This window comes from Gobius niger (assembly GCF_951799975.1).
Source record: "Gobius niger genome assembly, chromosome: 3".
Taxonomy (NCBI): Eukaryota; Metazoa; Chordata; class Actinopteri; order Gobiiformes; family Gobiidae; genus Gobius; species Gobius niger.
Window position 1 is genome coordinate 20,002,619 of NC_136854.1, and position 121,896 is coordinate 20,124,514.

Genomic DNA, 121,896 nt, shown 5'->3' on the forward strand with positions numbered 1-121,896 from the left:
AGAAACACCCCGTCTCATTGACTTGCTTGTGTTAAGGAAAACCGACCCTCTTCTGCGGTCGCTTGCTCCATTTGAAAAACATCCATCAAAAAAGACCACAGAGATATCACAGCGTTAGATCACGACAATAGAGGTTTAATTTTGTTAAACTTAATGACATTGGAAATAACATCAAATAGGGACAGAAGGCACTTACAAAAACAAATAAAATTATTATAGATAATGTTATTAGAATATTAAATTACTGATTTAAAATAACATAATGATAAATGTAATGGCAGCACCGTTGGCAACATCGGAACAGTACATCTCCAAATTTAAAAAAAAGTAATACACATACATGATTTAAAAACTACAGTACAAGAGCAACTTATTTGTTGAAAATGTAATGCCCGAGCTAAGACATAATAATAATTATAATTATAATTATAATAATAATAATAATAATTGCTTTAATGTTATTAACATATTCACTAGTCTGAGGTTCCTTTTAATTTTACAGTTTAGGCTTTGTGGTTTCGGCTTTGTGCAAGTCCTGGTACCTCTCTATCAGGCGGTTTGCTTCCCTCTGGCCTGACAGCAAAGCACCATGGGTAGTGGAATAGTATTTGCGGTGGGTGGCCTCTCCAGCAAAAAGGACCTGTAATGGCTGTGGGGGTAAAAAAAAAGAGACGTAATTGAGTGAGAAGACAATGTCAAAGTCACTGTGACATCTTGTTGTGGGGCTGTGTTTATTTTTGGCCCGATTAAAAATGTCCCAGGACACACATCATCGTGGAGGTCGAGGGGGGGGGTCAAGCTGTTCCCGGCGCGGTTTCAAGGGAGCGCGCAGAAAGCCGTCCCACAGTGTGTCAGGTTTCATGGTCTAGACTTGTAGCCCAAGTGTTGATGATATCCTAACACCGACTGGGTTTGCTGTGGGCTTCCCTATTACAGTCGAGCTGACACACCTGACTTTTGGACCGCCATCGATTGTAAACAACCAGTGAGAGTCATTCAAACAACTCTTTTAAGAACTCTCCCTTCTAGGGCTGGGCTGGCAAGTCATGGCAATTTGAATGGTGACAATAATCTGTTTGGCTGCAATTATTTATGCAATTACACAATGAGATATTCTGCCAAAATTCTTTAGCTCTGCATCATCCTCTAGGGCAGTCAGGGCCTTAAGTCCTCCCACAACTCCCTAGGCCTCAGGGAACAGAGAAACACCGCAATGAAAATTGGTCAGCTACAAGTTTGTTAAATATAAGTTTCTCTAAACCTCAGTCAATATGGACATGCTGCATGTCATTTTGAAGCAAAGAACCTGGAGAATTCAATTGCTCGCTGAGTTAGATTTAACCTCCACAACTGCATGTTTGATCGCCACGCAAAATGCCGCGGCTAACAACAGCATGCTCATGCTGACAGCAGGATGCTAATGCTAAGGGCAGGATGCTAGTGGCAGGATGCTAATGCTAACGGAAACTTATCAAGGCTGGGACAGAAACTAGGACTGCATCACCTAATGTAATAAAATAAAATCGGCCACTGCTGGAGTGGTCAAGTATTTATGTTTTACAGGATTATAGATCAGACATTTAAAAAAATATATATATATATATATATTGGCCCAGCATAACGGCATCGGCCAATAGAAATCCCCAAAAATCGGCATCGGCCTTAGAAAAACCCACATGGACTGAGTTTAGGTAAAGTTGAGGACGTTTCGCTTCTAGTCACAGAAGCTCCAGCTTGGGTTGTGTCTTTTTGACCGAAAGAGACTAGAAGCGAAACATTCTCAACTTTACCTAAACCCAGTCCAGTTGATGAGTTAACCTTTTCTACAAGGTCTACTACTAATACTACTACTACTACTACTAATAATAATAATAATATATATTTTCTGGAAATACAAAATAATAAAAAATAAAATAAAATAAAATAAAATGAAATAAAATAAATAAAATAAAATAAAATAAAATAAAATAAAATAAAATAAAATAAAATAAAATAAAATAAAATAAAATAAAATAAAATAAAATAAAATAAAATAAAATAAAATAAAATAAAATAAAATAAAATAAAATAGCGGTGTTGCAATCTGTTGGCGCAACATTTTCAAGTCACTGTTAACATTTAGTAAGTTTTTCGAATGACCCTGATACTCTGACACTTAGAAACGTTTCTATTTGTTTGATGATAATGTCACACAGCGACCACTGTCTCTGTGCTTGTCCCTGTCGTCAAACTACTGTGAAGTCTTACCGCGGCCTTCGTGCTGTTGGCGTAAGGCAGTGGCATGGCCAGCATCTCGCAGTCTCCGCCGCTGGATCCCACCCTGGTGAAGGAGTACGAGCCCCTGATGTACGGGTTACTGCCCCAGGACGAGCGGAGGATACGGAGAGGCTTTGGAATGTCCGGGTTCCCTGGGGAAACAGAGGGGACCAGGAACACGTGAGTTTTAAAGAGACTAGATAGGCAAATGTTGAACCTGATATTTTTTCTGTTGGTGACTGGGGTTGGCAGCGCATTGACTAAACCAATGTGTCTTAAAAATATATATATCAAGGTTAGGTTGTCCTTATTTGGACATTATGTTTGCCTGGACACTGCATTTGCCTGAACTTTACATTTGACTGATAACACCACCTCTTCTTGACACGTATAGTGAATAAAACCTGCCCATTTCTGTTATTTACTTAATTATTAATGTATTTGTTCCATGTGGATTGGCGCAGTAATTGCATGTCGCCATCACTCTATAGCTCTAGTTGACTTCCTGTATGTGAGTTTTTTAAGGACAATCCTGCGTTTACAAAGGCAGGTGCTTTTATCATCACTCTAAAAAGCTATTTGATTTAAATAACGCAAAAATGTCAAAAATCTGAACTAATCTGCATTTTTGTTATTTTACTTTCAACTAAACGCTAAATACACTTCTATCATAGAGCACTTAGCCTCCCTCTCCTGTGAACGAAATGGCGTCACATCACGCAACGACTCTGGCATCTGCTGTTGTTTTTGGAGCCATTTCTAATACACTTTCAATTAGAGCGTAGCCCTCTCAAGTCAATGCAATCCGACCAGTTCAAAGGGTAGTTTGTGCACCAGATTCACTGGGAAGCCCGGACTGCCGACACGTGACTCACTGTAAGCTGAAAGAAACCAATGAGTCTACTCTATATGTAATTAAGCAACAGCTGAAGAGATTAAAGCCCGCTGACCTAGATGCGGCTGGATATCCCTGAATGTGTATGAGCAGAAAAGCAGCATAGATCTATAGGAGGTCCGCTGGCTTCATCGTGACATGATGGGTTTCGTGCTCATCGTGTGACCTAATTCTGGGCACAACGAGTCAGGGAAGTCAACACCAGCTATTTCCTAGAATCATCTTGAGACGAGGGGCTCTGTTTATCTTTTGGGAGGAAACAGTCAGCGCTGCTTAAGGGAAAGTCTTGCCCATCAGTCTATGCTTTGAGTTCTATGTGTAAGTAACATAAAGAGAGAGCAGCTAAACGCACTTTGCCTTATCTAGTGCATCATTAATCCCAGTGTGAATGTGGTGATGACACATGGCTCACCCGGAAACAAAGAGCACACTCTTCACCTGAGTCACTGGCAGTATTATATATCAGCCCCTTTTTTCAATGGGGGAAATCAGCTTACGTCACTTGAGTTGCTTCCATCATGAAAAAGCAATGTCTGCTGCCGGGCAACAGTTTGTTATGAGTCACTGTGCTGACAGGCCTTTCTGTTGACTTTCTGCGACAGTCTTTAGCCAGCCTCTACTAACTAGCTGCAAGACATTGTCCACTTCCAACTCAACATTTTAGAAACATACTTGGACATATTATGTTGCTGCAATAATTGTTTCACGTATGAATTTCCTAGTGGGCCTTGTTATTTAGCTTTATAAACACTAAGGTTTGCTTGTGTGCACTGGTGTTGTCACCTGTAAATCGCCTGAGCAGCTCAGTGCAGGTCTCTGCCACTGTTTCGTCGTCACAGCGCTCCATGTAGAGTGCCTCTTGTCCGCAGATCCAGCCACTCAGCATGTAGCCGTAGCGCTCCGGTGGGTACAGCACGTCAAAGCTGCAGATCTTCCTGTACCACAGCTCCTCCGGGTACACCAGCTGCTCCAGGTGAGCCTCGTCCTCCCAGACAAACTGAATGCTGTTGCACTCTGGGCTCCAGAAAGGCTCGGCAAACTCTAAGAAGATCTTATTGGTAGTGCTGATGCCCAGCTTCTCGATGGCCAGCACTTTGTCTTCAGGTAGAGCAGGAGAGAACATGGCCTCATGGTTCTTCTTCAGCACGCCCAGAGAAGAAGTGATGATCACATGGTCAGCTGGGATCCACTCCTCATCCTCACACTCCACAGAGATGGGGGGTCCCAGAATGAGGGTGTCCTGAGACTGGCAGCTGTTGTTTTCGTTGTGGTTGTTGTTCTGGTTGGTGATGACCTCCTGGCGATCAGTGGAGTAGTTCCAGTGAATACAGCGCACAGGTTTGTTGAGGGTAATGGTGTTGGACGGGATGTCCTGAGCCAGGAGCTCCACAATCTTCATAAAACCTCCAGGAATGACATGATGTGCTCCAGGGATGGCTGTCCACTCACCAAACTCACTGAGGGACACCTCATCCATACTGGGAGAGCTACTCTCACAGCTCTCCACCTGTGACACAAGGGCACAATGATATGGCATTAGAATAAATATCGAGTATGGCTGTTAAATATATAATGTTAAATATTCAAGTGTGTGATATTATATTAAATAAATAAATACAGTTTGTACAACATGTAACACTGTTTTGTTTCTTGGTCAAGTTGTGATGTCTCGACTTTAGGAGTACCTAACACTGGCTCCCATGTTGATACAGCCGCGATGACATGATGGGCAACATGGGGAACACTCACCTTGAGGTACTGCTGCAGCATAGACAGCTTGAGCTTCTTGGTGCTCTCGGAATCATCAGGATCCCGCATGATCCTTTTGCGCACCACGTCCCGTGTGAAGATGCCCACACTGTTCTGGCTCTCAGCACACACAGGCTTTCCACTCTGGAAGAACTCCTGTGTCAGCTCGTACACCTGCAGCACCAACGAGATGAAATGGGGCAAGCAGGTCAGGTCACAGTGCTTTATTATGAGCACAAATTACAAGCGTGTGAGTGGCAGTACAGTTAACCATCACCACTATACCTAAACTATTGCCAAGACAATTGACACATTTTATTTATGTATCTATGTTTGATGTGACAAGAAAATATTTATATTTTATTTTCCCCCTTTTTTGTCCTCTGAGGTTTTCTAACATAAATACAGTAGAAACAAATTATGATGCTTTCTTTTTAATCGTGAAGGCTGGATGGAGATTATCGTGAAGATATTAAGACAGCGTAAAGCTGAAAAGAGAGGGCCGGGTAAAGCACCAGTGTATTCAGTCCCCTAACTCGCTAAACACTTTTCCAGACGTGACCTAGAAAAGCACACTAATCCTGAGAGGGGCTTCACAGTAAACTGAAATCATGCATATCTGACAAATGCTGATCTGTACTTACAATAAATGAATAAACATCAACAAAAGAAGATGTGAAAAAGAGAAAACAAGTAACTGAATAGCATAAAGAGATTTTTAGTATAGCATGCCGTTTATATTACCATTACACAATGAACAGTGCCCATCTGTACTGTTCTTTTCTGCACAGAACACAATGCGCTCTGACCTCACTGTACAGGTCGCTAAACTCCTCCACCAGGTCCTTGGGGATCCTCGTGCCTGCATTGGTCTGGTAGTGGGCCACGCCGCTCTTGACGTAGAGGCTGATTCGGCCCACGCTCCTCTCGTCGTCAGTGGTGTGCTCCAGCAGCCCATTGTCCTCCGCCAGGTGGTACACTGGGTTCCCATTGGCCCCATGGATCCAGGTGGCACCGAGCTCCAAAGTAGATTTCCCTGCACGCATAAAGAATAGTCATCAGTGTGGCAACTGCATACACCAACTCATAGGTCAGGAAGGAGTCGATTGTTAGAATAATGTGTATTCTCAGTCATCAAAGTCGTAAATGCAACCTTCTAGCATTAAGACAAGGAATTCAACTAATCTCATCTAGTGTGTTGAGAGGCCATCACTGGGAAGTCACTAACCACATCTATATCTGGTGGACGGGTCTCCAAAACCAGCCACGAGGATATGAATAGAACCGTGGCTTCTCGTTTAAATGTACAGTTGCTTCAGTTTTAATGTTAAAAGATTGAAGATAAGGGTTAATTTACCTAAAGAACAGGGTGAATTTAATTACTGTGGAATAACCCCTGATCCCCAAATGAATACGATTAATTAAATGCTGAGGATAACGGAGTCATGCTTGTGCTTAAGGAAAAATCCCTCACTGTCTATTGTCACGATGCAGAAACTTAAACACTCAAACATCTGGATAGGACACGTTATCTGTGATAATGCCCCAGGTTTAACAGCCCTGTCTTTTCACTGCAAGTGAGTCAGGGAACATATGTTTCTTCCACTAGAGCTACAAACCATAAAAATGTAAAGAAGGAAATAGAGCAGAAACATAGTATGGAATGGAAAGAGTAATGTACGGATTTACAGAAGGGAAAAAATAGTATCAGATTTCACTTACGCAATAACCTTGCATTTGTACTCAAGCTAGTCACGCACTTGTGCTTACTACGTACTTATTATACGTGTTTATTACTAGGGGATCGGACCCCAAATTGGACTCGCCAAAATGTGACAGTGGGTCCCCACAGTTCCTGATTAAAAGACGTTGATATAGAACTATTTAGAGGGAATGACATTTTAATGTATATTTTACATTGATTATTGGATCTAAAGAGACAATTTTCCCTGAATATACTACAATACTTATTGGTAACGAGCTACAGCAAAAACCGACATAACCAGATGTTGGTTATTGCTTGTAGACACATGACCATAACGACAACAATATATCGGTTTCAAACGAGTAATGACAGCAGATTAGACCAGCCTTAAAACATGTGCAAGCAAAGATTAGACCAGGACGAGGCCAGGTCGTCTTCCATGCACAGTCAGAGTCTCAGAAGCAAAGAGCCAAATGTGGCTCTGGAACCACAGATTTGTTTGTTCTAGAAAATCAATTGATGAATGAATATCATTGATATTAATTATTATTAACATTGTATTCTTGTTTTTACCCACAGGCCAAATCTGAGTCAATTTGAGACAGAGCCTGTGAACCACTGCACTACAGCTTCTGCTCCTCTGAGATGAACATCCGAGTAGTTAGTAAGTGTCGTGAGATGTTATGATCAGTATGTCCTTGTTAGAGCAGGGGCTCACCGTTGGGCACACTGAGAACTCTGCCCCCGATGTGGTCTGCCGCCTCGAGGAGAGTTACATCTGCGAAGCCGTGCTGAAGTAGAGCCCTGGTGGCAGAAAGGCCGGCCAAGCCCGCACCGATGACTACTATTCGAGGCTGTCGATGGCTACGTAGCCCACTACTAAGAGGATCATCAGTGCTGTCTGAGGAAATTTCACAACTTTGCATGCCGTCCAAGCTCTTCTTTTATGGAGTCTGTGAACAAAAAGGACACACATGTTACTGTTTTGTTTAAAGATTTCCTAACATGACTAACTTGATTAATTCATTATCTTGAAAATATTAATGAATAAGAAATTGCTAATTTACTCGTCTAAAATTGGCAGTAATAAGCCTAATCCGCAGGTACACTTCATTAGGAGGAAAAAAATGCACTTTTTTATTTAGACTTAATACCACAATGGAAAGTCTAAACGCTGTTTAGTCTCAGTCACGCATTTGTTTTACTGTTTCTTGTGAGACGCCCTGAAGACATAATGCTAATCAGGCCTCTCTTTCTTTTTTTAGTTTCAGCTCAATGTCACTGTATGTGGCAAAGGTGTTTGTATATTTCCCTTACGTAACATTGCCACAAGCATCGATTAAATCCTTGAGCTGCTGGATTGCGTACTGAACATGCCGTCCGAGTTCTGAGAAGGAGAAAGTGCTCTTTTATCAAAGATTATTATGGAAACAAGGCCACTTTTCAGGCAAAGTGTGTAATGATTTCCTCCCAGTGCTTTTGTTGCCCTCAGATCTCACATGTAATTTGCCCTCTTGATGTTGATGTGCATCTTTTCCATAATAAATAGATGGGTTAAAAAATAGGACACGGTGGTAATTTCAGTTCACCAATGGATGAAAGTAATTGGTTGTTATATTTTTTTTGTGCTCGGAGACTAAGCGGGCTGAATGTATGGACAGCTGTGAGCCAGAAAAAGATTTCAGTTCAAGTGGGGTTTTTTGTGTATAAATAAACTGTAATTGTGTTTGGTATAAAAGAGGGTCTTTTTGGGAGCGCAATGTTCCCCCCACACCACACTTTGTTACCACAGCAACATCAGCTGGACACAGGCCACAAAAGTACTTGAGGTAAGAGACTGATTGGATAGATGCCATGAGTCTCTGTCCGGACAGGTTAGGGACCTCTGATCACAAAGCAGTCACGAGCGTCGCATGGAAGACGACACATTCAGTTGGTAGAATACCTCCGTCCCAGAGCATAGTGACTAAACTGACTAATGAACCAAATAAAATCTAAAAAAGTCTAAGTGACCGACAATCAAAACACTGAAAAGAAAGTAAAAGCACAACAAAAAGACAATACATTTAGTGGATAGATTAAGATATAGTTCCCATTATCCACTTGCCACTTGCAAAAGAAAAAAGTACTTGAAATTGCACTTGTATATGTGATTTTCTTCCAGGTTCCATGATTTATTTCATCAATAAATATAATATAATATAATATAATATAATATAATATAATATAATATAATATAATATAATATAATATAATATAATATAATATAACATAACATAATATAATATAATATAATATAATATAATATAATATAATATAATATAATATAATATAATATAATATAACATAACATAATATAATATAATATAATATAATATAATATTATATATTCTAAAACTGCCCAGTCTCCCAATTGTTCAAAACAAATCAAACAGCTGTACTGTGTAGCTAATTTTGTTTGTGAGATTTAACAAACAAAATCCAACCTTTACTTAATGAATGAGAAAGATAACAAAGTAAAGCAACACTAGCACAGGAGGTTGTAAATTCCAGCCTCTAAACAAGCTCAAAACATTGTTGGCTATTTGTTTTTTCTTTTGCAGAAACGCATCACTGGATTGTAGGGGTGAAAGATATATCGTTATCGTATTGATATCGAGATATGAACATTCAAGATATTAATATCGCAAAAGAAAAATACATTGTTATTGTATTGATATCGAGATATGAACCTTCAAAATATTAAAATCAAAAAAAGCAAGATAAAAACAATAAGAATTTTCATCAATAAAACTGCACTCTTTTGTATTATGATTTTATTTTTCTGAAAAATGCTTACTTTTCACCTAACCCATAGTTATATTGTATCGTATCGATATCGGGATATCTGGCATGAATATCAAGATATGAAATTTTGTCCACATCGTTCAGCCCTACTGGATTGTACTAAATAATGTGTCATAAGCACAAATACAGTTTCCGTTCTGGTTTTCTCAGAATGTTGTGTCAGCCAAAGGAGTGTCTATGAGTATTAACCTGTTTGCCATTACAAAAGGGCAATCTATTTTTAATGTTACAAGTCCTAATGATTTTTTCTGTCCTTTAGACTGGTGGAGCATTTCTAGTAAATAAGCAGTTGCCAGAAGTAAAAATAATGTTAAACCATTGCCTGTTCTGCTGCGAGTATTAGGGAGTTATAGCAGATGACTTGAAAGATTTGTTTATGTTTATGTAATAATAACTTATCCCGGAAGTGACTGTCGGCGCTATTTGAGATGGGTCAATGAAACCACTTCATATAAATGTCCTACAGACAAATCTTTAGTCACATATGAAGTGCAAATACGGTAAAACAAAGTCGCCATTCCTTTTCATATACGTTACATGTTTTATCCTCCTTTGCTGCAGCAGTCATGCTCTAATCCAGTGGTTCCCAACCTTCTTCTTTGATGCCCCCCCTGCACGTGCTGTAGTCGGGCCGCGGCCCCCCAGCCCAAAGCTGCGCCCCCCGCAAATGCATCAAGACATGAAAATAATAGCTAATACGTAGCGATTTCAAACAAATAAACAAGCATTTTAGTGTTTAATGCACCTGTAGTCTTTTCTTCAAACCTAGGCTATGATCTATAGCCTAAATGAGTTTATTGGTATCTGGAGATGTGTATTTTGCATTCTCACAGGCCACATGACTCTTTTCATACACTGCAAACAAGTGCCGTCACTGTGAAGCTGTGGTGCTTGGACAATGGGCCGGCCTGTTCTGGTCAGAGCCAATTAGCAAAGAGTGTTGTGTTAGAGTTCACAAATGTCTATTGAGTCGGGCAGAGGCTGATTTATAAAGTAACTTGGGTCGGTGTTTCAGAAAAGGAAAACTTAATAACAAGAGGCAATATTGTCGATTCACTGTTAGTGCAGATTAAGTAAAGGCAAGACAGTAATGCAATTTGGAATTCGTAAGAGGGCAAAGGTCAAGCAATGTTTCAATCTGAGCTGTAGACGACACATGACCAAGATAAAAACGAAATACGAAGTCTAAAGAAATTTATAATTACAGTTTTTCTAATTTTGTTGACATTCATCAATACCTTGTTTATATTTCATTACAACACAGTAATGATGGTGATTCTCTTCAACAATTACTACTGCTTTTATTTTAATGATCCTAGACCAAACTGCCAACCAGTGTTCATTTTGACAATACATTTTAATTCAGTTTTAGTCAAGATTGTGTGAAATCATTGTCAACTTTACACTTATATAATTTCATTTAAACATACTTAATCAAGGACCACTGCTTCATGGAGCTTCTTCCACATAGACAAAGGGCCGGACTTCCCTTGGACATTTAACTCAAATGACATGAGGATCTTTCAAACATTGGAGGTTTTTACTAACCCACAATGATGTCAGTCAAAGTTTTCATGATCATGAACTACTTTTAATTTAGCTTTAGTCTAATGTTAGTCAGCATTAGCAAAAACCATGACTTTGCCGAAAATGATTTTAGTCGACAAAATTAGTCATACGAAAAGACCAAAGATGTTGTTAGCATTTGGCCTCTCCCAATTTATTCCCGTAGCTCCAAATGGGCTGAAGCTAGAAGCGACCAACCAGACAGGTACGTATACATTTGTCTAAGCTCAGGTAAGTACATATCCCAGTATGGAAAAACGGCGGCCTGTTCCTTTAACATAGTATGGTAAAACAGTATCAACAATGCTGCGTCTTGATGTCATTGACCCCATCTTAGGTTTTTTATTTGTTATTTCCTGTCTTGTAAGTACACATGCCGGCACTGCAACCTTTACAAACTGAGGGTGGGGATAACTCTGACCTAGAAAAGCCCCCCCCCTCCTACCTTACACTAGTGGCCTTCTAAAGAGGTAGAGTGCCTTTGTCTCAACATACTGCATTCCCGTCCAGCCCATACAGTCACATCCTCACCAAAGTGAAAAGTGAACTTCCTCCATCAGCCCCTGTAGTGAGCTTAGCAAGGCAGCAAACATCAAACAGCATGTGTGGAAGGGGCAGCGAGCCAAGGGCCAGACATTCCGCACTCCACTCCCAGCTGGGATGACGAAGGGGGGAAGACTGTGTGTGAGTAGGGTGGTCGTCATACCCAGGATAAACACAGGTACAGGAGTGTTGGCTCACAGGATAGCAGGCATTAGAAGTGAATTATTATTATCATTATTATTAAAATGATTATTCAGATTTTATATAGGCTACCAATCATTTGCTATCACAAGGAGGCAATAATCTTGTTACCTATAGGCTACATTGCTGTCTTCATCTGTTGTTATCTGAGCAAACAAGATAAGTCAAAGAATTAATTATTTCAGCCATAAACATCCATCCATCCATCCATTTTCTTCCGCTTTATCCGGGGCCGGGTCGCGGGGGCAGCAGTCTCAGCAGAGATGCCCAAACTTCCCGATCCACACACACCTCCTCCAGCTGTTCTGGGGGGACCCCGAGGCGACACCAGGCCAGCTCGGAGACATAGTCCCACCACCGTGTCCTGGGCCTTCCACGAGGCCTTGTCCCACTAGGACATGCCTGGAACACCTCCCGCGGGAGGCGACCAGGAGGCATCCGAAACAGATGCCCGAGCCACCTCAGCTGGCTCCTTTCGACGTGAAGGAGCAGCGACTCTACTCTGAGCTCCTCCCGGGTAACTGAGCTCCTCACCCGATCTCGGAGGGTGCGCCCAGCCACCCTGCGAAGGAAACTCATTTCGGCCGCTTGTATTCGCGATCTTGTCCTTTCGGTCATTACCCAAATCTCATGACCATAGGTGAGGGTGGGAACGTAGATCGATCGGTAAATCGAGAGCTTTGCCCCCCGACTCAGCTCCCTCTTCACCACGACAGACCGATACAGCGACCGCATCACTGCTGACGCCGCACCGATCCGTCTATCGATCTCACGCTCCATCCGTCCCTCACTCGTGAACAAGACCCCGAGATACTTGAACTCCTCCACTTGAGGCAAGGACTCCCCACCGACCTGCAGAGGGGAAGCCACCTTTTTCCGGTGGAGAACCATGGCCTCGGATTTGGAGGTGCTGATCCTCATCCCGGCCGCTACACACTCGGCTGCAAACCGCCCCAGTGCGTGCTGAAGGTCCTGGTTCGTTGAAGCCATCAGAACAACATCGTCCGCAAACAGCAGAGATGAGACTCTGAGGCTCCCAAACCGGACACCCTCCGGCCCCTGGCTGCGCCTAGAAATTCTGTCCATAAAAGTAATGAACAGAACCGGTGACAAAGGGCAGCCCTGGCGGAGACCAACACGCACCGGGAACAGGTCTGACTTACTGCCGGCAATGCGAACCAAGCTCCTGCTGCGGTCATACAGGGAACGGACAGCCCTTAGCAGAGGGCCCCGGACCCCATACTCCCGGAGCACCCCCCACAGGGCACCACGAGGGACGCGGTCGAACGCTTTCTCCAGATCCACAAAACACATGTGGACTGGTTGGGCGAACTCCCACGAACCCTCGAGTACCCGATGAAGGGTATAGAGTTGGTCCAGTGTGCCACGACCAGGACGAAAACCGCATTGTTCCTCCTGGATCCGAGGTTCAACTATCGGCCGGATCCTCCTCTCCAGCACCCCGGAATAGACCTTACCGGGGAGGCTAAGGAGGGTGATTCCTCTGTAATTGGAACACACCCTCCGATCCCCCTTTTTAAAGAGAGGGACCACCACCCCGGTCTGCCAATCCAGAGGCACTGTCCCCGACCGCCACGCGATGTTGCAGAGACGTGTCAGCCAAGACAGTCCTACAACATCCAGAGACTTAAGGTACTCAGGGCGAATCTCATCCACCCCCGGAGCCTTGCCACCAAGGAGCTTTCTCACCACCTTGGTGACTTCAGCCCCGGTGATGGGCGAGCCCACCCCCGAGTCCTCAGCCTCTGCTTCCTCATTGGAAGACGTGACGACGGGATTGAGGAGGTCCTCGAAGTACTCCTTCCACCGCCCGACGACATCCCCAGTCGAGGTCAGCAGCCCCCCACCCGCACTGTACACAGTGTTGGTGAAGCACTGCTTCCCCCTCCTGAGGCGCCGGATGGTTTGCCAGAATCTCTTCGAGGCCGACCGATAGTCTTCCTCCATGGCCTCCCCGAACTCCTCCCAGACCCGAGTTTTTGCCTCCGCAACCGCACGAGCCGCAGCACGCTTGGCCTGCCGGTACCTCTCAGCTGCCTCAGGAGTCCCACAAGCCAACAAGGCCAGGTAGGACTCCTTCTTCAGCTTGACGGCATCCCTTACTTCCGGGCGCCACCACCGGGTTCGGGGATTGCCGCCGCGACAGGCACCAGAGACCTTACGGCCACAACTACGAGCAGCCGCATCGACAATGGAGGAGGAGAACAGAGTCCACTCTGACTCCATGTCCCCCGCCTCCCCCGGAATCTGGGTGAAGCTCTTCCGGAGGTGGGAGTTGAAGACCCCACTGACAGAGGGATCCACCAGACGTTCCCAGCAGACCCTCACAACACGCTTGGGCCTGCCAGGTCTGACCGGCTTCCTCCCCTGCCAGCGGATCCAGCTCACCACCAGGTGGTGATCGGTTGACAGCTCAGCCCCTCTCTTCACCCGAGTGTCCGAGACACGCGGCCGGAGGTCAGATGACACAACTACAAAGTCGATCATCGACCTCCTGCCTAGGGTGTCCTGGTGCCACGTGCACTTATGGACACCCTTGTGCTCGAACATGGTGTTCGTTATGGACAAACTGTGACTAGCACAGAAGTCCAACAACAGAACACCACTCGGGTTCAGATCGGGGAGGCCGTTCTTCCCAATCACCCCCTCCCAGGTCTCACTGTCGTTACCCACATGGGCGTTGAAGTCCCCCAGCAGAACAATGGAGTCCCCAGTCGGAGCACTATCTAGTACCCCTCCCAGGGACTCCAAGAAGGCCGGGTACTCTGCACCGATGTTGGGCCCGTAGGCCGAAACAACGGTGAGAGACCTGTCCCCGACCCGAAGGCGTAGGGACGCGACCCTCTCGTCCACCGGGGTGAACTCCAACACGTGGCGGCTGAGCTGGGGGGATATGAGCAAACCCACCCCAGCCCGCCGCCTCTCCCCGCGGGCAACTCCAGAAAAATGGAGAGTCCAGCCTCTCTCCAGGAGTTGGGATCCGGAACCCAAGCTGTGCGTGGAGGTGAGCCCGACTATATTTAGTCGGTATCTCTCCACCTCCCGCACAAGCTCAGGCTCCTTCCCCCCCAGCGAGGTGACGTTCCATGTCCCGAACGCCAGAAGCTGTGCATGTGGACCAGGTCGTCGAGGCACCCGGCCTCGACTGCCACCCAGTCCTCTCCGCACCCGACCCCTACGGATCCCTCTGCGGGTGGTGGGTCCACAGGAGGGCGGGCCCACGTCGTCCCTTCGGGCTGGGCCCGGCCGGGCCCCGTGGGCAGAGACCCGGCCACCAGACGCTCGCGTTCGGGCCCCAACCCCAGGTCTGGCTCCAGGGTGGGGCCCCGGCTGCGCCATGCCGGGCGACGTCACGGTCCTTGTATAGTGTACGTCCATGGGGGTCTTTTGAACTGCTCTTCGTCTGACCCGTCACCTCGGACCTGTTTGCCATGGGAGACCCTACCAGGGGCATAAAGCCCCAGACAACATAGCTCCTCGGATCATTCGGGCGCTCAAACAACCCCACCACGTTAAGGTAGCAGTTCATGGGGTTGCCTCCGCAACCGCACGAGCCGCAGCACCCATAAACAGTGCCTCATTAAATAAATGGGGCAAAGTCCAGTGATTAAAAAGGGGGGGAAAGTTGGATCAGTATAGCCTAATCCGCGTTCACACACAAACATCGAGGCCGCAGCAGAGGGAAAGGTTTTACGTGAGGCTGCAGGGAAACTCATCAAAGGCTATCGGAAAGGCTTCGTGGTCATCCTCACTGCCACGTATATACAGTGATGCCAAAGCGGCTGCACTTGGAGACAAAGAGGCAACTTCGCGCAGGAGTTCTTTTGGGGTGACAACACGCGGGTTCGCATCCAGGACAATAAGAAAGACCTTTAAAGCCCGTGGGGGGTGGAAATAACTTTACACTGACAGCTTAGTGGAGACGCATGCCTATGCCTATTGATAAGCGGAGCGACACAATAACACTACATCAGTGAAGTAGCCTAATCTTAACCCGACGGCTTTAACCCATATCGTGGTGATCCGTTTGATCAACTCGCCACATTATAACGTTACACAGCCTGGTACAACACTGTCATGCCTCCAAATAGCTTTCCTAACAACAGTGTATCAGTATATAGCGGTCCTCTTTTGTTGACGTTTTGCGCACTTCGTGACACTCAGCAGCTTAACTCAGAATATAGCGCTCTTTCTTTGTCAACTCGAATGAACAGACATAGTGCTATTACCTGACTCTCTTGGTCTTCAGTTTTTAAACCTGTGATCCACGGTCCTTTGTGCCGTTTATCTCCTCACGCCGGCTCCGCTTTGTATTTATGCGTGGAAACCAGAAGCAGCCAGTTTTTCCCCTGGCTCTGCCTCCTCATTAATAATAAATGCGTCAGGGGCGGCCCAAGACATGGAAACCCCGCCCACAGGAGCCCTGAGTCCTCTCACGGAGGAGTAACACGCGGTGCCTATCCATGGGTTTCGAGTGATGCCATTCGGACCATTTTAACTGCAGTGGAGCAGTACAAAAAAAAAAATGTGTGTGTTATTGGGTGTCTCTGATTTTATGCTTTGATTTTGAAACGACCTCAACCAAACCCAGTCCAGTCAATGATTTATTAAGCGTTAGTGCGATGAACAGGCTACTTCCTGGATGAATGAGGGAAATGTTCACTGAGCATGTTTGTATCCAGTGCCACATAACAACACAGTAAATGCTGCATTTATGTCATCCTGTATCATAATGTATTGTTTTAAAATCCTCCTTTTCTTTCTGTTCTATTTCTTTCTATTCTGTATGACTCTATTACTTTATTTTCTGTATTTCCCTTTTTTCTTTCTCTTTTTTATGTTCGTTTTGTTTTTGTTCAACGTCTCCCTCCTGGCCTTAAAAAATGTGAATATGATTATATGTATACATGTACTTCTTATTTTTAGAGAGGACACATTTCCACACTGGACAATAAAGTATATAAAAAGAGTGATGCTCTCTCATCGAATGTAATTTCTCCATCTGTGAGATCAATAAAGTATCATCTATCTATCTATCTATCTATCTATCTATCTATCTATCTATCTATCTATCTATCTATCTATCTATCTATCTATCTATCTATCTATCTATCTATCTATCTATCTATCTATCTATCTATCTATCTATCTATCTATCTTGCAATCACATCTGTTAAATAAATAATAATAAAAAATAAAATAAAAAATGTTTGTATCCAGTGTTAAAAGAAATCACTTCAAGGGCCTAGATGCAATTAAGTTAGCCATTTATACTCACTACTGCCACCTCAGGTCATACGTGTAAGTGCGCCTTTTATAAGCTCGTGCATAACAGCACCTGGTAACACCTTTTTGAGTGACAGAGGCAGTTGTGGTGAACAGGTCTGGGCTCATTCTACACATTAGGACATGGCTGGAACATGGCTGGAACATTTTAAAAATCCAAATAGTCCCTTTAATGACAAGAAGACATTTTAAAAAACACATTCACTTTTTCTTAGCTACCAATGATGCACCAGATGTATCCTTTGGGAAACACAAAAAGCTTACTTGCGTGGACAATTAATTGCTTTAAGTGGCTTCAATAATAGAAAACGTAAGGAAAAAGAATTTAAGATTATGAATGAAATCTCTAACATAGACGAGCAATACGCCTGTGGGTGCTGCTGCCGGATGCTCTCTCATCGAATGCAATTTCTCCACCTGTGAGATCAATAAAGTACCATCTTATCTTATCTTATCTTATCTTATCTTATCTTATCTTATCTTATCTTATCTTATCTTATCTTATCTTATCTTATCTTCTCCCTCCCCTGACCTTATGACAAAAAGCTGTCTCTTCAAACTGAACTTAATTTGTCATACTGAGAGAACTAAATTGTTAACATGACTAAGGCATATAAGAACTATAGCTGAAATTCTGGATTCAGATTCTGGACAAACAAAAATCGAAATGAATGAGACTTTTAAGAAATGTTATAATAAGTTGTATAGAGTCCACAGGAGACACTGCACTAGTTGATGACTTTTTCAGTCAGGTAAAGGCCCTTTAGAACCTGGCTCTTACCGGCCCATAAGCTTACTTAAAGGGACTAGATACAAGTTGGTCATTCCTATACTCACTACTGCCACCTCAGGTCTTACACATAACTGCACCTTCTGTATTAAGCTGGTGCATGATGGCACTTCAGACCCGAATTAACACCTTTCTAAGTGACAGTGCAGGATTTTAGAGGCAGTTGTGGTGAACAGGTCTGGGCTCATTCTACACCTTAGGACATTGCTGGAACATGGGGAAGGAAAATACTTAATTTTAACATTTTTAAACTCTGCAACACACAAACATACTCCCCACCATCATATCTCCAGTTCAGATGGGGTTTATAAAAGACAGACAGTTGTTCTTTAATGTACGGAGACTAATGAATATTATTTACACCCAAGAAACGGATAACCAAAATCAGGAGTTACTGCTCTCCAGTTTTGTATCTTTAATCAATTATTATATGTTCAACCACAGGCATCTGTTCAAACTAATGATTTGAACTCATCCTACTTCCTTCTAGGGCGCTCAACTAGACAGGGCTGTCCCTTATCTCTGTGGTTGTTTGCCTTGGCAATCGAGCCATTGGCCATTACATTAAGAACTATTAAAGGATACTCTGGCATATTTAGGGGAAACAACAGAACATCACATTTCACTGTACGCTGATGATTTATTGGTGTACGTTGTCAAAACCTAAAGAATCTCTCCCGGCTATTATGTCTGTTCTTCTTGGACGAATATCAGGATGTAGAACAAATTTTTCCAAATGTGTTCTTTTTTGGTCAGTCATTCAGCCCAGCAATCTAATACCATATTTAGCTCTTATCCATTTACTTTATTGACTTTACAAAGGAATTTTCTGGTCTTTTTAAACATAATTTCACGACATTGTACGAACAAACAAAACAGAATTTGGACAAATGGGGAAACCTTCCAGTTTCCCTAGTGGGAAGAATTAACATGAATCATCAACAAGAATGAATATTATACCACTTTTTAAATATTTATTCCAATGCATACCTTTTCACAAAACTGGACATATTTGTCAATTCATTTGGAACAAAAAGTCTCCTAAGATTAACAAAACTTTTTTTTACAAAGTTCCAAAAGAACTTGGTGGAATGGGATTGACTTGCTTCAGGTTCTGTTACTGGTCTTGTAATATTTGATCTTTGTCTTTCCGGTGTAAAGGGAGGTGACTTGAGATGGAGAATCAGAGATGTCCTACTTCCTCGTTACAAGTATTGATTCATTCTTCTTTAAGGACTACTACTCCCAAAGTCAAAAGTCTTATAGTCTCTCATACTGTAAACCTTTGACATCAAATTAGAAAACATTTTAAATGGAAAGATATTTCAGTGTTAACCCCAATTACACTTAACCATGAGTTCAACCCAGCTCTTCGTGAAGTTACATTTTTCAGTGGAAAGTCAAAGGCAAGGCAACTTTATTTATACCATTATTTATGCATTTCGTACACAAGGCAACTCAATGTGCCTAGGAATACATGACAAAACAGGATTTGTTTATTGAAAATGTGTTTGCGTCTTTTGATCAGACTGCTAATGCAGATATTTTTAATATATATTTTACAAATCCGTAATTCAGTGTTCTCGTCTTTTCTTCGTCAGCCTCCCAGCTCAGACATGAATACTATACTTTTAAAAGATCTGTTGAAAAAAGGATCAATTTCCAAAATATGGAATATATACCTTCACTTGTTCACATAAAGGAAGCTTGGCAACGGAACATAGGAATAAACATCACTGCATCTCAATGGACAAAGCTCAAGACAACGTCCACGCATCTACAGTCTGTGCTCGTCATGGACTGCTCCAAGTCAAACTTCTACACAGGCTACACCTTTCCAAAGTACAGCTTTCCATCATGTTCCATGAGTTGAAGTCAGCTTGTGACTGGTGCGGCCAGGAACAGGCTTCACTAGCTCACACTTTTTGGAAGTGTCCTAACATAACTGGACTGGACTAACTTTTTCAAACTGATGTCTGATGTTTGTGAAACACAGTTACACCCTGACCCTGTGCTTGCACTTTTTGGAGTACCACCAGTAACTGCTAAAGACTGATCCAATGAAATAAAAAAAAAATAATAAAAAAAATCCAACCTTTATTCATTTGCTAAATGATGTAATAAAACATGTCCAATTGGAAAAAAATCAGAGTTGAACTAACAGGAAAGGTAGATAATTCCTATCTGATCAGGGATCAGTTTCTGGAGCACTGGGACAAATCTAAACAAATATGAAGAATGTAGTGTGTATGAGTGAATGGCCTGCCTTTTATCACTGTTTTTATCCATGATCTATATGACCTGAATTTACTCACACAGTGAGTAGTGGTAGGTACTTTTACGGGCTGGAGGGGTTGGTTAAGCACCTAAGGACTTCCTCTTTAAGCTGAGTGTGAAGCAGCATGGGATGAGAATCAGTCTGTTGCGGTGAAGATTTGGATACAGTAACATTGTACTTTCACTTGAGGTCACGAGTTACAGCCAAAGATATCAGTCCAGGACAGAGTCATTCGAAAGAGTTTGGAGCCACTGCTCCTACATGTTGCAAGTGTCTCCTGTACACCTCCATGTGAAAATTTATATTACTTTCAACTTAAGTTTTTCAACTGTCAAGTCACTGCCTTTTATTTCCAGCACATGTCTTTAGGCCTGGGCCACACTGCTCACGTTTCATTCATTTACACAAGCCTTCAAAGCCAATCGCCAAGCTCTTTAAAGCACACTTTGCATAACGCAGGTCGCGCGTCCCAGGCCTTATTTATTACTACATTGTAGGCGCATTGAGTCGCCTTGTGTATGAAATGCACGGTATGAAAAAAGTTGCCTTGCCTTGCCATTGTTTAGTGTTTCATCTGTTGATTATGCAGAAATCGTCTTTCTTTGTACAATGCATTTCTCTTGTTAGTTAATCTGTGCGTCAGTCATGTCCAACTGACCGCTGATGATAAGGTTCCAGATTCTTTGTTTAGGGAAAGAATGGACTTTCCAGGCCAGTTGAAGGGTGGATTATGGTATTGTCAAAACAGCCAGCTGTGCAGTTAAAGTGTCAATATACAACTCATATTGTCACACTTCACACACCTATAGGCCTAAGTTAGAGTACAAAGGGTAAAGTACCATCATCCTGCCTTCCCAGCATGCAACAGGTCGCAGTGACCTTTGACACAATTTATTGCATAGATAGACAGTAGCTATATAATCCACTTGATGAGGATGACCTAAGGCTGCTTTAGTGTAGCTATTTTAAACACATATTAAGGCTGCGCATCGGGGGAAGTGTCCACATGTATTACCTAATAAATAATGAAGAGGAAAGACAGTAGAGCCATACGCGTTTCATTACTAAGTGTTTAACATCAATCAGCAACAGTCCAAAAAGTGTTAGTACACTATAGTAACAATAGTGTTTTTCAAAATCGATAGTGCTTGTTAACTCCAAGTCTGTAAATCCGAATAGTCAATATTATGGAATTTACTGCATGCTCTAAGCAAATAATGTGTAGCAGTAACTTCATAAGGGGTAAGAAATAAGTATCACCCATGTACACCTCTGAACCTTAAAGTGTATTGTGTCTATGTTTTAGCCCCTAAACAGCTACTTACATATAGTTACAGACCATGAGCGCAAATGATGTAAAAGAAATCACTGATTACATGCTGAAGAGTGAGAGACATCATCATTATAACAAATCAAAGGGCAATAGTATTACCGGTAAGTGACTGTATTTGAGTTTTTTGTTACTACTTTCACCTCTGCAAGAAGTGCCACGAGACATAGGCTTTTCTTCTACATTACGCAATCCCTTAACAGTTGTGTTCTTTGATTGTATTGGTCCACTTTGATCACATGTTCTTTTGCTATCCTTACTGCCCATAATCAATGTGATGTGTTCCGCACGTGGATTTCCATGTGTGCGCCAGAATGAAGTGCAGGGGAGAACTGGTGATGTGGGATTGGTCAAGCAGTTGGCTCTATAGCAAAGGGCCTCTCTGTTTGCTGTGGACAGAGACCGCACATTGTGAGTCTGTCCTGCATTGGGTTACTGTATTGTCTCAGCTTTTACCACCTCCCGGTTCACTCACTTGCACAACTACACCCAGAGCGAGGGAAGAAAGTGCCCTTTTCATCAGTCCATGCTTGGCAACTTTGACTGAGTACAAAGTCAACGAAGCAGCCTTGAGTGGTGTTCTGCCATCCCCCAGCAACAGCTACTTTCAGGCACAAATGAAGCCAATCAGGGAACATGCAAACAATTCATCAAGATCCATTAGAGTGTAAATAGGAGATTTTTTTTTTTCATTTTTAAGACTGTTCCCAGTATACAGTCATTGTTGTGAACTGTGAGAACCCAATAGTTGCCTTGCATCAAACAGTCTAATACCGATACCAGTATCAGGTATCGGGCCTATACCACATGCTTGTACTCATTCATCAGGTCCCGATACCAGAAGCCGATACCACTTGACGTGTGGCCGGCGCTCCTATACTCCTCTCTGCTGAGGAGAGAAAATAACAACAAATTGGAGACTTCTTTAGTAGAAATACAATATTCCACATAGAGCTGACTTTATTACAGACTACACTCCCTAAATCAGAGTCTGTGCTGGATTTAACCAGAGCTAAATGTTGTTAGTGCTGCAGCGTGGAGTCTGCAGTGTTTACAAGATACAGGCTAATGTTGCTAACTAGCCGCTAACTCGCGGCTAACAGTTCTGGCGATTCTTATGCCGTTTTATGCCCAGGGGTTTATTCATCTGAAAAACAAACCCAGCGACCAAAAAGTCCTCAGAAAATACAGCATGTCCATGTTGAGCGAAAGTGAGCTGCAGCAAAACAATCATTTTGCAGAAAAGCTTGAGGCCATCTGTCAAACGGGAGAGGATGGGCGCTGCAACAAGACAATGACCCAAAGCACAAAAGCAAATCAACTTCAGAATGGTTTCAGAAGAATTAAATATCCTGGAATGGCCCAGTCAAAGTCCTGACCTAAACCCGATTGAGACTGCAACAGTTTTGTAAAGAGCAATGGTCCAAGATTGATGAAGAAGAAGAAGCTATTGCTGCCAAAGGAGGGTCAACCAGCTATTGAATCCAAGAGTTCACTTACTTTTTCATCCCTGCCCTGTGAATGTTTACATGTTATGGCCAATAAAAATATGACAACATGTAATTGTTTGGGTGGTGTTAATTTAAGCAGACACTCATTCTTGTGATTTTAATAAAGATCAGCCCACATTTTATGACCAATTTATTTTTGCATATTCGTTTTTATTGGTATATTATTATTCATAGCTGTTGACTATGTTTCAGATAGAGTGGCCATATGTGCACTCATCAACCGGCTGCAATCTGAGCAATGTTGTTGTTCAGAATAAATAAATAAATAAAAGCAAATGTTTAATTTTAGAGGACGTTATCTTTCTTTTCCTTATTTTGGTCCACACTATCTCACCACCAGTTGCGCAACCCGTCTTGGCCGAGGTTCTGAACTTTTTGTTGTGTGTAACAGCAAATCCCGGCAGAGTGTAACCCTCACCCTTGTCCAAGTGTTTCACTCCAAGTTTCTCCCTGACTTATTCAAGGAAGCTTACTCAACAAAAAATACTGTTACAATAGCCTACAGTGGCAAAATAAAAAAAAAACACACACACTCATTCTCGCTAACCTCTGAAAAACATATTATATTGGCAAACCCATGAGTTTAAGATGACAGATTAGTATTTTGATTAAAAAGATTGTTTGGATCTACACGTCACCATTATGTACAAGGTAACTCAGGAATGCAACAAGTTCAAATCTGTGCCGACACATTTCATTAAGCCTTAGTGACAATATCAGTATTTATAAAGTCTGTGTTCTGTGTCCAATTAATGCAAACCATTTGCAGAATCTGCAATATGACTGATTGCTCTAGGTCAGGGGTCTCCAACAGGCGGCCCGCGGGCCAGAGATGATTCAATCCAGCCCCTGACTTGTAGAGCACAAATTCCTGTGTAAGTCAGAAAAAAAAGTGTCTAGCCCATTCCTGTGTGGAGATATTAATTTTTAAAGAAATAAACAAAATGCTCACTCCAGCCACTAGGGGGCAGCATAAACTAAAGAAAGGAAAGAATTCCACACGTGTCCAGCAGAGGGCACTGACATCATAAGAGATCAGGATAAAAATAACACATTATAGCCACTTGGTATAGTCGGCCCCAGGGCACTTTAGTAGCTTATCGCCACCAAGTGTGGATGAATGAATAATGACTACAGTGTAGCAGAAACCGTTGACAGGCTTGTAAAGTGCAATACAAGTGTAAGCTGTTATTATGAGGCTACAGTCCTGTCAGGCTCATTAGTCATTTATTGAAAATAATAGTATTTTCCCAATTAAAACATATTTTAATGGAGGGAGGAGGAGGACGGGGGCCTCACTGGATCTCGATTGTGTGTAGTAGTACCAGGTCATGATCACATGGCATATTTAAACCCAATCAGGTACTGCTGTGGTACATTGCCTCGACAAAGACCCAAAGGTCAAAATGTGTCGGCGTTTGAATAAAAAGAAACTTAATCTAGTTGCGCCTTGGAAACTTTATTCTTGGTTTATTCAATCTACACCTTAAAGGAATAGGCCACCGTTTTTACATACTGAGATATGCTCTTACCTCACTTTAGCCGAGTTAATATATCCCCGTCTGGTCTTTGTCCGTAGGAGTCCTATTTCCAGATACAGTATAATAGGACGTCCAGGAGGGTTGTCCCTAGTTTTCCTTGTGCATCTTCAGCAGGAATTCTAATCCAACTCTGACAACTTTCAGAAGGAAAATATATTATGAACTAAATTAAATACACATCTGCAAGTTTATTAGGCACGAGCGCCATCAGCAGTGCTCTCCACATGAACAAATCGAGCACGAAGCACTCCCCACAACTTGAACACTCATTCCCGGGGGCGAGTATATTTTTCCTAGGATGGTAGATCAACCAGTCACAAATCATGAGAGTGAAACGTCACACATATATCAACCAATCAGCTTAACCCTGACCCGGCCCTAGCCACTAACTTTAAGGACAGTGGGCTGGTGCTTAATCTTAAATTAGTCTCTGATTGGATGATGAATGTCCACCGTTTACCAACTATCCTAGGATAAATATTTTTGCTTCCCGGGGACCCATTACCCGGGGGAAAGTTTGTCATTGAATCAAACTGACGAGTTAGGCAAAAAATATTACGACAATGACATGAACAGAATCCACTTTTTTCTTTTTTTTTCTACACCAAACACTTCAACTACATGAAAATGAGTTGATGAAGTTAAACAGTGACTCTGAATCTTGTTAGGTAAGAAATATATACTGAGAAAGAATCAATTTTGGATCCTCGAAGGAAGGGCATTGCGCTGCGAGATAAAGTAATTTCATAAATATTTATAAGATGTGGGTGTCTCAATGTAAAGACCATTGATCCCTTTAAAGAGCAAAGTTCAAAGAATAGGTTCAATGTTGTTTTACATGTATCTAAAGTTCTAAAACTCCAGGCATGTTTGGTATGTTTAGTATTTAAAGTTACTGAAACACAGTCAAGATAGTTAAACCAGCAGATTATGACTTCCTATTCTAGCATTATGACTGTGAAATGCACGACTTGTACAGGTATAAAATGCAGTGCTTTTGTGTTGCTAATGCAGGTCAAATGGTAACTATTAATCATAACATGTCAATGTTTTTATTTTAAATTCTTGTACATTGGAATTGCATTTTAGATGGCCATAATAACCACATTTCTATAACGAAAGCCAATTTTTGTGATTTATTAAATCACATTTATTTTCTGATTTTATTTTTGAATCTCTTATGGTATAAGAAACAGGATAGATAAGAAAGATGTCTCTTGCAAGTAATTATGGACATCCTTCCTTGACTGATAAAACAATATCCAAATTTAGAGTGTGTTGCGCCAGTACTGGCGTCCGGTGCTCTTATGAATGAGACACATAGGCTGTTTCCTGTTGGCCTCCACAAGGTACATGACCTGTGATCACAGCTGCGCCTACATGGCGCGGGACTAGTGCGGTACATCCAGAAAAGGGATGAGAGGCCCACACCCCAATGTGCTCATCCTGATATACAGGTCAGTCTATACATGTTCCTTCCCCTGAGCGCCATAGGTCATACTAAATATGAGACAGAGTTGCATTACTGAACTTCTGCTGCTATAAACATGAGAATATCTCTCAGTAAAGATCTTTTGTTTGTGTTTTATATCAACTGCACAGTTTATAGTCTATCTTTTAAACTATTGTATTTGTACTACCTGGTAATATGCTGTGCCTGCTATTCTATTTATAAATCCACCGACTCAATTCAATTTGCTTTATTAGTACATGCACATTTTCATTACTATCCTACAACAGTAAATGTTGCTCTGTTTTATTATCTCATAGTTTTATTCTTTACTTGCGTGCCCATAAACCAGCCACTTGGTTGTGGCGCTCCATGTAAGCATTTCCTGCCTGCATCTTACACCCTGCAGTTATGTGCTGGACTGCTTCAGGGGCCTCTTTGCACAGTTGCACAGTCTACACCTGGGCTCTTGTCTGGTGTGGTAGATCTGGACCTCTATTGCAAGGATTCTCAAACCTTTCTGGCTGGGACCCCAAAAAATGACACATAAACAACTCGGGATCCCCATTGTAAAGTTATTGCCTCTTAACTTCAGCTACTCTGGGGCAGACAAATGTTGCTAATGTGTATTTAAACTGTTTATTTTTAATATTTGAATGGATTTCACACATTATATGCTGTTTCACACTAAAAAATAGAAGCATTTTTCTTTTAATTCCATCTTGAAATTATCTGGGGAGCCCCACCCAAGGCCTTGCGACCCTCCGAGGGGTCCTAACCTCTACTACTGCTCTATTGCTCTGGTGCTCAAGGCCTGCTCCTGTGCAGCCTGATGAGGGCTTCTGTGCTGTCCGTCAGTCCAGCTCTGTCTAGCCATCCAGCACCTCAACTTCTGTTCCCCATTGTTTCAAACATATTCACTGAGCACGCCATCTGTTGGAGCCTTGTCCTTGATGTACTAATGGATCTTTTACATCCTGTATACTTAGTGTCTGGTTTGTTTATTGTGTGACTGTTTGACTTTAAACGTCTTCTTGACTGCAGCTACAAAAATGTAAGGGTCTGTTTTAACCTTCATTGTTAAATACAGATTTCAATTGGTAGTGGAAAATGTTACTTTTATTAGGCCTATTGTAATGAGTAGTTTTACGTAGACCTTAATTATATCTCATAAAAACAGCGGACTGCACTGGGGCACAGGCAATGTGTATTCCGTTTGGCCACTTCATGAAGATCAATGCTTCTCACCATATTTGAATTCTACATTATTTAGCTACAGTTTATATGTTGTGAAATTCTTGGTCTGAAAAAGTCTGGCACCGGCCATCCCTTACATTTTAAACTCGAACCACGTCAACGGAATCTAAATTAATTTGGTGAAAATAGCGTGAGAGACCTGTGGGTTTTTGTTACTGTTTTGGCCTGATCATGGCAGTCAAACAATAAATAAAAGGAAAGGGAAATGTGGGGCCCTGGCTGGGTACTCATTATCCTTTACCCCCCCCCCCCCCCCCCAATCCAAGGCCCCTGGCTGTGCTTACATAGACGGGTGAATAATTCAGAAAGTTTGGTCTTGCAGACTGTAGAAGATAGTTAAAGCAATCAAGACAATCAGAATATGCATTGACTGCTTGCACAGTTCTGCAGCAAGATTATGTGAGGTCAGCGAAACGCTATTTCCATCTGGCCAATGTTTGTCACATGATCTGGACCTGGTCTGAGGACGCTGCATTGCCCCCTCCTCAGTATGAGACCTGACTGAGTTTCTAGTTACAAAACATACAGTACCCACTCACTACTCAACAGGATCTAAATGTCACTGGAGAGAATCAGAACTTTTTTTTACCGTTACAAAAAAAATAAAGAAAGAGATGAAAATGTTGTTTAGTGCATTGTGAATTCAAGTTTTAGGGGAAATAAATACAATGTTTGGTACAATTTCATATATCTCGAGAATAGTACCACTGCGCCCTCTAGTGGAAGATATTAATTCAAAGCAGCCTCCATAATATTTGTTTACTTGGGAGACAAACGTTTCGGTGAACTTCCATCTCTGTCTAGCACGAGTAACAAATGCTCAAAGTATTGGCAATAAGCGAATTTGTAGACAACATATTAGTTACTCAAATTAACACGTTGAAAAGTAATTTAAGCTTAACTGAACTATTCAAGTCTCTACACTAGAGGTCAGCAAATACACAGAGTATAATGAAACACATACTATACACAAAGATACAGTAGCATTAAAAAACCCTCCCATCACTTCCAATAAAAGTTGACCTTGAATTAGGCTGGTTTTCCTGACTGCAAACACTTAAGACTTTGTTCATCTGTTTTAAAATCAAAGCCAAGCAATAGTTTAGGATCACTGCATGTTTTTAAGCATAATATGTTCAATCTACTATCTTTACGTGGACTCAGAGACTATGTGGATTATTTGTTTGATGTTCTGCATTTGCTCTTTGTTTTCCAGTGTTATCTCTCAGCCAGGTCCTTGTTATAATTGAGAATACGTGAATGCGTTCTGACCATATATCCCTCTCCCTTTAATTAAACCATACTCTAACCACCTATTATTCCAGTAAATTAAACAGGAAGGGTATTATGCATAGAAGTGGAAGGCTGTCATGAATAGACTTAGGAAGTTTAACGTTGTGATAATAAACCTCCTGGCTCCTATTCTTAACAATGATCCCTGAATTGAGTCAGTACCAAGCAGCAGTCTTCTCCTGCTGTCGTGGAAGGAAGACCAGTGCCAGTCTTGTACCTCGTCTGCAGCCCTTCAATGGCCCATTGTGGACACTGCCATCCTTCCCCCGGGCCACCCCCGGCAGCCCATTCAGGAGCGTCACATGGCACTCCCGCTCGGTGCCCATCTCACAATGTAGCCCTGTCATTTGCACCTCATTGACATGCTCTCATAGTGCATCAGGGTATGGCCGTGCTTCTCCACTGGTTTCAAAGGAAATGAAGTCCCTACAGGGTGGGTGGCAAAAGGATAGCTTCCTGGGTAGGGTATTCATATTTGGGAGGAGGAAGTACACTCCTTATACGTGGTAGCTGGTGAGTCTATGCTGGAAAAACTGGACAAGTTACAACAAATGTGTCACAGGAAGATCAGAACCGTATATATGTATCATTGTGTAATGTAAAGAAATGCAAAAGAGAGCTATGCTGAAAGTCAGGCTGTTCTGGTCCTGGATGAGTCATATTATCTGTATATGTGTATAATCCTTTGTACATAAAGCCACTGTGATAGATCATATGCCGATGTGTTATGTAGGTATATGTAACCATTTACTTTAAACAAGGTTTTCCAAGAATAATTAGGGCCACTGGGCCACTGTTTTTCTAACCTTGTACATTCACTACAAAAAGAAACGAAAGACTTTTCTAAGAATAGGGTTGAACACAAACTAAATGAGTCAATCAGTAACTGACAATACAAAATGTAAGATAATGACATTTATTCAGTAAGTAATGCATTTAAGTTAGCCTTTGTGTTTTTCTGGTCTAGTTTGTGACATTTGAATGGTCAAATATAGTAAGATGTACTTTCAGAGTTGGGGAGAATACTTTGCAATTGTGTTTAGTTACAGAATATTGAAAACTTGCCTTAAAGCATATTTTGTAACATAATCCGATACTTTGTCCAATCATAGTACTGTAAGTACTGCATTCTGAATACTTGGAATACTTTCATGTTGATTTGCCACATAATCATGCATAAAAGCAAAGTATGATTAAAAACATGCAGCTAGACTTGCTACATCAGCTGTTATGAACTTATTTGCTATTAATTAAGAATGTAAAAAAACACTTTGCAAACACCCCGACAGATCAGAATGACATTGAGCTGTTTTGGTTTTCTCTTTCTTATTGTTTTGATTATGAAACTGAAATTTAAGGCTTGAGTACTGTGAGGTATTCCTTTGATATTAGTAACTGTAACTGTAATTCTAAATACCCTCAAATGAAAAAGTAACTTTGCCAGGATATAGTTACTCAACATCAATAATCTAAATACGTATTCTGAATACGAGTATTCGGTTACTACCCAACACTGTGTACTTAAAATTACTTCATGTATGAAGGCAGAGTAGTATCTCTTTGTACAAATAGTCAGCAGCAATAGTCAGTTGTCAGCAGCCACATCTATGGGAAATAGGCACAAGTATAATTTCAATACAAACTTTGGAATGTATGTTTGCATGTAATGTTTAAAGCCACACCGCGCAAGATTTCACCCAAAAAAACAAAACTGAATTACAAGCATTTATTTTATGATAGATATTTTCACCATTGAAAAATGCTTTTGCTCTGAGCAGCTCACCTCTGCTAAAACATGACTATAACTTTACCAGGAGTGGGTACGTCTCCAGCTCGTTTCGGTGGAGATGTCGTCCATTCTTTCATCATCCACTGCAAAAATAGCATTTTCTGTGTCGAGCTGGTCATTCTGAGCATGTTTTGTGTTGATGGTACAGTATAGTCCAACATGTTACGCAGTGTGCCTTTAAGTACTCAGACTTTGGTCCTTTATATGTATAGGCCCTATACGGATTAAGGTACACACATTATAGTTCTTATGTGACAAAAATCTATGACTTTAACTTATTTGGCTTGTCATACTACTGTTGAACACTGTAGCTTATTACAGCCACAGTGTGAATATTTAGGTGGGGTTGTTAACTATTCCTTAAAATAAGAAGAAGAAATTATAACTAGTTTGGATAGAAAGTTTCAAATTCCTTGAATGTTCCTTTCTAACAGGTTTATTTCTAGTCAATAACTTCAGACAAGGCTTTGTGATTGCTCACAATTTCCAGAGGAGTAAATTGTGAGCAAAAAGTGATCAAATAATGTGATTATTTGTGCTAGCTTTCGTGTCCCATTTCGTTATATTTTCAGAGAGTTGGCACACACTTCTATCCAGAAAAGGCCATGACGCCGTGCTTTTCCAACATGCTCTTCTGAGAAAACTGCTTTTTTCAAATGCCAAACACTGGTGATGCGCCATAAAATAGTCACCTGTCCCTTTAATTGGGAGCTGCACTCTCGGAGACTCGTTTACATTCAGCTACGTGACCATGTGCGGCCCCCCTCCTTCGCGTTTCCTACGAGCATCCAGGCATCTCTCATGTGTACAAGCTGTCCCTACCTCTAGCTCCAGTCCCCATCGCCCGGAGAGCGCGGCAGGCCGACAGAAGGAGGGGTTTGTCTCACTGGTGGTCGTGCTTTTACTGGACCCGTACGTGCGCTCCGTGCAGAGCCACATCCGCCAGCAGCAGCAGCAGCAGCAGTACTACTAATCCCGCGCCTGTTTTTCGGCAAAACAAGAAAGTCCGCCGCTAAACTCTTCCGGCTGATGATTGAACTGCACAATTACCAATCCCCTTCTCTCCTGACTTTCCCGTTGGTTTCCCTGTCGGAGTCAGCTTCGTTCCTCTTCTCCCTGCGTCCCGTCAGGATCCATGCGTCTGCTACGTGAGATGCAGTTCCCCCGCAGCAGCATTTTAGTTACGTGAAGGAAAAGCTATTCTTTTTCGTTCAGTGTCCGTTTTCATTTGGCATCAAGCTCACTTACTACAACTCTCTGGAGAAGCGAGATATTAAAACAAAACATTGGACTCAAAAGTGGAGCTAGAGGATTGTTGGTGAGTAGATTTTTGTTGAGTTTTTAACCATTTCACCTGGTGCCGCTGATGTAACTAACGCGGCTGGATGTGATGGATGCTGGAGCTACACGCCTCATATAATGCCTTTACTGATTAAATCAACGACTTATAATAAATATATTTTCCGACATCAACTTGCTTACGAAAAGGCAGCACTATCTTGGATGACATTTGTAGCTTGTGTCCGTTGGTTACGTTAGCAGATAAATGCTAGCTGGTTAGCAACATGCAAGCCTACGCCCAGCTGGACACTGGTCAATAATGATGAGCGTATCTCTGAGAGATGCCACCTTTCTGTAAAACATAACAACTTTACGGACAGTCCGTATTCTCCTTTTGTGTATAACGCATCCTGACACCCACATGTAATGTCATTATTATGTAGTTACATTGTTTTTGTACAAATAGGGGTTTGATCCTGTATTGATCCTGAACTGATGGCCCGATGGATCTCTGTCAAGACATGCGGCTGCTGTCTATGGTTTTCTGTAGACCGCAACGCTTTGTGTTTACACCACTGCACGCGTGAGCAGAGACATGCCAACCCTGCTACTGCAGACAGCACCTGCAGCAGGAGAGGCTGGATGTCCAGAGCTTAATATCTAGCTAAGCAGATTCAAATTAAGTCTCACTGTTGCTAATACACGTGGGGTTGGTTCTTAAGACAGTAGTACATGGGGCACATTTGGCTTGATGTTCACCAGCTCAAAATGAGGGGAAAGTAGTCGATGTCAGTGAATAGAACAACATTATCTTAAATAACATTCACAGTGTGTTGTGTGATCATTGGCGATTCGACAGATCAGTGATGCCATGATTGACTGTACCGAATTAAACGGCCATGTAAAACTATTTACATTATTTAAAAGGATAAAGAATTGCAGAAAACAGATAACCTTAATAAAGTCTTCTTTGTTACAGCATAGACAGCACATTGATTGTCATCAAAGTGAAAACTAGCTCACTTTATTGTAAAGAGGAGATTCGACAAACCTATGTGGAGTGAAGACTAACTAAACATAAGGTGGCTCTTCTTCTGTCGAGTTTAGTTGGCAGTTGACAACCTGGTAACACATAACCAGCTCCGTCATCTTAATCATTTTAGGTTTTTGTTAGATTGTAGTACAGGTTTGCCAATTTAATCAAATTGGGCAATAAATGATGTTAACCACAAATGAATAACTGTAATATGTCATAAGGAGTAATTTGCTGTCAACTCCCCAATTACACATCAAGCATACGTGCATAAAGAGAATCATGTCATAGCGGCTCCTAATAGCACTTGCGTTATTTGAGTGGGCATGAGTGTGGATGACCGAGTGTTTAGCCGGGGGCCCTGGTCCCTTTGTTGAGGCCAGAGGTTAAATAACTATAGTCCTTTACATAACAGATTTAAGCTACACTTGTGCAAAGTCGGTTTTATGTATTTGTCAGATTGTAATTAGAGTGTCTGTGTTGGAGGCATGATTTATCAACTCCCCTTCAGACTAGAGCTACAGAACAATGTATTATTATTTTATGCCTTTAGTGCTGAAATAATTGTATTATTGTAGATTTTCTTGTTAAATAAAACAAAAAAAACAATATATAGCAATCTGTTTACAATATATCTATTGTCAAATTCAAAACTTAAAAATCAAAACCAAAACAAGGTTCAATTTGGATGGTTAAAACTAAACCAGACTTTTAGCATGTCCTTTTGTTTTCAACATTGGGGAATGTGTTCATCACTGTCAGACACAAACCTGTGTAATGTAAAGTAATATCATGTTTTAGCTTCAATGGATGTGATGCTATAGGTATCGTCATCTGATATTGCAATAGCAATATTTTGGCACAGTATATCGTGCAGTCATTTTTATGTTCCCTCATTTCTCTAAGGCATGGCATCATGGTAGATAATGAAATAGTGTGCAGACTTGGACTCGCGTTAACTATCTTAGAGTAAATCTTTTTCATTCATTTTTTGTAGAGCCACAGTACTGTTGCAAAGCGGGATGGTAGTGTCTTTCTTTTTTTTAGAGAGAAAAATTCTTTCTCTAAAATCTGTCTGACCTGCAGTTAGTGTCTTTAGCCCTGTCCTTTGGTCAGGATCTCATGACTTGAACTACCCTGCATGAAGATTAATGGTAAATGGACTCAACTTAAATAGTGCTTTTCTACCTTTATCAAGCCACAGTTCTTTACATTAAGGAACCAGTCACCCATTCACTCTCTCCTTCAGACACCAATGTACGCAGACACTGGACACAGTTCAGTATATATTTTCACAAGTGCCACAGTGATTTTTAAACACTTGTTTGTGAGCTAGTAGGTGTATTAATTCATGCATCAAATTCATGTATTAAGTCAATCAATGTATCAAGTCCATACGTCACAAGAGGTTTTTGACGGTGAAATGCTTTGAGATTGACACCTTACTATCTGCAAGAGACTGTACTTCCTACAACAGAACATAAACTGATACGTTTTGTATTTTGGTTTTCACATTTCACACCAGCTCAGCCTCACATGACTGCCTTTATTTATAGTGGCTGTGACCCATTAGACTCCTATTTCTTGGAGATCAGCTGTAAGTGACTAGTTCTTCTAGTTTGTCTATTGTTACAACTTAGCTCAAAAGGCCGGAACGAAGGAGAGTAGCAGGTCACATTTCTGTATTTGTGTCTATCATTTGCAAAAAGCTCCATGGAAATGGGAATCAAATAGTATTGCTCCAGGCATAGAAGGAGAAGCTCTTGATAACCTCTGAAGAAGTGTTTAAAAAGTCCTGTCTTTTGCCTGGGTTACCCAAAAACAAAAAACTGTAGCAATAATATCTTCCTGTTCTATATAAATCGGCTTGTTCTCGGCAACTGTTGTAGTTTGAGGGTTTGGCCAAAACGTGCCTCCCACCTCAACAACTGGAGTTACAGTGACCTACATAGAGAGCACAAAGCATGCTTTAAGATAACTTCGACATACAACAAAATATTGCATATTCTGTACTCAGAGTGAAGTCGATAACTGTCACTCATTGGTGAAGTACATTGATTAAACAGCCCTGTTTATTGTCAACTAGATGTCACCAGAAAACTTAACACGCCTGAGGACAAACATTTCCATAGATATAATGACTGCCGAACATGTGGCAGTGCTTTATTTCCCCCAAATCCCAAGCCAAGTCGATATGATTTTTATACACTCAATCCTGAGCAGCGAACTCTTCTGCCGATGAGGCCCTGGTGTTTGTTGCTGCCCTTTGGCATATTAAGTTTCAGATGTGCAAATCTCCAGGCCGGGCCAGAGCTGGTGGAAATTTCCACTTCCACATTTGGACGGGACCCTCTGTGATATTGTAGGTCTAAACACCATATTTTAAGGCTATTGAAAATGTATGTGATAAAACAAGTATGCATTTTCTGTGTAATTAAGAGGGGAAAAAAGTCAATTAAAAATAGATAATAACAGGCATAAACACAAGAGAATGACAGCAAACCACTATTACCTTTTTCAACAGTTACCATGAGTGACAGCTAACAGATGGATTATGACAAACTCCGGATTGGTTGTTCATTTTGTTGAACAATCTTTCTTTCTACATTTGTTTTTATTTCATAATATCTGACTGTTGAGCTACAGTGAAGGTAGACCGATGGACAGTACATTGTTTTGAGTTCCTTGTCATCTATTCGATCGGAAAGTTTAGTGGGTATATTAGCTTAAATTCGTCCACCCTGCCTGTGTCCAGACAAAGTTGTATATATACCATGCGGTGTTATGTAAGAGGGTGAGGCAATATGCAACTGACTGAGAGAGGCAGATGGACAAGTTAGGCGGTGAGAAGAGTAAAGTCACATCTGTACAGCCACATATTGCTGGCATAGAATTTGTTGAGGATGTTTGATGTCACGCCCGCTTTGTCACACTGCATCCAAAGTTGACACACCGATGGCAAAACACTCTGATGACGGTTGTTCTTTGAGGAAATGCGTGTTGTCACTGAAAAAGGTTTTCAAAAATGCAAGACATTTAGGAGCTTGAAGCTGTAGCTCACTTCTTACCACTCAAATACCAAGAGTTCAAATTGCATGCTGCCTTGTAAATGACTCCCTGGGGTAAGAGATCTACAAGCTCAGTGAATCTCGATACTAGCTGTCATCGATCTTGTGCCTACAGAGTGCCGATTTCCAAATGCAGTATATGGTGCACTGCATACATTATGTTTCCAGGACAGTGACCCTTAAACCCCTCAAGTGCCCTTCAGATGTGTGCCAGCCAGGCCATGTCTGACGATTCTCTTAATGTTTTGTTTAAAAAAATATATATTTATATTTAAAAAAAAAAGGAAAATGTTTTCATTTTCACAAAGAAATTTTAAACATTGGCTGAAGTGTTTCATGAGAGTATCCCTTTCAGTTACAATTAGTCTTTTGGCCTGTTGATTATTTGTTACTAGACTGTAACAATGAGAATTGTCTTTCCAATGAACTGAACTACTTAAACTGGTAACTAACTACTTACCAGTGCTTACTAGTCGCGGTTAGTGAGTGGGAGTTCCAGAGTTACAAAGTCGAAAAGGGTGTCAGTTTTAGCCCAGACCGCTGCTGCAAAGCACTCTGATCTATGATCTGGAGTTGTGTAGAAGAAAGTCAACAGCTGAGACAACCCTGTGTTGTTTTTGTCAAGCTAATCTTTACTAAGCATCATGAAGTCTCCAAAAGGGTGAGTTTGTTTACATGGCAGGCAGGGAAAACATTGGAAAAATGCATGCTGTAGGTTGGATCTCGTCAAAGAAGTTATTTAGAAGGATGTATGTAGCACCGCTACCCCCACAGCAAAATAAATCAAACTTGTTTCATACTGACTTTTAAAGCTGCCTACTTCTGTTGTGTATCCATGTGGTTCATGTTACTGCGCCCCAAGTCCAACCCACTTTATCAAAGGTGAATGGGAACTGGGTCAAGGTCAAATGTGTGAATACCACAGATGTTGCAACATGGCTCTCAAACATTCAGCTGTAGTTTTTTTCGGGACAGCTTTAGATTTAAACTCAATTTCATTGGTGTTCAATTTCCACCTCACTTCCACTGTGAAACTGTAGATTGTGTTGCGTAACGCAATGTGTGCTATATGTAAACATTGAAACATGATCTTTTTGAAAAATGAGCCCAGAGCAGTGGTCAGTTTTGTTATTGTCCCACCAGAACCCAAGACGGAAGTCTCTAATGAGGTGCAATATCCACAAAACTTTCCACTGTCCAGTAAAGCCAGTGGTGTTTGGGTTGAGGGGAGGGGCGTGAGACCTCCTCAAGTGGCAGAGCTATTCCTGTTTGTGCCCCTCCTTTCTTTGGCTTATCCCGGGCATGTCTGGTCTTGTCCCCTAAATCTCTTGAAAGGGGTTCCCTAACCAGAATTATACCACCCATTGTCTTAAAGAATATCTTTTTGCTCATGTGGACAGACAGATGGTGTTTCACCCTCTGAAAAGTGATAAATGGCTGACATTGTTTTGTTTAGGGCTTATTCTTTCCCTTTCAAGCAGCAGCTTTTTAATACATTGTTGTGGTCATTGTTTCATTTTGTAATAGGAATATGTTTAATGTCTCATACTATCATTTCAAATATTTCTAGTTTTTGTTTTGTTTTTGCAATTTTGAAAGTAAAAATAGCCTTCTCATTTTGAAAGTGAAAATAGCCGTCTCATTTTAAAAGTAAAAATAGCCTTCTCATTTTGAAAGTGAAAGAACCACTTCACATTCCATCCAGCTCTGCACTCCTCCGTCGTGACGGTATGATGTAATTAGATGTAAATGTCCATGTTTTTCCCCCCTCCAGATTATCCATGAGCTCCGACTTCCCACACTACAGTTTCAGGATGCCAAATATAGGGTTCCAGAACCTTCCGCTCAACATCTACATTGTGGTGTTTGGGACGGCCATCTTTGTGTTCATCCTCAGCCTCCTCTTCTGCTGCTATTTGATAAGGTACGTAGATATTATTTTGTGTCAGTGAGTGTCATACAGACTGTGGTTTGATCAGTTACATTTTAGACTTTGCGACTGTGCTATTCCCAGCGGTTTACTCAAGCGTAATGCAGTGCACCCTTGACCTCCTGATTGAGTGTGGGACGCGAAAGTGACCAAAGAGTGACCATTTTGACCCTGTTAAGTTTTGGTTAATAAATTTGTAACAGTAATACTTTTTTACTTTACAGCACAGTAACAAGTTACCAACAATGTTTTCTGGTAATTGACTTTGTGCATAACTTCAAATCATAACAACGCCACCCAAGAAGTGACTTCCTGTTTCGATCCAGCAAGCCAAAATAAAAGCACCATCTTATTCATTTAGTTCAACTTACTTTCTGCCTTAACGGGCAAAACGTAAAAAGTGTGCATTTAATTATATCCTTGTTATGTTGCAAGTACCTGCTGAACTAATCAATGAGACGAGCTGTGTGCTTTTATTTTGGCTCGCTGGATCAAAATAGGAAGTCACTTCTTGGGCGGCGTTGTTATGATTTGGAGTTATGCACAATTAACTGATTTTATGCTAAGTTAGGGTTAATCACATTAGCTTGGAACAAATGATGTATGTGTCGTGTTTCCATTTTATTTCATTATTACCATATATTACACTTATCTCTAAACATACTATGCCATGCTATTACTGCGCTGTGCTGCAAAGAAAGTGCTGAAGAGAAATGTTGGCTCGACAAAGAAAAGGAAACGAAAACCAGAGCATTTACAATTGAGCCTCTTGAAGATATGACCAAAATTGCACAATATACAAGTATATTATTTTAACTAACCGATGTATCCTTATACTAGATTTCTTCTTATCAGCCTGTGTCCCTGCATTACTACACAAAGCTGTAAGACCGCAATGTAACAGAACATTATATGTAAGATATGCAAAGTTGCGAAAGTGTGACATTTCCGAATGCTATTTATGTCCTGTTCTTGAATGATACATAAAACAGCTGAAACATGACTACACTGTATGACGCTCACCAAGGTCTAACGATATGAGAAAAGATTGTAGTGTTTTACTTTTGGTAATACATCTTTTATCTGAACGTAAGATTTCAACAGCACAGTTTGGAGACACCGCTAACAATTTGTGACTTGCATGATTCAGTTATGATCATGGCATTACATGAGTCATCACCTATTTTTCCAAGCAGTTTCATCTTATTATGTCAAAAAAAAAGTTATTTTTACTTTGTCCCTGCAAAAAAAAACATTGCCATGTAAATTTACCAAAGACATATGGAGCATTTTGCCCCCAAAGGCTTCTAAAGATGCAGCCTCCCAAAGGCCCCTGACATCTCCATGTATGATCAGGAGTCACAAACACCTCATCTGCAGTGCTCAATGTGTCACTTATATTAAAAGAAGGCTAGGTCCCTCTTAGTAAAGTTTTTGCCAAAGAGTCCAATGCCTTGACATGAAGCCAGCTTCGTGCTGGGACCTAATTATTACCCAGGCATGAGTTTTGAGCTCACCTGGACAGTCACTTGCTGTAAGACCAAACTATCTGCATGATGCCATTTTCTCTCATCACGAGGCTGCCACTCGCATATGCTGGGCCTGATTCATCTCAAACAGTCAGCAGACTGTGTGCTCTAAGACTGCACTTATAGACTTAAACACAAATGACTATTATCGAGACCAGCACTAAATACCTGGACCAAAGAACCTGACATCACTCATGTACTTTTTTATAAATATGGCAGATTAGACTGCTGACTATCTTTTATTACCGCTATTATTCTATTGCACAGAAATGTGCATCACACCACCTTTGTGCACCATACACTTTATACGTGTATTGTATGCAATACAGACATAGTCAGCAACATATGGACCTGTTTGCTTCTGGTTATTTTGCTCTTGTATTTAAACTCTTAAGTAACAGTCAACCTTCAGTTTAACAAACTCAATTTTTTTTTTTACTTTGGGAGTGTCTGCACCTTTACCTGCTGATCTCTTTGAGAATCATGTCAGTTTCTGTCCTAGACTGTGCTGCTTGTTTTACAGATCCCTCTCACTCTGCTGCGAGGGGTTAAGGTTACTTTTAATGGAGGTAAATCTTACAACCTACATGTCTTATGCTTCCCTCCTCTCTACAGTATTATTTAATCTCAATATTTAGGTCTTCTTGCCATCCATCCTTCTTTTGTCCTCAAATTTCTCCCAATTCTTTTGCACTCATTATTAGGGCTATTTCATAAAGGTTTGTATTGGCACATCAACATAAGCGTCTTTAAATACCTGTTTAGAAAAATGATACGAATAGGACACTTAGTTGATATTTTACCAATGTTCTGTGTCTGTTGGTCTAATCATTGGGGGATATGGACCCTTACGACAGATGACAGTAGTTAATGTGTAACTTGACTTACTTTTGAGTTTCCTAGAAATACAACCATCATAACGGCTCTTCAATAACGTTCATTTAAAATGACGGTATCAAACCAGTCTATGAGTATGGACGCATTGTGGATAAAGGCACCATCATTATGCCATAATGCCTGTATTTGCCTGAGTCTTCTGGATTTTACCTCACTCTTCTCTCAGGATTTAGGGCTAGCTACTTGATGTGGCGGTTTGAATCTCGGTTCTAATCAGAGAGATTTTGTTTTTGTCTTCGCAGGCTTCGGCACCAGGCACACAAGGAGCTTTATGCCTATAAACAAGTGAGTAAGAAACCAAAATGTGTGTGTGTGACCTCTTTTTCTCCTTCTACCCTTTTACCTTTGACAGTTGCTATAATAAATAGAAGGATCTTGATCTTTTTCTGTTTTTAAGTAGTCTTGAATCACTAACTCAGGTATTGTTATGATGCTCTGATGTAGCTACAGCCTCTCCATTGTCTTGCGTAACACTGCAACAGCTCAATACATTTATTTCAGTGTCTATAGCACACGTAACACTACAAAGCTTAAACAAACAGACTCTAGTATCCATCTCAAATTTGATGAATAACGCATTGCATCTACTGACTACTGTTTTTGTCTCATTTTCCTTCTAGGTCATCCAAAAGGAAAAGGTCAAAGAGTTCAATTTGCACGAGGTAAGCCATAATATTTGATTCATGACGTCATCGTTTTTGTGTCGCTAAATACAGATCATACTGTCTTTTGTAGTTAATAGATTTGATAAGACTATCTAAGGCTAAGATGTTGTACTTGCTTCACAATCACACTGAGATAGATAAAAAGCTGAGCCCAAAGTGAGTGTAGAAAAATCCATCTGTCCATCTTCCTTGGGTAGTTCAGACCAGCTACCCACCGCTTTCTGACACTAAGTGATTAATAAATAAATAAATGTCTTAGTCTGCTTCAAAGTAAAGTCTTGGCCTGGCCTCTGTGTCATGCTCTGTCCGCTCTCTTTTGTTGGAAAATAACAATATGGGCAGTTCTCGCAGCGAGGGGTAGAATTTCCCACTGGCGCTTCAGGCCGTGCCGTGCGCTGTTGTTGCTGCACAGGGTCTCCTCCAAAAGCGTGACAGGGGTGAACCGAGCTGTATTTGTGTAAGGGCGGTCAATCATTGCAGACACACAAACACTGAGGCAATGACCCACATTACAGGAACCCCATGACAAGGTGACAGCAAACCAGAAGAATATGTTACAGTTATTGAACTTGCTTTTTGATGAAATCATACCAAAGTTTTATTACACAGTTGTCGTTTTTTTGTAATATGAATGTGTGTGTAAAAACATGTAGTTACTCTTAAAATTGTGAGTAAATCAGTGTGGCAAATGCTAAATGTTGACATATTAAAAAAGACTTAACACTTGGACCTTAAAAAACACAGTTTTAAAATGTATTTTTATGGTGTGATAATCACATTTGTCAGATTGTTTGATGTATTGTCTGGGACTGGGTCAATGAAACACACATAATGTAAACCTGACTTTTATGGTCATGCTCCGTACTCAACAAGCATCGTTATCAAATACATATATAGATTTTTTACTCATACTGGAGTTTGGAAGACAACTTTTCACTTCTATTTAAAATGTTTCAAGGTAATGTTGCTGTTGCTTCACTTAATGTTTTGGCTACTCTGCCCACCTCTAACCAAGTTTATCTCTTTATGAAAGCCACAAACAAAAACTTAACCTGCTTCTCAAGTACGTAGTGATTTATTCCAATTAACAGATTAATGGTTTGACTCCTAAAATGCAAGTGTACAACTGAATAGTGTTTTAATATTATCTCAATACTCTGTTATGTTGGATTCAGTTTAAAACGTTGCTGATGTCAGAGTTCAAATTCTGAATAGAAAGCACATCCTCAGACGCTCAGACGTGCCATAACTGCTGGTACATTCACACTTGCCTGCCCATCTACTCACTAAAAAGTGAGAAACTTGGCTGAATAAGAGATGCTCTGCAAGATGAGAAAAAACAGAATTTCCCCTATTGAAAGTATTGTAACTGCTCAGAAAAGGAAAGTGGCATTGGACACTGGATTCAGGCACTCGCTAGATTCATTTTATCTTCTGTTTTGTGCTGAATGTGTCTGTGGCAGCTATGAGAAGGATATTTTCTTTCACTGACTTTACTCCCATTTGTGGTTTTCAGATCTGTGCGGTGTGCTTGGAAGAGTTCAAACAGAAAGATGAGCTGGGGATTTGTCCATGCAAACATGCCTTTCATCGAAAGTAAGTCAAAATGTTTTCTGTGGTCAATAATGTCCTAATATTTTGTGTTTTGAATTCTACTCTGTAAGCGGCCTCCTCACTGCCGTGGTGTAACAATGCATTTTAGGGCCATTATTGTCAACATCGTCATTATTATTCATTGCTCGACATATTTCAAATATTCCACAAAGTAGGCAGTGCACACAGACCAGTCCAGTTTGCATAGTTTGAGCCCACCCTGGGCCTCCCTAGCACCACGGCTGCTTCGACTGACTTGTTTGTATCAGCACGATACCTCCCATGGCCTACTTTCTCTCCACTTGCTTTTAGAGGGGTCTGACTGGACCCTGTCTGTAAACATTGTTTATGGTCAGTGAAAGAAAAGCCACACTGTGTGTGTTACACAAGCAACTGCAAGTCGCCCACGAACATGCAACTGATTAAACTCATTAAATTAGGGAAAAAGAAAAGCAGTGTGTTGTTTTTTAAACTGTGCAGTACTTTTGGCTCATTTTATTACTTGCAACCAAAGACATTCTTTTACATTTTGAATAGATTTACTGTCATAAATGTCTTCATGTCTGTTACTGTCTTCATAGACTCCAAAAGTCGGAGGGTTCATATGCCCCCTGCTGGCTTTGTCAAGATTTGACCTAAACTCCGCCCCTTGTTATTGTCACTCAGGACCAAGCAGACATTTCTCTTCTTCAAAGACGTTTTATTTTTTTGTTTGATAGTGGCAATTCATTATTTCTATGGTGTTTTTAGTTTTAGTTTTCTGTCAGTGTTTACACACTTCAATAATATACTCGCATCTGTGAATGAGGTTGACAGTCATGGTGAAATGTGGTGCATAAAAAAACATTCTCTCGATTTGAAAAATGACTGACTTTAAGGAGAACCTGAACTGGTACTCATAAAGTTCCTCTATAAAGACACTAGGCCAAACAAAATTGTCTTCAGACGTGTGTGATGCGTCTCTTATCAGCTGTCGCTGTATCAGCATCACACACGTCTGAAGACGCCTCTGAGGAGTCATTTTCCACACCATTGAAATATGTCAGGTAATTTAACAATTTTGTTTTGCCTATAATGTCTTTCTAGAAGAACCTTAAAAGTGTTGTTGAAGCAAGAAGACATAATGAATGTAATAAAAGAACCTGAAATGGGTTCTAGGGTAAAAGCTAAATCACTGCATGCTGTGTGTGTTTTATTTTGTCAGGACAGTGCATGTCAAAGAAAACACATGGCACTCATGCATGTAAGCACGCCACACTGGATTGTAGCCACGGGTTATTTTCCATCTGTCCCACACTCACAAACACATTCTCACTCGACCTGGCCAAGGCACCACCAGTCCCCTGAAGGTGCCTTCCCCAAGAGTGTAGAGGGAGTGGTCAGGGAGGCGGGGGAGGCGGTGGGAAAGGGCTGCAGTGTACAGAGGTGCATGGAGACTCATCCCCTCTCTCTCTCACACAGGTGCCTCATCAAGTGGCTGGAGGTGAGGAAGGTGTGCCCGCTGTGCAACATGCCGGTGCTGCAGCTGGCCCAGCAGGCGGGCAGCACGGAGGCCTCAGTGCCCATTCAACAACCCTTGCCTGGCATTGAGAACCTAGTGTAGCCACACTGTCCGTCACGACACACCCACACTCACCTTGGTCTGAGTGTGAGGATTGACTGAACAGACTGCTGTTATTGCAGACAGAAGTGCTTTTCTCATCACCACGCCTATGTTCAATAAGGCTATGGTCATCATTTAAGATTTTTTTTTTTATGTTTTAAATGGACAATGAAGAACAGTGGCTTAAACAAAGTCTTCTTGTTGGCCCACATGGTCAATAGTGTTTCACAACCAAAGCACTTTTCTGGGACAGCCGCTTATGACCAGGAACAAAGAACACAAAAGCCAAGAAGTACATACACTATTTTAATTAGCACTTTATGAGAAGTCAAACCTTAAAATTGCTTTTGAAAGCTGTATCCAAGGTATGTTTTATTTGTATTGTACAAAGCCACATTGGTTAAACTTATATTTTTTAAATGTCAAAGGGACGGAGTTTAGTTCTTTGTGACTGTCACAAAGCAGACAAAATGTGAAACGTTTGAGTGATTTAGCCCAGGATTTGAACACTACACTTTACGAATGTTAATTACACATCCTGTTTCTTCACAATGTGGTCTTCATCTTTATTTTACACTTTGAACAAAATCTATTTTTAGTCAAGGGGCTCCTCTTCAGGAGGGCTGTTTTATGGAAACTGACTGTTGTCAGCAAGGCATTTGACTTTACTGTTTATTGATGATACAATTATGGTGGATCAACAAGAAAGGTTTAGCTGCAAGTATCAAATGTATTAATTTGGTGCTACATAAACCAATTATTGCAAATCAACCATCAGTGATCCCTTAATGACAAAATGACGTCTGAATTCACCTGTATCTGACCAGAAAGAAGTTGAACAGTTGCACTTTTTGCTTCCTGATAGAATGTCTCTATTTATTGTGTATTTATTATAACTTTGTGGTACGGAGAGCTCATAGTTCCCCAGAGTAGAATCACTGCACTTGGTCAGCATATCTTTTAGCTACATAATTAACCACATAGAGACCCTGTCCATTCTCTCAGAGTGCCAGCAGTCAGCAGGTTGTTGAAGGCCTTTTGGTTTTCACAGGTCTGGTGCTTTCTCTGTGGTGCTTTGTTTTTACCACACATACCACAGTCCCACATTGCTACTATAAGCTTTATGTCTTGGAAATGGGAAATGTTTTGTGGGTAACAGAAGCTAAAATGCAATGTGGCTTAATGATAATTGTCTTTGTAAAGGCACAATCTGTAATCATGCTTTCAGAGTAACATTTACAGTCCTTAGTATGTAAACAGCTTCCATTTTTTATTTACAAGCAAGTTTTTTTTTTAGAATTATGAATCAATAACAATTCAACAACTGAATTATACTTGATATACCTGTAATATGTAGTGATTTATCAAACTATTACTTATTGTGCCTTTTAGCTAATATCGAGTCCGAGGTGTAGTCCCTTTCTTTCTGTCCTGGTTGTGCTAGAACAAAGAAACTGTTATCATTTCTAGTTCAAATAAACTTTCAGTTCAAAGTAGCCTTATCTGAACAAACTGAGTTGTACTGATTGGCGTCATCGTATTCTTCACACAAAATATATGAAGTGCATCCTCAGTGTTTGAGATTTCCCAGTAAGTAGGAACACGATACTGTAACAGGTCTTACTTAGGTCTCACTTATCTAAATTTACTAGAATGAAAACAGTCTTGCATTTACTTCTGGTAACACATGAAGTTTTATATTAGAGAGGTTTTTAAATACAAAACGCATGCTTTTTTGGAAATCTAGCCAGTTCTCACCTGTGTTCAGCAGATGTGTCAGCCATAGTGTAAGGTGCACAAAACACTTTTTATTTTTTACAAAACTGAAATGACTGCTGATCCTTTCTACATTTGGCCATTTTAAGGGTTGTTTTTTTCTTATAAACACTGTCCAGTTTTTTCTTATGTGTTTGCCGTCCAGCACCTTGTTAAAAGTGCCAATCTAAAGAACTGTTATAATGCTCCTGCCATTTTTGAGACATTCTGGGTAAAAAGAGCATCCTGTGCCAGTGAATAGTACAAACTGAATGGGAATGTGTGTCTCCCAGGACGAGAAATCATGTCCTCCCTGACAAGGCTCCATTGACGTCAGCACTGCTCCTGAGCTCACTCTATTATGAATAGACTAGAGAAAACGCATCAGCCAAGCCACATCAAATCTTTAGTCAAAGCTGTAACAAAGGCATCAAAGACATTTTATTGTCTTTTAAGGCTCATTATCGGATGGTAGAGTCTTGGTACAGTTCTGTGACTTCACTGCCACCCCCTCTTCTCTTTTTTTCTTGTCTGAAATGTGTGTCATTTGTTCCTCTGTAGCTCTAACATTATCCTTCTAACACTGAACACTGATTCTGTTTGTGAGCTTTTCACAGACATTGTTTATAAAACTAAAATTCTGCAGCAGAATATTTTTGGGGAAATGGCTGTACAGTATTTGTAAGCTCTATTTTTGTATATTGGTATTTTGGAGATTTTTTTTCTTTTTCCTTTTTTTGCTAATTTCATGTATATTCATTTAGAGAAAATGTTGCATGTGACTGACTTGAACTGTAAATAAAGTTTCCACATTTTGGAAAAGAACAATAATTGTGGTGTTTTTCATTTGTACTTGTATGTAGATTTAGTCATTCGTTGTGTGTGTAGAATTTCGAGTGGAGAAATACTGTAACCAATAGCCTTTATTTGTGGCTGTAAAATAAGGCAACATGAACAAGCTGCTAGACTGTCTGACTGACGAGCGCGGAATCACACAAGCGCAGTAACACAGGTGCTGCCGTAAAGCAGGTGTTGTAAAGAGACGTAAAATGTAACTGTACTTCGTACAACATTATATGACATCTCCCCATTTTTCAAGTTACTCTCCCCTCTATGCAAAAAGGACTATGACAAAAAACATTTAACATTACTATCACATTTCCTGTCAAATCTGCATATTTAATGTAAGCAATTTATTTTAATATCAATCTTAGCAGTGATCAAAATTAGTAGGATCAATCAAAATCTTATGTAAACATATACCAACATACTGAAATCTTTTAGTTGTAAGTATGATCCATAACCGTATTCAAAACCTCTCAAAATAGTCAATTTCAAAATCAAACAAATCTTTCTTTTCTAATTCACCCTGTCCCCCCCAAAGGCCATATTGTGCACAGAGTGCAACAAAGAGACTACAGGTCCAGTCTCTTAACGGGTTTGCACACACGTCCGGACTTAGTACGGACAGTCACTGGCGAGTCAGCAGGTGTGTGCGCGTTGGTGATAACTTGAGTAGGAAGGGAGGGTGCTGTCTCCGAAGCGGGAGAGCCTGTAGATGGAGGAGGCTCCGCCACGGTACTCTCAGGAGGTGGAGGTTGGTCAGCAGAAGCAAGTTGAGGAAGATTATCCATGCGCAGATGACGGCGGTTGCGGCGAAGGATTGCTCCCAGTGGCGTCTGCAGAAGGTAGGACCTTGGGGTAACACTCTCCTTGGAAACAACTGCAGGTGTCACCCAGGTCTTTTCTTGATTCAGCTTAGCGATGACGGTATCTCCTGGATGTAGAGGAGGAAGAGATCTGGCTCCGGTTGAAGTAGAAAGCTTGCTTGGCTTTCTCTGTGGCGTCCTTTCGCATCACAGTCTGTTTGTTGGGCCACTTCGGCTGAAGATTTGTCTCCAGAGTGGGAAGAGTCGTCCGGATCTTTCTCCCCATGAGGAGCTCAGCAGGACTGACTCCAGTAGTGGCACAAGGCGTTGACCTGTAGCACATCAGCGCGATGAGCGGATCCTCCTGCTTAAGGATTTTCTTTGCGGTTTGCACTGCCCTCTCAGCATGGCCATTTCCTTGAGGATGGTGAGGACTGGACGTGATGTGTTTGAAGTCCATCTCAATTGCAAACTCCCGGAACTCTGCACAGGAAAACTGAGGTCCCGTTGTCACTCACCACCTCGTCAGGAATGCCAAATCGGGCAAACGTCACCTTCAGTCTCTGAATTACTTGAAAGCTTGTGGTGGACGGTAGCTGAAGTATTTCCAGGTAACGTGAGTAGTAGTCCGACACTACAAGATAGTTATTTTTGTTGTACTCACAAAGATCCAGTCCAATTCTTTTCCAGGGACGGTCCGGCAAAGGTGTAGAGATAAGTGGCTCCTTCTGCTGAGTGCGTCTCAGCTCCTGACAGGTTTTGCATTGCATTACAGTGTCTTTGAGCGCGGCAGAGAGACCCGGCCACCAAACAGATGAGTTTGCTCTATCTCTGCATTTTGTGAGTCCTTGGTGTCCGGCGTGTATTTTCTTTAGAATCTCCGCCCTTTCTGACTTTGGGATGACGATTCTGCATCCGCGTACAACTAGACCATTAGTCTCGGACAGTTCATTTTTTACTTTCATGTAGACTCGGACGTCCTGTGGCACTTTGTCTTTGTATTCCGGCCAGCCATTTCTTATGAATCTAATGACAGCCTGCAGTTCAGTGTCAGTCGCGGTTGCTATTTTAATACTGTCCATTCGACTGGGAGATGCTGGGATGCCCTGCACCACAGTGGCTATGTAACACTCGACTTCACTGTGCGTGTCTGTTAGCTCGCTGGTTTGTGAACGTGGACTACGTGACAAGGCATCTGCGACAACAAGAGTTTTACCTGGCACATAGACAGCCTCTGGTTTGTACCTCATGAGCCGCATGAGAAGACGTTGACATCTCAGGGGTACATTGTCCAAGCTTCGGTTATTCACAAGGGGTACTAGTGGTCTGTGGTCAGTCTCTAGCCTGAACTGATCCAAGCCACACAGATACTTGTCAAACTTTTCGCAAGCCCACACACTGGCCAAACACTCTTTCTCGATCTGGGCGTAACGTGTTTCGGCCTCAGACAGGCGTCAGGAGCAGTAGGCGACTGGTTTCCACTTTACTCCGTGAAGTTGAAGTAGTACTGCGCCTAGCCCGTAGCTGCTTGCATCGGCGGACACAGTCGTTGGCTTTGTGACGTCGTAAAAGGCGAGAACTGGCGCTGTTGTTAGCATACTTTTGATGTTCTCGAAAGCCGACTGCTGAGAAGGACCCCAGGTCCAGACGTTTTTAGTCTTGAGAAGCTCATACAGCGGTTGGCCAACTGTGGCAAGGGCAGGGATGTATTTGCCTAGGTAATTGACCATGCCAAGCACTCGTTTCAGTTCTTGCACATTCTGCGGTGGAGGCAGTTGGCTGATTGCCTCAATTTTCTCGGGATCTGGCCTTACCCCAGAGTGGTCGATCAGGTGACCAAGGAAATGCAGTTGGCTCTGTCTCAAGGAGCACTTTTCTTTGTTGAGCTTGAGGCCAGCTGACTCGATGCGACACAACACTTTGTCCAGACGAGTGTCGTGTTCTTCCATGGTGGTCCCGTACACCAAGATGTCATCCATGAACACCTCTACACCCTCTAAGCCTTCCAGAGTTTCCAGCATTTTGCGTTGGAAGATTTCAGGCACACTTGTAATGCCAAACGGTAATCTTTTAAAGCAATACCTGCCAAACGGTGTTATGAATGTTGTTAGTTTGCAACTGTCCGGATGTAGGGTGATCTGCCAGAATCCGCTGGCAGCGTCGAGTGATGAGAACACCTTGGCACCGCTCAGCTTGGAGGTTATCTCATCGGAGGTTGGTAGGATGTAGCGTTCTCGTTTAACAGACTTGTTTAGCTTTGTCAAGTCCACACAGATCCTGGCCCTGCTTGTGTGCTTCTTCAGGACCGGGACCATGGGAGCGCACCATTCAGTTGGTTGTGTCACACGTTCAATAACACCATTCTGCTCCATTCTAATCAGTTCGTCTTTCACTTTCTGTAGCATGGGGAAAGGGACGCGGCGTGCAGTGTGCACAGCATAAGGCACTGCATCTTCTCTTAGCTGAATTTTAACTGGTTCAGTCTTTAGAGTGCCATGCTCCCCATAAGGCTGCAACTCATTGGCATTGGTTGAGATCTCATCAACTCTTCTCACGAGGTTAATCTCAACTGACAGGGTACGGCTCAGGAGATTGTTGACTTTGTGTCCGCGCACCACATACATTTTGGACATGTAGTCTTTGCCTTTGTAGCCAACAGTCACAGTGAAGCAGCCGAGACACAACAGTTCTCCTCCTGGGCTGTCCAGAGGCAAATCAGACGGCTGTAGCACCCTTTCCTGGGTGAGAGTGCGGAATGCGTCTTCATTCATAACATTGATGTCAGCCCCGTGTCAATCTTGAACTTGATCGGGACAGAGTCAACTTGGAGCATCACAGTCCACGCTTCACTTCTGCCTGCTCACATTTCTCTGTTTCTGTGACTTCATTAACTGACCTGCTGCTACGACACACTCTGGCCCAGTGACCCATCTTGTGACAGTTATGACACGTAGCTTTTGAAGCTGGGCACTTTTCATCTCCCTTAAGGTGCGTACACACCAAACGTGCGTCCACGCCCCATCTGCCTCTCGTTGGACGCCAAACAACGCCGCTTCACACACGCGACAAACGCCTGTTTGCTGGCGCGTGAAGGTTGGCAAGCGTCATACATGGGAGGCGTGTCTGGCCACAGGTTGTTGAGGGCGCACTCACATTTGACATCCGAACCTGCCGCTCTCTAGCTCGTTTGAGGAAAGGCCTGGATGCCCCGAACGGCCCGCGCTCACACTTACACAAACGAACCGAGCCGTGGTCGAGCACGAGGAGTTGTTTACAAGTGCACGTGAGCAGCAGCGCAACATAATGCGGAAGAAAAAAAAACAGCTGCGTGAAATAATGTCTACTATGAGCCCTGTCAAATCTCTTCACTCCACTTTTCTTTGCATTTTACTACATTATAACAAAAAGGGCTATGGTGAATATAATAGTCAATTTTAATAAAGCAGAGAAATAGAGAAGTGCGCGTCCCTCTGTCCCGCTCAGCTGAGGCGGGGGGGGGGGGGGGGGGGGGGGGGGAGAGAGCAGCACCTGCCGCTCTGAGCCTTTCTTTGGAGTCATATACAGCCTTCAAAAAAGGCTACGAGAAATGAAGATCTGACGCTCAGTTTATGTCATTCATTGCTGCTTCGGCCACTGGTTAAACAGCTTTATGTTGGCGAACTCCTAGTCTACGCTTTACGTTACAACAAAGCACTGAACACGAACGCGCACCAAAATCACAAGCGATAAAAGCACCCGCAGGTTTTATCTGTCCCACTAAAGCCTGCGGCCAAACCGGGTACAGTAGCAGAGAGGGCGGGAGAAGCGCAGCCGCTCCCGTAAAGTCAGCCCGAGACGCGCGTGAAGCGGCCAGGCCGTCGGGGTGAGCGGTCGGGGAGACGAGCGGTGGCCGGGGGTCCGGGGAGCCGCCCGGGTGCGGAGCGGTCGGGGGCCGGGGAGACGAGAGCGAGGCAGCCGCTGCTCTGTTTGATAAATACAGCCTTTTCTCACTGTTTTACGTGACAAATGCACCCGCTCATACAACAGCCGCTTGTATCCGTGCATGTGCGCAAACACGAGCAACCGAGCCGCGCTCTGGCCCCCCTCCTCCAAGCGGCCAAAGTCCGGAACCGAGTCCGACTCGGGCATGGTTTGTTGCAGGTAACAGGTGACGCCTGAGCCCAGTCAGCATCCCTGATTGGTTAACAAGGCATAAATGAACGCACGTGTAGATTGGATGACTTGAGTGCATGAAGCAGTGGGCGTGGCCTCCCTGTTCGCTCACCGCGCTGTTCTCCCTGGCTTTCACGCGCGTCCTTCCTCATCCGCTCGCGTTTGCTACGCTTAATACGCGCGGACAGCTTTGCTTGCATTTCGAAGCGCGTTGAAGCGCCTCTACATAGGGTTAACATGGAAGTTGGAGGCGTGGACGCTTTTGGTGTGTACGCACCTTTATGCTGCGATCTGCCACATCTCCCACACTTTTTCTCAGCCTCTCCCCATTTTCTGCTTTCATTTGACTTGCCTGGTTTGCGTTGTGATTTCCAGTTTGTGTTTTTATTCTTGTACCGCACCTCTTGCACCGTTGCTGCGTCTCCTTGCAGTGTTACTTGTGCCGCGACCTCCTCAGATTGCCTCACGGTCTGGATTGTGAGCGCCAACGTGAGATCCGACATCAACTGCAGTTTGCGTGAGAGCTCTTTATCCTGGATCCCGACCACGATCCGGTCGCGTATGTGCTCGTCTCTGGCCGCCCCGAAGTCACAATGCTCGGACAGTTCGTAGAGCGCACGGATAAAACTCTCCGCCTTCTCCCCCGGCCGCTGAACACGCTGGTGAAAACATGCTCTCTCATGGACCACGTTCCTCCGCGGGAAAAAGTAGTCATCGAACTTAGCCAAAACAGTCTTTATGTCATCCTTGTCTTTGGCCTCAGCAAACGCGAATGACTTGAAAATGTTCTCGGCCTCGGCGCCCATGGCATAGATGAGACAGCTCACCTGCACTGTACCGTCGTCTTTATCCAATTTTGTGGCGATTCTGTACCGCTCAAACCGCTGTTTCCAGTCCGGCCATTATTGTCGGCTTGTCAAAGGAGAAGTGCGCGGGTGGATTAAACTTAGCCATGGCGCTGATGTTCGTTAAATGTCCTTGTTTCGTCCGGTCCGGGTTACTTCTGACATCATGTAGAATGTCGAGTGGAGAAATACTGTAACCAATAGCCTTTATTTGTGGCTGTAAAATAAGGCAACACGAACAAGCTGCTAGACTGTCTGACTGACGAGCGCGGAATCACACAAGCGCAGTAACACAGGTGCTGCCGTAAAGCAGGTGTTGTAAAGAGACGTAAAATGTAACTGTACTTCGTACAACATTATATGACAGTGTGGTCATCAAACCTACATTTTGATTGTGAGCTTTAGGATCAATCGTACATCGTTGCATTTTAATTTGTACAACAGTGCCACCTGGTGGGTACAAGACGCAATTTTAAAGGAACAGGCTACCGTTTCTTCATACTGATATAAGTTCTTACCTTAGCGTAGACGAGTTGATGTGCACCTGTCTGGTCTTTGTGCGTGTGCTCAGTCACGTACAAATAAAGATGTTGCTAGCGTTTAGCCTCTCCTTCTCTCCTCTATGGGGGTGAAGTGAGAGGCAACCAATTTCTTCTACGTTTTCCTTATTTAAATACAGTTAGGTAGTTACAAGCGGATTTCTAGCGGATAAAAAGGGGCACTATATTGTACGGTGTAATAACACCTTAGCAGCACTTCAACGTCCGCGCAGTAATATCTTCACTTTACTGCACGGACATCGATTAATGTTGTGTAACTACCCGTTTGGCCCCATAGAGGAGAGGAGGAGAGGCTAAATGCTAACATCTTTGGTCTTTTTTGCGTGACTGAGCGCACGGATAAAGACCAGACCGGCCCGCATCAACTCGTCTGAGCTCAGGTAAAAACATATCCCAGTATGGAAAACCGGTGGCCTGTTCCTTTAACAACGTCAGTCTTTTTCTTTATATATGAGGTATTGCCCCACACTATAAACTGACTGGTTTAGCAGGTGACCCTGGTTCACAGCTATGATAGACTGTGCTACATATAGTTTAAAGCAGAGAAACACTGTCTGACTCATTGGTAAATATTGTCAATGTGTCATTTTGACCCATGGCTCTAGATACAGAGAAAAGATCTAAACATCCATCACATGATTTTTTTTTTTTTTTTTTAACAAAATCTTATGTCTGATTAAGACTCTCTAATACACGAAGGATGTGATTCATGATGTTGCTCAATATATTAAACTTTAATAATATACCACAATGTATCATACAGATTACATAAATCGTTCAACATTTGTCAAGTATTACATTAGAAACATCCAGATACTGAACAACTCATAATGTCAGCTATTCAAATATTGTTACAGAGAAATAATACAGCATTGCTCCAGTTATAAAAAATACTTCATTCACATCATTTTAATCTCATCTAAGATAAGAGTCAGTATTTATATATAGTTTTTATAAAGTGATGTAGACATGGAGTCAGTGTATAAGGTTCTTGAGCAGTAGTGCCGTGAAGAAACCCAGAGCCAGACTGTGGGGATACATGAGTCCACCAACCACAGCGTGGGCAGCACTGGTGCTGTTGGTGCTGTTTGTGACCCCAGAAGCCGTTGTGACTTTGGCAGTAGTACCAGCAGCAGTGGGGGCAGCAGTGGCGGCAGCAGCAGTAGTAGCGGCAGCAGCGGCAGTAGTAGCGGCAGCAGCAGTTGTGGCAGCAGTGGCGGCAGCAGCAGTTGTGGCAGCTGTGCCAGCAGCAGCAGTGGTGGCAGCTGTGCCAGCAGCAGCAGTTGTGGCAGCTGTGCCAGCAGCGGCAGTAGTGGCGGCAGCAGCAGCGCCAGTAGTAGCGGCAGCAGCAGCGGCAGTAGTAGCGGCGGCGGCAGTAGTAGCGGCGGCGGCAGTAGTAGCGGCGGCGGCGGCAGTAGTAGCGGCGGCGGCAGTAGTAGCGGCTGGTGCTGCTGTGGTTGCTGCGGCCTCACGGGTTGCTTTAAATGACAATAATGAGGTGTTTTAGATAAAGACTGTAGCCTACCGAATACCAATGATCAAATAAGAATGTGGTAAATTAAATGTTAGAATCAAGGATTTCAGAATAGTTCTTGTCTTGCCAGCTCCAGAAATGAGTCAAATGTCTTTCCTGACACGCTCATCCTGCTGTCCGGTAAAAAAAACAAAGAAATTCAAATGCATATTTTTTTCTTTCTAAATAATAATAGGCTAATGCATCTGTTTTATGTTGTGCTTTTCTGGACACCCGAAGACGTTTTACGATATTAATTCACTCAACATAGTAGACTGACAGAAAAAAGGCTGCAAATCTGCAAGGTGGCCCCACCACCACCACCAACTCACCAATTTGCCCAGTGACACAACAACCAGAATTTAAACCACCAATCTTCTGGTTATTGGAGACACTCGCTACCATCTCAGCCACTGTTTTAATAAATAACTGAATGAATAAAGACAATTACTCACCAACAAGTAGCAACGGGATCAAAAGGGCCAACATCATTTTGAGATTTCTTATCTCTAAATAGAAAAAAAAAACAATGTTAGGAAACTCAATGTAAAAAAATATATATACATGTGAAACTTGGAAGATTAGAATATCGTTAAAAGTGCATTCGCTTAGACTGTGAAACTAATATATGAAAGACTTATTAGATGCAAAGTGAGATATGTATATATTTGATATGGCTGAGCTTGTAAAAACCCCAAATAAAAAAATCTAATCATAAAATTTGAATATTTTGAAAATGGACTGTAAGCCATAATCATCAAAATTATAACAAATAAAGGCTTGAAATCTGTCACTTTGCATGTAATGAGTCTATATCATAGATTAGATTCACATTTTGAGTTGAATTACAGAAATAAACTTTTGAACGATATTCTAATTTTCCAAGCTTTATCTGCATTATACTCTAAACAGATAAAGGATTGAGGAAATACTTACCGAGTGTTCTCTGGCTGGTCGTTCCGTTTTCGACTCCTGCAGCGCATATACGTGCCCTGCAAACCAACCACCTTTTTATATGGATTTTGTAACAGACACATGACTGATGATGTTAAACCCAACCTTAAACATCCACAGCACGATCATTCCTTCCACGCTCATCACTGCAGGGTGGCTTTGCTTGTTTCTTGGCATTTTTTTTAACATATAGGTTGTTGGGAATTTACAAAGCAAACAGGCTATAATGCACCTGGGGTTTTGCCTAGCCCAGTCTCACAAACAGAGTACTGTTTTGCTCGACAATCTATTTGCTAATGCACAATGCATGTCACACTAAAAAATGGGAAGTCTAAAAAAAGGTGAGAAAACAACACCAGTCCTTTGTGCTCTGACCAAAACCAGGTCTTGTGACCTGACCTTGGACTTCAGTGATCGGCTTGGGACTAGATGCAAATGACGTCAAATTGTGAATGAAAATAACCTATGGAGCAGAGTAGGGCACCGTGACTGCAATAGGAACAAAATGTGTGCTTTTATAGGCCATTTTAATGGTCTGATTTTGCCTGACAGTCATTACAAAAAATGCCACTGCAGTCCTCCTTAACATTTAGATGTGGCTGTGAATGGCACGTTGGGTCTCATGTGACTCCACATGGCTTGCAAATGACTATTTTAGAAGATGACTCAGTGGTTATTTTGTTTTCGATCAATCAACTGCTTTGTGAGACTTTTCAGACATTTTTTTTATTATTGCAATTGAAAGCATTTTGTAGATGCTACATTGGATTTGGAGAGTACATAGGAGCAAGTGTGAATATACAGTGAGAACCAGATGTTTACATACACTTAATGAAAAGACACATTTGCATTTTTTCCCCTTACTGTCTGACATGAAACCAGAAATAACTTGTATTTTTCGAATTGAATTTTAAAAATTATTTCTATTTGCTAACTGCCAGAAGAAATAGAATTTTCCACACATTTTTTTATTACTTTTTACAAAACCAAAAGTTTACACACATTTCATTAATATTTGGTAGAATTGCCTTTAAACTCAGATCAGGACTTTGTGATGACCACTTCAAAACATTGATTTGCTTTGGGAATTGTCCATTTGGACCCATCTGCACCCAAGCTTTAACTTTCTGGTTGATGTCTTGAGATGTTCCTCCAATATTTCCACATAGTTTTCTTTCTTCATGATGTCATCCATTTTGTGAAGTGCATCAGTTCCTCCCACAGCATGATGCTGCCACCCCCATATTTCAAAGTTGGGATGGTGTTCTCAGGCTCGCAAGATTCCCCCTTTTTCCTCCAAAAGTGACAATGGTTGTTCAATTGTTGTCGTCTTGCTATTTTTACTTATTTTTTTTAATCTTGTTTATTTCAATATTCTTTATGCATGCCCCTAAAGCCTTACAGTTTAAAGTTGTATAGCTTATTTTTATCTAAACTCTGCATTGTATGTTTAATGTTGAATGTCTTCACCGAGAAAAAAATCCTACTTTGTGAACCTATTGTATATGTTTTTCCATCAGACACAGGATATGTCTTTTGCATTTGTTCTTGGGTTGATATTCACATGTCAGACCACAGCACGTTCATCTCTGGGACACAGAACAGTCTTCTTTCTGATCTGTATAATCATTGTTTTAACCAATGAATCTGAACCTTCAAGTGTCTTGAAATTGCACCCAAGGATGAACCAGACTTGTGCTTCCAAGGTCATGACATTGTTATCTGGGCTTTCCCAAAATGTTTAAGATATAGTAATCTTAGTGTATGTAAGCTTCTGACAGTAATAAAAAAAAATTGTAGAAAATTCTATCTCTCATTCTTATGGAATTTGACAAATAGAAATATTTTTTTAAAATTGTAATTGTTGTAAGAAGTAATGCAAATGTGTAGTATTTTTATGACGTTTATTTAAACATACGGTTCTCACTGTATGTTTATTAAGACAGTGAAAGAGAGACAACCGGATAATACAAACAGCCATACTAGTCAAATTTATTGAAAGACATAGCAAGCATAATGATCACCTTTAGTTTTCATGTCGCACTTGAACCAGGGACTTCAGTGACACTTTGTGGGGCTTTGGGCTTTGCATTCTGCCTATTGTCCTTTGACTTTTGAAGCATGGCCAGTGTGTCTCGCTTCTCAATCTTCCTCAGCTGTTTCTTCTTCATTCTCTTGATTTTGGTGGTATTTCGGATCTGAAACACAACATAATCACGATTTATTTAATGGCATAAAGCAGTACAAATGCCACTAAATTAAACAAAACAAAATGTCATTCATCCAACATAAATACCCACCACTTGAACAATTTCGGCTTTGCGTTCATTCTCTGCCCGGCGTTTCAGGTTTTCTTCTCTCCTCTTTCTCTTATCCTATTTCCAGCAAACAGAAGCCAGTGAGTCAACGGCAAATGGCATGACACACGTTTGCTCAGTTTATAATAAAAAACTGTGCTTCACCTCTTTCTGTCGGATCTGGTCGTCCTTAAGCTGCCGAGAGTACTGTTTGACCAGTTGCTTGTCCCGTTTGGCCTGCATCTTTTTCTCCCAGGAACTACACAGCTGTTTATCGCGGACCACTGACGAAAACCTGGACATGGATTCACAGAGATTTGAAAATTATATGTGGGTTCCTGTTAAAATTATTAATTTAATGAAATAATCAGCGTTTCTAACTTTCCTCCACCCCTTTCCCTATGACATATCTTATAAATCGGTATTGGTAATTATTATTGTATTTTTCGACACCCAAAAGCAGGAGCCTGGCTGGGGTAGACAAAAGCATGGCTGCTAATCTGTGCCAACCATACAATCTCACTATATTCAGGCATAGGTATGGTGGATGAAGTTGTAAAGGTGGAGGTAGCCAATTGACGTGGGCTGCTGGATAGCAAAATGAGCAAGAATATCCCCATAACAATACATTTGACGATACAGTTGGCAATGGACAAATTACTTCAAAATCCCAGCCTTACGCTTGTTGGGAAGGTTAATTCAGTCACATTTTGTTTTATTTTTTTTACGGCATATACTAATCTCTAGGGCTGCAACTAACGATTATTTTGTAATCGATTAATCTATCAATTATTTTTTACGATTAATCGATTAATCGCTTGGCTGTGAATGGTGTAGGAAAATTTTATTTTTTCAATTTTTTTGTCACATTATAGCTTAAGTGGCGCTGCTTGAGGATGTGTTGATGGAGAAAACAAAAGGGAAATGTTTTTTGAAGGCTCTATTAATGAAATTTACAATGTACAAAACACTACAGACCCTAAATATAAAATCAAAGTAGGTTTTCATCAAAAATACTACATCTTTTATGTCATTTTTGCTCCATTTTAGTCTGTGTGAACCAGAAAACGATTAATCGATTACTAAAATAGTCTATTTCAATAATCGATTAGTCGTCGATTAATCGATTAGTCGTTTCAGCCCTACTAATCTCCTCACAAACATGATCTACTCAAGCAGTTTACATCCTTCATTTCATTTAACCTTTTTAAGCACCTGTCCTCATGTAAGTCTCTGATGGAGCTGAGCGTAACGTAAAAAATGATCTCGTTTCCACAACGATCGCGATAACGATATAGCGATATGATATATGGCCCAACCCCATGATTTCCATCAAACACTGGGGCTATTCATCTATTAGATATATGATGCCAGCTTTACCACTCGCTGCAAGAGAGTGCACAAGGGCCCGAGTGAAAAGAAGGAGTGACATATGGATCAGGGGCGTCATTTTGTGGCGTTACACCATAATGACATAGTAATAACAGTGAAAAGTGCCTCCTTAAAGACACAACGACAGCATGAACACGCACAGTGTGAAGACGCGGCCTCCACAGAAGGCTGTCCTTACCTTTGCTTGTTTCGCTCTTTCCACACTCTTCCAGATTTGGGCTTTCCCAGTGGGATAGCAGGGGGCTGTTTTACGGTCGGAGCCAATTTAGGCTTCTTCTCTGGAGCGCTGTCTACGTTAGTTGGGGGCATTTCTTTAGCCTTGCACGCAGCAGTGTCCACTTCTGGCGCATGCTCCGCAGAATGTACCACTTCACTTGTCATCCGCGCGTTTTCAGCCTCGGTAGTGATTTCTGGTTTCTGCTCGTTCTGTTCTGCGCTCGTCTGATCCTCCACAGGCAGCTCGTGGAGCACTGAGCGCCTCGTCCTGCGGCTCGGAGTCCTCACCGCTGGAGCAGAGTCCTGGAGGAGTGCGGCTGGAGTGCGCACTCTTCGGCCGCTGCGAGTCCGCCTGGTGACCTCCGGCGGCTCCTCCAGGGCCATTTCAGATTCAATTGCTGGTTCACGCGAAGGCGCCTCCTCTGTTGCGGCTTTGTTCCTTTTAGACATGTTTATTAATGCTGATAAAACACTAACACACTAACTTTTCTGAAAAAGTCTCAGCCCCACGTGCAGTTGTGGTGTCGCCGGTGCCAAACAAACACTTCCGTTTTACGCCAGCCAGCCGAGCGAGGTAAACAATGAATACCATGGAGTGTTGCCCCCTACTGGTCGGGAGGAGAAGTGATGATGACGGTGGCACGGTCCACATCTAGTCATCGTTCGTAAAAAGATCCAACCAAACTGCGGAAGCAATTTGCAACGCTGCTGAAATGTTTTTGATCCTATAACACTTTTTTATTTATCTGAAAACAATGCCTTATTTTATTTTACTCTTAATTTATTTTACTTGCCTGTTTTGCTGTTTTGTCTCCACGAGATTTTGTAATAAACAAAACAAAAAAACTTGTTATAAAATCAAATGCTGCCATCTTGTGGCCTCTTTGTTAAAGAGCAACTCACTCTCAAATCCACCTTTTTGAGTGTCACGTGACTCGCGATCTGCACCACATGACAGCAGCATTCAAAAGACACAATTCAAGGAAGCAGTCATCTGTGCTCTGCTTGACATGCATTAGATCGTTATTGTTTAGTAAACTCTCTACGGCAGTACAGCTGTGAACTCAGCATGTACCTGTTTGAAGAACGAAATATTCTGCTTCTGCTGATGTTGTTTGGAGCTTCAGTAAGTACACAATTTCTTTGCCACTTCCCCATTATTATACAGTAATATACAGGGCAACTAGGATGTACTACTGTTGTTGATAAATTATACTGCATTTAAAGTTAAACTAAACAACTAATTGTTACGAAAGTGTTTCATGAAACTGATTTGCACTCTTCCAAATATGCAGCACAGGTTGTATAGAAACCAGTTTGACCACACTTGACAATCTGAAGTATGCCAACTGTCTGACACCTTAGTCATTGCAGTGTATGATTGTGACGCAGAGTCACCTGATGACAGCTGTGTGCTATAAACAGTGGAATATGGTGTGCTGTATATCTGTGAGAATTCTGGTTTATAAATGATAAAGCATGTTAAAGACTGCACATGAAAACGCTGTGTCTCTACAGGCTGGAGCACCCAGGACGTTCAGTGTGGATTACAAGAATGACTGTTTTCAGAAAGATGGGGAGCCCTTTCGTTATATATCAGGAAGTATCCATTACAGCAGAATTCCCAGAGTTTACTGGAAAGATCGTCTGCTGAAGATGTACATGGCCGGACTGAATGCAATTCAAACGTATGTTACCCCCCCTCAATTTGACCCTCTATTTTAAACAAATTTGGAAAAATACGACACAGCAAAATAATGCAATAATAGACAACATACAGCAATACACAGATGCATCAGATTTTGCTCATTGTTGAAGGCCCAAAAAGTATCCGGTGTGCTCACAGTTTTAGAAATGAATACTCCATTTCTTCCGCTTTATCCGGGGCCGGGTCGCGGGGGCAGCAGTCTCAGCAGAGATGCCCAAACTTCCCGATCCACACACACTTCCTCCAGCTGTTCTGGGGGGACCCCGAGGCGACACCAGGCCAGCTCGGAGACATAGTCCCACCACCGTGTCCTGGGTCTTCCACGAGGCCTTGTCCCACTAGGACATGCCTGGAACACCTCCCGCGGGAGGCGACCAGGAGGCATCCGAAACAGATGCCCGAGCCACCTCAGCAGAAATGAATACTGTTGGGGGAAAATCCTGTACATGCTTTGTACTGTATCTAGTAATTTGACTTCTTCACTCTGCAGTTACATTCCCTGGAACTACCACGAGGAGTCTCTTGGTCAGTATAACTTTAGTGGAGAGAGAGATCTGCAGTACTTTCTCCAGTTGGCACAGGACATCGGCTTACTAGTGATACTTCGACCTGGACCCTACATTTGTGCAGAGTGGGAAATGGTGAGTAGAGCCATTAGTACACTGGACAACCCCTTCTTAGTTATAGTCTAATTGTGTATCTCTATCTGTCAATCTTTGTTTTCTTTGGAGCAAATGGCACTGCTTTCACTAAGTTTTTGTTGATTTTAGGGTGGGCTGCCTGCCTGGCTTCTCAACAATAAGAACATAGTGTTGCGTTCATCAGATAAAGGTGGGGGTACTTCCGGAAGCACAAATTCTTCCTCCTCCTCTAAGCTTAATACGATTTTGTTTTTGTTTTTCCTCCTTTCAGACTACTTATCAGCAGTAGATATATGGATGGGGAAATTGTTGCCAATGATCAAACCCTTCCTTTATCAAAATGGGGGTCCTATCATCACCGTCCAGGTGAGCTTCATAAATATACAGTACAAGGCTGTGGTGATTTACATAGCATCTGATCTGACAATTTTCCTTTCAGGTGGAAAATGAGTATGGCAGTTATTTTGCATGTGACTATAACTACCTACGCCACTTGACCCAATTGTTCCGGTCACATCTGGGGGATGAGGTGGTGCTGTTCACCACAGATGGAGGCAGTGTTGGATACCTCAAGTGTGGCGCAATACAAGAACTCTATGCAACAGTAGACTTTGGACCAGGCAGGTTTATGCTTACTGTAGAATACTTAACATTTAAATTGATATTCACTCAGAGCTGGGAGCGTTTACCCTTATTTCAACTTGGTATTTGTGTTCTGCTTCTATAGGGGCAAATGTAACCGCTGCTTTTGAGGCACAACGGCATGCTGAACCTCGTGGGCCATTGGCAAGTGTTTTTTTCTTTGTTTTGTTGTTTTCTAAGTCCCATAATGGCCTCAAGCTGGTGTACAGCGAATGACCTCGTAAGAAAAAAGCAGGAATTAAATCCTGGTCTGTGTCTTTAAGGTTAACTCAGAGTTTTACACTGGCTGGCTTGATCACTGGGGCTCTCATCACTCTGTTGTGTCAGCTGATGCCGTGGCCAAGTCTCTGAATGAGATTCTTCTGAAAGGCGCAAACGTCAACCTGTAAGTGCACAGAGAAAGCCATGTGTCTACTGTACATAAGCATTTTTTTCTCACACCTTCTGTCATTGGCAGGTATATGTTCATAGGAGGAACAAATTTTGGATACTGGAATGGTAGCAATATATTATTTTAGAGAATGATTTGATGCTCTGACCTTAAAAATGACTGTTATCTAACCATTACTGGAACCCTCAGGTGCCAATGAACCATATGCTGCTCAGCCCACAAGCTATGACTATGACGCTCCACTAACTGAAGCAGGAGACCTCACAAAGAAGTACTTCGCCATCCAAAATGTCATCAAAATGGTACGACATTAGGTCAATACAGTAGTAAGCAATTTATTACAGTGTGCACCCTATGTAAGGTGGTATAGAAGACCTCAATTCTATTTCTTTTTGCACAATAGTATCGTAAACTACCAGAAGGCCCTATACCTCCGACAACTCCTAAATTTGCCTATGGGACTGTATCTCTACAAAAGGTATTGCTCATAAGAAATGTTTTCGACTTTTCAAATACTGTATAAACTTGTTTCATCGTCTGTAGCTGGAGACAGTGTCATCTGCCCTTGAGAAACTTTCATACTCTGGCCCTGTCAAAAGCATGTTTCCTCTGAACTTCATAGAACTTAATCAGGTATCTTTTCATTGTTCCATGTTATTCTCCATTATTCAGACACGCTTGTTTACTTTCTCCGTCTGTTTTATAGGCTCTTGGTTATGTCCTTTACAGAACCACACTTCCTGTTAACTGCAGCAAGCCAACTCCACTGTCCTCGCCGCTAAATGGGGTGCATGACAGGGCCTATGTGTCTGTGGATGGGGTCAGTCTGAAGTCATTGTTTATTTTACAAAATGACCTCACAACAGTTGTTTATGTTGGGGCTTGTATAAATTGAATGAGCTGTGTAGCTAATTGTGGACATGAACTGATTTCCCCTGTAAGGTGGCTGTGGGAATTCTGGAAAGGTACAAAACCATAACTATAAATATAACTGGAAACGCTGGAAGTCAGTTGGACATACTGGTCGAAAACATGGGCCGGATTAACTATGGAAAAGGAATCAATGACTTCAAGGTTATTTTTCAATCAGCATGCTGAATTTACCATCCATCCACGTTTATGACAAACAAACACAAATACATTTAAATCTGTTTCCCCAGGGCTTAGTGTCGAACATGACTCTAGGTGCAGATGTGCTGACTGGATGGACTATGTACAGTCTCAATATTGATCAGGCGGTTAGCCAGGGTCTCCTGGGGAGATCGCTGTCTACAGACCCAGCTGCGCCTGCCAAACTCTCTCTCCCAACCTTCTATGGAGGCAGCTTTGTTATTCCAGATGGCATCCCTGACCTTCCACAGGACACATACATTAAACTGCCCAATTGGACAAAGGCAAGTCACGCAAATATGTCCAGGTTACTCTCAGAATATGTGTGGTTGGAATGAGGTTTGAGGTTATGCTCAAGTAGACAAACATAATAAACTACTTCCACTTTTCAGGGTCAGATTTGGATTAATGGCTTTAACTTGGGTCGATTCTGGCCGGCGCGTGGACCACAGGTGACGCTTTTTGTACCGAGCAACATCCTCAGCACTGCTGCCCCCAACAACATCACTGTGCTGGAGCTAGAGGCAGCCCCCTGCAGCAACGGGCCTTGCACTGTGGAGTTCACTGACACTCCGATTCTAGACGCCACACGTCGCTCATTCAACTACAAGCCAATCTGGAGACTCTTTTCAAAAGAGGATTTATTATAAAGGGAATTTATGAGAATTATACGAAAACATAACTGCACAGTTTTAATGAATCAGTTCAACTTTTTTTTTTCTTTTCTATAATTTACACATTTTGTATTGTAGGGTATATAGGCTTTAGGCCTATATGTTTCTACCTCAATGACTCAGTCTTTTAAGGGAATAAGCGATTTTACACTGTTTCTCATTTTTTATGCACTATGAAATATTAAGGCGTTTGTAGATTTTAAAGCTGCTCTTTCAGAATAAATGATTGTGCCAACCCAACAGTTTCTTTCTTTAACCACCCCTAAACGGAAGGTGGCGCTATTGTTTATGCTTATCGCAATTGTAAAAGCGAGTAAGAAAGAAGCGGAGGCCCCGATGCTTTGATCAGGACATCGGGACAGTGGGAAATAACGCCGCTTAAACCTTCAATAAGGTAAATCGGTCACACTCATGTATATATGAAATTACAAAACCGAGCAAGAAGACTCCATTCACTTGTGTTTGTGCTGGAAAAGTAACGCAATAGCTGGTGCTCCTGACTTCAAAGTGGTTGTGGATTTTTTCGTGCTGCTAAACTTCAGTAACATTAAACATTAAACTCACACATTGAACGACCGGGGTTATATTATAAATGTTCTCTGCTTTATGAGTAAATTGTCAACAAACCATGGATGTATGACGCAAGTTACGCGCAATGCAAACGTCTTGGCTAACATCTGTGTTTTGTTTTGGCTGTGAAGGCGGTGCGCTCTGCTGTGATGGCACCACTGCAAGGAAATGGTGGGACAGCGTGAGACAAGAACAGACAGGCCATGAAGATGCGCAGCCCTGCCCGCACTTTCACAGGAAATACTAAATATTTCAAGCAGAACTAGTGAACATGGTGGACAATCGTTACGCCACGGCTTTAGTGATCGGCTCAGTGCTGAGTCTGCTCGCCACAGTGTACCTGTCTGTTGCCGTGGGTACACAGCACTGGTACCAGTTCAACAGCCCGCCCATCAAACATGAGGGGAACAACGTGTCCGAGCTCAAGGAGGACTTCATCCACGGAGAATTTGACGAGAAGACCTACAGTGAGACGATGTTCAGGCTGAATGGGACACTCGGCCTGTGGTGGAGGTGCATCCTGGTTCCCAGCCAATCCCACTGGTTCAAAGAGCCTGGTAAGATCAAGATGGATCCAAAGTGAACAACCATTAAACAACAACAACAACAACCTGTGTTTATCCCTTCTACATTTCAGATCCCAAAATGGAAACTCAGTGTGTCAGTTTCACTCTTCAGCAGCAGTTCTCCCCAAAATATAAACACCCTGGACACCAGAGCAGTGAAGAGGATCTCTTGAGAACATGTGAGTGGCCAGTGCATGCAAACGTTAGAGTCTCATTGTGTTACTGTTACACGCATTATCACAAATACAGCTAGACCGCACACACGCAACATAAATGTGTTCAGAGTTTCATTTCTTCTCTTCAGACCTGTGGAGATGCCAGTTCCTGCTCCCCTTGGTGTCCCTGGCTCTGGTGTTTCTCAGTGGTCTTGTGGGAGTCTGCGCCTGCCTTTGCCGCAGTTTCACTCCTACTCTGGGCGTTGGAGTTCTTCACCTTCTGGCCGGTATGAGAAACTGGCAACAGCCTCTGACATGTTGTTGTGACTCGGGCTGTCACGATAAATACTATATCGACTTATCGCTCAATAAAAAACAGATAGACAGTGACAGTATCGTTAGTGTCAATAATATCGCGACACTTTCCTTCTTCAATATATCGAACTTCAAATTTGTTACCGTGACAAGCCTACAGTGCAGAGAATTTCTGCCTAAATTGGTCACGAAATGTGGTCTGGTCTTCATCAAAATCACAGGAATGATTAAACAGTGTCTGCTTTAACTAATACCACCCAAACATTTACATTTCATCATATTTTTATTGGCCACAACATGTCAACATTTACAGGAGAGAGTGGAATAAGTGAGTACACCACCTGAATATCTCTGAGCTGCAGCAGTTTTGTAAAGAGGAATGATCCAAGATTCATCAATCAATCAATCAATCAATCAATCAATCAATCAATCAATCAATCAATCAAAGTTTATTTGTATAGCACCTTACAACAACACAAGGAAGACCAAAGTGCTTCACAGACAGATAAAACAATATTAAAAAATCAATCAATCAAATAAGTGCGGTCTAAGTCTTAAAAGCTAGTTGACATATTTAAACATCTAACATATTTAGTGACCAATTTAGGGAGAAATGTGAGAAATTCCAGATGGTGTACTTGCTTTTTCTCGGCACTAGAAATAATTGCACCAACTTGTTCATGAAGTCATTTGAAAGTGTCCCGGAGTATTCTGTTTCGCACAAATCCTACTGAAAGTCTGCCTCAATGTAAAAAATAAACTGTCATTTACACATCAATAGGTCAGAGGTGATTTTATGTGTATTTCCCACTAGGTCTGTGCTCTCTGGGAGCTGTATGCTGCTTCCTCGCCGGTGTCGACCTGCTCCGCCAGTTTGTCACACCTCCAGAGGGAGTGGACGGGACACTTGGCTGGTCCCTGTACCTTGCGCTCATCTCCTTCCCCCTGCAGATGATGGCTGCTGCTCTCTTTCTTTGGGCAGCCAGAAGTCACCGCAAAAACTACACTCGCATGACAGCTTACAGGGTGGCCTAAATGCTGCAAACCAGCTCAGTGGACTGTTTTGTTTATATTCATAACAACTGAACGGTCACACATTGGGATAACTAAATGTTTTCATAACACCTTTTTATTTTTTTAACCAAAGTTTGCTTTTTAAATAGCAGCATCGATGACTATTTTGATTTTGTGTGGTTGCCTTTCTGTTGCTAGTAATTTTTTTAAAGCTGCTCACCACATTGTCCTTATTGTGCTACGCTGTGCTACGCTTAACCATTTTGTGTCTTTGTTTTTTGCTCTTATTCTTAATGCCGTATTTAAGATACTTTAATGTTTGCTGTGCATGCCTTTTAGAGCTGCGTTGTGTTGCCAACTGTGGTACTTGGTCTTCTGTGGTAAATGATGACTTTAATACATTGGTAGGTCTTTTCAAAATACAAACCTCATTTTTACTACAACGAAAATGCCGCTATGCTCCAAGCTCTGAATCGCTTGTGAAATTCTACCAATGCTAACAACAGAAAAAGAAAAGTCCTTGCCAAACAAAAACAAAAAGTTAGTGAAAAAGATTGTGAGGTGTTGCAATGATGTTGCTTGAATATATGTTTTCAGCCTTTTCGTTTCTGTATATATTCAAAGATAAACTCATGCAGTCTTTTGTAGAAACCAAAGCACATTTAATTTCCATAATAAACAAGTTCTTAAATTATTCTGTGATTTATTAAAATGTGCAAGTTTTTCATAAAGAGGCAAAATGGCAGGGTAGTGGAATTGTGTCATTAAGGGAAGACGCTGCAGGCCAAACACATTTTCAGGACATTTTGGGTCTATTCACTCTCTTCACGTTCAATCTTTACACAACAAGGTGTCATATTTTTACATTGATTCGATGTTTCTTTATATATTTGCATGGAACTCAAAAGAATTTACTCAATGGCATTTTTTTTGGCAACATTACCTTTCATAGCACTTATAAAAATAACATGCAACACAATCTTCAAGCTAATGCAACATTAGTTTCTTTCCAAAACTAGTTCACTCAAAGCCTAAATAAGATGATTAAAAGACCGTCCAAAAAAACACTATGTCAACGAAACAAACCCTTTCATTTAAACCGGGCTCGATCCATTTTTCAGATTTTGTTGCCAAACTTTTGGGCAAATACGCTAAAAACCTAGTCTCATGAAAATGTTAAATGAACAAAAAAATACAGTACATCATTTGCTTATGTCAGTAGTGCACAGGAAAGGTTTCAAAGTGATTTCTCCATGTCTTATTCACATGCAGTGACTCGCCTTTATTTTAACTAACTGTGTGCATTTGGCACAAATCATTGCATAGATCAGCAGCAGCAGCATCATCATTAAAATCCATTCATTTTCTTCAGTCTTTCTTCAAACTTATCGGTGGAACGGTGAGCATTTTCTTTTTGGCCAAATGAAAGGCAATCTTTTTCTCATAATATGCACATTCATTGATAAAGAAAGGGTAAAGTTCTTCTCCCTCGTAGTGCACTGTCTCTCCAGTAAATGACTTAAAAATGGGGTCGCCGCGCTGGAGGAGCTTGAAGTCATTATCCTGGAGGAAGAAAATAACTATTAGGGCAACTTCAGGGGAATGTGATAGATGAGGCTATTTCATTATTATTATTTGTTGTGTTTTTACGTCAGCCAATTGAGTCCATTGTAATCCAATTTGTGTCAATTTGTGCGTGCACTGTGTGCGGCCTTCGGTTGCATCGGTGCGACCAGTCAGATTATTGTCAGATAAGTAACGGAGACTGAGACGTGTAGCTGTTATTATGTATTATTCACGATGCTTCTGGCATTTTGAAAGTGGGAAGCCGCTCCATGTGAAAAACTGCACCAGTGCAACCAACCCAAAAGACCTGGCATCACCCTTCCACACAAGCAAACCATTTTTTTTAAATGAAATGCTGTATTTACATTTGTAGATATGTATTTATTAATTCTCAATGAACATATAAATTACCTGAAGCTGGGGGTGAATTGCAGCTGTAAGTTCGCTAGTTTCCTGGTTCCGAGGATAGTCCACGCTTTTCTCCCTAACAAATACCTCCACGTCTCCCCCTTCAAATATCGTTCCTTCCGACAAAGGTCAATATTGACAGTCAAGCGATTTTTGATTGATATATCCCTAAATATATTATAACAGAAAATACAAGTTCTCACCTGCATTGAATTTGTTCAGCCAGTCTACAGTGTGATCCACCGCCTCCTTCATCATGTTATAAATGTCTGCTCTCAGAACACCGTGCGGCTGAGGCCCAACTTCAATGGCTGAAGTCCAAAGAAAAAAGCAAACACTTTACAACTGCATTACTGGTGTTACTGCAATATAATTTAACCAACTGTACTTACCAAAACCATGCTTAGCCACTGAATCTACACAATATGCCTCAGACTTTGAAACATCGATATGGATTACTCTTATAGGGGCGGAGGGCATATTGTTCTGTAAAGGAAACGTCTAATCAGAAGATGCGAAACACCAATCCCACTTTTATACTTGACGAAGCTGAGAGGGTCCATAGTGTCAAGTAAAGAACAGGCAAACTAGCAACAAAATAGAAAAAAAAAACACTACTTTACTGGCCTGCTGTGAGAGTATTCTAGTTTCTTTCAACCATTCAAAGACATACTAGTGGTCTTCGGTGATTAAGACTTTAATGTATGACTGTGACACTGTGGGTCTCTAATGGCACAGATATCTTAAGGACAACATTTACCTGTATGTATTTGACAATGTGGAGGGGGATCCAGTCAAAATTATCAAAGAGGAAGCAAAGGCCCATGTTGGAGGTTGTGTTGTGGAGGTCACACACCAGGTCCATGGCCTGGTCACTTCCTTTCGGGCCGAGCTGAGAGTTCAGCTCATGAGCCCTCCTCAGTTCATACGGAGAGCTATCTGTGAGCGGAGTACTGAAAGACAAATGTAGAAATTATGAGTAGAATCAGTCAAAGAGCACTGGATTTATTTGATTCAAAGCTCAAACTGTGCCTCCTACAAAAGATTAACCTTGGGATTGTGGCACATGATTATGCATATGTGGAACAAATTTGACAATGAAATTCTGATTTTAACTGAAAGGAAATGTATAAAATGTCTTTATTTGAAAATACAAATGAGTCTTCAAACCAGTCTTGAAGGAGATTCTGCATAGTCTTCAATCAAGTAAGTCCAGTGGTTTTGCCAGATTAGACTCAATAATATATCTCGATGTTTTCAAAGTTCCTTCATTACAAATATGGAACATTTCAAAGCTGTGATGTTGAAGTGTGAATTACCCTCACCTCAATAAGGCGTCTGTAAAACATCGGTTCAGGTCTTTGTCTATGTATCTTCTACAGGCATCAATGGCAGGAAGATTGACCAAGACGGGGCTGACTGAGACAGATCCAACCTGTGCCACATTCTGCCTCTGCATTTGTCGCACTATGTACACGCCTGACAACTCATTTCCATGTGTGCCTCCAGTGATCGCAACACGGGAAAAAGGAGGGTAGGAGACCAGGTCCATCTACAAAAGAAAAGGAGGAGTGCTTTGTTAAGTGCCTGGACTGGTTGTGAAGGGTTAAAATGTTGCCATCTGTACAACTAACCCAGTTTAATCAGCAAAGGCCTTGACAGCTCAGTTAACTTTTTGAACAGACCTATACTGGGTTAGGGAGATAATTAACCATAGTTTGTCAATAGTTGCAGTCGTTTGTGAACATGTCACCTTTGTACTATTTAGCAATGACTATTTGCTCATACTATATGTTTTATCACCCTCAACAAGGACATTTAATCATTGTTATGGCGAGATCCAATGTCGAGAAAAGTCTTGTTGGCTAGAATTACATTCCTCATGCAATTGTTTTTCTCTAGCACACTTTTAGGCTGTAAAACTCTGCTGTAAAAGTCATCAAATTACAATATTAAATCATATGTTTCCAGAGGTTCATAGAGTAGCCAAAATACTTACTCAAGTAAGAGGAACGTAACCTTGAAATCATTTTACTTAAGTACCAGTAAAAAATAGTGACCCAAATAAAAACTCAAGTAAAAGTAAAAAGTACTTGGAGAAAATACATTTATTATCTTATTTATTTGTGTTTCAGTTGTGACATCATTTTCATATTTCCAAAGAAAATATATATTTTAAATTAGAACTATATATCTATAAGAAAAAGGGGCATAAAACACAAACTACATGTTTAAGGTCGACTTGAGGCTTTTGTAACTTTAATATTTAGTCACAGTGGCAGAAATTCATATATATAACTGCTCTAATAAGTATGGTTTCTTCTACTTGAGTACATGTAACTGGGTACTTATCTCAAGACACAGTCTTCTAAGATTCCAAACAGAATTGGAATCTTTTACAACCTTTCTTGCATTTTAAAGAATGAATCATGCCTGTCCCATTGGCAAACCAGGATTCATAGAGACATTTTAGTTCCTGACCTGATTCCTGGACATAATACAGTAGTAAAGCCCAGAAGAACTTAGGATTTAAACATGCTGTTCAGATGTGTTTGAGATGACAAGTTTGGCAGCTGTGAGTTACTGGGAATGTAAGTCGCAATAGATCAGTACATTTGTTTGAGGACCATTAGCTAGTCCACTTTCAAACACGTCCAGAATGATGCCCCTTTGTAATTTGTAATATACAGAGGGGAAACTGTACTTATTAGAGACGTTGGATCGTTCAGTTCTTTTTACTTAAACTTGCAATAAAATTCATTTATTTGCAGTCACGTGTTGTTTGTGAGCAGCATAACTCTTGATAACACCACAACAATAACACACGCCCGCCAATCGCTGTTTGGTTGAGAATTGCCTGGATGCAGCCGATGGAGAGGCAAGTGATCAGTGGAGCTTCCCCACAGGAAATGACGTGGAATGACGTTCCTTTATGTTAAAGGAACAGGCCACCGTTTTTCCATACTGAGATATGTTCTTACCTGAGCTTAGACGAATTGATGCGTACCTGTCTGGTCTTTGTGCGTGCACTCAGTCACGCAAAAAAGACCAAAGATGTTGTTTGCATTTAGCCTCGCGTTTTAAAGAGATTCATGTAAATAAATGTTGTGGGGAAAAAAGTGGAGATGGGTAACATCATGGAAAACTGGAGCTCCACTACACACATGACTCTCCATCGGCTGCATTCAGACGCTCTTGGATTGGTTTACTCCACTTCCTGATTGCATTGGTACTGCAGTCGAAATGTAGTTACTAACTTACTTTGATCAGACTCTGGTGCGGTGGTGAGTCTGGATTTTTCCGGGCAAATTTCAAACTAAACAAACTAAACTTTAGATTCCAACTAATGCACAGGGAGAACAAGGCACCTATTACAACAACATATGTATTTCTACTGTCTTTGTACTTAACAGGAATTACAGAAAAGCTATTAAACAAAATAAAATGTATTGTACTTTATAAACTTTAAACAGAAACATCACACAAAGAATCCAATACTACCACTTACTGTACATACATGTTTGGTTTTGTTGCTCAGTACAGAGTTGTCTTAAAATGACTCACGATGTTTCGGCTTTGATCAGTGAGTGGAATGAAACAGCTGGTCTTACCTCTCTGCAAAGCTCTCTGAACAGCAACCTTTGACCCTAATAATATGTGCAGGAACTTCAGCAACTAAGTGTCAACCTGAGCGGCCACTGCTCCAAATAATTCTGCGTGTACTGCCAACAGCACTAACTGATCATGCCTGCATTTCAAAACAGAAGCGTACAGCCTATATACTTCATAAGTCATGCCCTCGCTCCCGCCTTCCTCCTGCAACACTTCCCAGGTTCTCTCGGTCAGCTCAAATTTCAACTTGTTTTGTCGGGGCTAACCACATGGAGCCGCCCTACATGGCCTGTGGCTGCAGTGCTGAAAGTTCACAAACATTTTTTACTGATGTAGTGTACTTGTATTGGCCTATATCCTGAAAAAACACTAAACTGAAACACTAAACTGGTCACATAAGTTCATAATGACATATTTACAGTAAAATGTATATTTGCAGTATTTTTTTGGTTTACCGTTGATTTAACTCAGCCTTCAATAAAAATGAGTTCTGGACAATCTAAAGGCCCATTAACGGATTTTTGTTGTTGTTAACAAACAATGAAAGAGGAAGCGTGTAGTTAGCTGCGGTCCAAACTGGCTTTCCCTAATGCATCGCTAATACATCTCAAATCTTCGGAGAGATGATTTTTTAAGCACGTTTCATAACTTCCAGGATACAATACTGTCATGGTCATGTAAACAACAACTAGCTATTGGTTCATGAAAGGCTTTATAATAGATTTACAGGCTTTATAATAGATTTACAGTGCACAAAGTACTTTTCACCAAATTGTTGCTTTTACAATAAACTAAAGAATGAAACTAATTTAATTCCAAGCATAGAATTTGAGGGGGAAAAAAAGAAGAAAAACAGGCATAGAGCCTTTAAAGGAACAGGCCACCGTTTTTCCATACTGAGATAATGTTCTTGAATGAGCTTAGACGAGTTGATGCGTACCTGTCTGGTCTTTGTGCGTGCCCTCAGTCACGCAAAAATGTTGTTAAAGAGTTAGCATTTAGCCTCTCCCAATGTATTCCTATAGTTCCAAAGGGGGGTGAAGATAGAAGCGACCAAGCTCTTCCAAGGGCACAAAGACCAGGCACATATCAACTCGTCTAAGCTCAGGCAAGAACATATCTTGTATGTAAAAACAGTGGCCTGTTCCTTTAATTTAGGCTGCGTGGTCCTCAGGCAAAAGACTGTAACTGTGGAGTTGGGGTTGCTGCATGTTGAGAAATTAATAATCAATGAATAATAAAACTTGCTGAGATTAATAGCAATATTCTGGACTACAGATAGGATTTTAATATGACAACCTGCCCCAAAGAGTGTGGTGTAGAACAGCGGTTCCCAACCTTTTTTTTTTTTTTGCCTGGTGCACCCCTTGAGTCGTGCAGTTTTAGTCCAAGTACCCCAACCCTCGAGAATGTTGCCAATATTTTCACAACGTGGTCAACTAAACTCAGATTATCCAGCTGAGAAGAATTGTTTTCAAAATGAAGCTTAAATACTCCAGCATTTGGCCTTTCCCTCTAAATTAATTTTGAAATTTGACTCTGTTTCACCTTTTTTATTTTATCTGAAATAATTCCAAGTTCCCAACCCCCTGCTAAGTTACTCAAATGCAACGTTGCAAAAGAAAACCTGTTGGTCTACTTGGAGCTGTCATTCATTGTCTGATGTAGGCTACGGAGAGTTAAATTAAACATTAACGAACAGGAAGCAATCAGTCAAACGAGTGTCTCAAGAGCTGAGCACCAGTAGTCTTGTTACAAATACAAACGCCTGTAGTGCGTGTTGCCGTGAGGAAGGGAACATAAGTAACTTAAGTAGCCCAGTTATCATACCTGTCCTCAGTCCCCCATATATCAATACAGCTCCTTTTCTCGTTTCTTTCATTCACTGAAATGCCGCGCAAGAAGAGCAGTAAGCCACAGTTAGACCTGTAATCCTCTTGTCAGGCCAGTCCATTATAGGCTTTACGCTCAGCACTTGTTTGGCCTCTCGGGGGAGCTCTCACTCCCTTTATCAACCAAGGTGCTTCTGCCAGTCACTGACCTTTTGACTTTCACTGCATTAACACCATCACCACATAAATAGCATAAAGTGGGGCATACGTCAAAAAAAGTGATAATACTTTAAAGGGGGGGTATTATGCAAAATCGACTTTTTCAAGCTTTACATCGTGTTATTAAGTCATTCCCTCATTAAAAACATGCCTGGCAGCCATTTTAGGGATAGGTTTACCTTTTTTTTTTTAATCTTTATTTTTAGTTATTTTATTAACTGAAAGAATACAAACTCTCGCTGAGACTTGAACAAAGTCTAGGGGGCGAACAAGGCTCTCAAAACGCAAAGAGAGCATTCAGCAAAGTCAAATATTTACAATAATGGAGCAAATTCTTTTAAATAAAAGCAGAGGCTGATTGTCCGTGCAGTTTTCCAGTCTTTTAGTGTTTTTAGGGAGCTGTAAAACATTTTAAATTCATTGATAAAGCAGGGAAAAGAGGGCTTATTACCCCTCCATTTTGCAGCAATGAATATGATGTTTAGCTAAAAGCACAATAATATTAATGACATCTGATAATGAAGGGTCCAAATTGTCCATATAGAGCAAAACGTGTGACAGTGCAGTTACACTTATGACCTGAGGTGGCAGTAGCTTAAATATTAAAAAATGTGAAATTCTCCCTGTACATACATGCCATCATGACAGTATTTCATCAATAAGGAAAATGAGGTAAAATATTTGGGTATATTAATTTCTAAAAATATTATCAGAAGAGAGGAGGTTAATATCACTGAATGGTTAATGGTCATGAAAAAAGGTCTTAGCCATTGGTTAACTAGAGACTTATATCTTTGGCAGAAACTTACTTTCTAAAGCTGAAGGTGTATCTAAGGTCATCTATCCTTGTCACTCCATATTTATTTCATCACAAAACATGAAGAAAGCGAATTCTATATTTTTAAAATTTTTATGGAAAAATAAAACTCATTACCTGAAAAGATCTCAACTAGTAAAAAGTTATGACAAGGGTGGTATCAATCTTTAGACCTGAAGCCTTTGAAAACAAAGAAATTGAGTCAAGAGCATTTTCAACCATTTGACTGTTTTAAAAAAAGAAATGCTGTGTCATCAGCAAATTGACTAATTTTGAATTCTCTGTCAAAAATTGTAATTCCTTGAATCATAGGGTTATTCATAACGGAAAGAGCCAAAAAAATGAGTGGCTAAAATAAACAATTTTGGGGAGATTGGACATCCTTGACGAATACCACGCCACACTCGAAATCTGGGAGTAAGACCTGGGTTAAGAGATACTGCACTATATATATCTTTATAAAACATTCTGATTATTGCACAAAAATAGTCTCCAAAACCCAGATAATTTAAGGCTTTGATCAAAAAAGAATGTTCTAGCATGGGATAGGTTTGCCTGAGTCCTCCTATAAACGCCCCCACCTCCTGGAGACGCCTCCGAGCTTTCGTCACCAGTCAAGTAACCAACCACTGCTCCTCAGCAGAACCCCCTCCCCACTGATGCCACAGACAGCGTGTGGAGGGGGCGTGTCTGAAAGGGTCAGAGGTTCTTAAAGAGACAGAGGCCTATTTCAAGACATTCGCTACAGCCATTTTGAGAGAGCAATTTTATACGAGGCAGTTATTCTAATATACTGCATTTACAGACCAACAGAAGGTTTCGCCATCATTGTAGTGTGCTATAGACTGGTGCTATGTGATTGAAAAAAGCATAATACCCCCTCTTTAAGCAATATCATCATACAACATATTTATATGTAGATTTATATTTAATCATAGATCTACAATAACACATCAGATCAAACCTAAGCTTTTAGAGTTGGATGTGTTGCATCTGAATATGAACCAGATCCCAGCTTTGATTGGTGCAGACTGTTATTGTGTCCTTAATAATAATAATAATAATAATAATAATAATAATAATAATAATAATAATAATCATCATCATCATCATCATCATCATCATCATCATCATCATCATTATCATCATCATAATGCATTACTCTTTTTCAGACGCTCAAAGTTGCTTTTGTGCATTAGCCTATTCATTCACACCATACTTGGTGGTAGTAAGCTATAGTCTGGTCCATAAATATTGGGACATCAACTCAATTCTTACCTTTTTGGCTCTATAAACCACCACAATCGATTTCAAATGAAACAACAAAGATGTACATAAACTGGAAGCCACAGATGACAAGTGGTGGATGACCTAATAATTATTTCCCTGGTCAAGAAAACTAATTCACAACAATAAGTCAGATCAAAAAGCCTCTGCTGTGTGTAAGTGTGTCAAAGTCAACTATCAAGAGAAGACACCAGAGAGAATACAGATGATTAACCACAAGGTGTAAACCATTGGTGAGCCTCAAAAACAGGAGGTTATGATTAGAGTTTGTCAAAAAAAAATCAAAAAAAAAAAAAGGCTTTACAGTTCTGAAACAACATCCTAGGACAGATGAGACAAAGATCAACTTGCACCAGAGTGATGTGAAGAGAAAAGTCTGGAGAAAGAAAGGAACTGCTCATGATTCAAAACATCCCACCTCCTCAGTGAAACATGGTGGTGCAGCATCATGGTATGGGCCAAACTGGTTCCCTTGTATTGATGATGTGACTGTTGACAAAAGAACTTTCGGGCGATATTATTATTACAAGCTTATGTTCAGCCAAACGCTTGGATGCCGCTTCACAGTGCAGATGGACAATTACCCAAAGCTACTGCCAAAGCCACCAAAGAGCTTTTTAAAGGGGCTAGATGCAACTTAGCCATCTACTGCCACCTCAGGTCATACGTGTAACTGCACCTTCTATATTAAGCTGCATGACGGCACGAATTAACACCTTTTTGAGTGACAGTGAACGATTTTTCGAGGCAGTTGTGGTGAACAGGCCTGGGCTCATTCTACACATTAGGACATTGTTGAAACATGTAGGGGGAGGAAAATGCTTGATTTTAACATTTTTAAACTGACCACAGCCCTGTCAAAACCATGTATGGTTCGATTCCCGGACTGTGCGGGCCTTTCCATGTGGAGTTTGCACGTTTCTCTCCCTGTGTCGGCTTTGTCCTTTTGAATTATTACACAAAAGCAGCACATTGTAAAGCTGGTGTTTCGATCATCACGGCACTATTGGCTTCCCTACAAACATCTTACAGTTGGTGGGAGCTGTAGCCTGTAATGACGAGCAGCAGGTGAATGTGACTAATTGGCAGTTGTGAACGCAGCAGGAGGGGAATAATTACAATTAAAAAAAATACTGCTTCTAATTTCATTGCCGAAGACTCAAAAAGGCTTTGTTCGCCAGTTGAATGTCACCAAACCCATGACCATCATCACAGCTGCATACATTTATGTGGAGTTGAAGTTTTTCATTTTTGAAACGTCCCATGTTTGTATCTCTGTGTTGCCAGATTTAATCTATTGCATCCGAAGGACATTAAGAAATAGCACGAAATTGCCTCACATGATCTCCTTGGAGCACCCCTACTACACTTACATAATCTATAAAGCCTTGAAACTGTTATTGTATAAGCTTTGCTTCTGATGGCAGCGCTTTAAAGGATTAACAGTATCACTCTCATCCAAGGCATCAGCCCCGGAGCTGTCTATGTTATTTTGTATGAGGATGGGACTGGGACGTTTTGCACATGCTCTGACGTCCAATCCCGTATAGAAGGTAATGACTAATCACAAGAAGATGCTCCACGCCTGTAGCCTCAGACATGCATGGATCCCCCCATCTTAGCTTTCCACAGTCACTAAAAGTGAGTGTCCATGAGAAAGTTTTTCCTAATCTGTTTTGCACTCTTCTAACCACTGACAGAAGGTGGGACTACTTAGTAACCTTTCGCCATATCAAACGGGTTGAAGAGGGAAATATTGTTAGTCCATCTGTATGGCTGACAGTGATTGGTCGCATCCTCACAAGCTGCTCGGTGCGTCTGCGGTCACATGCTGCTGTGAGCGTGTGCTGCGCGTCGGTGTTGGTGATGCCAAAGTGATTTGTGTCGCCTGCAGCAGCTCATTCACACACTGATCTTTGAGGAATGGCCTTTAAAAACTACAGCAGTAGTAATTTGACCAACCAGTTTGTACAGCCCGTGTGGCGCGTGGCTCTCTGGTCCGTGGCCTACAGCACAGTTCTGGCGGTGGCCGTGTTCGGAAACTTGATTGTCATTTGGATTATTCTTGCGCACAGGCGGATGAGGACAGTGACAAACTATTTTCTCTTGAACCTGGCTTTCTCGGATGTGTCCATGGCTGCGTTTAATACGCTCATAAACTTTGTCTATGCTGCGCACGGTGACTGGTACTTCGGAGAGGTTTACTGCAGGTTTCATAACTTCTTCCCAGTTACAGCTGTGTTTGCAAGCATCTACTCCATGACTGCGATAGCCATTGACAGGTCAGTGTCACCTTTTTGTTGTCTTTTACCAGGTAGCCTATGGTTTGTGTCTTTATATCAATTCTTAGATTGCGGTCAATTGCATTTTTGTTTAATAACGCCACCCTTCTGTAGGTACATGACTGCAGGGCAATAATTACAAACATTGATCATCTCGATTTGCATGGTTAAGATGCATAACATTTAATACCTAATAACATATAGATTGCCCTATATCATGATTTATTTATTTATTGTACATTTTCACTTTGAAATATCTATGAGTGACCTTTCATTTTGTCAATACACCATGGAGAATCCAAATCAATCCAATGAAGGTTCTTTGTAAGTGTTGTTTGCACTGCAGGTACATGGCCATCATTCATCCCCTGAAGCCCCGTCTGTCTGCGAAGGCGACTACTGCCATCATTGTCATCATTTGGAGTCTGGCTGTGGCCCTGGCATTCCCCCTCTGCTACTACTCCACCACCAGAGTCCTGCCCCGGAGGACTATCTGCTATGTGGCCTGGCCCCGCAAGGCTGAGGATCCTTTCATGTGAGAGTGTTCTTGAGATAAAATACAAACTTTGAATGCGCAGAATATCAGCCATGATTCTGTCATTCTGCCTTAACTGCAGCTATAGGGGTATAGCTAACAATCATAATATACTATGAATAGATAGCTGATGCACTACACACATTTGAATATTCTCACAAAGTAAGCTAACTTAACTGCAGGACTCACTTGCTGGTCTGGTGTGTGACCAAAACATTTTATTGATCAACCATTGTTTCTGGTTTCTTTATGCTTATTATAGCACATTTTTTCCGGATTTTTTGCAGCTTTCAGCACTTTCATGCTTTGTGCACGTCATGCATCAAAATGTTCCGCATGTTGAGGAGAATCCTGCTATTATTTTTCAGACTTCTGCAATTTATGTTTTTTTCGTAATCGGCCAAAATGTCGGCGATTTTTCCCATTGACTTATAATGGGGCTGCTGCAAATCCATGCTTTTCTGCACTTTTTTCTGCATTTTCTGCAATTTCTGCACTTTGTGCATGTTCAGCTTCTGCAACTTGTGGGTTTTGAGAAAAAATTGGCCTTCTGCAGATTTCCAGTTTTTTTATACGGGAATGTTTGCATTGGTGTGTATGTGGACCTGGCCCATTAGTGTGTATGGGGGAATCCAGCCAATGGGGAGACTCCAGGCCTTTCAGCCATTTGTGCAGCTTCTGCCATTGAAGCACTGGGGCCATTTCAACAGTTTGACCAGTTTATGGAATATAAAAAGTTTATGCAATATTGATAATTTATGCAAATTAACCACTTTATGGGATTTAACCAGTGTATGCATTTTAAACCGTTTATGCAACTTAAGAGTTTATGCCATTTAGGATTGATGAATTTTAAAGCGTTTATGCAACTTAAGAGTTTATGCAAATTAACCCATTCATGCATTTTACCACTTTATGCAATTTATACAGTTTATGCAACATGACATTTTATGCATTTTACCAGTTTATGCAAATTTGATTATGCAATTTGAAGAGTTTATGCAATTTACATAATTTATGCAAATTGACAAATGCAAATTGCAAAAATGACGGCATGGTAGCGCAGCGGTTAGTGCTCTCGCTTCACAGCTAGAAGGTCCTGGGTTCGATTCCCACCTGGACGGGGCCTTTCTGTGTGGAGTTTGCATGTTCTCCCCGTGTCTGCGTAGGTTTCCTCCGGGTACTCCGGTTTCCCCTACCACTAAAAACATGCACAATAGGCCAGGATGAATGATGTATGTGAGTGTATGGTGGTGGTCAGAGGGACCGTTGGCGCAGTCGTGAAAGCGCTTCTGTCAGTCTCCCCCAGGGGAAACTGAAGCTACAAACGTAGTTTACCACCACCAAGTATGGAGTGAATGTTCAATTGTCTCATGTAAAGCGCCTTGTGACTATGTCTGTGAAAGGCGCTATATAAATAAAGATCTTCTTCTTCAAATTACCCATTCATGCATTTTACCACTTTATGCAGTTTATACAGTTTATGCAACACAACATTTTATGCATTTTACCAGTTTATGCAAATTCGATTATGCAAATTAACCAATTTATGCAATTTGAACAGTTTATGCGCAGCCATTGCATTTCTAGTTTTTTTTTTATTTTTTTGTTAGTCAATATAGAATTGCATAATACGTTCTGTGTCCATGCAGGTATCACATCATAGTGACAGTGCTGGTGTACGCCCTGCCTTTAGTGGTCATGGCCGTCACCTACACTGTTGTAGGTGTAACATTGTGGGGAGGCGCAATTCCTGGAGACTCCTCAGACAACTACCATGGACAGCTCCGTGCCAAAAGAAAGGTAAGAATCAGCAGCAAAAAAAAGCAACAATTTATGTGTATATAAATTAATTGAGAACATGATTACACAACAATTATAAATATCAATTTAGGCAGGAATTTTCTGGCAATTATTATGTAAAAGATTACTATTAAGGTGAGATACAGCAAGTCTTCCCTTAGTTTTGCTATAAGCAAGTATACTGTACATAGTAATTACTCTTAGAGTGCCCCCAATCTGAGATATGTTGGGGCAGACGGAAGTCCTTATTTGAAAATACTCATCCATTCATCTTGCTGTAATCTGGTGCTTGTCCTCATGACTGTGCTGTATTGTAGCCACAGTCAATGAGAGGATTAAGGTCAACTCAGATGTCATGACAAGAGTCTGTCAGCGCTGCTGTGTGGGATTATTTCACCAAATCAAGCAATACATTGATACTGTACTGAGGTGCACGTTAATACATGGCAGAGTATGAAGACTTGTCTCCGTTTGCTTTATCTATCATTTAGAATCCAGAACATGACACGGAGAAGCAGAGGCTGTTTGTGTGATTACCAAAGCAAACAAATGATCAAGAATGAACCAATTTGCAAACATACAGTAATTTACAGATTCTTTTGTATCGTGAACTAAAGGGGGGTGATTTGACCATATGAAATTAAATCACCATCTTCTGTTGATCAGCCAGTTTTAAGAGATCGATTTCTTTTGTGTTAAATGCAGCTCAAGGCCCAAACACAGACTCGTGCCATCTGCTTTTATATGGAGAATGAGTGACAGGCAGTTTAAACCAATCACAGTTAAGTGTGGACTCTGAAGAATCCGCACAATTTGGCAGGAGCTATGCTTATGTAAAAATGTAAACCATGACGTATTTAACATTAAAATATTAAAATATTTGCTGTAGGTATTAAAATATTTGAAGTGGGTATTATAATGACACTGCAAGAATTGTACAATGTGTATATTATTTTCTTTACATTAGGTCATTATTTTATTATATTATATTGTATTTGGTTGCAAGCTATGCTTCTGCGAAGTCATAGAAGCTTTGAGCTGTTCATGTGGCCATACCACAAAACAGCCTGTCACCATATACTCCTCAAGGATCTCTCATCACTCAGACACATTTATTTCTCATGTAAGATGCTCAATGATACAACCGCATAATTGTGTTAAGAAAATATGCTAAAATATGCACCCAATTTCAATCTGGTCTATCGCCCTGAAATGAGTGCATATGTGTCCTTTGTCTACTCCCCTTTATAAATCTTTGCCCATTTTGTAAATGCATTTACAACCAAATAGGTGCATATTCTACACAATTTGCAATTCATAGATGCTTCACAAAATCGCTTCAAAAGCTAGATTGCAGGCTTAATTGACGTGCGATGAAAGAGATTAAAAACCCTGCGAGACAGTGCGAGGCCCATTCAAAGAGGCTGCAGTTCTTTAGTTGGAGTAGAGCTGTCTGTGCCACTGGTGCAATAGTGGGCTGGTCCCATTAACCTCCCGCTGGGTCACATTGTACCATCCTACCTGCTACCTGCTGATGCTGTTGCGTCAACCGTGACCTTTCTCTCTTTATTGCTAAGTGCTCAGGAGGATTTCAAAGGAAACGCCAATATGGTTCAAATGAAGCGAAGCCCATCAAATAGCTCTGGTTCATGAACAATGTGCACCAAAAAACACACAATTGATTTCTCACTAAAGAAATGTTTTATTATTTAGTGCAAAAAAGCTTGAGACAACATCTGCAGTTTTATACAGCCTTTGGTTCATCATTAATGAATCAATCAATCATTTGCTCTAAGGAGATTCAAATTCTATTATCAATTTCACCAGCAACAGCTTGACACACATCATCACAAATTAAGAAAGAACAACAAAGCAATGACATTTCGAAAACCGAAAGTTAATTTCAAGAGTGCAAAAATATGACTTCACCATGGTGTAGATTATAGTAATACACAGTCATAGCAAGAGCATGTAAACTCATTTTTAGTTTAAACCCATCTGTAGGTGGTGAAGATGATGATCATTGTGGTGGTGACCTTTGCTCTCTGCTGGCTGCCTTACCATGTCTACTTCATCGTGACGGGTTTGAACAAAGATCTGAGCAAGTGGAAGTACATCCAGCAGGTTTACCTCAGTGTGCTGTGGCTGGCCATGAGCTCCACCATGTACAACCCCATCATCTACTGCTGCCTCAACAGCAGGTGAGTTTCCACGTCAACTTAATACTGAAACTGGCTACTCCCTTCACAGACAGACAGACAGACAGACAGTGATAGCTAGCAGTGTGTTTACATACATGAGACCTGTGTGTCCATTAACATGCACTGTCCCGATCAAATAAACCAGTAAATAAAGAATAAAATTAAGTAGTTAAAACTTTTATAGAGATGTAACAAGACAGTGCACATACAGGCTTGTCAATAATGTAAGTTCTGTGCTCTAGGTTCAGAGCAGGATTCAAGCGTGTCTTCCGCTGGTGTCCCTTCATCCACTCGTCCCGTTATGATGAGTTGGAGTTACAGAACCGAGGGCTGCGCCCGGGATGCCAGAACAGTGTGTGCACGAGTATCCTGAGCAAAGATAAGAGTGTGCGTGTCCATGGAAACAGGCAGCGCTTGAACTCCCAGAATGCACACTCAGTTCAAGACAGCTAGCACGTCATTACTGATATTATACTTTTTTGTGAATACCATTCATTTGTGCTTTCATTGTAGCTGAGATGTGACTTACTACAGTTGGAATTTGCCATAACAACATATTCATGTTCATGAATGTATTCATTTTATTAGATGAGGAAAAAATAAATACTGATGTTATTGTGTTAATGTACTTTACTTCACTTTCACTAAATTTTTAAGTTTTTGTACAGTATACATTTTACAATTTGCGCAAATAAAAAGAACCAAACCAATGCAGTTAATAACTGTCTTCAATAGTAAAATCACCACAGTTACATTATCAATGAATGTCATTTTTACAAGTGCTTTCTATCTGTCTTTTGTGTAAATAATGTGCCAAAAAATGGAACAATGCTTTATGTTTGAATGAAGAAGAATGAAACACTGACAACATTTGATCAAATAAAAAAATCGTGGTCCTCTCGTTCATTATGGGGATTTTTATTAAACATGCACATAATCCTGGAAATTACAAAGGCAGGACAACATTGCACCGAGGAGTTTTCTTTTCAACGAATGATGAAAAAGAATGAAGCCAGAAGTGCAAGGACAAGCCAGTGAGAGGGTGCATCATTGGACGACCTGTACGGGAGAAAACACAGATACTGTATGAGTGAATCACTGTTCAAATAAACTGATGAAAAAAATAAAATATAGTTAAATAATGGCTCCTATTATCCTATTTGACAACAAAGCACAGTTCAACAGTAAAAACCTTTTGTACTGTTTTCTTAGATAGCGCATTACACAGAAAGTACATAAATCATTGTCAACAAAACAATATGTTGTAAATGCTAAACCACAGCATCAATGTCGAATCCTATAAGCCCCACTGTAATCATCGAAGTCTTACCTTGAAAACATGTAACAGTTGTGCATGCCCTTGAGTTGTGATCGATTTAAAATAATCATATGGTAAGATTCATCAGTATCCTTGTCATCAATAGTCTTCACATCTTCGACTGTGAACTCCTCCGTTGGAGAAAGGAGTGTCACTGGGTCGTCATGACAAATATTGCCTTCAAGATCTGCAAAAAAGCAAGTGGTGACACTCAAAATGATTTCACCATCCATGTCCCGTTCCTTGAGTAAGTCATCCAAATTTGAATTGGCCGTAAAAAACCTTCCAAATCTCACTTTGGACCCCTTTTGAGCGCTGAATTTAGGATCAGAGAAAGCAAACACCGTCTTACAGGTCCCAGGGTGAAGTAACCGAATGGAATCCATCAGTAAAAAATGCAAAGACTTGAAATAAAAATTGTCCTCGTAAGTGGTTGTGTTTGTCCCATATGTATAGACAGCGTTGTTCAGGGTCCTCCTAAAGTTTTCACCACTGTTGACATAAGTCCGAAGAGCTGTGGTATGTTCCTTCACCCCCCCCGGGATCATCTTTGTGCAGGCAGGGATCTGGGACTGATGCCATGCTCTCTGGAAAGCTTCACTGCTGTTCAGTTCTTCTTTGAGCAGATCGGAGAGGACAAACTTATTCAGAGCATCTTTGGTACATCCTTCATACATGTCATCCACAGCATCTGGGGCCATGTCCAGAGGCACTTCTGCTGTCGCCTAACGAGAAAAATCACATGTCAAAGTGCAGGAATTTTAGGCATTTTGCATTGTAAAAAGTAGTAAAAGTTGATACTTGCTTTAATGCAGAGGGCCAGGTTGCAGATTACAGCAAGAACTAAAAATCTTAATTCCAGCATGTTCATTACCTAGAAATACACAAAATAACAGGCAATGCTTTTTCCAAACCAAGCTATTAACAACAATTCTATTAACAAAACTCAGCAGCTATTATTTTGCACATATTAAACACTTACCTTGAATCTGGAGACAAACTTTTGTTAAGTCTACTCAAAAGCCTATTGTATAGCCTATTGTACAAATACTTTCTGCACCGCAAAGGGGAAGGGGAAGGAACTCCTTTCCTCTGGGAAGAGATAAGCACAGGGGGATGAGTTTTTTTTTCCAGCTAAATCATTTTGTTGTCTCCTATCAATAGTTTATGCATTTCTGCACATTTTTCTTTGTCATGTATAGTGTATTTTTTTTATAGTGTTTTTCCCCACAAAGGAATCGACTTGTATGTAGTTTTAATGGATTGGGGTATGGTGTGTAAATGGTCTATACCTCTTTTATTTAAAATACTTCCTCTGACTGACCTCCACTGGCTTCCTTCCTTTCCTCCCTGCTGACACAGAGTACAACACACACCCTTGTTTACAGAAAGGAATGTGATTTTGGAAGCTAGGCTCTAGAGAATATCCTACTTATTAAGCAAAAAAACAGTAACATACATTTATAATTGTACTTAATTATTTGTTACTATAGCAACGTATAGACAAACATTACAAGAAGATGGATGTGGATAAAAGCATAAGCATTTTTAAGACCAACTAACGACCCCTGCCAGGAGACATCAAACCCTGGAACGGGTGCCACTGTTGGCACTCGATTTTAATTGCCATAGCAGAATTTTTTTTTTCTTTTCTACTTTTCTGGTTCTAATTTCAAAGAAAGTTATATGGATTTGTGCCTGAATCTCAACAGGCCAATTTAACCCCTGAGATTAAACCCATGCATTGTGTGACCTAGGCCAGACAATATACCCCGGGGAGATAATAGCCTGAAGGCTAAACTATATCCATCAGGCCAGAATATACCCCGGTAAAGAGGGAGTCAGTCTCACATTGTAACTATTCTAATCGGCGGCACATCAGGACAGAGTTAATGCCACACTGCGAAACATCAAAACAGTGTGCTTTTAACTCTATTTTGATGATACGTAGTGAGGCTTTAACACTGTACTCATATTCCACTGTGAGCCTCAACTCTGTGCCGATGTTCCGCAGTGGAGCTTTAACCCTGTCCTAATGTCCATGTAATGACTGACATCTTTCTGAGCAAGAAGATGTCTTAAATGTGCAACGAGAGCTAATGTTTAATAATGCGTAATACAATTATTTTCGTCTGAGGGGGTAAGAAAAACACAGAAAGTAGGCGATAGCAGAGAGTGAACATGCAGTGCGCGTGCAGCAGAGACCGCCACACAGCTCCACGAGTCCGGAAGTGGGAGCACAGACTCAGAGCGCACGCTGCTGTTTCCTGTCAGGCGCCAAAATAGAAAAACAATGACCGCCAGCTGTAACAGCCGGTGTAGTTCTTGTGTTAAATCTCCCTAATGCTTGACATTCTCATCATTAAGGCAGCGGTTCACTGTTCTACTTGAGTAAATGTAACTGAGTACTTCCTGCCTCTGCTAATGTCAAATGTAAAGTATGTTTATTACGCGTATTGGAAGTTGTGTGCTCTGACAGGACACGAGTTATTATGACAAATGAACATTTTAAAGGCGCCACCATGAGGAAATGGGAGGATCGTGTGAAGAAAGTTGAGCAGCTCGCCCAGTCTTTTCAGAAAAATCCACTGGCCACAGGATACAAACCTCGACTGTGGCCATGCCAGCCTTCCTCAGTCTGGAAGCTCTTCCCCCGACAGATAATGGCGATCAACCTTGCAAAGAGTTGTAAAGAGGTATCAATGTCATTGCACAACATTTGTGTCCTTTTCTCCTGTAGTCACGTGTAATAATTGTGAATGTTTATGTTTAAGGCTGTCCATGTTTTCGCTCTGGAAAAAGAGAAGGCCTTGCTTGGTCAGAGGATGTACTTGGTTACCAGCTACAGTGAGCTGTGGCATTATTACAGGTGTGCATTTGGACAGTCGATGATTCGTTTTTGAAGATTTGATCTAGTCACTGGTGTTTTTCTCTGTGTTAGGACTTACCCTCAGTCACTGATGCACTGCTATGAAGTGATACCAGAGGGAGCTGTTTGTAAACTATACTTTGACCTGGAGTTTCACAAACCTTCAAACTTTGCTGCTGATGGCAAACGTATGGTGTCTTCACTCATTCAGGTACTCATATTTTACAGTACCCTGGCAAATAATGTCCTGCTACTCGTATTGCAGACTTTATTGTGTTTGTGTTGCCAGTTTGTCTGTTCAAAGCTGAAGGAAACATACGGGATTGTATGCTCTGTTCAAGATGTTCTTAATCTTGACTCCAGCACAGAGGACAAGTTCAGTCGGCATCTGATCTTCAACCTACCAAACGCAACCTTCAAAGACAACATTCACATCGGTACAGTAGGTGCAGCTGATGGTAATAATTCATGCACAATTACACTGACTTCACTGTTATTATAGGCAGATTTATTCATAACATTCTGGAGCCGATTCAAACCAAAGGATGCAACACTTCAGGGCCTCAAAACAGGTTACTTAAAAAGAAAATCTAGTCTGAATTTCATTTGACAGCACCTAACTACACTTGTAATGTCCATTTCAGTGGCTTACAAACAGATGATCAACTAATGCATCTGAATCAGACATGTGAGGTCCCACAAACCAAAAAACGCAAGCTTGAAGAGGAAGACCTGAGCTTCCTTCGCGTAAAGAACAAGGATGGAGAAGACTGCCTTTTTGTAGATCTAGGTATGCTTCCAAAGGCGGACCTGCTGTAGCATTTGTAGTACATGTTACCATGACGATTTGATTTCCCTCTGCGTTTGATTTCTCAAGGTGTTTACACCAAGAACAGAAATTTCCGCCTTTACAAGTCGTCAAAGATGGGTAAAAATGCTGCGTTCACTGTGGCGGAGGACAATAAATTCACACCCAAAACGGAGAAGGGCGTCTCAGTGGAAGAGGGAATATTCCTGGCCTCTTTGGTCTGTAACATCAGGTATTTCTAGTTCTTCCATTTTGTTGATCGTTGTGGTATAAACTAATAGCATAAAATACTTTTGAATGTTAAGTTTTACAGGCCAAAGGATTCTTACCTTCTTACAAGAGACTAACAATAAAACAGCCAGGAGTCTGCAGGGCTCAGTTCCTGACAAAGGTAAAGTGATAAAGGAGAGTTTCTTATTTGCTCATTTGATAATAAGAGTTTTAAAAGTAATGATCTGGTTATTTATTTGAAATTTAACGAAATAATCCATGTCATCCATATGCTTGTTTGTTTGGTTGTCTGTCTCTCTAAGCTCTTAGTCGACCCATGTGATGATTCCTGCTGTGACTATTGTTGATTTATATTTTTTCTTCCCCACAGCCTGTTTACTCTCTGGCTACTTGTCATCCCCTCACCAAGAACTGGACCAATTTGTTCTAACTTTGGTTCAAAAAGACGGGATCCAAGGAAGTATGTGCTGCAATTAGTGGGAATAGCTGAATGAGCATTGAAATGTAGTGTGTGTGATAAGAGAAAAGTAAGATTTGTAATGTTATTGGGTTAGAGATCGAGTTGGCAAAGCTGAAGGTGTTGAGATTCTTTAAGTTTTATAGGAATTGCGTCTGTTTTAATCTCTAAACCCCCACCTGAACCGAGCACATTTTCTCCGGTTTGGCTTTACCCAGATCTAAAAAGTTCCTGGAGAAAAAATGGCAACACAGCAATCATCATGTTAACTTTGGGAATATGAAAACCAACTGTGCTCTGTGTTCCTCCAAAGCGATCAGACGCTGGAGCTACTTTGCTTCGGAACAGCTGCTGGTTTTTGACATTGCCAACTACCGCTGGTGTGGAAATGTGGACAGATTTCACAAAAGCAACAACATTCTGTATGTGCCGCAATGGCCACGGCTGCATGTTGTCTTTGCTCTCGACTGTTTTCTAAGTGTGCTGTGTCATTTCCTGCACAGCATTGTTGTGGATCTGAAGGAGGAGGTGTGGTATCAGAAGTGCCACGATCCTGACTGTAGGAACTTCCGGTCATCAAGTAAACGTCCCCCGTCCATAATTGTGTGAAAATGATACAGTTCAAAACTAATATGTGGAGTTTTTATAGGTTACCCACTGCCACAGGAGATGTGTCTGAGTTACCTCATGGAACTGGTATTATCAAAAGACTAAACTTTGTTATAAAATTCTGCTTATGTGATCCAAACGTATCCCCCGACAGGATGAGGAGGACCAGATGTACCTGATGGACGACAGTGGCAATATTGAACTGACAAACCGGCTCTTGCAGTCCCAGAGTGCTTCAGGGGAGACGCCTGCAGACAACTGGGGCAATTCACAGGACGATCGGGACTATTTGGAGAGTCTTGATGCCTTTGAGCAAAACAAGGAGCTCTCAGACCAACTACTTCTCAAGTGTATGGACGATTATGACTCTCAGTAAATGGAGTAGCAAATGAAATGATCCAAAAGGTAGTAAATATGTATATAAAAGATGTGATATTAGTTGATATAAACGGATGAAGGATACACTGAATCAAAGCACTTTACTGATGATAAACATTAGTCAGTGATAATCTTAATGTGTTTGTCTCAATAACCTGTGGTGGTCCATAAGCCCACCCTAGGGCAGCTGTGGCTACAGGCGCTGCTAAGGCTGGGCACCGTAAAACGATACCAGCCTGCTCGCGAGAAAAAAAGTTTAGGTGCTACTGGTATCAAAAGTATAAAAGTAGTGAAAGGTGCCAAAAAACATTATAATCTTTTTGGTCCAGGGACAGCATTAAAGGAAGTTACTTGGTTGTTTCAGTTCAAGTAAATGATACAAATTTAAAATAAATGTTTTTTAATGGAATATATTAGCATCACTGTTTTCTGGTTTTAGATGACAAATATTTTTCTATATATATCAGGTATTTCAGGTATCTGTATAAAAAACCAAGCACCATTAAAAAAAATAGTATCGAAAAATATGTAGCGGTACCAGCCCTAGTGGTGCTTATCACCACCAAGTATGAGGTGCGAATGAATATTGAAATAGTGAAGTGACTTGGTGTGTTGATAAAAATAAGCCAATTATCCAGTATCAATAACATTTTTATTAATCCAGATCCACTTGATCCAGGAGTTCATTTAGCAAAACCAGCTCTATGTCCTGTTTCTCAGCAGTATTTGTAACAGCGTCACAAAGTGTTATTTATAAAGGGCATTAAACAGTAAAGGCACACCCTGTCCTGTGTGCAGGATGTGTCTGTTTACCGACTCTTCAGCACACATACAAACAAACGTAAAAGTTCTGACATCAATAAGGCTTTGACAAGATCTATCAACAGCTTAAACCTGTGTTAAGCCACATTTTAATCAGCATAGACCTATGTTGTTTATGTGAAAGAAAAGTGAAAAGAAAAAGGTCACAATTTTAAAGTTTCTTATTTCTTGTTTAGAGAGAAAAAAAAACAGCTCTAAGGCCGAGCTTCCCAAACATTCCATGGTCCCTGGAAACAATCCAGGACTTTTAATTTGTTAAAACAAATTAAAAAGATAATATCGAGCAAAACAAGTCTATGCTCTGTTAATGAAGAGTTGTACTGCTGTAAGAGGTCAATGGCATTCGGCACATGTGGTACAGTTGTTCACAATTTGAAAGGAAACATACATTAACGTTGTAGAAATGACCAAAATGAACAGTATTCAACGGAAAATAAAAATAGATCTACGGTATACAGTTCATTGTCATGGTGCAAAGTTGAACTTGTAAAATGGTACACTTTGTAATTTTGTTTTTAAATCCATTCTTTGCCGCTGGCATATGAAAAATAGCTATTTCTTCAATATAAACAAAACAAGCGACACTTTGTGTTGTACACACATAAAAACTCTGTTTAGCCTCAGCACATTGGGAATGCAGACAATCAATGCACCCAGTTTATCATAATCTAGATACAGTAAAACCTTCTAAAAATATTTTTGGCTATGTTAGTCTTGACAGGACGGAAATGGGACAGGTGAGCGCGGAGCTCGAACCTGTTCCCACTAAAGCGCGGCGCCCAGTCCCACAGACGCCACCGCTCCACCACCATAAATCTGCTACAATGTTTTTGTTTTCAGAAGCAGATAAAATTCACTTAAATAAATAACCCAGCATTTCACTTTTTGTTTGTAGCTATTTACATTTTTTCATTACTGATCACAGTCCTATTTAAAACACATCAAAGTGGTGGTGAAAATAATTGTTACATAGAGTACATTTTTGAAATAAGTAAACACCAAAAAAGTGATTTAAAGGCAAAATTATGTTTGAATCTACATTTTAATGTTGGCATACATTGCATCAATTTGTTCCCTGAAGTAATTGCGAAGCTCAGCTCTCTTGGCCTTTAGCGTCGGTGTGAGGAGACCGTTCTGTACTGAGAACAACTCAGGGTGGAGGGTGATGTCTCGCACCTACAACAAGAGGAGGCCACGTGAATAAAGCAAACATCTCACACAAAGACAGGGCATTGTCAGAGCATCCGTCACCTGCTCAAAAGACTTGAGTCCAGCCTCTTTTCCCAACCGCAGGACGTCCTCCATAATCGCATTTTTTACCTCCTGAAAACAAAACAATACCATGTTGTAAAGCTCAGTATTATAGACTGATAACACGCTCCACACAAAGACTATACTGTATTGTACCTTGCTGCTGCACAGTTCAGCGTAAGACCCCTCTATGCCCTTTTTCTTGATCCATAAAGGCAAATAATCTGGATCAGGGACAACTATCGCAACCAGACACGCCTGCAAAGTACACATACAAAATGAGTACAAGAGTTACATCATTTAGATTAAAATGAAAAACTAACCTGCAAACTGTCTCCATGGACAAATATCTGTGCAACTGGGTCACTGCGATTATAAACGGTTTCAATTCTTTCAGGTGCAATATACTCCCCTTGCGCCAGCTTAAAAATGTGCTTCTTTCTATCCACAATCTTCAGAGTACCATTCTGTGAGACAAACAATGATTTAAATGTGTTATTATTATTCTATAAGACAGCAGTGGTGAGTCCGTGCGCTCACAGGAAGCCATTTGCCGATGTCTCCCGTGTGCAGCCACCCGTCTTGGTCTATAGCCTCTGCTGTTTTCTCCTCATCTTTCAGGTAGCCCTGGAAAACATTTGGTCCTTTGACACACACCTACAGCAAAGGAAACAGCAACGTTATTTAGTTTCTAAGTTTCCTGATGTGATTAATGCAGACAGAAACGCAAACTGCTCAAGCTAAGTCTGGCTTAGAGGATTTCTTTCATTGTGTGGCACCTGTTAAAGATCAAGATAAACATAATACCTCCATCTTGTGGCCAAATGACTTTACTGGAAGCTCTACTTATTCTTATATGTTATGCAGTGAAAAAAAAAACACACAAAAAAGTGTGTATTTCTGTGCCACTCTTCAGCCTGTTCTTGTAAAAACGTATTCCAGTGTCATTTAACACAAATTGATTAACTGATTAACATACAAGAATCTTTCACTGTAAACCCTCAAACTCCAAACATAGAGTTACTGCCATAGAATTGGCGTTGGACCTGACAACTAAAAGGCCCCATGATCATCATAACTGAGGTTGACTAAAGCTGAGATTGTGATTAAATTTGAACTAATTGCACAAAATGATGCTTGACATGTTGCAAGTATCTTTCAAAACAATCTTGGATATTTCCACATATTTGTAAGCATTTGCTCCCTGTGTGTTGCATCACTGACAATTTCTATTGAAGTGTCTCTACATTCTATTCAGCAAGTCTGGGCTTCAACATTGAACTCTGCATGATTGTTAGTGAAAACTGATAAAGAATAAATTCACCTCTCCTTCCCCGTTGGCTGACAGGTAATTCATTTCTGCCACATCCACCAGTTTGACGATGTTGCATGGAAGAGGAGGTCCTACATGTCCTGAAACATAAAATGAGATCACACCGGTTATACGGGTTCCTTTGGATATTAGTCCAATAACAACAAGTGACAAGCCAAGCAAACAATACTAAAGTATACAGATAACACAGTACTGACACAAGCCACTCACAAAGACCTCTCCAGTGACTGATGTCAGCTCATGGACTTGAACTAAACTCTCTCCAAAACCTACATAAAGGTATTTCACTCTGGTTGTTCATCTGATGACCACACAGAACTACGCTACAGTATCATGGCAGCACCATTTAGTGGGTGAAAGAATACAAATATCTAGGATTACAAACCATAGGCAACACTGGTCTTTGCATAACATAATCAGCATGAGTGAGAAAGTCATTGGAATGCTACAAGTTCATTTAGGAAAAATCATTAAATAACAAGGTTCTCTTCCCTTGATTAAAGGAACAATGTGCCATAACTTGAGTTACAAGTGCATTTAAATGTATGAACGAAAAACTCCCCCCAAATAAAATGCAGCATGTTCGATCAAGTTGGACCCTGGTGTATAAGATCTGCAGTTGCGTTTAGTTAATGTCGTCAAAACTAAACACAAGAGAATGGAGGAAAGGAAATCTGCACTTTTCTTGGTGGCTTTTGGCGGCACGGTAGCGCAGCGGTTAGTGCTCTCGCTTCACAGCTAGAAGGTCCGGGTTCGATTCCCACCTCCCTGTGTCTGCATAGGTTTCCTCCGGGTACTCCGGTTTCCCCTACCACTAAAAATATGCACAATAGGCCAGGATGAATGATGTGTGTGAGTGAATGTATGGTGGTGGTCAGAGGGTCCGTTGGCGCAGACGTGTGTAGTCGCGAAAGCGCTTCTGACAGTCTCCCCCAGGGGAAACTGAAGCTACAAATGTAGCTTTCCACCACCGAGTATGGAGTGAATGTACAATTGTCTCATGTAAAGCGCTTTGTGACCATGTCTGTGAAAGGCGCTATATAAATAAAGATCTTCTTCTTCTTCTTCTTCTTTATTACTATTTTCAGTTTATAATTTACTAAAAGTAACTCAAATGTAACTCAAAGTAGTGTAACTCAGCAACATTTTTGAAACAGTAATATGTAATACAAATATATATTTTTTTTTTAGAGCTGTAATCACTAATATAGAATATATTACAATTTAATTAACTTGTCCGACAATGTGCCATGTCCTCATGTGTGCCAACATCTACCTGAGCTTTACAGGAATGCATGGAGCAAATGGGGCATCCTTTATTTTTAACAATAACCCTTGACAATTTTAAAATATATTTTAAAGAATGGGCAATCGCAGATGGTTCCATTTTGTGTGAAATGAATGGGTCTACCTGCAGTCCAATCGCCGGGCATGGACATGGAGCAGCCGGCTGTGCATTCGGTCTGGCCGTAACCTTCATAAAACTATGGAGACACAGATTGGAGTAACTGAGAATAATGAATAGAGGAGTTGTGTTACTGAATAGATTTAAGAGGCAAACCTGACAGCCCAGAGCCGCTCGGAGGAACGTGAGGATGACAGGGGACACCGGCGCTGCCCCAGTGATCATCATCCTCACGCGGCCACCCAGACTCGCCTGAACAAAAAAAAATCAACAGTCAGTTTAAATCCTTCATCCGCACAATCCTTCATCCGCACAAACCTCAGGGCAAAATTGACCAACCTGCACTTTTTTGAAGATCAGTTTGTCCCATAGACTGTCTTGTCTGACCACGCCATTGCGCAGATCCGCTTCTTTCCTTCTGAAGGCAAAATCCAGAAGCCATCGTTTCACTGGTGTGTTGGCTTGACTGAATATCTGTGGGCAAAAAGGGATTTGATATATGTGTAGCATAAAATGTATCAACATGTAGAAGACATTTAAATCACCTTGTCGAACATTCGGTTGAGGAGGCGTGGCACAACGGGGAAGACTGTCGGCTGCAGGGTTTTCAAATCATCCATCAAAAGTCGAATATCTCCCTGAAAGTATCCAACCCGACCTCCGTGGATAAGGACAACAGACTAAACAGAAAAGGAGGAGACAGATATTTATCACTACAATGATTTAAGTTAGTTTCTGTATCATTTTAAAGTGTACTGTTGATATTTATTGACTATTGCTAAGAGTTCATCGCAGTTTTAGAAGAAACTATATTTAGGAGAACACGGCACACAAAAACACATCACTACAAAGATGCTGAAAACATCCATTAACCTCATACCCCCCGCCTGAACCGAGCACATGGTCTCCAGTTTGGCTTTACACGAATCTAGAAGCTTAAAAAAAAAGCATCAAAATAGCAACAAAAATACAAAAAAACACAAAAGTGACAATGATGTCAAGTTAATGAAATCAAGACAATAGAACTGAACTGAAGAAAGCAACACCAAAAAAAAGCCACAAAAACACGATAAAAAAGCAACAAAAAAGCAACCGTAAAAAGCAACGAAAAATGGACAAAAACGGGATAAAACCGTGAAGAAAATGCAACAAACCGTGCTGGAAAAGCAACAAAAATATGACAAAAAAGTGATAACGTAATGAAAACACGACAAAAAAGAAATGAAAAAAGCAACAACAAAAAAAGTCAAAAAAAGAAAAGAAAAGAGAAAGTCAAAAGAGCGACCAAAATACGTAAAACGTAATTAAAACGCAACAAAAAAACTATGAAATAAATTAGCAAAAAAGTGACAAAAAAGCGACAAAACCATGACAAAAAGCCTAAGAAACAAGATAAAAAGCACAAAAAAAGCGACAAAAGAAAACAAAAAGAAACAAAAACGCTAAAAAATGACGCAGCGACGACGTGACAAAAAAGTTAAGATCACTTTTGTAGGTCTTAGCTTTCAAATGAGGCATTGCACTGTTGCTCTCCAGTCGAGAAGCTTTTAGATTTGGGTAAAGCCAAACTGGAGACAATACACTCGGTTAAGGCGGGGGTTAAGAGGTTGAGCACAATTTTACTACTTCCGTAAATTCTGCTCCCTTCTTGTAATTTCTTTGTATCCCTGTAATTCATTCATGCAAACTGAGCCTTAACTTCCCTGTAATTCATTCATACAAACTGAGCCTTAACTTCCCTGTAATTCATTCATACAAACTGAGCCTTAACTTCCCTGTAATTCATTCATAAACATTAGCCCAAAACTGAGCCTTGAACACATACCTGCACCACCCTCTCAAACATGTGAGCTAGAGGCAGATAGGACACGTGAACATCACTGACACTCAGCGAGCAATGCACCTGCAAAAACACACAAAAACACATGCACAAATGGCAGACCCATGCGTACTGTACCTCCACCACCCTCTCAAACATGTGAGCCAAAGGGAGGAAGGAGATGAGCACTTCTTTATTGGTGGGCTTGAGTGCGCTCTGAGCGTGAACAAATCGATTATATTAAAAAGGCAGGTGACGAAAGGCATTATGCGCTTGTCACCAGTTTTACCTGTGTGAGTTTGAGAAAGGCGGCGGTGTTGGAGATAACGTTTCCATGTGTTATCATTGCACCTTTTGGGTTCCCTGTAAAGGATAACAGGATGAATAAACAAGTGAAAACAAATACGAAAACAAAAATAAAACTTTACCTGTTGTTCCAGATGTAAAGCAGATCAGCGCTAAGTCTTCCGGTTTGGGGGGCTGCAGACATACATAATAAACAAGTCTTGGTCTCTGTATTTGCACACAAGCCAGAAGAGTCTTTGAGTGTCTTTCTTACCTGTGGCTTTTGGAGATTGGCTTGTCCTAAAACCTGGAAAAACAGCCCAAAGGTTAGTGAATGTTTTGCCTCGTTACAAAGAGATGAGTGAGATGAGATTAAAAAAACTGGCGTACGTTAAAACTGTATACCGCACTAACGCACGATGGTGCATTCACGTGGACCTGGCCGCTTGTTTTCCCGAGATGTGACGTCATTGTCCCCAGTTGGTTTGTGTTCATGTGGTTTTTATGTGGGAAAGTGGGGATTTTGATGTCATCAAATAAAAACAGTCTTTTTTCATTGATTAGCGCTTATCTGAGCGAATCATTTAAATGTGTTAGCGTCTCAAAAGCGAAACGTTACTTTTTTTTTTAAAATCACGTAAATTTCCTTTTTGCTAACGTCGATCTCAGGCATTTCACTCGCAATTTTGTTACTACGAGGATGACGACAGCGAACACTAAACTAAAAAAAGTAGCAGTGTTTAACTAAAAAACTCCACATTAGACGATAAAAGAACAAATCAGCTGATTTCCGCAGTCAGGTGCGGAAGTCAGAAAGCTCGTTTTGACCTGAGTTCTCCAGTCGTTTTCCCCAGTTGAGCGAGTGTTCATGTGCATTCCCCAACTGGGGAAGTCGTTTACCAATTATCACTCCACTGCAGCTGTTTCCATAGTAACGACACACATTTGAGCTGGAACTAGTTTCAGGTAAAACAGCTTAAAACATAAAATAACTCCTGCCCTGGACTTAAAAATAAAGCAAATGGGCCACAATGAACATTTGTGTCACCAGAGCCGGTGCTGGCCCTTCTGGGGCCCTAAGCAACAATCCACATCCCATACGCATCCCATGTCTATTCGACGAAGAGCAAAAACAGTTCCACTGTGCAGTAGTGCAGGGCAGAAGTGTAACATAATGACCTCAATTCAGCCCCCCATTGTGTGAGAGCCACTAAACCACTAAGCCACTGTGAGACCAAGATTTCTATTTCCCCCACCTTTTAAAATGGTTAATTTTAGACTGTGCACATTCAGAGAACCATAGTTACTGTAAGTTACTGTGCTCATGAGAACCATGTGGATTCAACTCCTCTTCGAGACAAAAGGCCACGTAGAGCGGCTTTACTCTCATCTATTTGCCAAACTACTGTCCTGATGCTACAATGAGAAGAGAGTTTGAATGAGAGTGTGGCCGTTGCCCCGGTGCGGAGAAAACATGAGAGCAGCGCCCGGGACACGGGAGACATGATGCAGGTGCGCAGGAGCCGCCATGAGGGGGTGACAGGGGGAAGGCGGTCGGTCTCTCCTGCTCATTCACTTCAGCAGACTGCTCCGTTTTGGTGTTACATGTGGCAAAGTAGGCGGAGTGAGTGAGCGCTGTCAGAGAGCCTGTCCCCGTAACAATGCGTTGATTAATCAGTGAAACAACACTGTAGCTTGACTGAGATTCGGGACCTTGCGTAGTTTGCGGCTCTATGTGTGACCATGGTATAAGCGGATTAAACAACTCGGAGCCGTGCATTAAACAGTTTTAATGCACTTCCGCTGTGTGTCATGGTGTTCTTGCCTCCACGTCGTGCATTAAAACTGTATAATGCTCCCCGTTGTTTAACCTTTACTTATTACATTAACCGATTTTCAGTGGACGTTGTTTGCACAGCTTCACATTAAAAATATCACAATAAACTAAACTAAAATTCTCACCTCAAAGTCTTTGAAGCTCATAATGTCGATGCCCGCCTCCTTTCCCAGTGTGACCAAATCATCGTCAAAGGCCTCAATGAGCACCACAGTCTTCAGAGTCCCCCCTTTAGTGCTGCCATGGTCCAGGATCATCCTGGCTTTATCTGCGACGTCACAGATCACCGTGGTGACAGCGGCTACAAAAATAGCATTTAGATTAGGACTGATAAAGATTGACATTGATTTACATCACTTTTAAATACCTTGCTGCAAAATGTAGCCGATGGCCTCTTTTCCGAGAGTGTCGTAGAGTGGCACAGCGACAAGAGAATAGGTGTAACAGGCCAATTCTGAGATGGTCCACTGGGAAAAGGGGGATTGATATTGGTTATAAAGCTTGAAATATACTTTGGATTGAACCTGCATATGACATTCTACATTATAAAGTTCTGTAAATCATAAATGATGTTGATTCGCAGTCATTCATGTGGTGGTTAATCTCGGACACTGAAAGAAACAACTAGTCTTACATTTAAAAGGACACTGACGTTTAACTCCACATCTAGTGAGCTTCCTCATGGTTGAGGAAGCTCCCTTGGTGGGGAGTGAAATGTCCCTTTTAAAGATTTGTCCAGTTGTTTGTTTTAATATAACAAATTGATCCTGAAAATATTGTACTTGGTTAAAAGTTAAAGAATCAAACACAGATGCAAAAAACAACTTAAACTGTACTTAAAATGTTGCAGTCAGACTGACAGTAATATTTACCTCTGGTCTGTTCTGAGAAAAGATTCCAATGAATTTGTCTGTGGTTTGGGAGTGTCCTTTGTGAAGAAGAGCAGAGCCAATGCGTTCTGCTTTGTTTGAGACCTGAAAAAGTCACAAGTTTCAAACGAATGTAAGAAGAAGTACTTTATACCCATCTTCAAACTTGATTGGGGTGCAGTTTCAGATATTCACATACACATTTTGACACCCTGGTACTTGTGTTGTTTTGATTCCCCCCCAAAACACTTTTGTAATATCATTAGCGCATATATTTAGTGTGCACCTCGGTATAGGTCTGCCACTCATAAGGCTGGTTGGGTTTTCTCGACCCTAGACATGGTCCATCGTCTGTAAAAGAAACCATGTGAAAACCCAGACGATAATGAGGGGTCATTGCAGACAATAACAATAGTTACTGACTTGACACTCGCAGTCCTCGGTGAAAGACCTCATACATGGTGCGTGCATCTGCGTAGTAGTACATCAGGTACTCGTTTTCGGGCATTAGAGTCGACCTTCTGGCACGTTCTTCGCCCTAAAGCAATTAATAACATACACAATATTAAATAATGCACTCATATGTTACTCCATCAGCATCCCTGCTGCACAAAGAGCAACAGCACAATGAAACACAACTTTAAGTGCCAAGAAAAGAATTACACAAGACTAATGCTCGGTTACTACCGGTCACTATGTTTGTCTTTACACCAAGAACAGTGTGATGTATGTCTGCGTTTCATACTGTATCTTTGAGTGCTATTTTTCATTTGTGTTGTCAACGGAGACAAATGTTTTACCCACATGTCCAGCAAGTCTAAATATGTGCTGATTATATCCAAAATTACATTTCTGTATTGTAAGTATCAAGGGATGGTTAGTACTCAGTTACATTGACTCAAGTGCATGTATTTATACGGCACTTTTTACTTCTACTTGAGTAAAATTAAGTATCTGTACTCTTCAATAATTGTGTTTTTTCCACTGTGAGCAAATATTTAAGAGGCAAATCCTTCATTTTGATCTATAAAGTAGCTGTAGTTTATCTCGTGCACCAAATTGTTCCAAATAATTTAGCTTTTCTGTATTTTCTCCCCATTTACTGAGAATTTTCTTTGCAAATATCATGATTTCCACATGATTTTATGTTTTGTTTCACGCTATGGCGTCATTAAAAATGAATCGTTTTTGCTCCAACAGTTACTCACAGTACTCAAGTAACATTGTCTCTTTTTTACTCTTACTTGAGTAATTACATGGGTCACAACTTTTTACTTTCAAAGTGACGTTACTCTTACTTGAGTAAATATTTTGACTACTCTACCCACCTGTGTGTATATCTAACTTCAATATCCTCTTGTGTTTTATGAAAATGTGAGGAAATGATTTTAAAGGAAGTATTTCAGTGTTTTTGGATCAAACATCGATATACTTCCTGACTGTGTAAACTTTTGAGGAACTGACAAAGACTCAGTTACATACGGGCAATTCCACGGACTGCAGTGACAGATCACAGGGCGGCATCAGGGCTCTCGGTCGTGTGGCAAACCAGTATGTAGTTAAAGCAGCAAAAGCTCCCATGCCCATCAGAGCATTGCTGGGAAGCGCACGCATGTACTGACGCACATCTTCGAATTCAGGAATCCGTAGCTGTCTCAGGACTTCCTGAGCCTGCATGTTCCAGAATCACCCTGGATGGAAAAAGAACGGGTTATTGCAAAAACAGATCCTTTTTTTTCTCAGCAGCAGTGGAAAATGTAAGAGAGGAGTGAAGGTATTTAGCAGTTAGATAAAATATCTCTAAATGGTGCCAAAAGGAGCGTGAAAACACAGGCCAGCTGGTGCCTGCACAGTGCCATAATTATTACTTATTTATCATGAGAAATTATTATTATTATGTTTTTACGTGGCAATCTTTTTAATTGTACAGTATCTAAAGAGCTTTGAGTTGTACTTGTCAATAAAAAGTGCCTCATAAATAAAGTTGAACTGGGGAAAATGCATCAGGACAGGTGCCAGTTTGTGTCCTTGCTGCTCAGCTCATTGACTTCTGCAAACTCTTAATATCAATAACAATCCATTTAAGTCTGAATTTTCAGCTCTATGTATCATACCACTACTTATTCAACATGAATATACCTACTTTTTCAAACAGAATAGCTACAAAGAAGTCATTGTACCATGTTCAAATTCAATCATGCTTCATGGGCTCTGGCACATATGTTTTCACAAAGCCGCATATGGTGTCTTGTTCTGGCAATTGAAGTTGAATGTGATGGCAACATTGCTTCTATTCTTTCACTAACACTTTGTAAATGACATTCTGCTTACTATATTAGTGATTCTTAACAATGAAAAAGATCATTTGAAAAAGAAACACCTGCAACATGCTTTAGAAGAGGAAAATGTGTGTACTGTACATGCCATTATTTACGGAATTCAGAGTGTGTATACATGTCCTTTCCCGCAAAAAGCATAAACAAAAGATACTGGCGCTGAACAGCTGTGCCGCTGGAAACAAGGACACAGGAACAGACTGTAAAGACTCGGTGGAGACACACGGACTTTACTCAGTCTAAAACCCTCTCTCCACTCAGAACTGAGAGGAAATGAGCTTTCCTGGTCGGGATGCCATATAAATGAGTTCACGGGGCCAGACTGCACTTCACAGCTGTGGCATAGATCTACGCTGCTGCAGCACAAATGCTGAACTACAATGATGATGATGAACATTTAGCCCATGTGAAATATTTATCAGCATATTCATTCTGTAGTCAAGTACATTATCATGTCACCCCCGGTTTTCTTAAAATGTCTCACTGTATTAGACATAAAAAACAACTGAATCATAGCTGGGTTAGAGCTATTGCAATGACGACTGTGATCGTTATAATAAACATTGCAAATCTTTGGTCACCATTTATAATAATATTAGGATGTGACAGTATAAATCATACAGTCTCCGATAACAATGTGTAAAAAAAAAAAAGGTATTGATTTTTCAATTTTTTTTCAAGTCACTTTTAACTTGATTTATGACTTGGTAACAATGAATAAATCACGAAACTGTTCATGACAGCAACCATATGGCATGATATAAATATTATATAAACTGGGGGTGGGAGTAAATGCATTGGAATTCATTTGCTTGTAAAATATTAATTGATTGTACTGTTTGCATTCAAATATAGTAAGTGCTGTAACTAACAAACTGTATTAAAGATATTTTTTGCTCATCTTTTCAATGCTAAACTGGCATTTATTAACCTTAAAATCGTTCCTTTTTTTCTTTCTTCCCCCATATCACTCAGGACTATTTTCTGGCTTCACCTGCTTTGACCTCCGTACTGGTCAGGTCATTCCAGGTTTAAATGAACAGAAGTATGGCAGCCATGGCAGAGGTAACAATTGACATCTCACCTACTTCTATTATTACCGCAGTGCACATGACGGACTGGACCGCAGCCCACTGGGAGAAAGTATCGGAAACATGCTGCAACACAGGGCATCATCATGTATAGATAGGATGTCCATGTCTGATTACCCAGCCTGTGTTCACAAGCGGCACTTTCGAAAAGAGAAACAAATGCTCACAAATGCTCACCTTTAGGGCTGCACAATAATCACAATCAGTCAGTCAGAGTCACAATTTGTTTCGTTCCTATTAGCATATCCCAAATACTGCAACTATTTAGCAACTATTAAGCTCTGTAGTTTTGATCTTTTCAGGCATGTTTTGAAATGTTTACAGATATTGTATAAGTTCTATAGTTCACACAGTAAAGTCTTTTGCTCTCGACTCAATCTTGATTTGAAACAAATCTCAAATCTCAACACAAGTCATACATTTTCCAACATTATGTAGCTTTATCTACAATACTGAACACAGCACCAAAAATAAAAAAAACTGATCCATTTAACCTTTCCCCTACTTGTACCCATAACACCACCGCACTTAATGCAGGTATAACATTAAGCGTTTCCAAAAGTTCCCATTGCAACTTAAAAGCAACACACAGAGGGATTTTTTAAAGGACATAATGCAACATTTTTCCTTTACTCACACAGTTGTCGTGTTTAAGAGAAGAGCGTTGTCCAAAAGCGCTGACTGTACACTGATCTGTGTTGGCCCTTTGCTACTGCAGTTGCTATTAGGAGACACACACGTCGACCTCTAATAGACCTCCGAGGTTCTCACAACTATGAATAGCTGAAACACGCCCCCCCCCCCCTTTCAAACAGAAACAGTGGCGCGTGGGCTTGGTGGCACTGTAGTCAAGTTTATCAAGCGGAAAGCAAAATATCAGCACGTTATCACTCGTTATCGTTAAAGATGATACATTTTTGTGCATTTCGATAAGATAGTGTCTATTATAATTGTTGACCAAAAAAAATCCATCACCATTCTGAGACCTTTTATTGCTTTCAAAATTGGACACTAGGGAGTCTTATTGAGATATAAATAAAATAAAAATACAGAAGGAACCGCGCAGGGCAGTGCCTTTCATAAAACTGAAATCCAAATTGTGATCAAATTGACGGTTAATTTAATGACTGGCTTGGGGCTTTTAAATCCACAGGTCTCCAGGCTCCCGTGGCGGCAACAGCTCATGCTTTGAAGTGGAGTTCAGACGGTGATAAAAAACAATGGGACATTTTTGTGTTAAACAGGACTGTAGTGGACAGCAGTGATTGTTTTCTTAAGCTAAGGTTTATATAAAAAGGTTCATATTGTCTATGTTCATATTAATCATATTAGTAAAACTCAGGCCTTTTTTGTCAGAATATTGAGGAACAAAATCAAAACTAAATAAAGATTGATCAATATGAGGACACAATCTTGCCATTTTAGCCGTATAGTCCAGGCAAAGAGTAATGTGTTATATTCAGAAAAGTAGTTTTTCATTTGTTTCACAACTCGTCATTCCCTCACAGACTTTTACATAAATGTTTGTATCTAGTGCGGTGAGGAGCACGGCACAGGGCACGTGCTTGGCTTCACTGGTCAAGTGATCGTCCTGAAACACTCTCTGGCGATCCCACCGCCACCTCCGCACCCTGACTCTCCATACTTGGCCTGTGATCGTGTCAGGCCAATGGCAGGGCCCACTCCCAATCACCCCACCACCCGAAGAAAAAAAAGGGAAGTGGAAAGAGGGCAGCTGGTTCGTTTCACAGAGAGCAGAGCACAACCTCCACACTTTCCCCACAGATAAAACCTTGGCAGGAAGTTAAGACACATGGCTTCTCAATGTTGTCTATGTTTCGCGAAGGTGTCGTGTGTCTCATGTTTAGCAACAACCTGTTTACCCCCCCCCCCCATGAATGACTTGAACAAAAAGAATGACTTATGCTCAGGCCAGGGGTGTCCAAACTTTTTTCATCGAGGGCCATATATTGAATTGTGCACATGGAGGGCCACATATCGATGGTCACTGCTGTCAAACATTCAAAGAGTGTTGATGATTTAAATTCATGCAGTCCTTTTATTTGGAGAGTTTAGTGGTGCTTGGCTAGTTCTAGGCTAGCGCATGTCTATGGTAACTAGTAGCCTGCATTAAAAACAGTCTGACCCAAGCACAGTGCACCTGAGGCAAATCACTTATAACACCAGACTACAGATATAAATGTCTGTGTTGACTGAATATTTTTTGAAATATAACCATTTTGCATTTAAAGGAATTTATATTTGAGCAGCATCAGCTTCCTGGTTGAAAGCTACGCAGCCGCGGAGTGATCTGCTAGGTTACCGGATCTACAATTGTTTGTTTACGTGAGGCTGGCGTTATTACACGTGGAATTCACAAAGGAGCTTTTTAGAAATCAGATATGTCAACGCTTGGAGGACTACCTGATGATTTTTGAAGAGGTTTTTAATTCAGGCTACTAGCTACCATAGACATGCACTAGCCTAGCACTAGGCTAGCACCACTAAACTCTTCAAATACAAGTACTGCATGAATAAAAAATAAATAAAAAAATCCAAAAATCAACAACACTTTGGGTAACTAGAAAATTAGGCCCTATGTCAAAAATCTTGAAATATCTCTTTAAGATAGGTTTAAAAACCTTAAAACTCAGCTTTGTCACACAATAACATGTTAGTCTTTAAGGTTATGATCATGTAAAATGTTTAAACTTGCACTAAAAAGTACCATCTCTGGAGCCCGAGGGCCACCAAAAAATGTATCTGAGGGGCGCATTTGGCCCCTAGGCCGTATTTTGGTCACCCCTGGCATAGGTGGTGAACAGAGCACCCCGCAGTTAGAGGCCAAACATTTAAGAAATGTGTAGGATGGGATTTGTACATGTTCATAGCTCAATCATTTGCTGCACAAAGAGAGAATTCATCCACAATGGCTTGAAATATTATGAATTGTTGAATGAGAGAGTAATCAAATTTGACTCATCAAGGTTAAGTAGAAATGTAGTATGCCTACGATTATGTTCAGCTGAGCAGACCTCTTCTAGCACAGCACTAGTAATGTTAATCGGAGCCGTTTTCTTTTCAGTCTTTTAAAGTAGAACATGCCATGTGATTTCATGGTTGACATAAATGATTGTTGTTTATGTATCGGTTATGTTAATGACCAAAAATACAGTAGCCTTTTGTTTATCGATGATAATGTCTTTTATGTTGCTTGTGTTTTGTTTCGCGCATCTCATTTGCACAGTAATAGACTTCATTGTTTTGTGGGACTGATGTTTACAAAGAAAAAACAACCCTCTTGGCAAAACAGTTAATGTGAGTAGAAGGACTACAAACACCAACAGGTATTAACATGTCGACATTGGTGCATGTAGAGAGTGATGTCAACACAACGGTATACAAGCCGCTCAGACACTAGTGACACATAGTGAAGAGATTGTATGTAATTGTGCTGCATGTACAAGAATAGAATGGCAAATATGTGCATAATCTCTGTATCTGCGTCACTTTATCTGCGTCACTTTATCTGCGTCACTTTATCTGCATCACTTTATTACCACTTTCACTATTACTGGAAGCCTGCACTGCTAACATTGACTTTTTTTTAAATAGTATTAGAATATAGTATGAGTTAATTTTTTATTGTTTATACTTTTTGCCCCCTAAAGTTTTTTGATAGACATTGTATATAAGATACCCCTATTTACTGTTTAATTGTTACACATTTCCTGTCTATTCTGCAGTAGTGACACAGTGAATAAATTCTGCACACCCTGAGTGTAACAAGTGAATTTCTCCATTGTGAGATCAATAAAGGCTTATCTTATCTTATTGAAAATCTGAACTGTGCATTTAGCTCATAATCCTTAATGTGTTATTTCATATGGAATTCTAAGCCATAAAAGATGAGAAATAATTTAATATAGAGTGAATTGTTGTTGGGGACCCCTTTGGAAATGGCTGAACTAATTACCTGCATGTAAATAAATGGCCCTGTACTTTCTTATTCATTTTATTTTGTATCAATACCCATTCCCGGGATAGAGAATACTACAGTGCGGGGAGTTTGGACATGTTTCAACCTGCTATTAATGCCACAGCGGTTGAGACAACCTTCATTGTGCACTGACATGTTCAAACATAACAGCGTTACAGGAGACTGCTATTGACTTTTCACTGCCATGGTATTGTGCCTACTATTGATTTAATGACTAATGGTAAATCCCTTGTCAATACTGAAAATCTAGCACAAAAGGCTGAGAACTGCAGGAAGGATTCCTATTAGCAACTTTTCAGACAAACAAAATGATATTAATATATACTGTACAGGCATCTATCAGGCCAGACCTTTTTACACATATTTAATGTTTTTTTTTCCAGTTCCTGTCACAGGCTGGGTCACATGTTCATCAGACACATAGAGGAAGAGAGTGAAGGATGTGACTGTGAAATAGAACAGGCCACACTCACATTGATGACGATGGACACAACCATATGCTTCAAAAGACTTGTACACTGACACACAAAAAAACACTAATAACTCAAAATAAATCAATAATAATAAAACGTCACATTTGTGTCCTGAAAAGCCCTTTCTCTCTTGTCCTTAAATTCAAACGATCAATGCTGTAATGCCTGGAGAAGAGCCAGTGTCTTTTTTTTTGCAAAACCGGATTTGTCCTTTCAGGTTCTTGGAAGAGCACCAACATCTGTGATCTGGCGAGTGCTACAAGTAATACATTTAGGCTGAGAATCACAGCAACGTTTTGGGATACACAAACTTCCAGCCATAATTTCTTGACTTCAAACTTAGGCATTACAAATGTATCATTAAGTGCCTTGGCAGACGTCTACGCCTCCTTCATGGGTCTCCCTAAGTCTATAATGTGATGCTTTTCTCCCTTTTGCTACTCAAACTTTTGAACAACACTCTACTATATGTTCCTTCGCTCTTTTTGCACGATTATGTTGGATAAATGATCCCTCTGTTGCTGTTCCACGCCCAGGACCCATTTGTTAATCTGCCGCTTAATTACAGTATCTCACATGACAGTCCTAAACTCAGTTAGTATCATTATTGAAGAGGCCTGGCCCTGTGCTCCCGTCCCTGCCCCGGAGGCATCATGTTAGAAGGGCCTTTTCTGTCTTGTGAAAACAGGCAAACAAGTTACGGTGCTCTCAGGTAACCATCACAATGCCGCAGTAGGATGACGCCCCAATTCCAAATAATGCCCCACACAGAGGTCTTTTGTTTAGTGTAAAGAAAGCTCCTCCTGCACCGAAAGGTCTTAACATACAGCTTAAAAGGTGATTTACACAATGTAGTTTAAATTAAGATAAAAAACAATATTTGTGAGCAATAAGGGAAAGTAGGTAATGATTCATGATTTAATAATAACTGGACTTTGGAAGCATCAATTCATAAAATCAAGAGAGGAGAGAGTGTTTTGGGTAAATAAGAAGAAGCGGACTGAATGTGCAGGATTACGCAAACATGCTTTAAGGAAAGCAGGCCAGGAAACAGTGCAACACAATTAAAAGATTTAACAAAAACACAATTCACTACATACCCCATAACTGTGAACATTTCGAGAGCCACCGGTTGGAATCCAAGTCTATGTATGGTCCAAACAAACTACAATTACCTTGGCAACATCCCTGCTCCACATTCCTCAGGTGTCTGGCATGCATCCCTCTTGAACTTCACTCCCACCACAAAACCAGCTACAACTACACTCAATAACTGCCAAGACATCCCGTTTGAGTTCCTGACACCATGGAGAGAGAAAAAAAAAAAAAAAAAAAAAAACTCAAGCCAAGAACAAGTCTGCTGTGCCAAAGTGTAGCCCATCTGTAAACCCCACATATAGAGGATTGTAAAAAAAGGTACTCACCGAAACGGATTTTCAGAGAATTCATTCATTCAAACACTGTAAAGCCTACAACACAGCCCCACCCAACCCAACAATTTTCCATTATGACGCAATTGCAGTTACAGTTAAGTGAATTGAATGTGCAAGAAAAGTGCGTTTGTTCGGTGCAGGCAACTTGACAAAAGCTGTTTGCGGTCGTACGTTTACCATAGAGGCAGCAGGGCGCTCACAGTGTTTACAGTCGCGCTGATGCAGAGCAACAAAGTTATGGCGGAGATGCCACGAATCGACATACCTCAGGACCTATGGCATCTTTTATCATCCCGGTTAAACACCCATGCATCTATTACGCAACACCAGAGTGATACAATCTGCACTAAACTGGAAACACCTACGCGAAAGGCCCCAAAGTTGTCAAACTGAGTACTTACTTCATATTTGCTCAAACTTGATGCGCATCTATACAGGTCTTGTTTTACTCTGAACGCAGCTTCCTGTATCCATACAACGGTTTTCCCTGCGGTGCCACTGAAACGAACACGCGATCTTTAGTTTGCAATAATGTGATGACCAGAAGTACGTTTCTACACAGTGAGCTAAGCAAGCAAACTTAACAAACCGATGGAAATAGTGATTTGGCACCGTCTATTTATGGGAAGAAGAAAAAACAGAAGCAAAAAGGGGATGTGTGTAGGCGCAGCTCTCTCTTGCAGCAGCGGACATCACCACAGCTCTGTTTTCGTATGTGTGCATGTTCAAACTGCGAAGACATGCTACTAACCTGCGGGGCGTTGGATCCGGGCTCAAACCTAAACTCATTCACGAAGTAGCAACAAAAGCGCTGTTGGATTTTCAGAACTAGCCCAGTGCTCTCAACCAATCACAAATGGCCTCGCGTATCTGTGAGACCAAAATGAGAGCCCTGTTGCGATTGGCCACTACATGACAGTGAATGTTGAATCATGTTGGCCTATTTGAGTCGCGACAATTTCCACTTTAAAGTCTAATAGGTCAAAAGCAGCGGAAACAAACCGTCCATCTAACAAATGTGTCTTTATCAAACATGATGACGACCATGGACATGTAGACAAAAAGGTTTTTTTTTTTTTTTTTTTTTTTTTTACTTCTGACCGTCTGGAAAAGCACTTCCGTATTGACATCTTCACTGAAAGGCTTTGGGCGGGTCATCATGTGGGCCTACATTACTTAGCCTATGTAATTTTGCATTTTTCTCTTCGTAACAAACAGACGCGTTACTTGTGTGAGCGAGTCTATCAGGGGAATCTGAGGAAGCAGAAGTATGGACCAAGTGAAGTGATGCGGTCCATGCGGAAGAGGGCGCACGCACACAGGAGATAGTTTGGGGACCCTCGGAGGTCACCACAGCTCCGAGTGCAGCGCCACTCAGGGGGAACAGAGGACAGAAGTTGTCTCTGACATAGTCTAAGAAAAAAAAAAGTGCATTAGAAGCAAATAGTCTGGAAACTAATTTAAAAAAACAAAAAACTATTTCTATATTCTTAAACATAGGCAATAGAAGAAGGCTGTCCATCTCAAAAATAAATATATGAATACAAATAGAGGCTTTCTGGTGTGTTGAAAACTCATAAACTATTAGAATTCATAACTCTATACCAATAGTCACTTACAATTTGGATATTTTCGATTTGATCATGATCATGTTTAAGACATAGCCAACATACAACATAAAAAGATCCGCAGTTTATTCACACACAGCCATAGAGCATTCATTTATTTTGTCCTTTTGACGTTTTAATTTATCTTGATCACTGTGCTGATACCAGTTTAAAACAACGGCGTCTGCTGCAAAGACATACATTATACATGTAGCCTCATTCAATCCTGAAATAAATTATAAGGTATCTTTTACATTGATGTGCGTAATTACGCTTGTCTTCTTCACACGCATGGTTACGGCCACTGAGTGAATCTAAACTCATGAGCACAAAAAACAAACAAACATGAAAGCCTATGATATTTCACACTCTCTCTGACAAAAACACTATAAGTCTTAAAAAGCACGAATCACTGCAAATGTAGTAAACACGATTATCATATTCCTTAAATACCGCACAATTATCGGGATATCCAGTGTTTATATTCACACAACAAATTCAGTGTGTGTAAAAATGTGCAAGTATCACTTAATTGAAAAAACAAACAAACACATGAAGTGTTTAAACTTTGCAGTGAAGTAATAGGATTTTATGCCCTGGCCCCGGTCGCTCGCGCTTTGCCCTCCATGGTGCAGGGAAAACCTTAAACCGCTTCAGATGTCCTGTGAGTCTTTCTTTCTACTTTCTCTCTTTGTTATATTCCTTACATGGCTCACAACATCAAATGTTTCCAATCACAGGAAAAGTTTCCAGATTAAAAAGTTTAGGGTGAAAAAAAAGAATGGCTGCACAGTGTTTTTGCGCATGAGAGCCGCGTGAATGCGTGAGAAGGCGCACACAATAAACCTGTTGTTAACCTTGCTGTGAAAATATGTTTGAAGAAAACAGCCAATTGTTGTATGAAATGTATTCAAGTATAAAATAATGCCCTTTGTTTGGGCTAAAAACTTGTGCAATGTGTGGGTACAAAAGTCCCCTGTGGCATTTACTCGCGCCCTTTGTGCAGTGTGCGCTTTGGCGTCTCCACTTGGCGCATTACCCAGGCCCCTTTAAACGCGATTGTTTCTTTCTTATAATGACATTTACCGGATCAAAACACGCTGTTAATTCGATCAGAAAGCTTCACCCTTCATAACAATAGCAGTATAATTTCTCCCAAAGTTTGTTAAGTTGACCGAAATTAGGCAAATGAATAGGGGTCTCCAGGCTCTCCATCTTGCAGGTGACGAGAATAATGCGCGCTCACACCAGCTGCATTCTTCTTTATTTCTCCCTTTCTTTCACTGCATTATTAAAATTTAGGCCAATGAAACTATTCATTGGTGTGAATAGACATTTTCTTATAGGATAATAGGATACAAATTGAGCCTCTCAGAGTCTCCAGTGGTGGCTCACCCTCGTGTGCCAGAGGCGGCAGGAGACGCTGGCCCTGACGCAGCCGACGCTCGTGTGCCAGGCCTCATCACACACCTGCCGAGGAGGCCAGCGAAGGAAAGAATGTAAACAAAAAGCTTGCCATCTCTCATAAAAATGGACGTGTCAGCAAGTCGTGTGAGAAACGCCGAGAACAAACGGGGGAGCTGCGTCTCCAGCAGATCTCCCCTGAACTTGGCGGAACAGCCTATTAAAGGCTTACTTAATTACTCTAATGACACTGGACAGGCCTTAACACTGCACCGGGCCGAGATGAGAGTTAAGATCGCTTGCTGGGATTTGTAAACAGCCGATCGTGTGAGAAACGCGAGATGGAAGAAAGAGGATTTCTTTCTGCAGAGGCTTTGTTTTCAGTGCGCGCAGTGCGCCCCGCCGCATCAGGCGATCCCAGCTCACTTATTTCCCGCCTGGCTCTTACTATGCAAATAATATTCCCAAACTAATCACGTGTCCTTTGAACAGCCACGTGGATTAACAAAGCAGGTTGCCCCCCTGCAAGCCCATGGCTTGAGATTTTTACAATTTCTTTAACTGATCCTAAATGCACACATTTAGCCAGTGCGCGTCTCTAATCCAGTGGAATAATTTAAGGATGAATGCCACTGAGGCGCCTTTAAAACCAGAAGCAGCTTCACCAGAGCCCAGTGTACTTCTGCTACAGCAACAGAACTCTCACCATCACCAACAGCTTTTAGGGAGTAAATGAAGAATCCAATGATGGCATCAAAGACGAAGGAGAGAAAGGTATGCGCAATGTCCGCTTTTTACCTTGATGCAGGAAGCACCAGATAACTTATTCTTTAAAGTGCCTTCAGTTGGAGCGTTTTGATTTTACTTAAAATGCAAAATTGGCTGCAAAAAACGATTGGGACATAGCTGTGTAGTTTTGTACGTTTCATTTTTACGTTTTGAAAGACTGTTTGGACATTTTGGGCAGCAGCCTGCGTGCGTAAATGACGCACAACACATACTCCTACATGTCTAGGGTGATGTTTCTCCTCCTAGGCAAGACAGGGTGATTCAAGTATACAAACAGGGCAACTGATGTAATACAAATACGAGCAGACATGGTGTTGGTCACTTAAAATAGTTCAGTATTGCCGTGATAAAAGCCGATATAACGCCGGAACGCTGTGCGTAAAATGTGTAAATGGTGTACTTGGCTGTTGGGGATTGTTGCAACTTGGGTGGAACAATAATGCAATCATTTTTTGTAGCTGTGTACGTTGTTTATTCATCACATTTTATATTTCTGATTTTACAGAGAACACCTGTCTCCCACAAAGTAATCGAGAAACGAAGACGCGACCGCATCAACCGCTGTCTTAATGAATTGGGAAAAACTGTGCCAATGGCGCTCGCCAAACAGGTACCTTGACCAACATTTCTGTGCTGCACTGGATCTATGGAATAAGTAGGCCGATGTAGTAAAAATATGTTTATTTCAATTCGAAGAACTCCGGGAAACTCGAAAAGGCAGAGATCCTGGAGATGACAGTTCAGTATCTGCGCGCGCTACACTCCGCAGACTTTCCTCGCGGGAGAGAAAAGGGTGAGTTGTCACGTCTTTTAAGCTTTCCATTAGCACCTAATTTGATTGTTAGTTTGATATTTACCTTGCGCCTGTTCCACATTATCCAGAAGTTAAAATGGGCACCGTTTTTTTCTGTGGTTACAGGTGAGCTTTTGGCTGAATTCGCCAATTACTTCCACTACGGATACCACGAGTGCATGAAGAACCTAGTGCACTACTTGACCACAGAGGACAGGGCTGAAACCAAAGACATTAAGTACGCTCGCATCCTTGCCTTCTTGCAGTCCAAGTCACGCGCCGTTACGGATCCTGTTTTTGGGTCTCACGTGGGTTCTGTTCCCGTGGAATCGTGTGACTTTCTTGGACAGCTGCACGCGTCCCCGGACCAGAGCCACAGTCCCGAGGCTATGTACCACCAGCAAAATCCTACTGGACACTTTCCCTCATGGCACAGCTCCGCGCGCGGCCCCAGCTTGTCATATCCAGCGGTGCATGCGCAACACACGCAGCATGGAGGATACATATCCCCAGTGCAGGGACTGGACCATCATTACTTCAACTTTATTGGCCACACACACGCAAACACCTTTAGTTTGCACAGCGCTCAACACGCTATGTAACTATCATCTATATGCCTTTATTTATATGTTTAAAAGTGTGCAGTGGAATTATCTTGTAAATACTGTAAATAAACACTCAAATGTGATTAAAAATGCCCATTGCTTGATGAATATTATTCTTTTTCAACATTCATTGTCTGATTTTAAACTGTTCTTCTGTTTGGTCAAATCAACATATTTTTTGAAACTATATGAGGCGACAGCTGTTGTGATATTAGATATACAAAACTATACTGAACCAAGTTGATACAAAGTCAATTAAGTTAACCATAACACTAATCTATGAAAATTATTAGAAGAACGAATAATAATAATAATAATAATAATAATAATAATAATAATAATAATAATAATAATAATAATAATAATAATAATAATAATAATAATAAAATGCCTTCAAAGGTAATCCGCTTTATGTCTGAAATGTGTCAATAAAGCTAAACATTATAAAAATAAGTTTGTCTTAAAAACAAATTGTCGCTGGAAAGTATGGCCTGAAATGTCAACTTGAGCACACATTGACCTTGTTAATCCAGCATTTTGTGCAGTCTTACACCTGCTAGCTATCCACAGAGCCACAGACTATACCCCCAAACCCCCGAAAGACTGCTGTGGTTTCTTAAATAAGTTGTATAGTGTTGGATTGAGGAATAAATAATGTGATTAAAAGAGAAAATAAAGGAGGGAACATGCATTTTCTTTGGCCAAGACACCTTTTGTGTGGTCAAATAGAAACGGAACAATCTCCGTCTCCTTGTGCTTCATCCTTGAGTGACTTTGAAACAAAATAATCAAGACCATGAAATCAGGAGACGGAATAAAGAATCTCAACCATCTAATAGTTTTCTGTAACAGAACAAACTCTTATTGAGATTATTGACAAAGTCATCTTAACAAAGTGATATTTAGCCATGAATACATAGTAGTCTAGTTAGAAAAAAGGTTAAAAACACTGGATACTATTCAGATTGATTGAAGAGTATGGATGGATAGCCTAGAGAGCCTTTACCAATCCACATTAACTGCTTGGATAGATATAGAAATGTTCACCAGCCCTCGCCAAAGCCACAAGAAAATCAGTGGCATGACGTTGGCAAAGTAACAATACAAGAAAGGAAAAAGCTCCAAAGGAATACCCGGGGGATCACAAGTGCTACCTTATTGGTTTAAATCCTGACTCTATGCACCAATAAAGACTCATGTTCAGCCAGATGAGAAGGTTTAGCTTGAGCATGTCACATGAATAATAATAAATTGAGCAGAGATAAAAAAAAATAAAAAAAAAAGAAGAAGAAGGGAATTCAGAGCATTTATTGTCATGTAAACCACGGCTCTGTGCTAAAGCCGTACTTTGAGAATGTTTATCTTTGGCATTAATATCACACACTGAGCATCAACAATAAACTCTTTCATCAAAACCAGTCATCGCTGAAAACACACACAGACATCTTTAAAACCGAAATGCATTGGATGAGTTCAAAAGGTTTACTTCCGAGTAAACAATAAGGAACTTTGTTAACAATTCTTTTTTTCTTCGATCAAATACATCACAAGAAATATTGCACACCAATAAATGTAGATGCAGTCTGCCCCGCGACAAGGTGATACCATTTTCCAATGAAAATAGGTATCTACTCAAGGTCGGAGTACTTTAAAGAGGTCACATTTATCAAGTTTTGGTGCGAGGGCCACCATCTTTCTTGAAATGTAGTGAAAAGCTTATTTTAATAATTAGAAATATTGTCCCAAAGCACCAATTATCAGCCCTTGCCGACTGCACTGTCTAAAGCAGGGGTGGGGAATATCAAGGGCCAAATCAATTCTTATAAAGTGCTCCAAGGACCATACAATTTAGCAATTAACATACATTCTAGCATTCATACAACCCCGAGGTAGGACTGATGCATGGAAGATCATCATTTCTATGCATGCATATGCACTGTTTATCTATATTGAGGAGTCTGATGTCAGCTGGCAGCACTGATGAGGAAACTCAAAGCTCAAACAAGCTCCGACAAAGAGGTGTTTTGAGGTATAATGGCGCTCGATATTTGCCTTCTTCATCACTGCCAACCCCATGCCACATACTAGGCACATTGGCTTGCCTTTCACTTTGACAAAGAAGAAGTCATTTGTCCATTTGTCATGGAATATTCAAGATCCACCTTCCTTTTCTTAGCGGTCGCCATGATGCAGCACTGCCGTTCGATAGGTCACGTAAAATCACATTACCCTGGCTTTATCTATACTATAAAAATATGAAAAATACCTCGGGGGCCTGGTCAAATGGTCTCACAGAGGCCTGAGGTTCCCCATCCCTGGTCTAAAGCAAGGGGGTGCTATCACACCCTTTGTCTCCCTCAATCTTAGATTATGGTATTATTGCTGCTGCCTTTGTGCCTTTGCAATTGCACAGTTATTGTTTTTTTAGCAGGGGGCACTGACGCGTCCTCTCAGTGTTGGTTGACCTTTACAGAGAAATTTGTACCATACGTGCAAAAGGAAGCATATTTCAATATGCTAAAATATCAAAATGTTACTTTGTGGATGTGCCACAAAAAATCCATAAATATTATCTGAATAACTTTTGATTCCACATTTCCCTCCATCAATTTCACCAAGTATGAGGAGATAGAAAAAGCACAACGCACTGAACTATGCGATTTTAACTTTTTCCTATAAAATGGGACGTTCAATTAGAATTAAAAAAAATATTTCAATTCGCTAAATGCCAGAAGAATGAGATATAGAATTTTTTAGAAATATTTGTTGTTACTTTTTACTAAGTTTTAGAAAAGTATAAAAACACTTTAATACACTGTTCCGGCATTTAACAAATATAAATAACTTTTATGATTCTAATTAACCTAAATAAAAGTTAATTCTGGTTTCATGTCAGACAGTGAGAAAAAATGAAAATGTGTCTTTTCATAAAGTGTATATAAACATCTGGTTCCCGCTGTACTGTCATATTATTTTGAAGGGTACAGTATTTACTTGTGCACACCCTTGAATACTCTTTCTGAGAAAATCTTTTGCTAAGTTAAAATGAATATAAGTTTAGTTTTTAAAATGTTTTATTGTATCTTGAGACATATCTGCATTTAAAATATATATATATATATATATATATATATATATATATATATATATATATATTGTCTGTCCTGCTACATCATTGCAACTTATTCTGTCCCTTTTGCTTCCACTGAAAATTTATTTCAAACCTGTTAATGAAACAAAAAACATATTTTGTGAAAATGAATAAATAGAATAAAGTTGCGGCTGATTCTGTTTTTAATGTCAGAGACACAATCTATAATAAATAAATAAACATATAATACCCCACTCCTAAAAACATATTTTCTGACAGTAATCAAGGCTTGGTTTTAAACACATACATTTTCTTTAGAGTTACACTCTTGTGAGTTGATTGTGGTCAGACCAAGGCAGCCTCTGAACAATGAGAGAGCTTTGTGAAAGTTACAGTTGGTGCTGGGATGGGAGCCAAATAGGCTCAGTTGTGGGAAAGCCTGCCACAGTGAGTGCTGGCTGGTATAATCCAAGAGAACTCCAGTGGCATCAGATCTGCGCTAGCTCACCTCAGGACGGTCATGTGAATGGCTTGAAAGAGCAGAGACAGAGCAGCGGATGAGTGGGGCAACAAAGAGAAGAAGAAAGTGAGAGAAACAGGAAGCAGTGAGTTTTTTCTTATGGTAAGACAGAGATGCAGATCATTCCCACAGCAGATAGCGCTATCTCAAAGGGTTTAAAGGGCCCCCTCTGTCACCCCTCCACCCCCAGCACCCCCCCTGCCAATAATACCAAAACTTGGCAGCCAACCCAGAGCATGAGCAACAGATTCCCATCAGCAAGAGGGGCAGCAGTCCTACTGCCTTGGCACCACCACTGTCTGGAGAATGACAGAGACAGACAGTGAAAACTTGCTCTCGTGAAGAGAGACACCAGAGGGACATCAGGACAATGTTTAAGGCTTAAACACAATGTTTTGTTCCACGCTCATCACTGTATTCGCTCGGACAAAGTCCTGCCATCTCTGCCCCCCGCCATGAGATGAAGGCTTTACCTTTCTATGGTTGGCACAACTCTCGGTGCATGTGCTCCAGCATCCAGACTGATGCCACGAGATTATGCAAATCCATGAAGATGTCCCATTCAACTTGAACTCACACTTTAGAGGCAGAAATAAATAGAGGAATAAAAGAAGCAGTGTTTGATGCAGAGAGCGAAGGGAAGGGTCACAGACATGTCCCAAATAAATGAACACATAATGGGTACAGTACAACATATCCCACTGCGAATATCACTGCCTGTGGTGTTTTGTCAACACTTTAGTCACTATGACACAATGGACAGATACAGCAAAGACAAGCCGTCCGCAGAATGGAAACAAGTGTACAAGAGGCTAAAAAGAGAACTCCTGAGTGAAAGAAACAATCCACAAACACTAACTCAACTAAACTCTTTTTTTATTCATGGGAAAAGGAGCAAGCTTGTTAACTAGCACAATTAAGGCGTCATTTGCCAAGAGAAAATGCACTTGTGTGTCTGCCTTTGTTTTGCGGGACAAAAGATTGGCACAGTGTGTTTGGGTGGCTCCCGTGAGCTACAGAGGGTGGGTTTACTTACGCCGTGTTGTGCCACAACAAGGACCACTGTTGTCACCAGCACAGACAGTGTGACATGGGTAAGTGCTCAAGCTAAATCAGGTAATTTTGCATGGTGTGCAGGACAAAGGGCACTAGACACTGCAAATTCTGGGTGCACTTATGAAAGGCCTATGTGTAATAGAGATACAGAAAGGGCAGCGCTAGATTTGCCCAACATTGTACAGGCATTTCATACATGCATTTTACACAGTAAAGATGTCAAAAAGAAAAAGAAAAGCACTCAATTATATAAATATATATCAGCTCAGTAAAATAAAGGAGTTAAATGCTTTCTTATTAATGCAGTACATTTATTCCGAACAAAACAACACTATGAGATCTTCTCCAGGCATTCATCAAATGTTGTTTTATTAATGCCACAATGATGTTACATTTCCTAGAACATGGCATCATTAAAATATTGTATGTCTTAGAAAGGAGTATGCAACTTTGCTTGGTGGCACACCAAGTTTTAAGGCCAAGCCTCTCACGATTTCAAAGTCAAGCACTAGTATGAACAAATACTATGACAAATACATATATAACCCTAACAGGTACTGGGGGGAAGAAACTTTCTTTTTCTATGTATTTGGAGGATTACATGCCTGACGTTGCCTGCTCCTGCTTAGACCAAACCGAACAGAATAGACTGTTCAGAGATGTGACTTTGGTCATTTGATAGTGCACCACAGTAACGATTCTCACAGTTAGCTTCACAACATCTCAGATAAAAGGCGAAAGCTGTCCTTTCAGCTCTAATCACCCAGCCGCTTGTGAAACTGCACTCACGTGTGAAGTTTCTTTACGATAGCCTATAAATTGTTTTGCTGCTTAAATAATTCCAAAATATAACGCTTGAGTGGCGAGAGCAGAATATGAAAACTGACAATGTGAATGCAACGCGTAGATCTTAACATAATGCAAGACCTCAAAGTCCAAAGTGTGTGATGTGGTCAGATGGTCAAAGACGAGGCACCTGACAAAGTTGATGCCCCAGTCAAGTCTTTGTTGGCTCAGAATAATAAAGGGTAAATAAAATGCAGGATCCTAATGTGCTCCTGGTGCGCATGGCTGGACTCATGAGAGGCCAGCGTGCAGTGATCGCCCCATTGTGTGGACGCTCCACTGCATTTAGCTGTGTCCGGGGCCAAGGCAGGGCCAGAGAGGGGCAGCCCTGGGGCTGCACGGGTCACTCTCCCAGGTCAAGTCACACGAACCAGTCCACACACAGAAGTAAAGCAGAGATTGGCAGTCAGGCTGGAAGACACTTCATCGTCAACATACTTTGGTGAATGAATGTTCATCAAATAAACTAGAGAAAGGTTTAGGGTCAGACAAAAGCGAGAGCAAACGTATGTGTTTTAATCTTATGCACACATTTTGGGAAAGCTACAATTAATCACGAATAGTTATTTTATTTGTAATAAATAAAACATATAATCTTAAAACTTGAGCAACTACAACTCCAGAGCGAACACCAGTGTATTTGGCACGTATGAAGTGCTACAGGCTAATGGTCATCCTGGTGGTGGCCAAAGCAGTCACAGCCTTCATGGCCCCTGTGTGACCTTCACAGCAGGGTGCCCATGTCCGACATAAGGAACAAGTAGCAATACAACTTTCACCATAGACCAACAAGCACAGCTGTCTGTCTCCGTTACCAAACACATGAACAAAATGAACTGACAGGAACGTGACACACTGACAAGTCCCAAAGGGAGGTTTTCATTTGTTGTTCGAGTATGAATGCAGAATTTTTAATTTTTACATTCAAATAGTACAATTCATTTAATTTGGATTTCATAAAATGTGACCCTTATCATATAAAAAAGAAAATGACAAGCACACCAAAGGCTCGATAAAGGGACACTCTGCTCGACTCTCAAAACACAATGAGACGAGCAAATGACAGGACAAACTTAAACATTAATACAAACATCTACAAGGCAGTTTGTCTCAGCAGCTCTCAGTGTTGCAAACGTTTTAGCCTAAATTCGAAGTGAAACCATTGCTCCCCTCCATAACACAGTACCAGCACGCCGACGCTGTGAGTAAAACAAGCAGTGAATGGGGGTGTATAGATGACAGCCAGGCATTGTCTTTGTGCCAACTGTAGGCGATGCAACAGCTTTGTAAACTGTTCCACACCTTGTAGGCACAAAGGACAAACACCACTTGTTACTGGTTGGAAAGTAAAAAACACATAAAACAACAAAAAAATTAACTTTAAACTATTCTATCATTTTCTATAACAAAATAATAATAAATAAAAAAACACTGCAATCTGACAATATTATTGTTGAACATAGTACAGTATACAGATAATTCTGTATCACTATATATGCAATCTACATATGTGCTCTGTCGAACGATGCAGATTAAACTCTCGTAACTTGGTTGGGGCTCTGTATTCTCATCCCAGACCTAGAGGTCAGAGAGGAATAGGAGGATTAAAACCTTCTTACGTTGGTGAGACATCGACAGATAACTCTGTGAATGGCCTATTACACTTCTTCTTTCAGTGGCTGTCATACAAGAGACAGAGGGAAAAAGGGCACTAACAAGATGCACATTTTACACTGAAAACTGTTATTGTTGGGCTCCTAATCTGGCCCACCATCTGAGAAGAGCACTGAGCTAAAGAGTGGGGGCTCAATGGGAAGAGCCAAGAGGAGAGAGAGGAGGAGGCGGGGCGGATCAGTTGGGAAGTGTAGAATGGATGTTTCTTTTTCTCTATGGGGGAACTTTGTATTTGACTGTTGTTTGTATCTGTCTTTCAGAGGCCTGATCCCCGTGGGCCTGGACAGGGAGATGCTTCT

The 121,896-nt window shown here is 41.1% G+C and overlaps 11 protein-coding genes across 17 annotated transcripts; 6 read left to right on the plus strand and 5 right to left on the minus strand.

The window, feature by feature from the left end:
• Positions 1-428: 428 nt before the first annotated feature.
• On the minus strand, positions 429-16,131 carry smox (spermine oxidase). The gene is made up of 7 exons (XM_079554470.1): positions 16,013-16,131; positions 7,324-7,558; positions 5,710-5,936; positions 4,901-5,074; positions 3,935-4,658; positions 2,248-2,408; positions 429-649 (listed from the first exon to the last, which is right to left on the minus strand). Exons 2-7 carry the CDS (start codon positions 7,529-7,531, stop codon positions 497-499), a joined length of 1,647 nt encoding a protein of 548 aa, XP_079410596.1. The 5' UTR covers positions 7,532-7,558; positions 16,013-16,131; the 3' UTR covers positions 429-496.
• A 14,908-nt stretch (positions 16,132-31,039) lies between these two features.
• rnf24 (ring finger protein 24) lies at positions 31,040-46,494 on the plus strand. 2 transcript variants are annotated; one of them, XM_079553877.1, is made up of 6 exons: positions 31,040-31,626; positions 37,465-37,614; positions 40,289-40,331; positions 40,667-40,708; positions 42,228-42,307; positions 43,766-46,493. In XM_079553877.1, exons 2-6 carry the CDS (start codon positions 37,472-37,474, stop codon positions 43,905-43,907), a joined length of 450 nt encoding a protein of 149 aa, XP_079410003.1. In that variant the 5' UTR covers positions 31,040-31,626; positions 37,465-37,471; the 3' UTR covers positions 43,908-46,493. The 2 variants fall into 2 exon arrangements, with proteins under 2 accessions (XP_079410003.1, XP_079410004.1); XM_079553878.1 differs by lacking the exon at positions 31,040-31,626 and having other exon boundaries at positions 37,466-37,614; positions 43,766-46,494.
• Positions 46,495-55,343: 8,849 nt separating this feature from the next.
• ccdc86 (coiled-coil domain containing 86) lies at positions 55,344-59,745 on the minus strand. Of its 2 annotated transcripts, XM_079553876.1 has the most exons (5): positions 59,203-59,745; positions 57,798-57,927; positions 57,636-57,710; positions 57,360-57,533; positions 55,344-55,373 (listed from the first exon to the last, which is right to left on the minus strand). In XM_079553876.1, exons 1-4 carry the CDS (start codon positions 59,688-59,690, stop codon positions 57,369-57,371), a joined length of 858 nt encoding a protein of 285 aa, XP_079410002.1. In that variant the 5' UTR covers positions 59,691-59,745; the 3' UTR covers positions 55,344-55,373; positions 57,360-57,368. The 2 variants fall into 2 exon arrangements, with proteins under 2 accessions (XP_079410002.1, XP_079410001.1); XM_079553875.1 differs by lacking the exon at positions 55,344-55,373 and having other exon boundaries at positions 57,254-57,533.
• A 478-nt stretch (positions 59,746-60,223) lies between these two features.
• Positions 60,224-64,590, plus strand: glb1 (galactosidase, beta 1). The gene is made up of 16 exons (XM_079553785.1): positions 60,224-60,366; positions 60,759-60,928; positions 61,439-61,589; positions 61,719-61,779; positions 61,861-61,955; positions 62,029-62,209; positions 62,317-62,375; positions 62,495-62,616; positions 62,689-62,729; positions 62,812-62,924; positions 63,026-63,100; positions 63,166-63,255; positions 63,329-63,442; positions 63,565-63,696; positions 63,783-64,016; positions 64,125-64,590. Exons 1-16 carry the CDS (start codon positions 60,310-60,312, stop codon positions 64,380-64,382), a joined length of 1,953 nt encoding a protein of 650 aa, XP_079409911.1. The 5' UTR covers positions 60,224-60,309; the 3' UTR covers positions 64,383-64,590.
• A 111-nt stretch (positions 64,591-64,701) lies between these two features.
• cldnd1b (claudin domain containing 1b) lies at positions 64,702-67,699 on the plus strand. Its single transcript, XM_079553200.1, has 5 exons — positions 64,702-64,800; positions 65,108-65,533; positions 65,614-65,721; positions 65,847-65,984; positions 66,827-67,699. Exons 2-5 carry the CDS (start codon positions 65,248-65,250, stop codon positions 67,045-67,047), a joined length of 753 nt encoding a protein of 250 aa, XP_079409326.1. The 5' UTR covers positions 64,702-64,800; positions 65,108-65,247; the 3' UTR covers positions 67,048-67,699.
• A 695-nt stretch (positions 67,700-68,394) lies between these two features.
• acy3.2 (aspartoacylase (aminocyclase) 3, tandem duplicate 2) lies at positions 68,395-72,742 on the minus strand (the record flags this gene model as incomplete). The annotated part of the gene is made up of 7 exons (XM_079554031.1): positions 72,612-72,742; positions 70,326-70,552; positions 69,761-69,953; positions 69,393-69,486; positions 69,204-69,311; positions 69,004-69,116; positions 68,395-68,589 (listed from the first exon to the last, which is right to left on the minus strand). The coding sequence occupies exons 2-7, from the start codon at positions 70,550-70,552 to the stop codon at positions 68,395-68,397; spliced, it is 930 nt and encodes a 309-aa protein (XP_079410157.1). The 5' UTR covers positions 72,612-72,742.
• A 5,871-nt stretch (positions 72,743-78,613) lies between these two features.
• LOC306960611 (neuromedin-K receptor-like) lies at positions 78,614-84,420 on the plus strand. Its single transcript, XM_079553065.1, has 5 exons — positions 78,614-79,049; positions 79,396-79,584; positions 81,237-81,387; positions 83,392-83,588; positions 83,831-84,420. The coding sequence occupies exons 1-5, from the start codon at positions 78,691-78,693 to the stop codon at positions 84,039-84,041; spliced, it is 1,107 nt and encodes a 368-aa protein (XP_079409191.1). The 5' UTR covers positions 78,614-78,690; the 3' UTR covers positions 84,042-84,420.
• A 63-nt stretch (positions 84,421-84,483) lies between these two features.
• On the minus strand, positions 84,484-85,910 carry LOC306961336 (ecto-ADP-ribosyltransferase 5). The gene is made up of 3 exons (XM_079554033.1): positions 85,889-85,910; positions 84,919-85,631; positions 84,484-84,647 (listed from the first exon to the last, which is right to left on the minus strand). The coding sequence occupies exons 2-3, from the start codon at positions 85,605-85,607 to the stop codon at positions 84,575-84,577; spliced, it is 762 nt and encodes a 253-aa protein (XP_079410159.1). The 5' UTR covers positions 85,608-85,631; positions 85,889-85,910; the 3' UTR covers positions 84,484-84,574.
• Positions 85,911-87,424: 1,514 nt separating this feature from the next.
• On the plus strand, positions 87,425-90,290 carry primpol (primase and polymerase (DNA-directed)). Its single transcript, XM_079553134.1, has 13 exons — positions 87,425-87,602; positions 87,681-87,775; positions 87,848-87,986; positions 88,065-88,212; positions 88,278-88,347; positions 88,420-88,565; positions 88,653-88,815; positions 88,889-88,974; positions 89,185-89,274; positions 89,585-89,693; positions 89,775-89,851; positions 89,921-89,967; positions 90,035-90,290. Exons 1-13 carry the CDS (start codon positions 87,429-87,431, stop codon positions 90,254-90,256), a joined length of 1,566 nt encoding a protein of 521 aa, XP_079409260.1. The 5' UTR covers positions 87,425-87,428; the 3' UTR covers positions 90,257-90,290.
• A 1,614-nt stretch (positions 90,291-91,904) lies between these two features.
• Positions 91,905-110,087, minus strand: acsl1a (acyl-CoA synthetase long chain family member 1a). 4 transcript variants are annotated; one of them, XM_079553060.1, is made up of 22 exons: positions 109,964-110,087; positions 109,614-109,710; positions 101,362-101,570; positions 100,303-100,417; positions 100,166-100,230; positions 99,883-99,984; positions 99,378-99,477; positions 99,136-99,311; positions 97,448-97,480; positions 97,317-97,368; positions 97,178-97,251; positions 96,895-96,972; positions 95,615-95,749; positions 95,409-95,543; positions 95,226-95,321; positions 95,076-95,148; positions 93,656-93,744; positions 92,872-92,988; positions 92,655-92,798; positions 92,488-92,589; positions 92,332-92,403; positions 91,905-92,256 (listed from the first exon to the last, which is right to left on the minus strand). In XM_079553060.1, exons 3-22 carry the CDS (start codon positions 101,554-101,556, stop codon positions 92,116-92,118), a joined length of 2,094 nt encoding a protein of 697 aa, XP_079409186.1. In that variant the 5' UTR covers positions 101,557-101,570; positions 109,614-109,710; positions 109,964-110,087; the 3' UTR covers positions 91,905-92,115. The 4 variants fall into 4 exon arrangements, with proteins under 4 accessions (XP_079409186.1, XP_079409188.1, XP_079409187.1 ...); XM_079553062.1 differs by lacking the exon at positions 109,614-109,710 and having other exon boundaries at positions 109,964-110,065; XM_079553061.1 differs by lacking the exon at positions 109,964-110,087 and having other exon boundaries at positions 109,614-109,820.
• A 2,436-nt stretch (positions 110,088-112,523) lies between these two features.
• helt (helt bHLH transcription factor) lies at positions 112,524-114,486 on the plus strand. 2 transcript variants are annotated; one of them, XM_079554246.1, is made up of 4 exons: positions 112,524-112,997; positions 113,518-113,622; positions 113,709-113,805; positions 113,932-114,486. In XM_079554246.1, exons 1-4 carry the CDS (start codon positions 112,956-112,958, stop codon positions 114,405-114,407), a joined length of 720 nt encoding a protein of 239 aa, XP_079410372.1. In that variant the 5' UTR covers positions 112,524-112,955; the 3' UTR covers positions 114,408-114,486. The 2 variants fall into 2 exon arrangements, with proteins under 2 accessions (XP_079410372.1, XP_079410373.1); XM_079554247.1 differs by lacking the exon at positions 112,524-112,997 and adding an exon at positions 113,297-113,386.
• Positions 114,487-121,896: the final 7,410 nt, after the last annotated feature.

Bases quoted from the DNA above. Each gene is read 5' to 3' on its own strand.
- smox (XM_079554470.1), bottom strand. From the start codon at position 7,531: ATGCAAAGTTGTGAAATTTCCTCAGACAGCACTGATGATCCTCTTAGT. The intron at 5,075-5,709 runs GTCAGAGCGCAT...TTGGTGCTGCAG, and splicing joins TTAGCGACCTGTACAGTGAG to GTGTACGAGCTGACACAGGA. The intron at 650-2,247 runs GTAAGACTTCAC...TTACCCCCACAG, and splicing joins CCAACAGCACGAAGGCCGCG to CCATTACAGGTCCTTTTTGC.
- rnf24 (XM_079553877.1), top strand. From the start codon at position 37,472: ATGAGCTCCGACTTCCCACACTACAGTTTCAGGATGCCAAATATAGGG. The intron at 40,709-42,227 runs GTAAGCCATAAT...TGTGGTTTTCAG, and splicing joins AAGAGTTCAATTTGCACGAG to ATCTGTGCGGTGTGCTTGGA. The intron at 42,308-43,765 runs GTAAGTCAAAAT...TCTCTCACACAG, and splicing joins AAACATGCCTTTCATCGAAA to GTGCCTCATCAAGTGGCTGG.
- ccdc86 (XM_079553876.1), bottom strand. From the start codon at position 59,690: ATGTCTAAAAGGAACAAAGCCGCAACAGAGGAGGCGCCTTCGCGTGAA. The intron at 57,928-59,202 runs GTAAGGACAGCC...ATCCATGTCCAG, and splicing joins AAAGAGCGAAACAAGCAAAG to GTTTTCGTCAGTGGTCCGCG. The intron at 57,711-57,797 runs GTGAAGCACAGT...TGCTGGAAATAG, and splicing joins ACCAGATCCGACAGAAAGAG to GATAAGAGAAAGAGGAGAGA.
- glb1 (XM_079553785.1), top strand. From the start codon at position 60,310: ATGTACCTGTTTGAAGAACGAAATATTCTGCTTCTGCTGATGTTGTTT. The intron at 63,101-63,165 runs GTATTGCTCATA...CATCGTCTGTAG, and splicing joins GGACTGTATCTCTACAAAAG to CTGGAGACAGTGTCATCTGC. The intron at 64,017-64,124 runs GCAAGTCACGCA...TCCACTTTTCAG, and splicing joins AACTGCCCAATTGGACAAAG to GGTCAGATTTGGATTAATGG.
- cldnd1b (XM_079553200.1), top strand. From the start codon at position 65,248: ATGGTGGACAATCGTTACGCCACGGCTTTAGTGATCGGCTCAGTGCTG. The intron at 65,534-65,613 runs GTAAGATCAAGA...TCTACATTTCAG, and splicing joins CCACTGGTTCAAAGAGCCTG to ATCCCAAAATGGAAACTCAG. The intron at 65,722-65,846 runs GTGAGTGGCCAG...TCTTCTCTTCAG, and splicing joins AGAGGATCTCTTGAGAACAT to ACCTGTGGAGATGCCAGTTC.
- LOC306960611 (XM_079553065.1), top strand. From the start codon at position 78,691: ATGGCCTTTAAAAACTACAGCAGTAGTAATTTGACCAACCAGTTTGTA. The intron at 79,050-79,395 runs GTCAGTGTCACC...TTTGCACTGCAG, and splicing joins ACTGCGATAGCCATTGACAG to GTACATGGCCATCATTCATC. The intron at 79,585-81,236 runs GTGAGAGTGTTC...GTGTCCATGCAG, and splicing joins AAGGCTGAGGATCCTTTCAT to GTATCACATCATAGTGACAG.
- LOC306961336 (XM_079554033.1), bottom strand. From the start codon at position 85,607: ATGGCCCCAGATGCTGTGGATGACATGTATGAAGGATGTACCAAAGAT. The intron at 84,648-84,918 runs GTAAGACTTCGA...TCTCCCGTACAG, and splicing joins AACTGTTACATGTTTTCAAG to GTCGTCCAATGATGCACCCT.
- primpol (XM_079553134.1), top strand. From the start codon at position 87,429: ATGAGGAAATGGGAGGATCGTGTGAAGAAAGTTGAGCAGCTCGCCCAG. The intron at 88,566-88,652 runs GTATGCTTCCAA...TGATTTCTCAAG, and splicing joins CTGCCTTTTTGTAGATCTAG to GTGTTTACACCAAGAACAGA. The intron at 89,275-89,584 runs GTATGTGCTGCA...GTTCCTCCAAAG, and splicing joins AAAAGACGGGATCCAAGGAA to CGATCAGACGCTGGAGCTAC.
- acsl1a (XM_079553060.1), bottom strand. From the start codon at position 101,556: ATGCAGGCTCAGGAAGTCCTGAGACAGCTACGGATTCCTGAATTCGAA. The intron at 99,478-99,882 runs GTAAATATTACT...CCCTTTTCCCAG, and splicing joins TTTCTCAGAACAGACCAGAG to TGGACCATCTCAGAATTGGC. The intron at 92,799-92,871 runs GTGAGCGCACGG...TTTGTCTCACAG, and splicing joins ACATCGGCAAATGGCTTCCT to AATGGTACTCTGAAGATTGT.
- helt (XM_079554246.1), top strand. From the start codon at position 112,956: ATGAAGAATCCAATGATGGCATCAAAGACGAAGGAGAGAAAG. The intron at 112,998-113,517 runs GTATGCGCAATG...CTGATTTTACAG, and splicing joins CAAAGACGAAGGAGAGAAAG to AGAACACCTGTCTCCCACAA. The intron at 113,806-113,931 runs GTGAGTTGTCAC...CTGTGGTTACAG, and splicing joins TCCTCGCGGGAGAGAAAAGG to GTGAGCTTTTGGCTGAATTC.